Raw genomic sequence first — 108,285 nt, 5'->3', positions numbered from 1 at the left:
GCTCTAAAATGTAAATCTGAGGAAAACAAGAAATTGATATGCAAGCATCTATTTTATTCATCTTCACAAACAGAAGATCATTGAAAAGGAGGACAGTATGATTGGGTTGATTCTACTCTGTACTATCCTTGAGCTATACTTCTGTCTTTTGGTAATTGGAATCCAAGCGCCTTGACCCACACACCATTGACGTGTTGCTTTCCCATGGTAACAGAGATATCATAAATGGGAGCTGAATTGTAATATTGGGTGAGTGACAGAGTTGAGCAGTTTGAAAATGGAGCTCAGGAGACTAGGGTTGGTAATTAATTGGAATGTAGAAGGAATTGCTTGCGATGTAACCTCTGCCCAGCAGCAGTGTCCAAAACCTCCTCAAGAGGTATGCTTGGATCTTTTCCAAAGGTAGACCACTCCTAAAGATTGGAGAGAGAGGTCGAGTTGTTAAAATCAGTATCTCCAACCTCACAATTGGAAATGGGGCGTGTCCGGTAGACTCTAGTTGTTTAAAATCAGCTGACACCCCTGTTTTCCCTCCCGAGCTGCAGAGAATATTTGTAAGAAGTAGAATTGGATGTAAAGAGAACCTTTGAGTAGAAGAGGAGAAAGAAATTGCCAATATGCCCAAGTGAAGAAGTGATTCCTCCATCCAGAACACTCAATAACACAACTGAATAAACTTACCCCAGCTGCAGAGTATATTTGGAAGAAGTAGAGATTCTTTGAGTAGGAGAGTAGAATATCAATTGCCAATATCCCAAAGCAAAGAAGTGATTCTTCCGTCCATAACATTCAAAAACGCAACAGAATACCTCTAAACCTACCATCAATTCAAATTAAGAGCCAAAATAGGTTTCTGTGAAAGACAAAAAGAGAAAAATGGCAGAGGCTATTGTTTCCTTTGCTGTGGAAAGGCTAGGTGACCTGTTAATCCAACAGGCAAGTTTCTTACATGGGGTGAGCGACAAAGTTACTGAAATTCAAGCTGAGCTAAGGACGATGAAATGCTTTCTGAGAGATGCAGATGCAAGACAATATGAAAGTGAGGTTATTCGCAATTGGGTTGCAGAAATCAGAGAGGCAGCTTATGATACCGAGGACATCATAGAGACTTATGCCTCCAAGGCTGCGCTGAGGAGCAGGAGAAGCGGCCTCCAAAACAATCTCAATAATCTCAAGAGGTATGTGTTGAAAAAAATAGGCTTTCCCACAAGTGTAAATCAATGGAAGCAATATAAATAGAATAACAGAAAATAAATGAGCACACAAGATTTACGTGGTTCCCTCAAATAACTTGAGGTACGTCCACGACGACCGGTAGGTCAGTTTCTTCCACTATCACCAAAAGAGTTTACAAAGTGGCCAAAAGGCATAAGCCTTACAAACACACCAAGGTGTAAATTACAAGAGGAAAATACCTCACAAAAGTAAACCAAATCTCCAAGAACAAACCGCAAGAAACCCCAAATATCAAGTGAAGGAACGTTACCCACTTGAAGAACAAACTTGCTGATTGTGTAGCACCAAAATATGGAGAAAAAGAAGAAGGCTGATTTTTTTGTTTGAACCAAAAAGGTATCCCAAAAGTCTTCTTGCCGACCAAGCTAATGAACCAAAGGAAAAGACAAAAGACTTGTAGTTGTTTTTTTTTTTTTTTTTTTTCATTTTGAAGACTTCAAACCAATCTTGAATATGCCAAGAGTCATGTGCTAACCAAGGTGTTGGCCAAAAATAGCAAAACCATATTTAGTAAATTTAAGAGTCCCACAAAGGAGGGAAACCCAACAGTATGCTTGCTTCTTATCAGATTTTAAAGCACTCCATGAGGTTGGGACAGAGATTGACGCCATAAAAAGCAGAATCTCCCGTCTGACTGCAAGTTTACAAAGCTATAACATAAGGAGCATAGCAGAAGGAGAAGGCTCTGGTTTCAGAACTGAGAGCCAACGATTGCCTAGGAGGGCTTACTCCCATGTTGTCGATGAAGATGCAGTTGGGGTGGAGGATGGCGTGGAGATTTTGGTGGAACAGTTGATGAAACCAGACAAGATATGCTCGGTTGTTTCCATATACGGCATGGGGGGTCTGGGAAAGACCACTCTTGCCAAGAAGGTTTATCATCATGCTCATGTTAGGCGCCATTTTGACCATGTTGCTTGGAGTTCCATATCTCAATACTTCAATGTCAGAGATGTTGTACAAGGAATATTGATCCAGCTCACCTCTGCTAATGAAGAGCACAAAAAGAAAATCCGCAACATGAGGGATGAGGAGCTATTCGAGAGCGTGTATAAAATTCAAGAGGAAAAGAAATGTCTTTTGATTCTGGATGATATGTGGAAAATAGGAGACTGGGAGAATCTAAAACCTGCCTTTCCACTGCATAAGGCGGGTAGTAAAATACTGCTCACCACTCGGATCCAAGCAGTGGCTTCATATGCGGATCCACAAGGCTTTTTGTACCAACCAGAGCTTTTATCTGAGGAGAAGAGTTGGGAGCTTCTTCGAACCAAAGCATTCCCCAGAGATGATAAGAGAGGTATTTTTCAACACATCCAAAAGCATTTTCTATTATTTTCCTTTCCAATTAGATTTCATAGCTACAACATTGGACTGTCACGATGAGAAGTAAATGTTAGGTTTATGCTAAACCAACCTAGGTGAATACTCAAGAGGGAGATGAATTGGGTACTGGTTTCTTTCTCCTGTTTTTACAAATATGATTTTAGATGAATGCAAATGGCTATTTAAGAAATACATAGAAAACATGATGAATTAATAATTGTATATAAAATAAAGAGAGAACTGGTAGAGAAATTTTAAACTAGATTTTATAATAGTGGTTCAACGTAACCCTACTTACATCCATTTTCATCAAACTCCAAATGAAATTTGGGTTCCACTATTCCCAGGCTTTTCAATCAAAACAAAACCTTCAAACTTTTACAATTAAATTATAGTTCCAATGAACCTTTTCAAGAGATGTCTAACACTAAAGTCCTCAAATATTATCCCATGCTTGGCAAATCCCCTCATGCAATCCCCACACTCAAGCAATCTTATAAGGTTACAATTTGAATAAACTTGCTAGTAAAAGTTTAAGATCAAATGCATACAAGACAAAACATGATTTGGAAAAATATAAAGGAAATGAGAAAATTGGCAATATATGCAATTTCATTTACAAAAATAATGCAACAATAAGCATGCATAGGGTAGATTATTGAAACATGCAAGCACATAAGCATTTTATATTTCCTAAGGTTTCATAAATTATATCTTCTTTTTTTATCTCAGCCTTATGCTAGCAATTATTATCCATTTGATGAGATTATTAAAGATTGTTCTATGCATGATCATAATTCAAAATATTATCTATTTTGCCTCATGAAAATTTTAAATCAAAAGGATAAAATAGCAAAAAAGAAAAAGAAATCAAGTATTTCTAAGATAAGAACATAGACTTTTACCCCTCTTGAATTAATTTCGTTCTTTGATGATAAGTGGTGTTATCTTTAATCCTTTTAAGATTCTTTATTTGCTTTTTCTCTTTAATGTAGAGTTTTCTTTTATTTTTCATTTGGCCTTCCATTCTTTTCCATTTTTCCTTGTTGTGAAGTCAAGTTTTATCAATATTCTTCTTCAATCCTTAACTCATCATCACTTTTACAATCTCTCAGCAAAAAAGGTTTTATAAATCAAAAACAAAAATTGCTTCATCATCAAAGTAAATCAAGTTTTTCCAAAGACTTTTCTTTTGATTTGAAAAATATTAAGCACTTGCATTCAAATGATAAATCAAAAGATGATTTTTTTTTAAAAAAAAAAAAAATCAATGATTTATACTTTGCAAATTGATATTCAAATTAAGGCATTTTAAATTTAGGAGAGATATCATTACCAATAAATTCTCAATGTCAATAATCCCTCTTTTTACATTGTTTCAAGGTAAGCGTATCTTCTTTTCTTATTGGTTGGATCCCTACAAATCATATTTAAGTAACTTTAATACTCATATTTTTTTTTGTTCCTAAAAGGTTATCATTTTTCTCCTTTGGAATTCAACATTTGTATCCATTGCAGATTCCAATTTAAATGGTATTCCCATAGCAGAGTTATGGAATTTCAGTTTATGGGGGGTAGTATGGGATTTGTAATAGGTGAGAAAATTACCCATTTGATCAAATATGCCACTAATGAATTTCTACCTCTTATTCTAGTGTGTTCTTCTGGAGAAGCACGTATGGAAGAAGGAAGTTTGAGCTTGATGCAAATGTCTAAAATATCTTCCACTTTATAATATGATTATCAATCAAATATAAAACAAAAATCTTTAGTAAATTTCATTATAAACTAAACATTCTTAACATTGTTAAACACGTTTTTTTCTTGATCTACTTTACCTAGCAAAGTACAAAAAAATAAGTAGTCTTATCTTTTCGTATCCAATCAATACAAGCTCCTTTATCTGGATTCTAATAACTAATAAAAAGAATATACCAACACCAATGTTATCTAAATCCTAAAATGTAAACTCCTAGACATTTTCCTACATCAAACTACTTACGTTATTCTAAATCATTAAGAAAAAAGAGACAAAAAGAAGACAACCCTCTTGTTTGATGATTTCATAACTAAATATGACATTAAAGGACAATTACAACTAAAATAACTTCCTCCCCATAAAAATTACAAATGGTGCTTAGATTACTTTTTAAAGTCTCTTTCACAAAATAATTTTTATAATACTTTTCACTTTTATGAGGCTTGTAACCTTATCCCTTCTCATCAAAAATACATTTTTCGATTTACTAAATCATATTGAAAATCTCTTCTCCATTGGAAATTTTTCAAGAGAGGATATGAGTCATTCTTTTTTTTTTTTTTCTTTTTTTTTCAAAACTTCATTTTCTTTGGCAAAAATCATTTTATCCTTCTTTGGATAAAGTCTCCCTCCCTTGATCTTCTTAGGTTTGATATACTTCATAAACTTCTTAGAAATGAGATCAAAGTTTTCATCTTCACTTTCCCCCTCTTTATCGTCAATTGGTAAAGCTTTGAATGCAATATCATATTTCTTCTTTTCTTTAACTCTTTGATGCTTGTTCATGCGTATCTCATGAGTCATAAGTGACCTAATTAGTTCTTTAAGAGGTAGTGTGGTGGGATCTTTAACTTCTTGGATGGCGATCACCTTAGCTTCACACTATTTTGATAAAAACCTCAAAATCTTTGACTTTCTCCACTTCAATGAAGGTCTTTCCCAAACCATGAAGTTCATTTATAATCTTCACAAACTTAGTAAACATCTCACCAATGGATTCAAAATTTTTCATTGAAAACAAATCATAATTATTCACAAAGATACTTATCTTAAATTATTTTACTTGGTTGGTGCCTTCATAAGTAATTTCTAGGAGTGGCAATATATCTTTAACCTATTTATATTGGGAGATGCTATTATATCTATTTCTATATCTTTAACCTATTATATTTATTTTGAAAAAAAAAAAAAACATAAGTGAGTTCCATAATTTGTGAAACTTTTGCATCTTTAACATAAAATTCTTGAGGAAACCAAACAAGATAAACTCCTTAACATTTTGAAAACTTTTTAAGCCATGAATAACACTAATCAGTTGTAGTTTTTATTTAGAAAAATTCTTCATCCAATTTTGAAAAGATTCAAGGCCCGTTTGAAATCAATTGGATGAGTTTTGACATGTTAGGTGCTTTAATAATAATATGCATTCCTAACTTAGTACAAACCACAATCTTACATAAAAGTAACCTAAAAATGATCTATGTAAACCTTCTTGATATTCTCTTTTCTCCATATATCTTCTACAAGATAGTTCTATGGAAATCTTCTTGTCTAATTCACTAAATTAGAAAACGTTAAATCTAATCCTTATTTTGTTATCATCAAAACATAAGTTAAAAAACCTTGGTCTAATAATAAATTGAAATTAGGGTTACGTATTAAAACATGAGACCAATTTGAGCTCATAGGTTATGTTGCCCATGTTCATGGCAGGACTTTGAATTTTTTTCCAACTTTTTGTGAGTTATGGATGAGTAATTGTATAATTTATCTATTAAAATGGTGTAATTTTACAAAAACTATTTAGAAGATTGGTGAACTAGTATATGTTGTATAAGAAAGAGAAACACAAAGAAAGTCTTGTAAATTGGTTACTTTTTATGCTACATGAGATTTTTATGCTAAATTGCATTACCCTCATTAGAATGCTTACCATAATGTTCTTAATCAATTTCTTATGATTTTCTAGATCCGACCACTATTAACCAGATGGAGTTGTTGGGAAAGGAAATGGCTAAATGTTGTGGAGGTTTGCCACTGGCGATTGTTGTGCTTGGAGGACTTCTGGCTACAAAACACCATACCTATGAATGGGAAAGGGTTCATAAACATACTAAATCATACTTGAGAAAAGGAAAAGACAAATACGAGCAGCAAGGTAGTGGAGTGTCGGATGTGTTAGCTCTCAGCTACCAAGATGTTCCATACCAATTAAAATCATGTTTCCTCTATTTGGGCCATTTCCCTGCGGACCACGAAATACACACAAAAACTTTGGTACAAATGTGGGTGGCCGAAGGGATTGTGTCACGAGTGGGAGAAGAAACATCGGAGGATGTTGCAGAAGGGTATCTCGATGAGCTAATTGGAAGGTGTATGGTTCAAGTAGGAAGAAGGAGTTCAAATGGAAGAGTCAATACTTGCCGACTACATGACCTTATGCGAGATTTATGCTTGTCAAAGGCACAGGAAGAAAATTTTCTTGAGATTGTCAATCTTCAGCAGATGGAGACATTTTCATTTTCCATGCCAACAACACGCACCTCAAATAAAGTCCGAAGACGTGCCATATATCTGGATCAATGCGGTCCTTTAGAGAGTGTTGAAGAGGCTAGACTACCGTCTAAAAATGAAGATGAAGATGCCAATAGCTATGTCAATTTGAACCCACAAAATGGTACACACCTTCGGTCTCTGCTAATATTCAGTATGCGAGATTCATCGGTAATCCCCTGGGTGCTGAGAAAGACTGACTGGAAGAACTTCAAATTATTAAGAGTGTTAAGTCTTGAGGAACTTATTTTGGAAGAAAATATACCTAAGGCATTAGGCAACCTAATACACTGGAAGTACTTAAGTTTAAAATTTGCTTCTTTGCCAAGTTTCCCATCATCTATAAGAAATTTAGGTTGTATCCAAACATTGGATTTACGATTTTACTGTGTCGATGGTCAACCGATAAATTGTTTTGGAATAAATAAAGTGATAGGAAGGATGAAATGGCTAAGGCATCTCTACCTTCCTCTAGAGCTTAAGGTGGATAATAGTAAGGTGCAATGGGACAACCTAAGCAACTTGGAGACACTAAAAAACTTTGATGGAGAACAATGGGATGTACAAGATTTGGCCCAGTTGACCAAGCTTAGGAAATTGCTGATAAAAAATATCAAAAGCTTTAAAGAGTTTGTGATGATCCTCAATCCCTCCTGTCCCATTTCAAACAACCTTGAGTCCTTGGTTTTGGATGAAGTAAGGGCCACCATGGAAGAAACAGATCTGAGGCAATTATCGATATGTCAACATCTTTATAAGCTATACCTAGGAGGAGCAATAAGCAATCTACCTGAGCACCACCACTTGCCTCCGAACCTCACCAAGTTAACCTTGTGGGAGTCTCGCCTAAGACAGGATCCGATGCCAATTCTGGAGAAGCTTCTTAACTTGACAACCCGGCCTGTACTTATGCTCTAATTTTTACTCTGGGGAGGAAATGGTTTTCTCTGCAAATGGGTTCCCTCAACTCAAATATTTGCAACTTTTCGCTGTCTATGCCTTAAAAAGGTTGTGGGTGGACAAAAGTGCAATGCCTAGTCTAAAGCATTTATCGATTGACGCATGCTTATCATTGGAAATGGTTCCTGAAGGGTTGATATATATCACTACGCTTCAGATATTGGAAATTGGGTCTGTGCCCAATGAATTCATGCAGAGGCTTCAAGTGATAAATGGAATAGAAGGGGAGGATTTCTACAAAGTCCGACACGTGCCCTCCATCTCATTCATGAATTATTGGTAAGTCATTTATTTCTACTCTTTCTTTTCTCCTTCCACGTATACAAACACGTTAGAAAACAATTGGCAATCACTCAATTTTTATCCACCAACTGCATGACTACAGATTTTCATTCTCCCCAAAAATTCCTTCACATCATATTATTATTCAACTATTTGTTTGTTTATTCAAAATTACTGCTCTCTTCAAACTTTCCATTAATTTCAACAGCCCTTCTATTTCAATATCTTTTATTAACAGATAATTTTAGAAGTCCTTCTAACTATGATTCCATGTTTAAGGGATGGGTGAGTATCTAAAGAGAGGCAGAAACCCATGAAGAAAAACTTGGGTTGCAGATTCAGTCCAATGGGCATGGATTATGGAGAAGTAATGGTAAATGGCAATTGTTACTTGTTAGCAAGCAGCCTAGTTGGAATAATGACGGAGTCCTCCACCTTTCACTGAATCATGCATGTTATACATCCTGGATGCGGCTCCGTTACTGTCTTATCAAGTATATTAAGCGTGCTACTACATGATATTAGACTCTTATTTGATCTGAACACAATATTCCAACGATTTTTTTTTTCTTTCTTTCTTTTCAATTGGTGTGTTGACTTGTTTATGACTGAATCTGGTATTGTTTCTGATGGTTGTGACTCTGCATTTGTGGTCATGTTGTGTGCCAAAAAAAAAGGATATTTCAATAAAATTCCCCCTTGTTTCTTTGGTTTTTTTTTTTTAAGCAGCTTGTGCTTCCATATGCTGATCCAGAAAAAGAAAAAGGGAAACCGCCATTTTTCTAACATCATCTTCATAGCATAGAACAAGAGTGGGGAGCTACCAACCACTAGACAGTAAATCAAACAATTGAACTGCACCTATATACTGGGATGAATTATGTAATGCAGCCTTGTACATAACAATTACTTTAATTACACATATTTGGTCACTTCCAATGAGCAATAGCACTATAAAATATGTAGATATTCATCTGTCAATCTCAAGTTCTGTCCTATTTCCTTTTTTTTTTCTCTCTCTCTGTGTGTGCATGTCCTGGGCAATGAAGATGCATATTGGTTGTGTGTTACTTTTGGGGGAGTATTCCCATCTAGGAAACATAGGCAAAGGATGGGTTGGTAACTTAGCCCCATTGAATCGCCCTGTGGAAAGTCCATTCCGAGGGATTCAAGGTGGTCATTCCATCAAAAGCCACAAGATCATATGGGAAATCATCTCCAAATTCAACGGGCAAGGACTTCCAGCGTAGACTTGCCCCCCATTCAGCTTCCTTCAACAGCTTCAGTATCTCCTCCACAACTGTCTTGCTTCCCTCAGCAGATAAGTGAACCCCATCTCTGGAAAAGTTTAAGGTAATAATTGAAGACTTCACTACTACTAAAAACAATGCAACTCGTTATGAATGATGTATTTCCATCTTCCAATATTTAGTTTTCCTAAAGACGACTACTTTACCCAACAAAGTGGAACAAAAACTCCTGTCCTGAAAGTGGGGAGTGGAAGATTTCTCTGCAGTACATTCAAGAACAGAAACTCTAGAAGGATTTAACTGTCACAATTTAACCAACATCCATTGAGAAATGATCTTGCACCCAAAATATCACATATCCGTAGCCAGTAGGAATCCGGACATGAAACACTACCATAGTATATATAGATGGCCAGGTAAAACTGAAAACTGAATATTCAAAGTTGTTCTAGACATGTATACCTGAGATAAACAAGAAACTAATAGGCAAACATCTCATGTAAGCTGAATACACGTGTGAGTTCACACGTTCTCACTTCATGATATGGTCCAACACTTTGACCACGTCTTCCACCATCTCACTTCCGCTACGATTAAGGAGCACGTTCCACCAACTGCTCAACATGGTGGCAAGAGGCAACGTGGTTTGATGGAAGCCACTGTTATAAATTTTTTCAGAAAATGGTCCCGAACTCACTCTGCTATTATCTTCAGAAAAAACACCATCTAAAAAAGGAGAGATCAGAGTTTGGAAATCTGGGTTTTTGAAACCAACTACAATGGCTGGAGGTAAGTAGACTATTCTTAGTCTTTTCGGTTTTGATTCATGTTGCAAGCATATTGGAATCGAATATAGCATGTAAATTTCTAACATTTGGTATCAGAGCCATAAATCTTGCCTCTGCTTTGTATGATTTCCGAGTGAAAAATTCTTGTTTTATGATCTATTGATAATTATTTAAACGATTGTTACTGGAGATCCATATATATAGTTGGCATCATTCATTTATAAAAAAGGCCATTACAGGCGTTCAAAAGATGCCATTTTCTGGCGCTCCAGCAGCGCTATTAAGGCGTCATTTTCAGGCGCACCAGTGACTCCGTTTCAGGTGCCATTTTAGATGCGCTTCAGGCCCCATACCTGGCGCTGTTCAGCTGCCATTTTTGGGGCTGCAACCAGCCCCATTGCAGCGCCATACCAGCGCCAATTTTCAGGCGCGTTGAAATGCAATTTTCTGGACTGCAACATGCGCCATTGTAGCACCAATTTTCAGGCGCCATTCAAGCGCGTTGAAGTGCCATTTTTTGGGGCTACAACCAGCGCCGTTCAAGCGCTGTTACTAGGCATCGTTCAGGCTCCATTTAAGGCGCACCTTAGCCACCATCTCAGCGCCGTTCAGGCGCCATTGGAAACGCCATTTTTTTGGGCTGCAAGTCGTCGTTCACACGCCGTGTTGAAGCACTGCAGACGGCTTCATGGCTTGGACTGCATCCAGCAAGGGTGCAGTCCACGTGGGTGGCGGCGAGAACGTCGCTGCCGGTGTTGAAGCAGTCCACTAAGTGGCAGAAAAATAGGATCTTGGGTTTTTGGGTTGCAGGTGATATTAAAATAGTGAGAAATCATAAAATAAGATGGGGCTCCACTAAGGTTATGGGTTTTTAAATAACTGGCTATTGGGCCCATTGGATTCAAAGCATGGACAGTGGCCCATTTTGCAAAGATAAAAGACATTAAATGTTAGGCCATGTATAAATGTAAAAATTGGGCCAGTTTATGCTCTTTTTGGCCCGATTTGAATTTTTTATTTTAACTATATTGGGCATGGAATTGATTGTGTTTTATTTGTATTTAGGCACTCATTCATACCTTTAAAATTATCATGTAAATTTTATACATGCAAAATAAATAATTATATACTGCTTTATATGTTTGTAGCCTAAATTAAAGTTGTAGTTTTTAATACATGCAATTGTTGCCTAAAATTTAGTTAGATATATTAAAATTATATCATATAGTTTTAATGTCTAGTGAAACTATATGATTTTTTAAATAATTAAGGAATAGCCACAGCATCCTTAATTATATAAAAAAATTATATATTAATAAGGATCGCATTATGGACATTAATTGTAATTAACTATATAAATATGATGTTTTACCCCACAGGGTTTTCATTATATTTATATAATTAATTAGGATAAAATATTAAAATTAATTTTTTCTAATTTACCCACAGGAGTTAGGAAGAATTAATTTAATAAGTTTATCATAAAGATTATAGACAGAAAATATCAAACTATATTTAGAATAAATTTCATGATTTAATAAAATAGTTTGATAAAGTCTATCATAAAGATAATGAATCTTATTAAATTAAAGATTTAGCCCACAGGCAATTTTTAATAAAATTAGATTCAATTTTAAGCATGTTCTACATTGGTAAAGCATGAATTTATATTAAAGCCTCAAATTTTTAATAAGCTTGTAATCCTTTTGTGCAGTTTTACCTAGCATATCTGATATTCGTTGTGAGGTTCCCGAACTTAGAGGAGATAACTTTAAGATATGGAAGGAGAGAATTCTTCTTCAATTAGGGTGCATGGACATAGATTATGCTATAAGGAAAGATGAACCGCATAAGATCACTGATACCAGCACACCTGAACAAATTTTATTGTACGAACGCTGGGAGAAATCTAATCGCCTTAGCGTGATGTACATTAAGACAAAAATCAGTGCTGGTATACGTGGTTCAATCGAGCAACATGAGAATGTCCGTGAATTGTTAAAGGCTATTGACGAGCAATTCGTCACTTCAGATAAAGCCTTGGCAAGCACCCTAATTATGAAGTTCACATCCCTGAAGCTCACCGGTATAAGAGGTGTGCGTGAACATATCATGGAGATGAGGGACATTGTGGCTCAATTGAAGAAACTCGAGGTAGAAATGTCTGAATCTTTCTTGGTGCACTTTATCCTTAACACTCTTCCACTTCAGTATGGACCTTTCAAAATCTCTTACAACACACATAAGGATAAGTGGTCTATCAATGAATTGATGACCATGTGTGTTCAAGAGGAAGGAAGGTTATTGATGGAACAGGGAGAAAGTGCCATGCTGGTGACGCAAAGGAAAGGAAAGAAAGGAAAATCTCAAGCTAGTCAGAAAGGAAAACAACAAATTCCTCCCAAATCTGACATTAAGAAAGACGAAAAGTGTTTTTTCTGTAAAAAGAAAGGACACGTTAAGAAGAAATGTCTGAAATTTCAGAATTGGCTTGAGAAGAAAGGTAACCCTACCTCATTTGTTTGCTATGAATCTAATATGGTTAATGTAAACACCAACACATGGTGGATTGATTCTGGATCTACAATCCACATTTCAAATTCCTTGCAGGGTATGCAAAACCTAAGGAAGCCAGTGACAAGTGAGCAATTCATCTTATCCGGAAACAAGATGGGCTCGCATGTGGAAGCAATAGGGACATGTTATTTAACTTTATATGGTGGTTTTGTTTTGGAATTGCAAAGGACCTTTTATGTACCAAGTTTCTCACGAAACTTGATTTCAGTTTCTAGACTTGTACCGTTTGGATATTCCTTTCATTTTTCAGAAACATCTTTCAGTTTGATTTATAAATCTGAATGTGTTAGGAATGGTATCTTGTCTGATGGTCTTTATTGTATATTCTTACAAAATGATATCGCTCATAATTCATTACATGTCCAAACTGGCATTAAAAGATGTGTTGTAAAAGAGGATTCCTCTACATTGTGGCATCGGAGATTAGGTCATATCTCCATAGATAGAATCAAAAGATTGGTGAATGATGGGGTACTTAGTACTCTAGATTTTACTGACTTTGAGACTTGTGTGGACTGCATTAAGGGTAAGCAGACCAATAAGTCAAAAAGAGGTGCTACTAGGAGTTCCACCATACTAGAGATCATACATACTGATATATGTAGTCTTGACATGGACTCTCATGGTCAGAAATACTTCATCTCTTTCATAGATGATTTCTCACGATACATGTATCTCTACATACTTCATAATAAAAATGAAGCTTTAGATGCCTTTAAAGTCTTTAAGGCAGAAGTAGAGAAACAATATGGTAAACAAATTAAGATTGTGAGATCAGATAGAGGTGGAGAATATTATGGTAGATACTTGGAAGATGGACAATCACCAGGACCATTTGCGAAGTTTCTTCAAGAGCATGGGATTGTTGCCCAATACACCATGCCTGGTTCTCCAGACCAAAATGGTGTAGCAGAAAGAAGAAACCGAACTTTATTGGACATGGTGAGGAGTATGCTTAGCAGCTCAAAACTTCCTAAATTCTTATGGATTGAAGCACTTAAGACAGCTGTGTATATATTAAACCGAGTTCCAACCAAGGTTGTCCCAAAGACGCCATTTGAGTTATTGAAAGGTTGGAAACCGAGTTTGCGACATATGCGCGTTTGGGGATGCTCGTCTGAAGTGAGAATTTATAATCCACAAGAGAAGAAACTGGACCCAAGGACTATTAGTGGGTATTTCATTGGATATGCTGAAAAGTCTAAGGGGTACAGATTTTATTGTCCATCTCACAGCACTAGGATTGTGGAATCGAGAAATGCTAAATTTCTTGAATATGACTTGGTCAGTGGGAGCGATCAATTTAGAAACATAGTTTCTGATATTGATCATACAGAGTCTCAACCTTCCACTTCAAGTGATAGATTGTTTATTATTCATAACACCCCTCAAGTACAATCGGGTGTAGAACGAACAATCACTGAAGTTCAACCAGTCGTTGAAGTTCCACAAGCTGTTGACAACATTCCAGTAGATCAAGTTGATCAGGAGTTTCCTGATACTTCTGGACAACAAGTTGAACCTCATACTTCCTTAGAAGATATTGGTGCAACCTTAAGAAGGTCTACTCGAACTAAGAGGTCAGCAATTCCTAATGATTATGTAGTGTATCTACAGGAATGTGACTACAATATAGGAGCCGAAAATGATTCCGAATCTTTTTCACAAGCCATGAGTTGCAAAGAATCAGAATTGTGGTACAATGCCATGAAGGATGAGATGAGTTCCATGAAGTGCAATGATGTTTGGGACCTTGTTGAGTTGCCTAATGGTGTAAAAACCATTGGTTGTAAATGGGTTTTTAAGACAAAGAAAGACTCATTAGGCAACATTGAAAGATACAAGGCTAGACTTGTTGCAAAGGGGTTCACTCAGAAAGAAGGAATCGATTACACGGAAACCTTTTCTCCTGTATCTAAGAAAGATTCCTTGCGCATTATATTGGCATTAGTAGCCCACTTTGATTTAGAATTGCAACAAATGGATGTGAAAACAGCATTTCTTAATGGAGAGCTAGAGGAGGAGGTTTACATGAAACAACCTGAAGGATTCCCCTCTAGTGATGGTGAGCAATTGGTTTGTAAGCTTAAGAAATCCATATACGGTTTGAAGCAAGCATCCCGCCAATGGTATTTAAAATTCCATAACATAATTTCTTCATTCGGTTTTGTTGAAAATGTTATGGATCAATGCATATACCTTAAGGTCAGTGGGAGTAAAGTTTGTTTTCTTGTTTTATACGTGGATGACATCTTACTTGCAACCAATGATAAGGGTTTACTTCATGAGGTAAAACAATTCCTCTCTAAAAATTTCGACATGAAAGATATGGGCGAGGCATCTTATGTCATTGGCATTAAGATCCATAGAGACAGATTTAAAGGTATCTTAGGTTTGTCTCAAGAAACCTATATCAATAAAGTTTTAGAGAGATTTCGGATGAAGAATTGTTCACCTAGTGTTTCTCCTATAGTGAAAGGTGATAGGTTCAATCTGGACCAATGCCCGAAAAACGATCTTGAGAGGGAACAAATGAAGAACATTCCATATGCTTCTGCAGTCGGAAGTTTGATGTATGCTCAGGTCTGCACAAGGCCTAACATTGCATTTGCTGTTGGAATGTTAGGACGATATCAGAGTAACCCAGGTATAGACCACTGGAAAGCTGCAAAGAAAGTGATGAGATATCTTCAAGGAACCAAAGATTACAAGCTTATGTACAGACGAACAAGCAATTTAGAGGTAGTTGGCTACTCAGATTCAGACTTTGCTGGCTGTGTTGATTCACGTAAATCAACATCTGGATACATTTTTATATTGGCCGGTGGAGCTATATCTTGGAGGAGCGTTAAGCAGACCATGACTGCTACTTCTACTATGGAAGCTGAGTTCATATCTTGTTTTGAGGCTACTTCACATGGTGTATGGCTTAAGAGTTTCATTTCCGGGCTTAGAGTTATGGATTCAATATCTAGGCCATTGAGTATATATTGCGACAATTCAGCTGCAGTCTTTATGGCGAAGAACAATAAAAGTGGAAGTCGAAGCAAACATATCGACATTAAGTATCTAGCCATAAGAGAACGTGTTAAAGAAAAGAAAGTGGTTATTGAGCACATTAGCACTGAATTGATGATCGCTGATCCTTTGACTAAGGGCATGCCACCATTGAAATTCAAGGATCATGTAGTGAACATGGGACTTAGTTCCCTTATGTAGTTTCTATTGTACAAACTCTTATTATGATGTTTTCTCATATTGATGCGCACTTTTTATTTAATTTTGAGAAAATTCAACTTCATTGGACCAAGAATGAACATAGGGTTTATTCATTAAGTAATATTGCCACATAAAGTATAATGTTAAGAAATGAGTACATTGTAATACATGGAAGGTAACACTCGTTAAATAGAGGACTTATCGCCATGATTCATGTATTTGTTACTTAATGAGACAATTGATGGACTAAATTAGGACATTAGGTTAAAGGTGTGGACCAAGTGGGAGAATGTAAGCTGAATACACGTGTGAGTTCACACGTTCTCACTTCATGATATGGTCCAACACTTTGACCACGTCTTCCACCATCTCACTTCCGCTACGATTAAGGAGCACGTTCCACCAACTGCTCAACATGGTGGCAAGAGGCAACGTGGTTTGATGGAAGCCACTGTTATAAATTTTTTCAGAAAATGGTCCCGAACTCACTCTGCTATTATCTTCAGAAAAAACACCATCTAAAAAAGGAGAGATCAGAGTTTGGAAATCTGGGTTTTTGAAACCAACTACAATGGCTGGAGGTAAGTAGACTATTCTTAGTCTTTTCGGTTTTGATTCATGTTGCAAGCATATTGGAATCGAATATAGCATGTAAATTTCTAACATCTCATTCATTCATCTTCACAAACAGAAGATCATTGTGTCCAGTAGATGAAGATAGAAGATACCACTGCTGCATGAAAGTCATTGGCAGAGATATTGGACATTGAGTATATGCCAAAAGGATTCATTCATAGACAAAATTTTCCAAGAGGATTCAAGTGATAAATGGAGAAGGAGAGGATTTCGATGACGTCCAACTTGGAATTCCATCTCATTACTTGGTCATCCCATATGTAAGTCATATGTACTTTCACTTTTTCTCCTTCTGCACATACAAACACACCAAAAATGTTGCAAGCACCCCATTTTTCTCCATGAACTGCTTTACTACAAATTTTCATTCTGCATAAAAATTCTTTCCAAAAAAAGAAATCTTTCATTTCATATCATTATTCAACGGCTTGTTTGTTATTCAAAATTGCTTGTCTTCTCAACCTTCCATTTATTTCATTCAAACTAATGCAGAACCAAAAAAAAAATCATTCGAGGAAAATTTGATTAAATATAGGTGTTTTTAAATAATTAGATTGTTTAATAATAGCAAATACTACGTACGGTGGACCAAGTTCCTTTTCTTTGCCCCAAAAAAGTACACATTGTTGTCAGGGATTCAACTACTTATGGATTGCTCATAGGTCTACTGCATGATATGAAAAATAAGTATTTGCCTCCACAACCAATATTCCTATTAATGCCTTTTGATGAATTTGAGCATTAAAAAACATATTAAGGATGACATTTTGTTGTTGTTTTCCTGCACCCATGCATTGAACTCATGAACCATAGTTTTGCATATTTTCACAGCCTTAAATTGTTGAAATGATGCTTCTAACCATGATTTCAATTACGAGGTACCTAAAGATGAAGACAAAGGAGCAACCACTGAAGAAAAACTTACTGATGGATTTCATCCAATAGGCCCTGGTGGCGAAGTAATGCTAAATGGCAGTAGAGACTTGTGAGCAACTAGCCTAATTGGGAAATTGGTGCAGTCCTCCACCTTGCACTGCTTCATGCCCATTACTGTTTTATTAAGTAGAATGAGTGCACTAGTAGATGTAACCCTACTTTCTGTGATATGAACACAACGTTAACATTCTTCTCTTTTAATTTTTTCTTAATAGTTGTCTGTTTGGCATAAAACCTTTGCTAGCTTTCTTGACGTTGAGATTGTTTTTGGGAGGTTCAGACTCTGCTTTTTGATGCTTCGTTGTCCTGTTGTGTACAATAGACTTGGATGTTTCAATGCAATTTCCCTTTGTTTCTTTGGTTCTTTTTAACAGTTTTTGCTTCCATATACCCATATAGAAAAAGAAAAAGAGAAAACCACAATTTTTATAACACCATCTTCATAGTATAGCAGAAGTGTGGTCAGCAGTAGGCAGTAAATCAGCTGAATGAACTGCATCTATATACTGCTATAAAATAATCATTTTTTATAAGAATAAACAATTTATTTAACACAATAAAAACAAAAAACTTAACACTTAATAATGAAACACTAAGGAGGTGTTTGATAAAACTTAATACTTATTACTTAATGATTTAAGTTAACTTTAAGTTAAATTATGCTTAAAATTGTCAACTTAAAACTTATTACTTTTAAATTAAGATTGTTTGATAAAATTAATTTAAAATTTGTTCTAAATCATCAAATTAACATATTTATCCTCATAAATTATAATTAAGGTAAAAAAGGTCGAATAACAATGAAGATTGTAGAGTAGGATAATTAGGGTAAATGAGAGTAAAAAAGGTAAAATAAAGATGTGAACTTAATAATAAGTTAATTGTTTTTACTAATTACTTAAATTTATTTTTTACTTTAAGTTATATCATAATTAAATTATTTTATTAAACATATTTAATTTACTTAATGACTTAAATTAAATTATTAAGTCACATTAAGTTATTAAGTTGGTTTACAAAACACCCGACCACTAAGTAAAAAATAAATAATTTGAAATAAATAATTTAATACTTAATGAAATTAAAAGGGTGTTTAGTAAATCAACTTAATGACTTAAATGATTTAATAACTTAATTTAAATTATTAAGTAAATTAAGTATATTTGGTAAAACTTAATATAACAACTTAAAGTTAAAAATGACTTTAAGTATTAAGTCAAAATAATTAACTTATTTTTTTATCCCAAATATCTTTTGTCTTATTTGCCCATATTTAACAATCATAACTTCACATCTATCACTTATTTTTTATAGTAATTTTCTAAGGTTATCTTATGTATTTACAATACTTTAAGTATGGATGTTTAATAAATAAATTTACTACTTAAGATTAATAAAAATATATGTTAGTTATAATTAATGATGATAGACATTAATTACAACTCATGAAGTTAAATATGTCAATTTGATAACTTCAAATAAATTTTAAATTAATTTTATCAAATAACTTTAATACTTAAAGTAAAAAAATAAGTATTAAGTTTTAAGTTAAGGGAATGTTTGATACAACTTAATACTTATTACTTAATGACTTAAGTTAACTTTAAGTTAAAATATACTTTAATTTTTTTACTTGAAATTTATTACTTAATTCTTACTTTAAGCATTATGGTTGTTTGATAAAATTAACTTAAAATTTATTTTAAATCATCAAATTAACATATTTATTCTCATAAATTATAATTAGAACAAATCAGGTCAAGTAACAATAGAAGTCCTAGAGTAGTAAAAGAAATCATGAAGGTAATTAGGGCAAATGGAGGTGAAAGGTAAAATGAAGATATAGATTTAAGAATAAGTTAATTATTTTTACATTACTTGTTGTCTTTTACTTTAAGTCGTAACATTAAGTTATTTTACCAGATATATTTAATTTATTTACTGACTTAAATTAAGTTATTAAATTGGCTTACCAAACACTAAGAATAATTTAGCTTAAAGTCAACTTAAGTTATTAAATAATAAGTATTAAGTTTTACCAAATATCCACTAAATTTTATTTATATTTAAGTTGCTTCAATTCATCATCAAAGTAAATCAAGTTTTTTTTGAAAAATAAGAGCAAATTGAATTAGAATTATTAAAATCAGTCCATTTTATATTTAGATTAATTACAACAACACACACCAAAAAGACAAGAGCAAGTTTAATTTGAATAATTCAAAAAGAGCAAGTTGGATCTGATTAATTAAAAACAAGTAGGATGAACATGAACAATTAATAAGGGATCTAATATGTGTTTGGACACATTGTAAACAATGTCAAAAAAAGATGGGCAAGTTGAATTAGAATAATTAAAATCAATCCATGTCATATTTGGACTAATTACAACAAGTGCCAAAAAGATAAGAGCAACTTTAATTTGGATAATTAAAAGAAAGCAAGTTGAATTTAATTAATTAAAAACAAGCCAGACAAACATGAATAATTAATAAGAATCTAATATGAGTTTGTCCTCATTGTAAAAAATGTCAAGAAAAAAAATAGCAAGTTGAAGTAGAATAATTAAAATCAATCGATGTCATATTTGGACTAATTAATTACAACAAGTGGCAAAAAGATAAGAGCAAATTTAATTTGAATAATTAAAAGAGAGCAAGTTGAATTTAATTAATTAAAAGCAAGCCAACAAACATGAATAATTAATAAGAATCTAATATGAGTTTGTCTTCATTGTAAAAAATGTCAAAAAAAAAAAAAAATAGCAAGTTGAAGTAGAATAATTAAAATCAATGATGTCATATTTGGACTAATTAATTACAATAAGTGGCAAAAAGATAAGAGCAAGTTTAATTTGAATAATTAAAAGAGAGCAAGTTGAATTTAATTAATTAAAAGCAAGCCAACAAACATGAATAATTAATAAGAATCTAATATGAGTTTGTCCTCATTGTAAAAAATGTCAAAAAAAAAAAAGCATGTTCGATGTCATATTTGGACTAATTAATTACAACAAGTGGCAAAAAGATAAGAGCAAGTTTAATTTGAATAATTAAAAGAGAGCAAGTTGAATTTAATTAATTAAAAGCAAGCCAACAAACATGAATAATTAATAAGAATCTAATATGAGTTTGTCCTCATTGTAAAAAATGTCAAAAAAAAAAAAAAAGCATGTTGAATTAGAATAATTAAAATCAATTGACTAATTATAATGGTTGGAAAGTGTCTCAAATTCTTTATTAGTATAGATTTCCTTTTTGTAAAGAACATTATATGAAATATTTCATAAATTGGTGTTATTGTAATATTAGTTTTCCTTATAAAATAAGAAAAGATATTAGGTAAGTATTCTAGGTGATGAGAGGCAAAGGATATGAGAAAGAGATGAACTTGAAAAGATTATATGAGGTGGATAAAAATATGAGAAAAAAATGGAAGACATCAATGGAGGTAGAGGCTCATAATTCAAGATGTAGATATAAAGAATGGGGAAATACAGGACATTTTAGAACTCAATAGTTTTATCTAATATTTTATATGGTATAGTGGAATTGTTCTCTCTAATCCGTTGATGTGGGCATAGATGACTAAACTACGTCAAAACACATTGTATACCTTTGTAAGGATTATTTTTGTATTTTTCAATTAATATTGTTTCCATTAAAACTTTCGTTGACATAACAAACTGATATCATAACTCGGAATAAAGATTTTTAAAAGAACCAAAGAGAAATAAAGCACACAAGAATGTAGATTGTTCTCTCATTGAGGTGTGATATAGAAAGTGTGTATCATGGATAGATGGAAGATTGATTTAAGGTGAAGATTGTTGGAAAGTACTATAAATTTCTAATTAGTATAGATTTATTTTTTTGTAAAATAATATTAGATTTTCTTATAAAAATAAATATTCAAAGTTAGGAGGGAAAAAAATTATGAGATGGAAATGAGTTTGTAAAGACTATATAGATACAGATGTGAAAAAATACAAGATACCCGATGGAGTGATAGGCTCGTGGTGTAGATGCAAGGCGTGGGGCAACAAAAGATGTTTCAAGAACTCAATATAGTTGTATCTATTTTTATTCTTTAAGATATTCTTTATGTTATAGTGGAATTATTCTTTCTCATAAATAGATATATGTATAGTGTGCCAAACCAAGTAAAATATCGTGTATCTTTGCGTGAATTATTTTGTCTATGTATTCTTCAACTAACATTGTTCACATCAAAATTAAGATAGTAAAAAAGTTTTAAAAAAAGTTTTAAAAATTATTATCTTTTAAGATAAGTCTCTAAGAATTTTTACCCTTAAACTTTTTATTGAAATTTCAAGTGTCTAATGAGAGATAAGAATTAAAAAAATGTTAAAGAGTATTTTTGTTTAAAAAAAAAAGGTTATATCTAATGACCCTTTAGTTTTAATTCATTAATTTTGGAGTCGTGAATGCTCAAGTTGCCCATTTTATATGAAATTGGTGTTAGCACGCGGGGTTAAAAATATAAAGCATGGGACGGACAAGTGCTTATTTTATGTGGCCGGCCACTTTCATTGTGACCTGTATTTGCATTGATGCTGGTGTAAGAACGGTGACTATACATTTTTTTTTTTTTTGTTTTTTTGTCCTTTTAGGTGTAGTAGAGATTAGGGAGGCAATCTGATTTGAAACTTTTCTGCAATCGTCCCTTTGATTTGGAGGAAGTAAGAAAATGGCGGAGGCTACTGTTTCCTTCGCTGCGGGAAGGCTAGGTGAACTGTTGGTTCAAGAAGCGGGTTTCTTATACACTGAAACTTACTGGGTTTATTCAAAAAATATTTTAATAAGTACATTACTATTTGTTTTATTATTTTATGAAGTGTTTTTTTAACATTTTTATAAGTTTTGATTAATTTTCATTCCATCCGCATTTTTTTTCTTGATTTTCATCTAATACTTTTATAACACCCAACCACAGATATTTTCCCATTTTATGATATTTTGATGCTTACATATATTATAAATAGAAAGGTAATCAAGGGTTGGTATGAGCTAATCCAAGTGTAGGTTTCATAATCAGCCCACTGAGCATGAAGGTGGGATATGAGTTGAAATAAAGACAAACGATGGCCAGTACTGCTGTGCTGACCTTGTTGAGGGTGGTGCCGATTGGAGACCCCACTTGCCGGCCTTATATATCTATCTTTTTGTTTGATTCGAGTGATTTGGGAAGGGGTTGTATTATTGGAGAGCACCTCCAATTATATATTTAAGTCGGTTTGACTTACCCTATTGCTCTCCCTCGATGGAGAATTAGGAGGAAGTTTGAATTATTTAAATGCTCTATATATCATGGTCTCGTCTCATACTTCTTAAATTCTTAATTAAACTGTCAGTCCCTAGTCATGTGATTGAATTGTGGTCCTTCTCTCATCTAAACCCAAAAAGATAACTCATAAAAATACTAAAATAGAACCCATCATAAGACTATTATTAAGAAAACATATGCAAACCTAACAATGCACTTAATATTTTGGAGTGCTCAATGTATATTGAAATTATTAAATCCATCTCTGAAGCCGTGATGATAGGGAAGTAATGCTAAATTGAAGTTGTTAGAAATCAGCCCACTCATAATATTGTGAAATTATCTCACACATCAAATGAGGGATAAAGTTTTCCAATACTATCTATGTATGGGTTCCTCTTAATTATGGAAACGCATTTTTAAAATTATGAGGAACTTTACACTAAGAATTAATGATCTTTACATGATTGAGAGTGCAACTTTCCAAAAATAATATGGGTATAGCAATCCACATTTGATTGTCCGATGTTATACATTCCACTTGCTACCTCATTGTTGTTTATCATGTATAATAAGAGTGGTGCATTTTTTCTTATTTACCATCGAATCAAGGATTGTTGATTGTTTTTCTACTGGTTATGATATGCATTTTTGTTGTTTATATTTTTTGTTTTCATAACTTTAGACTCTATTTGCTAACTATTTTCAAAACAGATTGTTGTTTTCTAGAACTAAGGAAACAAAAGAACATGTTTGACAACTAGAAAATAGAAAATAATTCTCTTCCTAAATTCATAAAATTTGATGTTTTCAAAAAATATATTTTCAAAAGTAATTATATAAAAAATGATAATGATTAAAAATAAAATATTACACATAAAAGTTATTTTTAAAACATATTTAACAACATAAAAACAAGTTAAGAACATTTTTAACCTAAGACCCTGTTTGGAAAGTGTTTTCAAAAACAATTGTAGAAAAGTGTTTCCAAAATGATTTTTAAAAATTGTTTTCTAATGTTTTGTAAAATAAAAATCTATTTAAGAATATGAAATGTTCTTAAAAATTGTAAAAAAATTTATGTCTTTAAATATTTTTTTGAAAATAACTATTATATGTAATATTTTATTTTTAATCATTCTTCATATTTATATAATTAGTTTTTAAAACATCTTAAAAAACTAAATGTAAATAATTGAAAATAACTAAAATATATTAAAACATCATTTTTTTTGTTTTGTTTAATACACTTTATCCCTCAACTTATCATGTGTTTTACACATTACCCCCTTAAGTTTAAATTTGAGCACATTGCACTCCAAACTTCTTAAATTGCAGCATTCTGCATTTTTCATTGGACAATGTTCTTTTTAGTAGACGAAAATGTCATGTGTTATGCACGAGACTCACTAATTAAGGGTAGATTTATAAATTCTCAAACCTAAAAAACCCTAAATAACTTTTCCTCCTTCAGTCTTCGTCTTCGTTCTTCCTCCGAAGCCCTGACCCTCGAAGCCCTAAAAGTCTCAAATACCTAGTGCAAACATCAAAAGGTTGAGAGTTCGATTGAATTGGATTTTAATGGTAAATTACTTTTTCTTGCAATGTTTTGCTTTAGTTTTTCATTTTATGACTAAGAAAATATTGGTAAAAAGAATAAATTTTGAGTGTTTAGTATTTAGGGTTAGGGTTTCGTTTTGATAAAGGATAAAATTTGAGAAAAATAAATTTGAGGTGTTTAGGTATTTAGGGTTATAGTTCCCTTTTCATAGCTAAGAATTTTTCCTATCATTCTACATTTTACAGTTTAGCATTTTACTGCTTGTATTTATATGATTGAATGATTACTTAAAACATTGATACAAACATGTGAGCTTGAGCACACTACACGGCTCTCTAAAAGGAAAACTAATTATGTATTAATTCATTACTAATCTTACTCCTCCGATAATTGGCATAAAATACTCAAAACCTAACTCACTACAAATTCATTATTGAAAGGTATTGGGTTCTCTAAAACCTAACTCCATCACATTCCTTGCAAATTCATTACAAACAAAGAATGAAGATGAAGTTTGAGGGAGGGAGAGTTGTTTGGGGTTTTTTAGGTTTGGGAATTTACAGATTTACCCTTTATTAGTCAATTATGTTTACAACACGTGACATTTTCGTTCACTGAAACTAACACCAACCAATGAAAAAGGCAAACCCCTACAATTTAAGAAACTTAAAATGCAATATACTCGATTTTAAACTTGATGAGGCAATGTGCAAAACATGGATAGGTTGAGGCGGTAAAATGTATTAAACTTTTTTTTTTAATTATGGTTGTCAAATATATTTTTTTTATTTAAAAAAAAAACCTTTTTGAGAAACATTTACCAAACAAGTCATTAGTTTTTCATACCATGATCATGATCCATAAGAGAATTAGTGCAATTTCCCATAAAGGCAACCAATTAGTCTCTTGTTATCGGATTTTTCTCTTATTTCCTGTAATATTATGTAACATGCACATTTCACAAAATATAGATGAAAAGAGAATGTAAAAAAAATCATTTTCATAGGGAGTGCATTTTGAAGAAAATAATTTCATTTCATGCATTGGAATAATGTCTACCTTACCCAAAAATACCCTTACATGTATTTTGGTCTTAAAATAATACTGTTTTGGTCTTAAAGTACCTTTGTTGGTTGAACAATGTACTATCCTCATGCAAGTTGGACTGGTATGGGTGGCAACCCATATATACATATTAATAAGGGCATTTTCGAGTAACGTGAAGGAGGTATTGTTTCAGTACATGAAATGAGAATTATTTTTCCCAAATGCACTTCCCATAAAAATAATATTTTGCATTCTTTTTTTATTCATATCTTATAAATAGTCCATATTTACATAATTCCTGAAATTTCTAAAATCATCTTCAAAACTGTAAAAATTCTTCTTTTGAGGAGCAGCTGCCGGCAAAAATGGGGCAACAAATAAAAACAATTATGATAATATTTTAAAATCCAAGTTTCAGTTTTGATATTTTGGATCATTTAGACTCAAAATATTAAATTCCAATCAACTTTATACCCCACGTAATTCAAATTTCTTAGATACATATATTTGTAAAAGAATAATTCTGTACAGTAACTTTACTTCGTAGGAAAGGATGTTTTTCCTTCAGATTTTTGTTTTTATTGAATATTAGAATTAATTAGTTTGGCTGATGAAATTGACAAGAACCAAATATGAAGGTGAGGGATGTGTTGAAAATTGAAATGAAGAGCACACATTGGAGACAGCCTTCTATTCTACTTTTACTTTCTATTGCCTCTCATCATTGAGTGTGCTACTATGCATGTAACTAGAATTATGGGCAATGGAGGAACGAGGGATCCGATGCTTCTCAGCAGTCACCACAGTCACGCCGCTGACACCAAGGCGCTGCAGTCCATCCGTTGTGTTCTCAAAGACAATCACAGGTTGGACTGAAAAGCTTTTTAAGGACTGAAAAACTTTTTAAGGACATCATTGGGTCGTTTTCTCCATCTGAAAAACTTTTCCTTCTGAAGAGAATCACTGATTTTCAGAAATTTCTTAATTTTTAGTTAGGACACATTGAGTTTAATTGGATTTGATTTACTTGATAAAAAGTTTAACTACGATTAATTAGGAATTAAATTTTTTATATTAATATTATATAGTGATTTTAATATGTAATAATATGATGTTCTCAAGTATTATCCTACTTAATAAAAATTTAATTAGAAAATGATTTTTGTTTCGCATCTGATTTGTTTTTATTTTATTATAAGGCTAATTGGAATTAATTAAACAAGATTAGGTGAGTACAGCTGACCAGCTCACATGGAAAGTGGAGCATTGTTGGTATTTTCTAAAAATGCCGGTGCCGTCATAAAATAGACGAGGCCTTAATTGCGCGGAGTGGAGTCCAATTTCGAAAACTACGAAGGTGTTACTGTATTTTGTCACAAACCTGAGGGCATGAGGGTGTAAATGAAATTTTGCGTAAATTATGTGAAAGTCAAGTAAGAGGTGTAGAAGTGATCTCTAACCAAAAAATTGACATCCAGATTTCCATCTTCCATCATGCCCAACTAATAAAACCCCAAACCGTGAGAAAATGGACGACCCTTCAGGTGATGTCCGGTTGCCAAATATTTGAGCGAAAATAAAATAGAGAGGAAAAAAATAATAAAAATTAGAGTTAAAATTAATAAATTATTTTTATATGATAATTTAAATTTATTTAATTTATTTTAATCCTTTAATATAAATATGAAATAATTTAAAATTACATAAATTTTTAATTAATTTTAATTATATTTGATTTTTTTTATATTTTTCACAATACAATAATAAATATTAGATCTAATATGTGTTTGGACTTAATGGGAGCGAGTTGAATTAGAATAATTAAAATCAATCCATGTCATATTTGGAGTAATGACAACAACAGGTGCCAAAAAGATAAGAGCAATTGCAAGTTGAATTTCATTAATTAAAAACAAGCTGTATGAACATGAATAATTAATAAGAATCTAATATGTGTATGGAGTGATTGTAAACAAAAGTGATTCTTCCGTCCATAACATTCAAAAACCCGAAAGAATGCCTCTAAACTTACCATCAATTCAAACCAAGACCCAAAACAGGTTTCTGTGAAAGGCAAAAGAGGAAAAATGGCCGAGGCTACTGTTTCCTTTGCCGTGGAAAGGCTAGGTGGCCTGTTAATCGAAGAGGCACGTTTCTTACATGGGGTGGGCGACAAAGTTACTGAAATTCAAGCTGAGCTAGGGATGATGCGATGCTTTCTGAGAGATGCTGATGCAAGACAATATGAAGATGAGGTCATTCGCAATTGGGTTGCAGAAATCAGAGAGGCTGCTTATGATGCCGAAGACACTGTAGACTTTTGCCTTGAAGCTTGCCAGGAGGAGGAGAGGCGGTCTTCAAAACATCCTCAAGAGGTATGCTTGCTTCTTATCAGAATTTAAAGCACTGCATGAGGTTGGGACAGCGATTGATGCCATAAAAAGTAGAATCTCCCATCTGACTGCAAGTTTACAAAGCTATAACATAAGGAGCATAGCAGAAGGAGAAGGCTCTGGTTTCAGAAATGAGACCCAACGATTGCCTAGACAGACTTACTCCCACGATGTCGATGAAGATACGGTTGGGTTGGAGGACAGCATGGAGATTTTGCTGGAACAGTTGATGAAACCAGACAAGAGATGCTCGGTTGTTTCCATATGCGGCATGGGGGGTCTGGGAAAGACCACTCTTGCCAAGAAGGTTTATCATCATGTTCATGTTAGGCGTCATTTTGACCATGCTGCTTGGAGTTCCATATCTCAATACTTCAATGTCAGAGAAGCTGTACAAGGAATATTGATCCAACTCACTTCTGCTGATGAAGGGCACAAAGCGAAAATCCGCAACATGAGAGATGAGGAGCTATTCGAGAGCGTGTATAAAATTCAAGAGGAGAAGAAATGTCTTGTGATTCTGGATGATATGTGGAAAATAGGAGACTGGGAGAGTCTAAAACCCGCCTTTCCACTGCATAAGGCGGGTAGCAAAATACTGCTCACCACTCGGATGCAAGCAGTGGCTTCACATGCGGATCCACAAGGTTTTTTGTACCAACCAGAGCTTTTATCTGAGGAGAAGAGTTGGGAGCTTCTTCGAACCAAAGCATTCCCCAAAGATGATGGGAGAGGTACTTTTCAACACATCCAAAAGCATTTTCTATTACTTTCCTTTCCCATTAGATTTCATAGCTACAACACAAGACTGTCACGAAAAGAAGTAAATGTTAGGTTTATGCTAAACCAACCTCACTCAAGAGGAAGATGAATTGGGTATTAGTATCTTTTTCCGGTTTTTACAAATACAATTTTAAATGAATGCAAATGGCTATTCAAGCAAGACATAGAAAACATTATAAATGAATAATTGCATATAAAAATAAAAAGATAACTAGTCGAGAAATTTTAAACTAGATTTTATAATGGTTCAACATAACCCTCCTTACATCCATTTTCATCAACCTCCAAATGAAACAAACGATCCATTATTCTTAAGCTTTTCAAGCCAAAGCCTTCTAATGCTTGCAATTAAATTACAATTCCAATGAATCTTTTCAAGAGATGTTTAACACTGAACTCCACAAATATTATCCATACTTGGCAAATCCCCTCATGTAATCCCTACACTTGAGCAACCTTATAAGGTTACAATTTGAATAAACTTGCTAGTACAAGTTTAAAATCAAATTGATACAAGATAAAACATGAATTGGAAAAACATAAAGGAAATGAGAAAATTGGCAACATATGCAATTTCGTTCAAAAAAATAAAATGCAGCACATAAGCATGCATAAGATAGATTATTGAAACATGCAAGTACATGAGCATTTTGTATTTCCTAAGGTTTCATTAATTATATCTTTTTTTTATCCCAACCTTATGCAAGATTATAAGTCATTTTATGAAATTATTAAACATTTTTATATATATGCAAGATCATAATTCAAAACATTATCTATTTTGCCTCATGAAAATTTCAAATCAATAGGATGGAATAGCAAAAATAAATAAAAAAATCAAGTATTTCTAAGATAAGAACAAAAATTTTTACCCCTCTTGTATTAATTTCGTCCTTTGATAATAAGTGTTGTTATCTTCAATCCTTTAAAAATTCTTTATTTGCTTTATCTCTTTAATGTGAAGTTGTTTTTATTTTTCATTTGACTTTGCATCCTCCTCTACACTACCTTGTTGAGAAGCTAAGCTTCATGAATATTCTTCTTCATTCCCTAACTCATCATCATTTTTACAATCTCTCGGCAAAAAGGGTGGTTTGATGCATCAAAAACAAAGAATTGCTACATCATCAAAGTAAATCAAGTTTCTCCAAGAACTTTTCTTTTGATTTGAAAAATGTTAGGCACTTGCATTCAAATGAAAAAGTAAGAGATGATTTAAAAAAAAAAAATTTTAAAGATGATTTATGCTTTGCAAAATGATATTTCAAATTAAAGGATTTTAAATTTAAGAAAGATACCATTACCAACAAATTATCAATGTCAATGATCCCTCTTTTTACATTGTTTTCAAGGTAAACATATCTTCCTTTCTTCTTGATTGGATCCCTACAAATCAAATTCAAGTAACCTTTAATACTCATTTTCTTTGTTATGGTTCCTAAACGGTTATCATTTTTCTCCCTTGGAATTCAACATGATTTAAAACTAGATATGACATTAAAGGACAATTATCACTAATATAACTACCTCTCCCATAAAAACTACAAATGGTACTTAGATTATATCTTGAAGCCTTTTTCACAAAATAATTTTTATAATACTTTTCATTTTTATGAGGTTGTAACCTTATCCCTTCTCATCCAAAATACATCTTCAGTTTACTAAATCAAGATGAAAATCTCTTATTCATTGGAAAAAATTTTCAAGAAAATATATGAGTCATAATTTTTTTTTTTTTCAAAACTTCATTTTCTTTTGAAACAATCATTTTGTCCTTCTTTCGATAAAATCTTCCTCCTTTGATCTTCTCCAATTTGATATATTTCATAAACTTCTTTGAAATAATATCAAAGTTTTCATCTTCATTTTCCTCCTCTTTATCATCAATTTTTAAAGCTTTAAATGCAATATCATATTTCTTCTTTTCTTCAACTCTTTAATACTTATTCATGGGTATCTCATGAGTCATAAGTAACCCAATAAGTTCTTCAAATAGGTAGTGTGGTGAGATCTTTTAACTTCTTAGTCGACCGTCATCTTATTTTCGCAAAGAAGGTGAGATATTTAACTTCTTGGATCACGTTCATCTTATTTTCACACTTCTTTGGTAAGGATCTCAAAATCTTTGACTTTCTCCACTTTAGTGTAGGTCTTCTCAAAAACATGAAGTTTATTTATAATCTCCAAAACTTTGTAAACATCTCACCAATGAATTCAAAATTTTTAATTGAAAACAAATCATAATTATTCACAAACATGCTTATTTTAAATAATTTTACTTGGTTGGTGTCTTCATAGGTAATTTCCAGGAGTAGTAATATATCTTTAGCCAATTCACATTGGGAGATGCTATTGTATTTCTAGGACATTATAAAGAGTTCCTTATAATCATCATGTCAAAGATATATGGAGCAAAAGAGAATATAAAGAAAGTTTATCTTCGACGTGATGATTCTAAGGAAATCTTCTTGTGTAATTCACTAAATTAATTAGAAAATATTAAAACAAATTCTTATTTTATTATCATTAAAACATGAGTTTAACTAAACCTTGATCTAATAATAAATTAAAACTAGGGTTATAAATTGAAACTATGGTTGCAAATTAAAATATGGGACCAATTTGAGCTCATAGGTTTTGTTGCCCATGTCCATGGTAGGACTTTGAATTTTTTTCAGCTTTTTGTGAGATATGGATGAGCGATTTTATAATTTATCTATTAAAACAGTGCAATTTTTTTATAAAAAAAAAAAAACTATTTAGAAGATTGTTGAACTAGTAAATTTTGTATAAGAAAGAACAACATAAACAAAGTCTCGTAGATTGGTTACTTTTTATGCTACATGGGATTTTTATGCTAAATTACGTTACCCTCATTAGAATTAATGCTTGTCATAATATTCTTAATCAATTTCTTATGATTTTCTAGATCCTACCACTATTAACAACTGGGAGTTATTGGGAAAGGAAATGGCTAAAGATTGTGGAGGTTTGCCACTGGCTGTTGTTGTGCTTGGAGGACTTCTGGCTACAAAACATCATACCTATGAATGGGAGAGGGTTCATAAACATACTAAATCGTACTTGAGAAAAGGTAAAGGCAAATACGAGCAACAAGGTAGTGGAGTGGCAGATGTGTTGGCTCTAAGCTACCAAGATTTGCCATACCAGTTAAAATCATGTTTCCTCTATTTAGGCCATTTCCCTGAGGACCAAGAAATACATACAAAAGCTTTAATACGAATGTGGGTGGCTGAAGGGATTGTGTCACGAGTGGAAGAAGAAACGCCGGAGGATGTTGCAGAAGGGTATCTAGATGAGCTAATTGGAAGGTGTATGATTCAAGTAGGAAGAAGGGGTTCAAACGGAAGAGTCCAAACTTGCCGATTGCATGACCTTATGCGAGATTTATGCTTGTCAAAAGCAGAGGAAGAAAATTTTCTTGAGATTGTCAATCTTCAACAGATGGAAACATTTTCATCTTCCATGCCAACAACACGCACTTCAAATAAAGTCCGAAGACGTGCCATATTTCTGGATCGATGCAGTCCTTTAGAAAGTGTTGAAGAGGCTAGACTACTCTCTGTAAATGGAGATGAAGGTGCTAATAGCTATGTCAATTTGATCCCACAAAACGGTACATACCTTCGGTCTCTTCTAACATTCCATGCACAATATTCATCGATAATCCCCAAGGTGCTGAGAAATACTGACTGGAAGAACTTCAAATTATTAAGAGTGTTAAGTCTTGAGAGACTTCCATTCAAGGAAAATAATAATATACCAGAGGCATTAGGCAACCTCGTACACTTGAAGTACTTAAGTTCAAAACGTGCTTCTTTGCCAAGCTTCCCATCCTCTATAAGAAATTTAGGTTGTATCCAAACATTGGATTTGAGGTTTTATAGTGCCGCCGACGCTGGTCAACCGATAAATCGTTTTGGAATAAATAAAGTGATAGGTAGGATGAAATGGCTAAGGCATCTCTACCTTCCTATGTATCTTGAGGTTGATGATAGCAAGGTGCAATGGGACAACCTAAGCAACTTGGAGACACTAAAAAACTTTTATGGAGAACATTGGGAGGTACAAGATTTGGCCCAGTTGACCAAGCTTCGAAAATTGAAGATAAGAAATGCCAAAAGCTTTAAAGAGTTGGTGATAATCCTCAAACCCTCCTGTCCCATTTCAAACAACCTTGAGTCCTTGTATTTAAATAAAGTAAGGGCCACCATGGAAGAAACAGATCTGAGGCAATTATCGATATGTCAACATCTTTATAAGCTTTTCCTAGGAGGAGAAATAAGCAAACTCCCTGGGCACCATCACTTGCCTCCGAACCTCACCAAGTTAACCTTGTGGGAGTCTCACCTAAGACAGGATCCGATACCAATTCTGGAGAGGCTTCTTAACTTGACAACCCTGTCCTTATGGTCTAATTTTTACTTAGGGGAGGAAATGGTTTTCTCTACAAATGGGTTCCCTCGACTCAAATATCTGTCGCTCTCCCATACCTTCTCTCTAAGAAGGTTATTAGTGGAGAAAAGTGCAATGCGTAGTCTAAAGTTTTTAGGGATTAGGATGTGCTCATCATTGGAAATGGTTCCTGAAGGGCTAAGATACATCACTACGCTTCAGATATTGGATATTTCGTATATGCCCAAAGAATTCATACAGAGGCTTCAAGTGATAAATGGACTAGAAGGGGACGATTTCTACAAAGTCCGGCACGTGCCCTCCGTCTCATTAATTGTTGGTAAGTCATTCATTTCTACTCTTTCTTTTCTCCTTCCACATATACATACACATAAAAATAAAAAATAAATAAAAAATAAAAAAATAAAATATTGACAATCACTCCATTTTTATCCACCAACTGTATGACTACAGATTTTCATTCTGTCCAAAAATTCCTTCATGTCATATTGTTATTCAACCATTTGTTTGTTTATTCAAAATTACTTCTCTCTTCAAACCTGCTATTTATTTCAACAAGGTCTTCTATTTCAATATTCTTTTATGAACAGATAATTTTAGAAGTGCTTCTAACTATGATTCCTTGTTTTAGAAAATAAATCTCCCTAAGGAGAAGCAGAAACCCCTGAAGAAAAACCTGGGTTACAGATTCCGGCCAACGCGTATGGATTATGGAGAAGTGATGGTAAATGGCAATTGTTACTTGTTAGCAAGCAGCCTAGTTGGAATAATGGCGGACTCTTCCACATTTCACTGAATCATGCATGTCATACATCCTGGATGTGGCTCCGTAACTGTCTTATCAAGTATATTAAGTGTGCTACTACATGATATTAGACTTATTATGCTCTGAACACAATATTTTTGTTTGTTTCTTTTTAATTGGTGCGTTGGCTTCTTTATGACAGAATCCATCTGGGATTGTTTTTCTGATGGTTGTGATCGTGCATTCGTGGTCATATTGTGTGGAAAAAAAAAGGATATTTCAATAAATTCCCCCTCGTTTCTTTGGTTTTTTCTTTTTGACAGTTTGCGCTTCCATATACTGATCCAGAAAAAGGAAAAGGGGAAACCGCCATTTTTCTAACATCATCTTCATAGTGTAGCACAAGAGTGGGGAGCTGCCTCCACTATATCCTGGAATGAATTATGAAATGCAAACTTGTAACCACTAGTTTAATTGCACATATGTTTAGGCACTTCCAATAAGCAATACCACCATAAAATATATAAATATACTTCTTCATCTAGTAATGTCAAGTTTTGTCCTATTTTCCTTCTTTTTTTTTTTTTACTCGTCTGCATGTCCCGGGCAATGAAGACATATATTGGTTTTGTTTTAGTTTTGGGGGAGTATTCCCATGTAGGAAACATAGGCAAAAGATGACTTGGTCACTTAGTCCCATTGAATCGCCCTGTAGACTTGGCTCCCATTCAGCTCCCTTCAGCACCTTCAGTATCTCCTCCACAACTATCTTGCTTCCCTCAGCAGATAAGTGAACCCCAACTCTGGAAAAGCAAAAAAAAAAAAACACTCAACTTTTTTCAAGTTATCCAGATAAGCCACCATTAACCACGAAAATCACTAGCCAACTAAAACTCGAGGAATTCCATATGGTGAGAAATTACAACCAAAAGTGAAAGACAGAGCCTTGGTAAAGAATGATGCCAACATAACACCCATATTTATGCACATAATTATTTTTCTAAAAAAAACACAGCCTTGTTCTAGTATAAACAAGAACTTTGGCAGAACAACACATAGATAAACATTTATTGAGAGAGCAACATATACGTGACATGGTAGCTGTGATTATGGTTGAACTTGTTAACTATACCACACACACCAGTAGAAATAAAGAAAGAAGACAAGATTTTGATATGATACAATGAACAATATAATCCCTACATCCATGGAGTGCACTAATATTGAAGAATCCACTAATTTAATAGAGATAGAAGGGTTACAATGACAAAAAGGTTCCCTTCTTCTCTCAATTATGACGCATACAATTTTCACTCTTTCACAAAACATATTAGTAGTAGTGCTATCTCTTTTTTTTTCCCCCAATAGAGATTTTATTAATAAGTTTCAATCATCTCGATTCCCTTGTATACATGGAGGAGGCATACTAATGGAAACAAAAGCGTTGGATTCATTAAGAAGTTTAGCAATGTTTAAAAATAACTTCAAACTCAAATGGTAACCCAATTAGTACAAAAAATTCATAGATAAAAATTGATATAGAATGATTCTATTATTTTTCTTCTATATAAAATCATATTTTTCTCATTTTTTTCACAAGACAAATAAATTCCAAATTAAGTAAAACTTAATACATTTAGTTTATCAACGAGTCTAATAATTTTTTAAAATAATTTGAAACTCAAATAGTGACTCAATTAATATCATAAATTTATGAGTAAAAATCGGTATACAATGACTCTATTAGTTTTTTTTTTTGCACATAATTTATTTTTATGAATTTTCTCATTATAGAAATGAACTTCAAATCAAATGATAAATTTATTAATAAGTTTAATAATTTTTAAAATAATTTAGCACTCAAAAAATTGATTCAATTAATTGCACATTAAATCAAAATATTCTAGAATATTCTAATTAAATACTAAATGTTTGCATGTAATAAAAATTTTGACTCATTTATATGTTAAAAAAGTTAAACTTTATTTTTTTTTACATTCATTTAAAATAAAAAATTGTTAAGAATTATTTTTAAATATTATTATTCATTTTTAATAATAACAAAAAAAAAGTATCATTTTATAAAGATGTTAATATTCATATTTTTATAACATATACTAAAATAGTATTTTTAAATAAAAAAACTATTTATGATTTTATCATAATATTCCTATTCATATTTTACTAAAAAAATATTTATTTTTTAATTTATTTGTAATTCCAAAATTATTTTCATTTTTAATAAAACTTGAATAAAGTTAATTAACATTAAATACAACGTTTTTACAAAATCAAAGAAAAAATTATTTTTCAAAAAAACTTATCCAAACAAAAAAAAAAATCTTGAAAAATATTTTCAAAAAACAACTTGCTAAATATCCTCATTCTTAGAAATTACTAAAAATACTATTTTTTTTGTTTTTTAAATTAAAAAATATTTTTTAGAAAACAAGTGTAAGGAAGCATCACCAAACATGCCAGTAGCATTTCCTATATAAAATCTAGGAACCTTAAACAAAAATTAGAGACCTACTTTATGTTATTAAAAAATTTTATCAAATTTTTTAAATGTGACCTAATAAAAAAGTTTTTAAATACTTCAATTTTTTAAACCATTTTAAAAATCATTATTTTTTAAAAATCAATCTCTATAATTTGTTTAAGAGTTCCTACTACTTGTTTTTAAAAATATAAATAAATAAAAAATATACACAAATACAATGTTAATTACTTATACTAAGAGCATGTTTGATAATGATTTTAAAAAGTATTTCTAACTCCTCTAACACTCAAGATAAAAAAATTTAAGTGCTAAAAATATTAGAAGTGCTTCTTAAAATCACTAGTAAATAAACTCTAAATCAAATTCTAAATTTTGAATTTAGAGACTTCCTAAACTTTATATACTCTCTAATAAATAGCTTGCAATGAATGCCCACCCAAAGAAATTACCAAAATGGGCTGTGTTCCATGATATTCTATTAGCCCCTGAGATGTTACACCTTTCTTTTCCCTTTCCTATCGGAGGGAGCATTTGAAAAATGTCCTAATTCTAAAGAGATGCCTCGAGTAGAAGAGTAGAAACCAATTGAGAATTAGGATAATATTTTAAAGTCCAAATTCTAATCTTGATATTTTGGATCATTCAGATTTCATGATCAGCCCACTTGCAAAAGCAAATATGAAACGAAGAGCACTAGGTGGCTCCTGTGCTGACATTATTGAGGGTTGGTGCAAATTGCAGACCCCACTTGGTGGCCTTTTCTTGCTTCTTTATGTGTTTGATTGGAGTGTGGTAGACTCCCATGTTCAAAGAGAGTGTATTATTGGAGACAGCCTTCTATTCTACTTTTACTTTCTATTGCTTGTCATCATTGAGTGTGCTACTACGCATGTAATTAGAATTATGGGCAATGGAGGAAGGAGGGATCCGATGCTTCTCAGCAGTCACCACAGTCACGCCGCTGACACCAAGGTGCTGCAGTCCATCCGTTGTGTTCTCAAAGACAATCACAGGTTGGACTGAAAAATTTTCAAGGACATCATCGGGTCGTTTTCTCCTTCTGAAAAACTTTTCCTTTTGAAGAGAATCACTGATTTTCAGAAATTTCTCAATTTTGATTGCTATTTGGTGTTCTTTTCTTGTGATTTGGAAGAGAAAAAATTGATTTATGAGTTCAACTAAGAAATTCTGGTAACTCGGACGATTCACCCGAGTCAACCTGACCTTGCAAGTACCTTGACTTTATGGAGAAGGGTGGTGTTGAAGGCTCAACAAAGTGTGCATTTTAATTTCAGAAACTACAAAGGATACAAATGCAATTTTTTTTCTAAATTATGTAAAAATACAATTAAATAGGGTGATTTACATTTTTACAGTCATGGAGGTGTAGAAGAGATTGCGGAGGCGATCATCTTTTGAACATTTCTCCTTTGGAGGAACAAGTAACAGCAAACAAATGGCGGAGGCTGTTGTGTCCTTTGCTGTGGAAAGGCTAGGTGACCTGTTGGTTCAAGAGGCGAGTTACTTACATGGGGTGAGCGACAAAGTTACTGAAATTCAAGCTGAGCTAAGGATGATGCGATGCTTTCTGAGAGATGCAGATGCAAGACAATATGAAAATGAGGTTATTCGCAATTGGGTTGCAGAAATCAGAGAGGCTGCTTATGACACCGAGGACATCATAGAGACTTTTGCCTCCAAGGCTGCGCTGAGGAGCAAGAGAAGCGGCCTCCAACACAATCTCAAGAGGTATGCTTGCTTCTTATCAGAATTTAAAGCATTCCATGAGGTTGGGACAGAGATTGACGCCATAAAAAGCAGAATCTCCCTTCTGACTGAAAATTCACAATATAACTTGAGGAGCATAGCAGAAGGAGAAGGCTCTGGTTTCAGAACCAAGAGCCAACAATTGCCTAGGCAGACTTACTCCCACGATGTCGATGAAGATACGGTTGGGGTGGAGGATAGCATGGAGATTTTGCTGGAACAGTTGATGAAACCAGACAAGGGAGGGTCGGTTGTTTCCATATACGGTATGGGCGGTCTGGGAAAGACCACTCTTGCCAAGAAGGTTTATCATCATGCTCAAGTTAGGCGTCATTTTGACCATGTTGCTTGGAGTTCCATATCTCAATACTTCAACGTCAGAGATGTTGTACAAGGAATATTGATCCAACTCACTTCTGCTAATGAAGAGCACAAAACGAAAATCCGCAACATGAGGGATGAGGAGCTATTCGAGAGCGCGTATAAAATCCAAGAGGAGAAGAAATGTCTTGTGATTCTGGATGATATGTGGAAAATAGGAGACTGGGAGAGTCTAAAACCTGCCTTTCCACTGCATAAAGCTGGTAGCAAAATACTGCTCACCACTCGGATCCAAGCAGTGGCTTCACATGCGGATCCACTACAAGGCTTTTTGTACCAACCAGGGCTTTTATCTGAGGAAAAGAGTTGGGAGCTTCTTCGAACCAAAGCATTCCCCAGAGATGATAGGAGAGGTATTTTTCAACACACCCAAAAGCATTTTCTATTATTTTCCTTTCCAATTAGATTTCATAGCTACGACATAGGATTGTCATTATGATAAAACAACCTAGGTATTTACTCAAGAGGGAGATAAATGGGGTATTTGTCTCTTTTTCCCATTTTTACAAATATGATTTCATAATAGCTATTTAAGCTATAGGTAGAAAACATGATGAATGAACAATTGCATATAAAATGAATAAAGAAATGGTAGAGAAATTTTAAACTCAAGATTTTAAAGTGGTTTAGCGTAACCCTACTTACATCCATTTTCATAAAACTTCAACTGAAATAAGGGTTCCATCATTCTTAGGCTTTTCAAGCCAAAGCCTTCTACTCTTACAATTCCAATGAACCTTTTCAAGAGATGTCTAGCACTGAAGTCCTCAAATATTATCTCCTACTAGGCAAATCCCCACGCTTGAGCAATCTCAAAAGGTTACAATTTGAATAAACTTGCTAGCATAGGTTTAAGATCAAATGCATGCAAGATAAAACATGATTTGGAAAAATATAAAGAAATGAGAAAATTGACAATATTTGCAATTTTATTTACAAAAATAATGCAACACATAAGCATGCATAAGATAGATTATTGAAACATGTGAGCAAATAAGCATTTTATATTTCCTAAGGTTTCATAAATTATATCTTTCTTTTTTATTTGAACCTTAATTTTGCTAGCAATTATTATCCATTTCATGCAATTATTAAACATTTTTCTATGCATGATCATAATTCAAAACATTATCTATTTTGCCTCCTAAAAATTTCAAATCAATAGGATAGAATAGCTAAAAAAAATTCAAGTATTTCTAAGATAAAAACAAAAACTTTTACCTCTCTTATATTAACTTTGTTAATGGTGTTATCTTCAATCCTTTGAAGATTCTTTATTCACTTTCTCCCTTTAATGTAGAGTTTTTTTTTTTTTTTTTTTTTCATTTGACTTTGCATCCTTTTCCATTTTTCCTTGTTGTGAAGCTCAGCTTCATCAATATTCTTCTTCAATACCTAACTCACCATCACATTTACAATCTCTTAGCAAAATGGGTTTGATAGATCAAAAGTAAAGAATTGCTTCATCATCAAAGTAAATCAATTTTTTCCAAAAACTTTTCTTTTGATTTGAAAAATATTAAGCACTTGCATTCAAATGATAAATCAAAAGATGATTTTAAAAATATTTTTTTCAAAGATGATTTATGCTTTGCAAAATGATATTTTAAATTTAGGAGAGATATCATTACCAACAGATTGTCAATGTCAATGATTCCTGTTTTTGCTATGTTTCTAAGGTAAGCACAACTTCCTTTCTTCTTGGTTGGATCCTTGCAAGTAATATTCAAGTAACTTTTAATTTTCATATTTTTTTGGTTCCTAGAAGGTCAATATTTTTCTCCTTTGGAATTCAACATCACTTAGAACTAGATGTGACATTAAAGGACAATTACCATTAATATAACTTCCTCTCCCATAAAAATTACAAATGGTACTCAAATTACTTCTTGAAGTCTCTTTCACAAAATTATTTTTACAATACTTTTCATTTTTATGAGGTTAGTAACCTTATCCCTTCTCATCAAAAATACATTTTCGGTTTACTCAATCATATTGAAAATCTCTTATTCATTGGAAAAAATTTCAAGAAAGGATATGAGGCATGCAGTTTTATTTTTTTCAAAACTACATTTTCTTTTGCAAAAATCATTTTATCCTTCTTTGGATAAAGTCTTCCTCCCTTAATCTTCTCAGTTTTGATAAACTTCATAAACTTATTCTTTGAAATGAAATCAAAGTTTTCATCTTCACTTCACTCCTCGTCATCATCAATTGTCAATTTTTTTAAAGAAATATCATATTTATTCTTTTAACTCTTTGATGCTTGTTCATGTGTATCTCATGAGTCATAAGTAACCCAATGAGTTCTTCAAGATCAAGTAGTGTGGTGATATCTTTAACTTCTTAGATGACGGTCACCTTAGCTTCGCACTTCTTTGGTAAATACCTAAAAAAAAATATTTTCTCTACTTCCATGTAGGTCTTGATGGGAAAAACATAGACCTCTTCATTTTTCAAGCTTAGATCAGGTTAGGGACATACTTAACTATCCCAGGCTTGTCTAAATCTTATGCATAAGGAAAAAATTGCATTTTTAAACTTAAAACAGATTCAAAAAGTGCTAACAAAAGACATACCTTAGATTTGAATGTTCCCAAATCGATTCCACACCATAAAAATAAAGAACGAAGTTGTAGGAAATCTTGTAAACCCAGAGTCTTCCACCTGATGACTCGAACCATAATCTTGACACACTTCTAATGGCAATGGAAAATAAAGTGGAGGCTATGACTCTTTCTCTTTCTTTCTGAAGGTGGAAAATGACTCTTTAGAAAAAGTTATAGAAACCCTAACCCCTAATGGGTTATTTATAAAGTTTCCCACTAAGCTTAAGTGACTTAATCCCATTAAAAGTTTGAGTCACTTAATCTACCTCAGAATGGATCATAATTGCTTAATCAACCCAATATGACTTACTAATTAATCAATTAATCCAATCCAGAGACATTGTTCACTTACCTTTGTGCAATCTTATGTAATTAACAAAACACTTTTATACATAAAAGTGAACTTAGAATCAATCCAACATTCATAACCTATCACAACAAGGCATATAAGCTCAAAGCGAAGACCATTGGGACCCATAGGAGTATCGGCTCTCTCATAATCCAATTTTGAATTTGATTCAATATCCCACTATAGAAAATCAACTGAACTCCAATATCTTATGTAAATAATAACAATACACTATGTGCTCATGTCTATGACCTCTTTATCCATTGCATTTAGTCTCCCCATGAACTAATATTTATAATCTAATAAAATGAAAGCTATCAATCTTTCAAGACTATCTTTACGTTCTTGAGTTATAGATCATCCTATTGTGCGTTCAATTGACATGTCTTAACTCTCCACAAGCTAATGTCAAGTTCCACTTAAAGAACTACTATGGTCATAGTTTTCATGAACATACCTCTTTAGGATCACCCATGGACACACTCTGTCTCAATCCCCTAAGATATCTTGGTGCTTCTATTAAGAATACCTATTACTATCAATTTCCATCAACACTGACCCAATCCATAGGAAATATATGATTAGTTTACGATCTCACTCGTATTCAAAGTCATTGCTAACTTTAGCTTAAGCTTAATATTCCCTCAAGGTTGAGAAACAACCTAATTAAGCAACTTGGTAAAGTCATGTACTTAATAGTCTTAAGTCATGACTCACATTAGGTTCTATCTAATGTATAATCATATACACCAATGCAGGCACAGTAGAAATTCATCCCGATAGCCAAAATTAGTTACCCTTCCAAATAAAAGGTGGTGCATGATAGTCAATGATAAAAATATCAGTAATTACAAATATATCAGTACTTCGATTTTATAAATATATCGAAGATATATCAGTGGATAGTTTGACACAAAATATTGGTGGATAATTTAACAAAAAATATCGGTGGACTAAAAATTGATCAAAACTTGTAAAAATGTAAGAAAATACTCTTAAAAATGAAATTAGAAGTATAATAAGTATTTTAAAGTTGTTTTGTTCAAGAAATTGATATATGTATGATATAATTTATCATATTTCATAATAATCTTGTATGCATCGATAAAAAATATAAATTTCATAAGTGTATATTTATTATTAAATTGTATCAAATATTATTATATAATAATATTGTGATATTTGATTATAATATGTCTAATTTAAGAATGCATTTAATATTAAAAGTATAATCCATTTAATTCAATTATATTAAATGATACAAAATAAATTATGATATATGTATAATTTTTAATATTTAATTAATATATTAATGATATTAAAAACATTATAAAGAAAATTATCATGATAATTTTTACATTTTTGGTAATCAATTAACTGAAATTTTTTCATTTAATTATAAAATAATTATAATTAATTTTTTCATTAAAATATTATTTTTAATATTATCTTTATATAATGAGTTTTATTCTATATATATTTGGTGCAGTAAATATAACAAGGATGAAGCTTGCCCTAGTGGTTCGCCCATCTGAAACTTTATTAAATAAATAATAAAAATCTACATGTTTATTACATCATGTCAACTTTTTAAATACTATATCCTAACAAGTCTTTCTCAAAGCATAAAGTTCATTTATAATCTTCATAAACTTAGTACACATCTCATCAATGGATCAAAAATTTTCATTGAAAAAAAATCATAATTATTCACAAAGATGTTTATATGAAATTCTTTTACTTGGTTGGTGCCTTCATAGGTAATTTCTTGGAGTGGCAATGTATCTTTGATCTATTCACATTAGGAGATGCTATTATATCTATGTCTATAATTTTTAGCCTATTATATTTATTTCAAAAAAAAATTGAAAAAAAAAAAAAGCAAGTTCCATAATTTTTGAAACTTTTTGCATCCGCAGTGTAAATTTTTTTAGGAAACTTAACAAAATTAACCTGTTAACATTTTGAAAACTTTTTAAACCATAAATAACACTAATAAAAGGTAATTTTCATTTAAAAAAATTCATCATCCAATTTTGAAAAGATAATTTAGGTTTAAGTTTAGGTCTAAGGTTTAAGGCTTAGGGTAAAGACCCATTTGGGTTCAATTGGATGAGTTTTGAAGTGTTAGGTGCTTTAATAATAATAATAATAATAATAATATGCATTTTTAATTCAATGCAGGCACAATCTTACATAAAAGTAACCTAAAAATAAGCTTGGTAAACCTTCTAGATATTCTCTTTTGCTCCATATATCTTCTACATGATGGTTCTAAGGAAATCTTCTTATCTGATTCATTAAATCAGAAAACATTAAATTCAATCCTTATTTTGTTATCATCAAAATATGAGTTTAACCAAACTTTGGCCTAATAATAAATTGAAACTAGGGTTGCAAATTAAAACATGGGACCAATTTGAGCTCATAGGTTTTGTTGCCCACGTCCATGGCAGGACTTTAAATTTTTTTCCAGCTTTAATTTTGTGAGTAATTGATGAGTAATTTTATAATTTATCTATTAAAACAGTGTAATTTGACAAAAAAAAACTATTTAAAAGATTGTTGAACAAGTATATGTTGTTAAGAAAGAGCAACACAAAGAAAGTCTTTTAAATTGGTTACTTCTTTATGCTACATGGGATTGTTATGATGAATTGCATTACCCTTGTTTGAATGCTTTTCATAATGTTCTTAATCAATTTCATATGATTTTCTAGATCCTACCACTATTAACAACAGGGAGTTATTGGGAAAGGAAATGGCTAAATATTGTGGTGGTTTGCCGCTTGCTGTTGTTGTGCTTGGAGGACTTCTGGCTACAAAACACCACACCTATGAATGGGAAAGGATTCATAAACATACTAAATCATACTTGAGAAGCGGTAAAGACAAATGCGAGCAACAAGGTAGTGGTGTGTCGAATGTGTTGGCTCTAAGCTACCAAGATTTGCCATACCAATTAAAGTCATGTTTCCTCTATTTGGGCCATTTCCCTGAGGACCACGAAATACATAAAAAAGCTTTGGTACGAATGTGGGTGGCTGAAGGGATTGTATCACGAGTGGGAGAAGAAACATCGGAGGATGTTGCAGAAGGGTATCTAGATGAGCTAATTGGAAGGTGTATGGTTCAAGTAGGAAGAAGGGATTCAAACGGAAGAGTCCAAACTTGCCGATTGCATGACCTTATGCGAGATTTATGCTTGTCAAAAGCAGAGGAAGAAAATTTTCTTGAGATTGTCAATCTTCAACAGATGGAGACATTTTCATCTTCCATGCCAACAACACGCACTTCAAATAAAGTCCGAAGACGTGCCATATTTCTCGATCGACGCCGTCCTTCAGAGAGTATTGAAGAGGCTAGACTACTCTCTGAAAATGGAGATGAAGGTGCTAATATCTATGTCAATTTGATCCCACAAAACGGTACATACCTTCGGTCTCTTCTAACATTCGATACACAATATTCATCGATAATCCCCAAGGTGCTGAGAAATACCGACTGGAAGAACTTCAAATTATTAAGAGTGTTAAGTCTTGAGGAACTTCTATTGGAAGAAAATATACCAGAGGCATTAGGCAACCTCATACACTTGAAGTACTTAAGTTTAAAAAGTGCTTCTCTGCCAAGCTTCCCATCCTTTATAAGAAATTTAGGTTGTATCCAAACATTGGATTTGCGGTTTTATAGTGCCGCCGACGCTGATCAACCGATAAATTGTTTTGGATTAAATAAAGTGATAGGTAGGATGAAATGTCTAAGGCATCTCTACCTTCCTATGTATCTTAAGGTTGATGATAGCAAGGTGCAATTGGGCAAGCTAAGCAACTTGGAGACACTAAAAAACTTTGATGGAGAACATTGGGAGGTACAAGATTTGGCCCAGTTGACCAAGCTTCGAAAATTGCAGATAAGAAATGCCAAAAGCTTTAAAGAGTTGGTGATAATCTCCTCAAACCCTCCTGTCCCATTTCAAACAACCTTGAGTCCTTGTATTTGGATAAAGTAAGGGCCACCATGGAAGAAACAGATCTGAGGCAATTATCAATATGTCAACATCTTTATAAGCTTTTCCTAGGAGGAGAAATAAGCAAACTCCCTGGGCACCATCACTTGCCTCCGAACCTCACCAAGTTAACCTTGTGCGGGTCTTACCTAAGACAGGATCCGATACCAATTCTGGAGAGGCTTCTTAACTTGACAGCCCTGTGCTTATGGTCTAATTTTTACTTAGGGGAGGAAATTGTTTTCTCTGCAAATGGGTTCCCTCGACTCACATTTCTGGGGCTCTCCTTTGACTATGCCATAAAATTGTTGTGGGTGGATAAAAGTGCAATGCCTAGTCTAAAGCACTTATCAATTCAGAGGTGCACGTCATTGGCAATGGTTCCTGAAGGGCTGAGATATATCACTACGCTTCAAATATTGGAAATTTTTAATATGCCCAAAGAATTCATACAGAGGCTTCAAGTGATAAATGGAATAGAAGGGGATGATTTCTATAAAGTCCGACACGTGCCCTCCATCTTATTAATTGTTGGTAAGTCATTCATTTCTACTCTTTCTTTTCTCCTTCCACATATACAAACACAAAAAAAAAAAAAAAAATTTGACAATCACTCCATTTTTATCCACCAACTGAATGACTACAGATTTTCATTCTGTCCAAAAATTCCTTCATGTCATATTATTATTCATTCATTTGTTTGTTTATTCAAAATTGCTTCTCTTCAACCTGCTATTTATTTCAACAGCCCTTCTATTTCAATATTCTTTTATTAACAGATAATTTTAGAAGTGCTTCTAACCATGATTCCATGTTTTAGAAGATGAATCTTCCTAAGGAGAAGCAGAAACCCCTGAAGAAAAACTTGGGTCACAGATTCCGGCCAACGCGTATGGATTATGGAGAAGTGATGGTAAATGGCAATTGTTACTGTTACCGTCTTATCAAGTAGATTAAGTGCGCTACTACATGATATTAGACTTATTATGATCTGAAAACAATATTTTTGTTTGTTTCTTTTTAATTGGTGCGTTGGCTTGTTTATTACTGAATCCATCTGGGATTGTTTTTCTAACATCATCTTCATAGTATAGCGCAAGAGTGGGGAGCTGCCAACCACTAAACAGTAAATTAAACAATTGAACTGCACCTATATCCTGGAACGAATTATGAAATGCAAACTCGTAACCACTACTTTAATGACACATGTTTAGGCACTTCCAAGAAGCAATAGCACTATAAAATATATAAATATACTTCTTCATCATCTGTCAATCTCCAGTTCTGTTCTATTTTCCCTTTTTTTTTTTACTCTTTTGCATGTCCCGGGCAATGAAGATATATAGTGGTTTTGTTTTTTAGTTTTGGGGGAGTATTCCCATGTAGGAAACATAGGCAAAAGATGGCCTGGTAGCTTAGTCCCATTGAATCTCCCTGTGGAAAGTCCAATCCGAGGGATTCAAGGTCGTCTTTCCATCAAAAGCCACAAGATCATATGGGGAGTCATCCCCAAATTCAGTGAGCATGGACTTCCAGTGTAGACTTGGCTCCCATTCAGCTCCCTTCAACACCTTCAGTATCTCCTCCACAACTATCTTGCTTCCCTCAGCAGATAAGTGAACCCCATCTCTGGAAAAGTCAAAAAAAAAAAAAAAAAACTCAATTTCCTCAATTATGAACTTGTCGATGCAATAATTGCTAAAATTTTAATGTAATAATTGAAGACTTCACTACTACCAAAAACAATGCAACTCATTATGAATGTTGTATTTCCATCTTCAATATTTAGCTCTCCTAAGGACGCCAATTTTACCCAACAAAGTGGAACAAAAACCTCTCGTCCAGAAACTGGGGAGTGGAAGATATCTCTGCAGTACATTCAAGAACAGAATCTCTAGAACGATTTAACTGTCACAATTTAACTAACATCCATTGAGAAATGAGCTTGCACCCAAAATATCACATATCAGTAGCCAGTAGTAACCCAGACATGATAACACTACCATAGTATATATAGATGGCCAGGTCAAACTGAAAACTGAATATTCAAAGTTGTTCTAGACATGCATATCTTAGATAAACAAGAAAATAATAGGCAAACATCTCATTCATTCATCTTCACAGACAAATCATTGTGTCCAGTAGAATATAGAAGATACCACTGCTGCATGAAAGTCATTGGCAAAGAAGAAGGCACAAAGTTGTGAGGGGACCTATGATATGGATGTATGCGTCTATAAAATGTGCTATCGACGGAATCTGTCAGAAAATTTTAATATATGGAGAGAATGTAAGAAAACTTACGTGAAGCAAGCATTTAACCAATCATCTCTTTTCTGAAATGCAGTCCAAAGATCAACAACCTTCACACCCACCTCCTGGCACAGTTCTATACAAGCTTCTGAATACTGTCTGCATAACTCATTTGTTCGTACTAGCTCACTAAATATTCCACTGGTTTAAGATAAAACACCAGGTTTAGAATTGAAATCTTGTAATAGAAACCAAGAAAACAAGACATCCAGGATATGCATCAGAGAACCTCACGCCTGCTCGAACTTTTGCCTCATTGACAGGAGGACAACTGAGAAAAATGACACGTGTGGTATCTGAAAGGCTCTGAATTTCAAACGTTGTGTTAGAATGAGTATCAAATACTGTTATCGGAGAAGAGGAAATGCCAAGGGTCCACTAGCTATATGCATATAGTATGGCAGAGTTGAATGATTTCAACCATTTAACAGCATTAGACATTCAGAAACCACAAAATTATCATTTTTCTTAGACAGTTGAAACCATAAATAATAATAATAATAATAATAATAGGGAAAAAAAGAACATTTCTGGAGTTCAGGAATTGATCTCAACATAAACCTTATTTTGGCAATATTGGTCTACAAATGAAACTCCATTTATATGAAAAATAGAAACCGAATCAATTCATCTTATGCAATTTCCAGCATCCCCAATAGGGCAATGATACACTCAATGGGGGTGGAGAAAAAAGGGGACGCAGAATGTGTGATAAATGGTCTGTGTATCTAATAGGTTATTATTGTAGAGAAAACAACTCCCCCCAGCCCCCAAGCTCACCCTACACATAAGGGCCCTTCCAAGAGAAAAACCATCTAAAATACAGCAGCCTTTTGCATTTAGCAAGGTAACAATGCAAGTGAAAAAGGCACCTGGAGATGAGCTGCAATGCTTCTCATGTGCTCAATATATTCTGGAAGTGGTACATGAGGGCCTAGGCCAGATGAATGAGGCCCCATTGAATCATTACCACCAAAATAGACTATCACTAAAGAAGGTTGTGTGGCAGCATCCTGAAATTAGAAATAAAAACAACAATATTGGCATCAAAAGATAACTTCGTAAAGAAAATATGTTAAAGCAAAAATAAAGAAAGCTATATTCAACCACTTGGCAATCAACTCTAAAACAAACTTATTTCTCAATACCAAGTATTGAAAAATGTAACTACCATTTTTCAAGTTATCCAGATAAGCCACCATTAACCACAAAAATCACTTACCAACTAAAACTAAGTTCCACTGCTCAGGGAATTCCATATGGCCGGAAATCACAACCAAAAATGCAAAACACAGCCTTGGTAAAGAATGATGCCAACATAAACACCCATATTTATGCACATAATTATTTTTCTAAAAAAATTCTCATCATCCATATTATGATAAGGGAATCGCATAAAAGGTCCAACAGTGACTAAGGATAAACAAGTGCACAGAAAATAAGATGCTGTACTCATTGGAGTATTAGAAAATTTTCCTACTATTTTCTGTAGCCTTTTGCATCTGTTCGGGTCTGTTTTATTGGTCCCACATCCAAACATCAAATCATTAATGACCAACACCAACTAAGTGCATACCAGGTAACATTCTGAGTTTTGAAAACATGGCTACGCAATTACTTCAAGACAGAACATATTTACAGCAAATAGATAATACCTTTGGAAAAACTTGATGAAGGACCTCGACAGCTCGCCGGGAGTTCCAACCATAATATCCTCTCAACACTATGTCTGCCTAGAATGAAGCACAATAGAACATAAAATTGCACGAGTTTCACAGAAGAATGCACAACACTTGTATAAACAAGAAATTTGGGAGAACAACATATTGATAAACAGAGATGGAGAGAGCATCATATACGTGGCATGGAAGCCTCCATTATGGTTGAACTAACTCATATTAGATTGAAGGAGTAATTAGAAACAACTTAACCGGATCTGTAGAAGATAACTAGAGTTTAATATTAGTAGTGCCATCGTTTTTCTTCCTAAAGCAAATAGAGATATTATTGATAAGTGCCAATCATCCCTAGCACACAAGAAGCATACAGATGAAACCAAAAACCCAAAAAGGAAAGAGAGTCAAAGCCACACTCACAAGACCCCCCATATTCGATGAAATCATGAAATGCCCCAGCAACTTTCATTCAAATAAAACATAGACCAAAGCAAAATAGATTGAATGAGATAAGCTTTCAAGCATAGAACGTAACGCTCCAAACAACCAAGCATCCTATAGATCCACTCAAGAATTTTCAGGCCACTTCAATGTTTTAAGAGCCACTTCACATTTTAGCAATGATTTACAAGTTTTTCATGTTTTCAGTCCTTAGAATTAGCAAGGCTAAGAACTAAACTACTAACGTAAGGTGGTGAAAATTAAGACCTTGTTTGATAATTGTTTTCAAAAACAATTCTAAAAAATAATTTTTAAGAATAGTTTTTTAAAATTGTTTTTAAATGTTTTATAAAAGTCTATTTAAGAAGTTGAAATGTTTTTAAGCTATTTTAATTTTTTTTTAAATAATTTTTATATCTAATGCTCTCAGAAAACAATTAAAAACAACTAAAGCATATTCTTTAAAAACACACCGTGTTTTATGTTCTTAGAAAGAAAAAACAGAAAAACAGCTTTCTGATAGTCAAACATGTTTTCCTATTTTTTTGTGTTGGAGAGCAGAAAACTATTATCAATTGAAGACAGTTGCCAAACACGGCTTAAAGTGGTACTTCCATGTGATTTAAATTTCTTTTTTCCCTCTTCTTTCTCAAAGTTCCCACTCACAGTCCTGAAAAAAATTATTTCAAGATATTTTCTTGAACCATCCTGTGTTTTGTAAAAGTACGAAGCACAAGTTTCATACTAAAAAAAAAAATAAGAAGCATAAGTTTTTATTTGGCGTTACTCAGAAATTTCAAGCATCTAAGAATAATTTAGGAATGTTAAAATACAATGATGAATGATTCAAGAACTTCATCACGCGGATTCAAATAGGAATTTGATTAGTAATGCCTGCAAATCCCTAATGTATGGAACGATTCAAGAACTTTGAAGTTCAATTAAGAAAAACAGGTTCACGTTGAATTATGATTCATACACACGTTGATATCATAACTATCATATGCTAGTAATACTCATCAAATTTATTGAATCACAATGGAGAACTGCAAGATTTCGTTGAAGTAATGAACCCTAAACAAATGTCCCATCACTCGATTCTCGAAGTAGGAGAAAAAGCAAAAAAATCAACAAGAAAATCGAAAACTAGCGATGAACTCAAAACGATGCATTTAGAATGTGAAAGAAGAGAGCGAGAGGGAGTACTTTACGAGCGTAGACATCAGAGAGTATGGCACCCCAACCGCCATTGGCGTAGCTGAGTTGCACAATGGACGATCCAAAGAGAACGAACTGAGGCCTCTGTGGTCCAACCATCTCGGCGCCGGCGCCGTCACCTTCACCGCCGGCAGTTTTTCCACCGGAAGAGACGAACTTGTGAGATGCGTGAGAACTGACCGAGTGGGAATGAAGCAGAGAGTGGTTGATGGTGCATTTATCTGCTTTCTTCACTGTAGTTGCATGCGGGTACAGAAAAGATACGTACTCGCTGTAAAAACTTGACAACTGGCTAAATTTTTTGAAAATTTGCATGCTTACAAGGAAATTATGGCGCCTTTGCCCTTCCAGCCGGGGGTCTGAATTTTCTATGGTAGGTGTCTTCTTAATTATACAAATTAAATGGCTTTTTTTTTTCATTTCTCTATTTCAAAAATAAGAAATTATGGTATGTTTAAGAACACTTTTCATAAATTCAAAATTTAAAATAATTTTTTGAGAATTTATTTTTTAAAAGTTAAAATGAAATTTTAGAAAAAACTTGATATGTTCTTTGACTACTAGAAGTTTTTGCATAAATATATTTCCTTTTTTTTCAAATTAAAACATATGAAGGATTACCTTTACAATATGGAATTATCTCCTCTTTTAATTATTTATCTCTTTATTTATTGTTCTAATGAGATTAAAATTGTATTTTTAAAACACAATTTATTTAATTTGAACTAAAGCCAAATTTGAAACTATGATTCTTATAATTTACTTTGAAATCACATTTTAAAAATATAATTTTATAATCTACATTAAAATTTTATCTTGGATATGCAATTTAACATTTGATACTAAAATTATACGAATTTAAACCGAAGTCACACCTTGAAAATACGATTTTTAACATAAATTATGAAATTACATTTTTAAAATATCATGATTACATTTGAAATTAAGAATATTAAAAACTTATTTAATAATTATTTTTTAAAACAATAATAAAAAATAATTTTAAAAATAGTATTTAAAAACTATTATACAATGTTTGAAATGGAAATGAAATGTTATTAACTTATTTTTTATGTTTTTAAATATCTTATTTTATTTTTAATTATTTTTTATACTTATATAATTATTTATTTTTAAAATAGTTTACAAAAAAATTGAAATCAATGAAAATATACCCCTCAAAATACCTTTTTTTGTTTAATAAATATATTTTTGAAAAATGTTATCAAATAGACTTAAATACTCCATTTTCGAATGAAGAGGGGCCATCATGGTTCAAGATTGAAGGAATGAGGAAGAATTGAATGGACGGCTGGGCAGCGACGTAAGGGGTAGTAGGTAGTGGGTAGTAAATAGACTACCAAATGTAGGACACAAATAAATGCAGGCTGATAGACCAAGTCCTTCAACATTGAACCAACCACAGCCTCTCTCAATCATATCTCAGATGATTCAAACCCCACCAACTCTCCATTGCTAAATGCTTCTTCCTCGAGATCTTCGCATCCCTCTTTATTTCTCTTTCTGTCCTTATGCTTCTCCTCTTCTCTTCTGCTCATCAGTCATCACCCACCACATAAATATCTCTCTATATATTTATTTTCTAAATCTAATACTCTCTACTAAATAGTGTATGAATGTCTTTTGTTATATTTATGTGTTACATCTTATTTCAGAATTTATTTAATATATGGTTGAAATTCCATTAAGAAGTGATATTTCACATTTGTATTTAACTTTAGGCTAAAAAAAATGCAAACTCATTGATTACTACCGAAAAATGCTATTTTGTAGACCTAATTATAAGGATTTTAAGCACTTTTGTGTAGTAATCATATTCATTTAACCCAATTAATTCATTAAGCTCCTTAGTAATTAGTTCTAATCATTTTTAGTGACAAGTTTACATGTTTTTCATCAGCTTATGAACTAATTCAAGCATACCAATTGATGAGGAGCTACTTGGGCGAGTTAAGCAAGGATTTTGGATGTTTACAAGCTTGAATTTCAAGTGGAAACACGAGCACAAGCAATGGGAACACAATTTCGCAAGGTGAATATCACCTTGCCGAAATTTCGCAAGAGGATTTTCCTCATGGTGCGAAATTTGGCCATTTCGCACCATGAAGAAACCACCTTGCGAAATTTGGACCTTTCATCTTCCCCCCTTTTGCGAAATGCCTTTGAAATCCCCTATTTTGAGACGCTGTTGATGATATTCCACTGTCGGTTCTCCAATATATTTTGCTTGACTTTTAGCTTTGTAAATACCTATTTTACCCTTATAATCAACCAATGAAAAGGTTGTTTTTGTAATTGCTCTTATAATTTAGCTTTTTATTGTCTTTAAATAGAGGTGAAGAGCCTCAGACACGATCATCTTGTAACCTGTAACTTTATAAGTTATAAAAGCACTTTTGTTCATACGCTTCTTTTCTCTTTTCTTTCTCATTTTCTTAGTAGCCAAACATCCTTGGAGGATGAAATCCCCAAGGATGAGAGGCTAAAACCTTTTAATTTCTTGAAGTAATGGATGCTATGTGAAGCTCCCGTGTCAGGATGGAGATTTCCAAGCCATAAATGTAAGTAGCTGAGCGTCATAAATGTTTTCATTCAAAGTAAAGCTTTTAATCCCTCTGACTTGCTTTGAATGACCAATACTTGATAACCTTTTGGTTTTAGTGGATTCTTATTATTAGATCCACTACGTTCATTAGTTATCTCCTACGAGCCATTATATTGCAAGTCAAGGAGATGACCTATACCAATAAAAGAGCATTTATGAGGTTTTTTCAGCTACCCTTTTTGTAAGTTTTTAAAGACTAAAACTCAGTTGTTAAACTCATACCGGTTTGGGAAGTAAGCATCACCTTAGTTGCTTCCCCAACTCGAGGTGAAAAGTCCCAAAATCTCCATTTTTACACAGTGAATTAAGCATGGCTATCCAAAGCTTTGAGAAACTTCTTTTTCCATCTTTTAACCTATTTTCATGTTAGTTTAGTTTACAACACCTTCATCTTTTTATGTTTTCATCTTAACCTAATTTTTATTAAGAAAAGTTCACTCCATCCTCCGAACTTCACCAGTTAAAGTAAAAACCCTTCCCAGTGTTCGATCCTAGAGTCACTATGCTATAGTATCTTTGCTACTTTAGTGTAAGGACCTTAGGTATAAATTTTGTTGATACCATTACATGCCAAGCTACCAAGAGTCGGGTTATCACTCATCTCCCTATAAAATATCCATTTAGTCTCTTCATAATTGTAATAATGGCAAGTTAATTTAAGAATCAAATTTGATTAAATCGAAATGGGTTAATTTTGTTGACCTCTTCTAAAGTTTTGATTAAATATACTTAACTCTTATTAATTTCAAATTTCATTAAATATTATCTTTTATTATTTTTATTTATTATTTTCACTCAACTTCCATCTCAATCAAAATAAAAAAGACATTCCATAAAATTTTAAACCTATTAGGATTAAATGTAAATGAAATTAACTCATTCCAAATTTATCAAAATTAATTTAATTTTTATTTGATTTGATTCATTTGGATTTTGAATTCATAGGAAAAGTTCTTGTGTCACAAGATTAAATACTAGTGCAATCTTAGAATATTAAACCAACACATTTCAAAAGTTACAAAAAAAATAAAATAAAAAAAAAATAACCCGCATACATATCAAAAATTTGAAAAAATAGACTTAACACAAATTGGATCCTTTCCGTATTATCACTTTGATATTGTCTTCTCTATCCTAACAAATTGAATGTGAAAAATATTTTACATTTAATAAAAAAAAAGTGTGAAAAATATTTTAAATTTAATAAAAAGTTCTTTTTAAAAAAAGGTCATTTTTTTATCATATTAGGAGGAGCAATGTACGGAAAACATGTGAATTTTTTTGCTTTTCTTCCTTATAATCTCACACTCATCCAACCCTAATTGTAAAATGTAATTGAATCATCTTCCCCTTGGTCTCCTTCATCTTTTAGAATGAATGGAAATACCATGTTTGGATCCAAAAGATTTGACCAAAAATGAATACTAGAAAAAATAATGAAAAAAGAAAAAGAAAAATAATATAAATAAATAATTTATTTTTATATATTACTTTAAACTATTTTAATTTATTTTAGACTTTTTTTATAAAAGTTAAACAACTTAAATATATATAAATTTATAATTAATTTTAATTACAGTAAATCTAAATATAATTTTTTTAACATTTTTCTCTTTTCTTGGCATTTTTTTGAACCCAACGTAGCAAAATAGAAAAAAATAAAAAATAAAAATAAAAATAAAAAGAAGAAGAAGAAAAGAAAGGAAGAAGAAGGAAATGAATGAAAAAAGCAAAGATAGGATTACAGATAGATTTCATATGAGAGGTAATCCAATGATTTCTTTGAAGAAAAGAAAAAGAAGATAGATATTAAAAGAAAAGACTGATATTAATACAGTGTACCAACGGTTCAAGCATGTTAAAAATTTGTTATGCCAAGGAAACATACATTCACGTTAGAGTATGGAAATTTATGATTTGTAAGAAAACTGCTGTTGAAATAATTTTTTGTTTTAAACAATAAAAATAGTCTTTTAACCCAAAAAAAAAAAATACCACAACTTTTTAATAAAAAAAATCATTTTTAACCCTTCAAACAAATTATTTTCAAAATAAATATAAAATAAAATATGTTTGAGTGTTTCTTTAAAATGTTGTATACAACAATTAAACATATGAAACATAATTTAAAATTTTCTGTACTACATATAAATATATAATATATTCATGAACAAATTTTATAGCAAGTATTCTCAAAATTATTTTTGAAATAATTGTTTTGGAAAACATTGAGTCAACGGGGGACAAGATGTGACCAAACAGGTGGGGTAGCGGTCTCTGTTTTGAGGGAGTGGGGAACCATGAATGAAGGCACCCAATTGGCACCGCAAAGGCCAGTATGATTGAAGGCTTGAAGCAACCCATCAATGAGTGCGCACATGAGTTCCATTAATAGATGACCACCCCCACGACGCCTAGCTTCTCTCCACTGCTACTAAATAATCTCCGAGTTTTGCTTGTTACTTACTTATCATTAGAATTGAGAAATGAACTACAACCCACTTACTACACGGTTCTTTCACCTCATTCTTGTCCTCGTCATGTTTCTCATCATTATTATTATTATTATTATTATTATTACAATCCAAAATTTAATTATAACTTTAGGGACTTATGTAGGTAAAATATAATTTTGAAAACATATATGACAATAAAAAAACAAAGGCCGATATTTTAGTTATTTTTATTATTTATTCTTATTTTTAAAATTATTATATATATATATATAAATTTAAAAAACATATATTTGAAAACATAAAAAAATAAAATAAAACAAAATGAAATAATTCAAAAACATTCTTCTCATACATAGAAAATATTAGAGAATTCTATTGAAAATTGTTTTTTAAAAAGTATTTTTTGAGAAATTTTTTATAAAAAATGTTCCCAAATACACCTTAGGACTTTGTTTGAAAATGTTTTCAAAAACAATTTTCAAAAAAACATATTTCAAAAACAGTTCTAATTCTTGATTTTTCTAAATAACAAAATTTTATTTGAAAACTCAACTAAGAAAATATTTCTCCCAATTATATAAAAGTTGCTAAAGTATTTTTATGGAGAGGAGATGATATATTAACATTTCTTATTCTGCCTCGGACACCTAAAAACAGTTCAAGCCTATTCTAAAAAATTATTAATTTTCAAAATAAACTGTCAAAAAAAATTGTTAAACAATTTTTTAGTTTCCAAACATGTCTATAATTTTTAACCCAATCAATATTTCCAAGTAAAAACACCAATCTACCTCCATGTCAAATCAATGCTAAACAAAAGGTGGGTAAATTAAAGACCAACACATCTCAAACCATCACTTCCAAGTTTTAATAGTTCTCTTAATGACTTACGTAAATTATATGGCCTAATTTTTGTTAACAGACTGAAAATATAAGCAATTGTAAATGCAAAAGACCGAAAATATAGGGAGGAAATATGGAGACTTACAGAGGGAAGCTGCGGCTGAATTCATTTGTTGCTCTGATTGACCCTGGTCTCATAAAAAATCAATGAAACCATTCATCCATCAGTGGTCTATTGCCCTTTAGCCAAATCCTGTTGCATAGACAAGTTAATTTCAATTGGAAATTCTGTATTTCCATTTGTAGGATTAAGAGAAGTTTTGAACTTGTATATTAATAGATATAATACCATCAATAAATGATTTGTTGCTCATAATACATGTCATTTGCCCCCCATTGATGGGGTTTTACAACATGAATGAAGCGCCAGTAGATATGAGAAAAAAATCCTTTCAGCATCCAGCAGCCATTTATTTGCTTCTTTTTTTTTTCTGTAAGAAAAAATTAACCCCTCAATCCGAGCTCATAATTCCTGTATTTGGGAAGATTGAGCCACGGAGAAAAAGAATATGCTAGCTAAGAAAAACAAACTAGGTAGATATGACTGAGTTCCTGTGTTTTCAGCTTTCACCAAGTTAAGGCTTTCCTGACTTGTAAAAGCCATAGGGCTATCTGCATTCCAAAAAGTCGAGCTTCCAACAAGATTCCCTCCAACCAGACATTTATCCAGCATAAGAAAGATCTCCTCTGTGACATCTTTGCCTCAGCAACAGCCTCAGAAGCAACTTTTCCAATGATCATGAACGTCTCAAGAGAAGATCCCTGCAGCTGTTCAATAAGCACTTTCAGAAGACAAGAACTGCTTCAAAATTTTACTTCCATGCAGACCAGAAAACAAATAACAATAACAACAACAACAACAACAATAATAACACCAAAGGTTGTAATGATGTAAACAAGACTAATGCCCCCATATCAAGGAGAAGGCTGCTGGTGCTACAAAGTCTGCCAAAACTGATGAATTTGACACAATTATGCACATCTATAAAATGTCTGAGTTTCATTGACATTTATTTTCTCCCTCCATAAAGTTTTTTTAAGTGAACAACAAGACATCTTGAGGTCATCAAGCGTTCAAGTAGCTTAATTCATATTGTAAGCATGTATTCATTGCTTTTAGGAGATAAACTAATTTATCTTAGTTATCACACAAATCATATCTGGTGTCCCACCATGTCTTTAAGTAGGCTACCATGTCCATGGACCCTTACATTTTGAATTTTCCAATCCAACAGTTCACATCAACAGCAAAGTTTAATATTTTTAGCATACAAAAAAAGAATGAGGGAGAAGGAGACGGAGAGGGAGAGAAATTCATCTTGTAAGTGGCTAATGCTCCTAGTCACTTTCATCCACTCTCCAGTCCTTTCATGCCAAATCACAAGCACAAACGGTATTGTTGACCTGAGAGACGGTGATTTACCCTGTGGCGGATGTCAGAAATTCAAGTCCACTTATCTCCAACATGTGAAGTGAGCCGATACAAAATTATATGACAGCACCCAGGCAGAGGAGTGTGTTGGTTTAGTTCAGGAATCCATCTTATATTCATTTTTCCTTTGTTAGAAATTGTGCAAACAATAAACCTATAAATTTTTATCGAGAACTCTGATTAGCTAATTGGTAATCAAATAGCCAGGGAAGACCTGCCAAATTGCCAATTGCTAAATTGCATTACTCATGCCTTTTACTGGTAATGTCAAAGATCAGCACAAAGCTTAAAAGCACTCGATAGAAACAGTAATAGTAAGAATGATAGAGATAACAGAATGCAATACCAGAGAATTATTAACTGCTCGTAAGCAGTCATTTGTCTTCAGCATTAACAAAATAACACGTGGCAATCTCCGCAGGAGCTCTGTGATTTGAGGAAAATATTGAGAAGCATACATCTGTCAAGAAAAATTAGATACCATCAAGCAAGTTTTAAACCACAGTTCAGCCTGCCATCCACCCTCCATACAACAGGAAAATAAATGGAAGAATTCCCATCAGAAGTGACAGCATGGAACTATATCAAGCATTGATCCTTAACAAAGCATACAATTACAAGAGCACTATTGTTTCCACAAAAGATTACCTGGAGTTCTGATCGGTCACCCTCATCACCTTTTACAACCAAATGATCAACTGAAGTATCAATTACCCTATTCCATGGCCTCATGGTAAGAATCCCAGCAAACAATGCATAGAGATCCTCTCCAGCACCCAATTTCACACTATTTTCCTTTATTGCATTTGCATCAGAAAATATCAATCCCTGAAACAGAATAAAAAATAGATAAATAACAGAACAGTGAATTTGCAAGGATTAGAAAGAATAATGCAGTGATTACAAAAATTAATTGAGGGAAGAAATATACTTTCCAAAGTGCAGCATAGTTGGCTCTTGTGTGAAAGTCTAGTTCCTTATACAGACCATGATCCAGGAGTACCAACTGGGGTTTTCTTTTTCCTGCCCACCAGACAGAAAAATAAGAATGTTATATGATCGTTTTGTGGAAGCTAACAAAAAAAATTACAAGTTATTGAGCAGAAGACACCCAGAGAGAAAGGACAAATTCAGCATTAAAGAGATTTCATGTGGAAGGAGGGGAAGAGGAGAGGAAAGCACATCTGGTTAAATGGTTGATTTCGTTCTCTGCAAAGGAAGTGGGAGGTCTAGAGATTAGAAGTTTGTTAGTTCTTAATTGTTAGTGAAGTAACATTGGAGGCGATGATGATAGAGATAGATCACGGAGAAAGATCATGGTGGACAAGATTGGCAAGGTGGGTGGTGCTTTTTGTTGCTTTCTCACTAAGCATTCCTTGTTTACTTCATCTATACCAGATTTGTCCCCCTCTTCTTTTTAATTTTCCTTTTTTCTTTTTGGTGATTCTAATAATTTTTCAATTTTACTATATACATGCACACACACACACACACACACACTATATCCATCAACCATTTCACCAGCATCGCTGTATTTAAAAAGTTCCAGTATGACACTATGGATTATGAAAGGATTAACAAGTCCCAACCCAAATCTGACCTATTTAGGTAAACCCAACAGGAACCCAATTCTGATTTCAGAATCCCATCAAAGCCTAACCCAATAATATGTATTAACCTAAGTCAGGTGGAATGCATTAATCCGATTGCATTCATGGGCATCATCTATGTCAGCAGAAACTAAAAGCACATATACGAATGGAATCTGAATATCGAAAAGAATCTAAAGCAGAACTCAACTTAGTCTAAGTCATGCTAAGACATTCCAAACTCAATCTGGCCTGATCATTATGTGAATCCTAAACTTGTTCCAGTAAGGTCAGGGGTGGGGGATCATCAACTGCCATCCTTAATTTCTAATTCATCTTTTTCCTCATTTAAGAAACAGAACAAATCAGTATATAAATATTTATGCTATATTTAATAACTCAGTTTGGACTTTGGGAACTTCTAATCTCAATAAATCTCAATACCATGTTTTGGACAAATTACATGTTGAGATTTGAAGGAATTTTTTTCCTTTTTCAAAGGGTTTTTTGGTTTGTAGTCAAACCCAAAAAGGTTATCAAAAAGAAAAAAAAAAAGTGTTCTTAGCTCATGGAGAAAAATATGAAACCTTCAGGATTTTTTAACAAATCAATCCTGTTATAGGGATTTGTAAAACTAAACTTGGGAGGATTAACATGAAGTTAAGCTATATTTCCTTTAAAAAAAAGCACTGAAAGATAGTTGTTAACAGACAAATTATAACATTAAGTTACAATAAGAAAATCTTCTATCAATATCACATAGATGAATCTTCTGGAAGCCCCACCAGAAGCACTTAACAGAGTCTCATCACTAACAATAAGGGTTTCATGAAGAAAATCTATTGAAAGAATAGCAAATGATAGTGGTATCTACAAATTCCTGCCCACTAGTTAGGCCTATCATAATCCGTTATCCACTAAAAAAATCTCACTTCTTGCAATACATTCAGGTCATTGCAAAATATTGGCCTGAGAATACTAATCGAAGATGACAAAATAGAACCAGCACTCAGAAACAACCAAAGTATTCTTTCTCTTATTTTATCTTTTTGTTTTCATTTATTTACTTTGGTAACCTGAAACCTCAACCATCCCCACCCTAACCCCTTCCTGCTTGATCTAGGTCTCAAGGGTCAAGGAAAAACAAGTTATACCAAGTCAAATTGAAATCGGAAAAATCATAAGAACAATGTTTGAACAAAAATGAGAAGTTAAAGCCCAAAGTTTTCAATTTGCTAACCGAAAGAAAAGAAGTATTTCTAGTAACAATGCTGTCAGTATGGTTTTCCTGATACTGATGTCTGCAATATAACACTCTGATGGCAGCATGCCATCACCTATTTGTATGAGTGGGACGATTGTATTTAGATGCTCAGCTTCAATTGATCAGTATATAAAAACACCAAATTGGAAAACACAACTTTTTATCCCTTTTAGGTGATGATATTGAAGGATATATGTAGAAATACTAAAGCAATAAATTGCTCATGAAACTTACTAAAGAGATGTGTTATTTGATTATCACAACTTCAAAGATAATTTTTTTTTTTTCAAATGTCCTTACCCAAAAAGCTCCTTTCACCAGACGGCATTGGACGAACCAACAAGTTGGCAGCATGTGGGTCACAATGCACAAACCCATGTTTGAACATCATGTCAGCAAAAGCTTCACTAACCTGCAAAAAATAAAATCACATCCATAATCCTCTTCTTTCTAGCCTTTCCAAGTTAAAAGACAGAACCAAATTAAATCCAGTCTATGTCTAACTATTTGGTGTCATACCCATGAAATATGAAGGCCGATATAGGGTCAAAAGCAGTGTAGTCTATGCCTATCTTTATAAACAAACCCCCCAATTGAATCTAAGCCAAGTTTGCTCCCAATGGTATGGTCCTAACAACCAGCTTCCAATTTCTTTCATATGGACAAAAATATATGCGTCAAAGTAGTAAGAATTCTATTGGTAAGTCAACCTCAACCAGTTAGATCTCTAGAAGGCAAGAAACATCAAGCATATCCAAAATGAAAGTTCTAAAATGATATATGAATCCCATTTGGATATCCAAAATGGAAGTTCTAAATCTATGAATGAATTCAATGAACTTACCAATCTTGCAACTTCATTTGGTCGAATCCCAAGTCTTTGAATGGTCTTCACATCATTTACTTGTGCACCATCAATAAATTCCATGGTTAACAACTTTGAGGTGGTTAAATTCCAATACACCATTGGAGCATATACATAGTGTGCAATATGAGGAGATAACTTCCGAAAGTTATCCACGCATTTCTCACTGTTCTTGGCCTCAACCAAGAAATCTAATTCCTGACAGCCATAATAAGAACCTATCAAAATCACTAACACATAGGAAACTGCATAAACCAACAAAAACGTTAGCATGATTTTAACCATAAGGACAGTAACCCATCTCAAAAGCATCTCCTAACTTAGAGAAATTCAAATTCCACATTCTTCATCCCAAAATAAGGAAATTGAGCAAAAAAAATTGTTCCCAACAAATGGTATGATGCAATATTGGCAGAGTAAGAATTACAAAGCCAAACCCAAAAAGTTAGGATAAATTTTGTTGAATTGAGTACCAATTCATACCGTAATAGAAACAGGAAGGTGGTGAAGGCACAAGAAAATACATAAGCATTATATAACAACACAGCTAACTACAGTGATATCATTCAAAGATTAGCTCTGAAAATTCAGGATGTCAGTAAAAAGATACAAAAAAATTATTGCAAAAACAATTAAGCTGAAAGGAGACTAAAGGAATTTGCCTTAGGTAAACTTTCTTGCATTTCTTCAATCAACCACCTGCAATTGAAATTCAAGGAAACTTCTTTTAACAGCAGGTAATCAAGGACTCAAGATCATATAGTACTTGCACATATCACAGATGCGTGGAATGATAGCACATTTTCATATATCAGAAGTATACATGCTCAACTATGATTTTTGTATGTTTTTTATACCTAGCCATGTATCTTATATTTTTGAATGCTTAAGAACCAATTAAAATCTTCTCAAAATCTAGAATCTTGGAAACAATCAGCAGGCAAGCAACCATCAGTAATAGTACCTGTAATCAAAAGAAGGAAAAATCCAGTGCAGGGTGTTCACAATCAATTGCACAGTGGCATGATCTGCAGCCGCAGTATCAGTCATGTGAGTGTGCTGAACCTGAATATTAAGAAAATAATGGAACAAGGAAGAAAATACACATAAGAAACATTTATATCCTTAAATTTTATAAATCCACATGAAAAGCTGGTCCCATCTTGCAAAAAGAATCCCTAATTGAAGGTTTAGTTATGATTGGAAATCAACTTTTCTACAAAGTTTAAGTCATGAAAATCCTGACCTTCACTGCAACTTTCTGGCCATCCCTTGTACGAGCAGTGTGCACCTGTGCAAGGGAAGCACTTGCGATTGGGATAGGCTCGAATTCATCAAAAACCTGTACATGAGAAGGCTTTGACTTAATAGTCATGTATTTACTCCATAGATAACTAGAAATTTATCATGTCCTTTACATACATAAACACCAAAGATCAACTAGACCTTTATGTCAAGTGGAACTACTTCAACTCAATATTCAGAAAGAGCCAAGTGATTCACCTATGCAATTATGGAAGATTTTTTGAGAGCAAAGGAAATGAAAAATACATACTTCATCTGGTGTCCTTCCGAGCTCCTTCTTGAAAACTTCGCATACTTGCTCATATGAAGAAACAGGACATCTGTTCAACATAGACTCCCTCATAATCTGGACATACTCTTGAGGTACTAGGTATTCCTGTAAAATGTAGAAAGGGCATTCAGACCTGGAAGTATCACTCTGAAGAGCAATACCTTCATCCAAACCACTCATATGAAAGATTAATATGAGACATAAAAGTCGGTGTTCTATTTTCCTACAAAGGTATCTAATCAAGCAGAATGAAAGCATACCAACTGACCAATATGTTGGCCAAGCTTGATGTATAGTCCTCCATTTCTGAAACATAGTTCTTGAAGCCTACGTGCACACCTGACATGGACTTCATGTTTGGCCCTTGACCTCTCAGGACTTCCTTCCAGCAGCCCAAACAGTGAATATTCATAATCTAATGGCATTACAAACATGGAACTACATATCAAACACATGATTTCCACTCTCACTTAGCAACTTTATTGCTTCTAATATCACCACAGTGAATCTAAATAGTAAAAAAATGAAAAATAAAAAAAATAAAAACAATGCAAAACAACACATAATGCCTAACAGATTTGTAAGAGCCTATCAGAGGAATGATCATAAGCCTTATTAATTTTCATAAACCACAGCAATTTTTTATTGAAATTTGACATAAAATTAAAATTTAAAGCCATGAATAACAATACTTAATATGTGGTAATAGTGTTATTACACGTCCATAAAAACAAACATTGAATTGGGCTCTAGAATAATCTTAGTTTAATCCATATTTGATGCCTAAAATCTCTTTTGAATTACTAAATGCATCCAACAAAAACAAACCATTCAAGTATGGGTGGCAAAGTTTAACACGATTCGCGAACATGATGAAATTCTTGCATCTTCAAAATAAAATACACTAGTTCTTGTATCTAGAAAATCCAAACCTTCAAAGTCTAGGTAAAATATGTTTAAAAGTAGAATCTTCATATAGAAGTGCTGCTCACAAGTGTAAGGAAGAGTCTGATAAACCTTGCATGAGTTAGGTGGTGATTCTACTTTGAATACCTCATATCCTGTTTTGACTACCTCGTATCCTGCTTTGAGTACCTTATCCTCCTTTATACTCAATTGATGCTTGGAGGGCTTGGGACCTTGTTTTTTAAGAAAACTTCAATATGGGAGTTAGAAATAGTGGAAGCATTCCTTAAGTAGATTCAAGACACGAAGGTAAGAAGAGAATGTTAGGGCAAGTTAGTTTCAAGATTTAACAAGGATGAGAAGTTCTCTATAAAATCCATTCATGGATCGTCAGGGTTAGTTTCTCGAGTTCCTTTTTGAATCAAAGAAGTTTGAAAGTGGATTATTATTTTGGGTTGTATGAGATGTGGTTCAGGAAAAATTATGACTTTAGGCCAGCTAAGATGAGGAGGTTCAGGTTCTAGCTAATTGGTGTTACTTGTGCAAGAGCAATAAGGAACCGGCCAATCATATCCTTCTTCAACATGCTGTAGCTCATCGTATACAACACTCATTATTCTAGCTCTTTGATGTGTTCTCTTCCTGGCTTGTTCGGTGAATGGGGTAGGAAAACTGAAGAAAAGCTTAGAGGTTAGCCCCCTTGTATTTGTTTTATGCAATTTAGTGGGAGAGAAGCCTAGACAATTCTTTTATCCCAATGCCCTATCTTTTGTCTAAATTTTGTTTAGGAGCAAAATGATCCTCCATGCTAGATTCTGTTGATTAGTTGGGGGTCTCACTCCAGCGTTTACTTTTCCTTCTTATTTCCCTCAGTGCCTTTGCATATATCATTTGTACTTGGGGTCAAGACCCTTTTTGATTGGCATTTTTTAATAAAATGTCAATTTTCTTATCAATAAAAAAAAATGACTGACAGATCTTGCTTCCTTCCTACCCCTGATCTGATTCGCAGTTACTCTGACACCAGCAATTTCAAACCTTCTCTAAATTCAACTTGCAATGCTTTCTCTGGTTTATAATATTAAATTAGCAATTATCAGGTCAGTGAGACAAACCATAAGCAAATACCAACCTGTTTTATTCAAATATTTGAATAAGAACTCACATCATCCTATAAAACTAATAACCAGTATAGACATCTTTCAATGTTGTTTTCAATACCCATGGTGTTCCAATGAAGCCCTCAATTAGACATTTGGGACTTCGCTCATTTTCTTTTCAATTATTGTCTTGATTTTCAAAGAATAGGGAACTTGTCCTCTTGTGTAGGGATTTTCTGCAATCAATGCAAGTGAACCCTAATGCATTGGCATCAAGTAAAGAGGAGCAGAATAAGAAGAGGGAGGGATACGTGCACACAAAGAAAAAGAGAGAACAACTTTGGTGTCATCACAAGGATTGAGTTTGGCTGCATGATTGGCCATTAGAATTCTCTAAATGGTCATGCAAGAGAAGATATGGTCCAGAAGGTTCTACTTGCAAACTGATGTTGAATGGAGTTTGACAACTGGGTTTATCATATTGAAGAATTCATTATTTGAGTTTTTCAGGTAGAAGAATATTTTAGGAGGGTTTCTGCTGAAAAATCTTATGCAGGTTTTTTGTTTTTTTTCCACCTAAAAATAAAATAGCCATTCTAATTACTTGTAAGTTACTAAATGTTAGATTTGGTACAAGGCAAGACATAGGCAGATGTCCACCGGTATATTAAATCAACATCATACCCAAAACATGCTACTGTTGTAAATTCTGAACTACTAAAATTTAGAAATGGGATCCCTGATCCACCATTCCAGTTTGTCAGAAACCTTGTATGCAAAAGCATGAAACATCAAATAAATCCTCAGTAACCAGAGGATGTGTTCTTTTCCTACATAGCCCTACATTGTAACATCCACATTATATTGCTTGAGTTTCCATTTTTCAGGGCGGAAAGAATGTGACAATACCAGTAAAATTAATATTCAAAATGACTATACAACCTCAGGTTATATCAATCTTCACATTAATACAACATATGTATCAGTCCCATGATCTAATTTTCTCAAAATCGAAGCAAAATACTTCGGGGAAGTCGCCTGAGAAATACCCCATTTCTGAACTTGATCATGCCACTATTTACAAATCCATATAGCAGATCACACACTCATCTTTCCATACAAATGCTTCTACAATTGAAAATTCCATGACCTAGCATTTCAACATCTTCATCTAATCTCACTCCAATTCCAAATCCTTTCACCACACCAAAACTCACAATCATGCCTAAGAATTCAATACCAAAGACTGAAGAACCCTAATTTCAATTCTACTACGCAGAAATGAAACTTAGAGAAAAACGAACCGAAGGCAATGGTGGCAGCAGTGATGGAGTCACGGATGAGGCGAGTAGGAACGGTGGTGCAGACCTTCAGAGCCCTCTGTGGATCGTCGGAGCTCGCAATCGCCGCCGCCGCGGCTCCGCCACCGAAGGCAGTCGCAACCACCGCTAGCTTCGCTCTCGCGCGCCACAACAATCGCGTGGCCATTTTGAGAACGTTCCAAGGTACGAAGCAACACAGCGGCAAAAAGACCCGCTTCAGTCGGGAGGTAAAAAAAACACCCAGCCTGTTTCAATAATGAAATTAAAAATAAAGATTTTATTAATTATTATTTATTATTCAAATTATTTCCAACATTGCGGAATTTCAAGATTATTATTATTTTTTTTTTCATTTTCACAAATATATGGAGTGTTTTTTCCTCAATTAATTTTTCATTTTAAGTAATGATTAAATTTTGACATTAATTCATTGACCAAATTGGATGAATAAGGTTTGATTAGTTGATTATGTTAGGTGAATTTGTGGGGTTTGACCATGGGATTGAATTCTTGATAGCATATAAATACACACAATAATCCAAAGTCATAGGCATAATCAAACTTGTACAAAGAGGATGCAGCAACCGTTGGATCATCTAGAAGGCGGGCCGTGACTCTAGGAGTTCCAACTTGTGGCGGCCTTGTTCATTTTTCAAAGCCCAATCTTGGACTTCACATGTGGAATTTTGTATCCATGGAGAGAAAAAGAAAAGCACTGTTTTAGAATGGGCGCATATTGAAAAGCAAATTAATGAACTTATTACTCATATTCTAAGGCTCAAACTTCAGTTCTTATTGCTTTGCACAAAAGGTCGGTTTTACTACTTTATACCAAAGTTTGATCTCATTGTTTTATATCTTGGTTTTATTTATTTAGTATAATATATTTGTATTTAGGTTTTTAATTAACTCAGATTCCACATTTAATGATATCGGTTTGAAAAAAAAAAAAATCAAATTAGAAGAAAAAATCGAAAATTAAGTATGATATCGTGGTGAAAAAACACTAAACAATTATTTGAGAAGTTTGAAGAAAACAAAACGATAGTATGAATTCCGACCATCTATAGCCACTAAGTAAAATAAGACACGTGTAAAATGCTTTAAGGCCACTGTTAGAACTCTATTCCTAAAATGAGGTTGTGAACAAAAAACACTTGAAAGGAAAAAAGTAGAAGACAACAAAACTTGGGTATTTGAACCTTTTGACATGTGAGAAAAGGGAAAGAATATTTGAAGGAAGAATGGCATAAGTTCATTGATAGCTAAGAAATGGAATAAGCCAGATGAATCCAAGAAGGATGGTTATAGTTCCTATACGGTTGGACCTTGGAACTTTCCACTGGCATTAGGCACCATATGCCGCACACATGCTACCTCAAAATATTATGAGGCTTCCAATTTGTGGATGTAGTGCTTTTTCTGTTGGGCAGCAAAAAGAGAAGTCTTTGGAGAGGATTCTCCTTGGTTTAATCATCTTGACTTTTGTGGATTTTCCCACTTATTTATCAGCCCATGTGAAGGCTGTGATAAACCTTTTTATTTTGACTTTAGTTATAAGTTGATAATTATTATTAAAGAAGGATTACTTATTTGAATTAATAAAAATATTATCAACCAGAATCATTTGCTATATGTTTGGACATACTTTTTGTTTTATATTTTTTAAATCGGAAAGCACTTATAGTAATTTTTATACCAAATATAATGAAATTTTAAAATCTTTGAATGTGCTTAATAATGTTTTTATTTGAAATATTTTCATTGAAAATGTTTTTCTTATAAGTATTTTCGAAAAAATAATTCATCAATTTTTTTAATAAAAATTATAGGTGATTTTTTAATTTTAAAAAATTATTTTGTGATAGTGCTTTTGGTAATATATTATATAAAAATAATAATAAAACTTAAAATAATAGGAAATCAAGTGATTATTCATAAGTCAAAATCATTTTAAGTGACCATTCATATTCTAGTAAATAATTTTAAAAACTTTAAAAAATATCCCATTTTTAGAAAGAAAAACAAAAACTTCCCCATATCATGAAACGATTTTGTTTCCTCTTAAATTCACTTCCATTTAGCTTGTAAAAAACCTATAGGATTTGTTTTGGGAATGTTTTAAAAAAAAAATGTTTTTCAAGAAAAAACATAGTTTCATAAAATTTAAAAAACATATTTAAAAATTACTTGTCAACATGGAGAAATGCCGACAAAGGATTCTCTCAAAAACATTTTTAAAGCAAATGCTTGTATGGAAAGTGTCATTATCCAAAACACATTTAAAACTAGGCAATACCACCGAAAGAATCCTACTTTGTGACAAGGCTTGTTGCCAAGTCACAACCTAGGCCAGTGGGCAATGGAGCCAGATATTTTTCAGGGGCTGCTGTCTCGGATATGCCTATGGTTGCCTTCCAGCTGGTTCTTGTTTTCAAGAGTTGTTCCAACAAAACTGGTTAAAACACTAATAAATAACACGATTCATGCCAGATCACACCCCTCAAATCACTCAGAGATTTAAGATTTTATCCTTAATCCTTTTGTGGGGTTGGGGTTAGGTCGGCAAAGGTTGGCTTCATCATGCCTCTGTCCTTTCAATATTTCTTTTGTGTTGTTTCAAGATATGTTCTAAGGGAATTCTATTTTTTTAATTGCTAGCGGATTTTTTATATGAAAAATCTTTCTAGTTAAATAAAATTTTGTAAATTCCCACGTCACATTGTTTGGAGAACAAATCTCGGAGAATGTGATTCATGTGGCTTGATAAGAAATTAAGCATGATATATTTAACTAAAACATGAGAAGAGACGGTTGAAATTAATCCTTATTTTCATTTCATTTCTATCTTCTATCCCAAACAATACATTCATATGGAAGTATTAATTGTTGCTGTCTAGTGGTGGTTGAGAAATCATCTAAAACATGTTGTAGCTTGTAGGGAATCCCTAAAAGATGTTCGTAGTTTGTAGAGAATCCCTGTCAATGAAGCAATGTTGACAGACTCCTCAATCTCACCTACCTTTCAAAGTTTCAAGTTTCAACCATGTGGCAGCCCTCCCTCCCTCCACACCTGACCATTAGGAGGGTTGAACCAAGCTTACAAGTTACAACTCTCAAGGGGCCAGGGTGAAGGCTTGCCACCAAAAAGACGAACCCAATGACCAATGTCTGACCTATTCAACAGATAAATTGAATTGATTAAGAAAACCACCTATTGAATATGTGAGATCCCACTTGGTATCCCTTTCTAGAAAGGTGAAAGCCTTATCTTTTAATAATAAAGCCATTTTATGACTCACTCTACGTGTGTAATCCGTGTATGCCCTTGCCCTCCCTTCCCCCACAAGTAAGGGACCCGCATCATTTTCTGGAAAACCCACATCATTTTCTTAAGAAAACACCCATATTTGTTCTTTTCTCACTCCTTTATGTATATGAACAACTGGGTCTTTTTATTGGGTGCTTATACGGCTATATACCCAAAGAGAAAAGCACAAGGGAATCGCCAAAGATGCTTAGTAGTGGGTCTTGGTGGAGAGAATATTGACATTTTCAAGAATCATTTTTTGGCTGTCAAATGGGCCATTTTTAACTTTATAAAAGAAAAAAGCATTATTGGAAAGTACAATTGTATGATGATTAAATTAGTTTTTATTTTTTGTGTGAAATTAATGGCATGAGAGCTGAGAAAGGTATATATTTCATATTTATAATAATGATTTCTTTGACTAAAGAGAGAATGTGGACATCAGTCAAATAAATTTATTTTTTTTCGTATTTATAATAACTTGGTAAGTAGATGACATTAAGGTGGCGTTTGTTTTTTTACTTAATTCTAAATAGAACCTTAATACTTAATAGTATTAAATATTAGGTTGTTTGTTTTTATAGTATTTTATTTCTATTAAGTGTTAAAAAGTAAAAAAAATCATTGTATTATTTTTTCTATTTAGAAAAAGACACATATTCTGACTTTTTCTATTTAGTAAAAAGTTTATAATAAGTCATGAAAAAGTAAAAAAACAAACAACCTAAATTCTAAAACTAAATGATTTTTAGCAAAAAGCCAAAAAAACAAACACCACCTAAGACCTATTCAAGATTCAGTTAGTTTATGAAAAGTCAAAAAAATTTACTTTAAGTTGAATGAGAACTTCTAGATATATTTGTATAAATTAATTAAAAAACTTTTAATTTATACTCATTTAAAATGTATATATATTTTATTTTTATCAAAATTGAAATAAATACATGAACTTAAAAATAAATTAATTTTTTTATTTATTATTTAAAATTAATTTTTTAATTTAACGTATATTATTAAGTTACTTTAAATTATTAATTTAATTTATCAAATACTTAATTAATCCATTATTTTTTAGAATAAATTTATTGTGTTTTGAGGTTTTTGTAGACTATTTTTAAAAATAATTAAAAATAGAAATAATATTTTTAAAAACTTTTGTACTACAAAAGTAAATGTATAAAATTTTTACAAAATATAAGTAAAATTCATGAGCTATTTTAAAAGCTTTTCGATTTGAAATATTTTCATACTCGTGACAAATGGTCTTTGTTTTTTGCTTTTAAAATGCCCAAATTCTCTTTCATTGGGTCTAAGCCGGACCAAAGGCGGCTTCGAAATCAATACGCAGAAATGTCTGCTTCGTGTAGAAGCAAATATCTGGCTACGAAATCCACAAATGTGAATCCACCATCTCCGAAAATTAAAATAAGGCTGCTTGGCAGCTTCACCAACAAAAAAGAAAACCAGACTTTTATTTTATTTCTTCATTTTCTTTTGGGTTACGTAAGAAAATTTTGGAGCTATCGTTTTGCCAAGGCGTGCCACAAGCAATGACATCGATATTTTTGGCAATTAGACTAAGCCATTTTTCTAAGTCAAAGAAACTATAATTGATGATGGCTTTGTGCAGGTGTCATGGCTCATGTGATTTGAGGTGAACATTCGCATTAAAATTGTTTTCGATTTAATTGTTTTTGGCTTCTTACGTGGGTTCGGTGTGGTTTTCAAACTTCAAAATATAAATACAAAAAATATGGAGAAATGCCGTCTTTCTATACATCTGGTTCTTAATATTTGAATAATAATAGAATAAAAAATTTAAAACTAAAAACAATTTATTAAAAATATTTTTTAAAATCACTATCAAACGAATTAAAAAAAAATATAAAGATTAAAGTTAGGCTAAGAATGCACATATGAAACTTCTAATGATACGATATTGAAAAGAAATACCTTTTTAATATAATAGATACATTAAAAAGTAAATTTTATATTTAGATTAATATTAAATATATTTTATTCACTCAAAACAAGCCAAATAATTTTTTTAGCTCAATAAAAAATAATTTATTCATCCAAAAGCAAGCTAAATAATTATTAGCCTATGATTTTAAAAAAATTAAAATATAAAAAACTATGAAAAATGTATTTTATTTGTAAATTTTAAAAATAATATTTTTCAAAAACTTTTTATTTGACTTGTATAAAAAATTATTTTATAATAACATTATTCTAAAATTACGACTTCAAACCACAATTTCAACTTTTAATTAGGGTCAATAGCTCATGGCCTCTAGAGTTCTAGAATCATTTCTTTGTATTATTTAAAAATGATAATAATTAATCAAATTTAAAGTTATTAAGCCACTCATAATTAAATGATGTACAGGCCTTTTTTCAGCTGTTTAATGATTATTATAATTATTACATAAAAAAATAAAAAATAAATTGTAAAATTCATAAATTTTAATTATGGGAATCCAAATAAAATTCTATTGTAATAACATGGATAGTTATTGTAGAAGATTTTGCCTACACCCATCCAGGTCAGAATTTCACAGGCTCATAATTGAGTGATGTGTAAGTCCCTAACTGTCTTCCAGATTAAACTCCCACAGAACTAATCCCTAATTATCAATATTTTTTTCTTAAATAAGAAAATAAAAAATAAAAAAATAAACAAATAAGATTCGCAGCCACCACAAGCTGCATGTGATCACATGATCGTATTTCGGACAGTTTCACCGAACTAGCACGAATCCAGAGAAATAGTCTAGAAAATAAAGCTACCAAAGTGGCCCCCACGTCCAAACACGAAGCCCCCACCATTGGATCGCAATCAGAAAAGAGAAGCACACGGTTTGCAAAGGTGTACGCGTAACACAGGAGGAACCCCTCTTTTATTAATTGCCGTTTAGGTATTGCCGTTAATCTAGAGAGAGAGAAGGCTGTGTTTGACCGGTAACCACCCGCGTGTAAAGTTCGAAGTCTTCGTCAGGCAGGATTGTGCCATTGTGGTCAAATCTTCGAACCTTGGCCTGCAACTTCCTTTATTTTCCCTATTTCTGTCTACTTCTCCTTTTAAGGCTTTCCCTTGATCTTCTCAGTTTTCCCATACTTTCTCGCAGCCCAGAAAGTTGAGGGAAATCATGGGGTTCTCTAAAGAAGACAAGTCCAGAAGGGTTCTCAGAGGATTCAAGACTCTGTTTTTTCTGATCACCATGGTGGTTTCATTTCTTCTCTTCTCCGCCCCTGTTCTAGTGGTGATCGCCGATACTCTCCTCCCTTGTGCTCTCATCTCCGCCTCTCTCTCCCCTTCGTCCCTTTCCCTCGAGACCCTCTACTCCAATCTCAGCAACTACGATTTCCGGTATTCGATCATAGATGTGCCCCTCACCTCCATTGTCCGCTCAGCTGTGATTCTATGTAAGTGTTTCCGATCGAACAGTTGGTGGGTCTTCTGGGTGCACCCAAAACGCGGCGTCTTGGACTGATTTTCCCCCCTTTTTTTGCCATGTTGCAGGTGTGTACAGTTTCTGCGATGGGCCTCGCCTGTCGAGAGGGCCGTACCTGGGGATTACAACAATGTGCAGTGTCTCATCTCTGGTGTTCGTTTCGCTGAAAGCCTCGTATGTTTTCAGTGGGTCGAGCACTGATCAAGGTGCCATTGAAGCGGCTCTGTTCATATGCTCGGTGGTGTTGGCCGTGGCCCATATATTTGTGGCTTATAGGATCAGTTGTAGAGAAAGAAGAAAGCTTCTCGTTTACAAGATTGATATCGAAGCTGTAAGATCCTTTTCCCACTCTCTTTGTTTCTTTCATTTCTCCGTGTTAGAATTCGAAAATTAGAAAGTTGGGGAGGGGTATATTAGTCATTTAATTAGGTGGGACCTGGGAGATGATGCAATTAAAATATCACGATAATCTGAATAATCAGGTACGGGTGGGACCACTGGATGATGGTGCACAACGATTCATATAGGAAATCAAACCGTTAATTGTGGGTCCCATTGCCCCATTGCCGTATCAACTAAGGCTTAGGAAACAACCGCGATAGTCCATTAGTCTATTCTTTCAACCGTATAGAAGAACTAAAAAAGCTGCCATAATAAAATTCAAACAGGGAAAAATTGGTGTTTGGGTGCATAAGTTTGAAATTTTAATAATTTAAAAATTATATATAGGAAAGAAATAGTTGTTGGTAACTCAAATATAAAAAATAATTTTTTTATTAATAAAAATACTCAGTACGCTCTGTTTCTAATCTTCCTCTAGTGAAGTGCCACAATCACATGAGATTTGATCTTTCATTTCTTTATTTGACCATAGTAATCACATTTTAATTCTCACAGCACCCACTAAAATACAAAAGAAAAAAAAAAAAAAAGAGTCTATATTCAGGGAATCTACAAAGGAGAGCCTCACATAGTGATGGGCGGCTTGATATTATATTGTTGTCTATATTAATTTTCAACTATACCCACATTTTCATTTTTGTCACCATCCCATTTAGAAATCTCATCAAAACGAATCTGAATTTGGATTCTGATTGATTAGATTTTAGTACCATGAATTTGTGAGTGGACTGAGGCCTACCATGTCCAAGTACTCACGTTCGGTCGTGTACTCCAGTCGGATCAATAATCTACTTTGGGTGTAGTTGGGTATTTGAGCACATATTTGAAATCTGTTTTTAAAAATAATTTTTTATTTTTAAAAATAAAAATAATTTTCTAACTGGAAAATCAAGTTTTTTAAAATTTTTATAGTCCTAAATTTAAAAATGTTGATGAAGAGGCTCGTGGATTTTTTTTGTGGGATCCACCAAGTTTTGAACATCACCCACTTGCGCTGAACCAAGGTGGAGACATGATCACACATTTTCCCCCGAAACATTCAATTTTTGGCATGACCCGCCAGAAGCCTACCGACAGGCAACACGTAATGTTTAGCCTTATACGCGTAAGATTGAATCACATACGTATGGCTGCCCATGCTTCCATGTCTAAAGCTCTGAACCTATGTTTATTGGATCATAAAAAACATTGGGGGTTTGGTCTGAATTTAATAATCATGTGGTTTGGCATGTTGGCGCAGGTATCAGCTTACAAAAATGGGTTCCCTCGCTACCAAAAGATTCTACAAGAAGAGAGAGTGAAGTGATAATCAGAATGAACAAAACCATTAATTTATATTCTTTTAGCCTGACCCTCTTCGTCACCCATCTGGCTCCGGTTTCAGGTAACTTTCATGACACTGTGCTTTTGTTTCCTTGTGTTCCTGTTTGCATCATCACCCATGTGCTTGCCATGGATCTTGATGTCCTTTTATTCATTTTCTTGGGTTCTGCTTTTTAACCATTTATAAGAGGAAAATAGTTATATATATATAGATTTTAAAACTGTGAGAGCACATTAAACCCAAAATGAATGATATCTCTATGATAAAAGAGCATGTCCTTACAAGTTTCTTTTGTGTAAATGTCATCTTTTCTCCTAACCTGATCTGAGATTTTATTTGTTGGGCCATAATCTTATTCATTATAATAAACAAGTTGTGCCCGTTTTGGATAATTGAGATAACCCACATTGGTAAGGAAAACGAAGTTTTTAACATTATATATGTAGTGAACTTCTCCTTATTGTATACGTGCATTTTATGGTCGTAAAAACGTACCGATTGATACATGTTATGCATTGTTTTGTTTTTTATTACTCAAATCGAGAAACTAACTCATATGGCTGTTTTTTTTTTTTTTTCACCTCAATGTAGATGGTTCATTCCAAGGGAAATCAGAAGCCTGGTGACGAGAGGAATAGCTGCTAAGAAGCCAATACAAATTGTAAACTAGTGGTTGTGTCTCATCATAGAGGCTATGATTTTGGTTATATCTATAGAATGTACATGATTTTACGTATATATGGAAAAAGGTAAATGAGTCAAAAGAACAGCCAAAGAATGGCCAAAGGCATTCTTATGAGCTTTTCCAGCTATTACAGCTCCAATGAAAATCCTTGTCAAAACCAAATCATTCTGCCGTGAAAAAAGCTGCAGAGAAATGACATATATATGCTTTTTAGGGGTTTGAAAATTTTCTTTCTACTTCAAGATAAACAGCCTTTTTTCTTCTGGTTCAATTATTTCTCTAGGTGTGCTGGCTGATGCAGTATTGCACTTCATGCCATAGTCCTTGTGCACATGATGACGCTGTTTGCTTGACTTCTGCCCACATCTTTCAAGTAGATGATTGTCACTAGTATTGTTATTTATCTAACCCATAGTGGAAGCATATTGTTTTTAATTCTTCTAATATAGAAGTCTTTCCCAAAAAGCCAAGAGAATGTGCATATCAACAGAGGTGGATGCTTCAATGGTTGCAAGCATGCAAGGATTCCACATGACCCAACAGCCAATCTACATCTATTTTTGCTCATAAGCATTATGGAAATCAATTTGGATACATAAAACAATTAGTGCTTTATTAAAGCAATACTAGTTTAATCTTGAATAATTTTTTCTTCGCTTTCAGGATAATACCATTAACCTCACTAGTCAAGAGCTATTGATTTGCTATTACACACATTTTCCCTTTTTCAAGAGTTTCTAAAAATTCTTTATTTCAAAAATCATTTTGACAGTGATTTTAAAACGTGTTTGTAATATTTCTAATATTTTAAAAATTTTATCCAAAGAATTGTTTTCAAGTGTTAATAAAACTAAAAATGTTTTATAAAATTATTATCGAATAAACTCTAAATCATTTTTAAATTGTTCAATGAATTAAGGCTTTAATCACCAATCAAGTAGAACCTTATTGATAAATATGATAGTGTGAGGTAGTATTTGTTTTTTCTACTTAATTCTAAATAAAACTTAAAACTAAATAATGTTTAATATTGTTAAATATTAAATAGTTTTTTATAATATTTTATTTTTATTAAATAACAAAATTATTTTTAACATTAAAAAAACTAAATATTTGAACTTTTTCTATTTAAACAAAAAAATTTAAAAATAAGTAATAGGCTAACAAAAAATAAAAAAACAAACAATTTAAAATTTGAAAATGAGTTGCTTTCAACAAAAAAAAATATAAAAAATAAATACCACTTGAGTTTTTGATAAAACATGCTAACTTTTTTTTTTTTTTTTTTTTTTGAGGAACAATGAAGATAGGTAAAAATGTACTTTTCAAATTGATGGAAATTAAAGGGTACTAAACTATAAAAAAAATAAATTTAATAATACTTACAGGCATAATTATACATGGTCAAAAGATATATATATATATATATATATATATATTAACAAGGGCAAGCCCTACGACTACCAAATGTAGGGACAATTGATGGTAGGAAGAAAGTGGCTTTAAAATAATTTCTGAAGCTGAATATCATTGACCGAGAAGATTCTTAGGGCTAACTATATACCACGTTCATCACACACCTTCATTGACCCAAAACCAATGCCCAAGTGTAAGCTAGCAATGACTACTTCAGCAGCTCCTGGACTAATACCCATTTACACAACAAACCACCCATCAAAGTCACTGCTTGAAGTAATGCACAAGGGTAGGTCAGAGTTGGAACTCTTCAAAGCGTCACAAATATGAATTAGTCTTCTTCAGTATTCTTGTAACCAATCAAACTGTCACAATAGTCTGATCTTCTAAGTCACCATCATTTGGGTCAGCTCTTATGACTGAAATACATGACCCTTAACTGTGACCAATTCTTAAATCCGGTAATTTTGACCAATTCTTAAATTTGGTTCGGACCCATGGAAGAGATAATATCGTCTTTTCTTGGAATTTTCCCACATAACACAGGCAGCAGAAGTGGTGGGACTGAACGCAAGTTTGAAGGAAGACAGCCTCTTGCCAAAATGAAGACGGGTATCTATACCTACCTACTTTGAGGAAGAAATCTGCAGTTGTAGGCCTGAAAGGGAAATATTCTTTTAAAAACTGGAGACTAATGCCCAATCAGGTCTGCTCTCACTTTTCATAGGAATGGACATCTGAAAATATACTATAAAAATCATTCTACTTGCTACCACACGTTCTTTATTGATGGTGACTCCCATGTATGTCAACTCTCTGTATCAAAATAATGTATCCTCCACCAAGTTCCAATCCAATCGAGGTGATCTTCATCAAAGGATCGTGATACATGTATCATCGTCACTCTTATTGTATTGTTTTATACATAGTGAGTCATGATTAAATAAAATAAAAAGTGATTCCGATTTGTTCAATGCAAAATTTATTGAAATTCATTGGGTGTCGTAAAAAATGATAAAAGTTGTAGTAGAAAAATGCTTGTTCATCTACCAGCCGAATTCGGGCCCAACCCGTTGGCCAACTCAAGCCAGGCCTACTAACTGAATTTTTGGACATGGGTTGTTCAAATGTTAATATCTGTAATTTTCATCTTAAAGATAGGTTAACCCAAAGGTGGAGTTGGGGGACAAACTTAGTCCTGATCTAGGGTGGAGCCTAGTGCCACACCTAGCTTAAATGATAGTCACATTGCGGTTATAATTGATGGAACTTTCTAGAATTGCTCTAAAAAAACCACTTAATTTCGTGGGCTTGGACCTAGCTAAGGCTAGCCCGTGAAAGGGTCGAGCCCAATAAGCCCAAGAGGGTCTAAACCGAAGTTTGAGAATAGATCCCCAACCACTGGAATCACTAAATCAAATGGGCCCAAGGGCCAATTGGGAGTCTCAATCAGTTACAAACGCCGTCGTTTCGTAGTTGGCAAGAGAAAAGTAAAGATGAACTAAAACGACGTCGTTCCATTGCTTGTCATTTGGTTTTGTACCGCCCTCCAGAGCGGGGAGAAACGGCACTAGGGAAGCTCAACATGAGATACAATTTCGATGTGCCGGAAAAGGAGGAGCAACAGCCGCGAGCTCCGTCTCCGGCGACGCCCAAGGAAGAAGTCCAATGGATTCCTCTTCAGAACCACCCCATCTTCACCACCGCTACCGCCACCGCCACTGCCGCAAGCACCGGTCATCCATCCGCTCACCGGACGGCCAGAAATCTCATGGCCTGGGACGGAGCCTCACGCCTCTACTTCTGGGATTCCGTAAAGAAATGCATTCATCGGATCTCCATTCGCCTGGGAGAACCCGACCCAACCTCGGTTCTCGCAGATTCGCCTTCTAAGGTTTCTTCTATCTTTGTTTCTGTCTTTTCTTTGATTGGAACTTTCCTTCTTTTTCCAAATGCGTTTGTTTGGTTAGAAATTCTAGGAAAAGGAAAGAAAATGAAATCGTGAGCTTAGTTAAACCGAGGATGTTGAGATGGATGAGTAGCAAGAACCGGAAGAAAATGAATGCTTTCTTGAGCTAGGATTGTGGAATTATGTGTTGTAAAAAACAGTGGCTGTGTTAATAAGGAGTAGGATAGTTTAGTCAAGGGGCAGTAAGGACGAGGCTGTGGGCAAAAAGCAGCGAGGAATGCTGAATGACCTAGGAGTTCGCAGAAGAATCTAAAGGTGTCCTTGTACCTTTGAGCCTTTTTCCCAGTGATTTTACGTATGCAATTTCAAGTATGCACCGTGTAAAAATCTTCAAAACATGTTTAAATTTAGTTACTAAAGTTAATAAGAGAATCGCATTAAAATGAGCTCGCATGTTGGTACCTGAATTTGTTCCACAAATTTTACTCAAGAAATCTTTGCAGGGTTCTTTATCAGGTGGCCGGCCTCATTTTTGGATTCTGTAATATTTGTTAAGAAATAATGCTAAAGCTTATGTGCTAAATCTCTGAATTGGTTTTGCTAACAGACATGAGGCCTAGTTGCTCATGAAGAACCAAATAGGAGGGTGTGTTCAGAATATCAATCAGGTTTTTCCTTTCGGAAGCATATGGGTGTTAATCATAATAACAAAGAGGATGTCTTCTTGATACCTATTTTCTTTAAGTAATTTTGGCTTGAGATAATATATATTATAAAATAGGATTCATGTACCCTTCTTCAAATACTTGTAAAGGCAGGGTTCGTCTTTGTTGAGATGACCTGAGTACTATTAAACTTCTTTTTCGGAGTGCTATTAAGCTTTGTCATTCTTCTCTTTATTTTATTTTAATTTATTTTTAAACTGGATCTTGAGTGGATGGTAAGATTTTCATAATAATGTTTTAAGCCAACAATTAGAACTATATCAATTTTTGGTAATCAGTTTTGCAAAAGAGTAAAGATTCAAGAATATGCAAATCAACTTTGCTTGCTTATGTGTGGACCCATGTTTATGTATTTTTCACCAAGGTATAAGTGGGATTCAAGGGGAAAAATATGATGGTGTGTTTTGTGTCTTAAATAGTATACTAAAAAATGATAGTAGAAGTAAGGAAATCTTAGCGGGAGGCATTAGGTTGCCTCATCATAGATAGAATCTTTTCAAGAGGAAGAAAAGATTATATTATTAAAGAATATTTTATAGATTGGTGTTGATATCTTTTGAATTTATTTAATTTTTGTGTAGTTATATTGATGGTTTATCGTATTTGGCTTTAAGTGTATATTCGCTAATGCTGATAATTTAATAGGTACTACAAGCAGATGTGCAGCTCAACTTTGTGGTTGATAGAATCTCCATCAATAGGAATGGATCAGCATTACTCCTTGCTGGATCAGATGGTCTTTGTATAATGTACCTCTATGGGCGTACTTCTACAACAGATAATACCATCATTTGCAGGTATGGGCAGAATTATATATATTTTTTCATTTTTTTTTAATAAAAATTGAGTATATTATAAAAAATGCCAAAAGAAATAGCACACAGGTCCTGTACAGTGGGTACCATCAAGCACATCCAAAAAAGAGGGAACACAAAAAACTTTGTCCTTCCTTAGTGAGAACCCAACCAATCTATAAAATCAATTAAAAAAGTTGAATCTTCATCTATGTATAACTTAACCCACGAAAGAAGATTGCTAAGAAAAGTGCTTTACAGAATTCGGTCAGAGGGCTCATCATTTTCAAACGACCTTTGATTCTTTTCCCTTCACATTGCCCAAAAAATGCATAACAAAGCAACTTTCCATGCATTTCTCATTTTTTTTTCCACAAATAAGTCATGTCATCCTAAGAGAGTCTATTTGCCTGTAGAAGATATCACTCAAGCTACACCAAATAAAGAAAACAATAATTGCCATGAAACCCTTTGCCTTGGCACAATCAAGGAGGATGTGATTAATGGATTCTTCCTTGACTTTACAAAGAAAGCATTTGTTTACCAACAACCATCCTTTCATTTGAAGTTGTTTTAAAGTTAAAACTTTTCTCTAACTTGTCTCCCAAGAAAAAAACTTGCTTTGAATGGGACCTGTGAATTCCAAATTGCTCCTACCAGAAAAGGAATTGATCTCTTTGGATTCAAGACAGAATATAGAACTTTGATGCAAAAAGTTCCATTCCTTGAATCCATCCAAACCATTGTATCCTCTCTTTCCCTAATCCCAACCTTTCCTTATAGTCTAGAAAAGAAAAGTTCTATGTTATCCAACTCCTAATTATTCAAGTGTCTAGAGACACAAGGATTCTAGTCCCTTTCACTTGTTTGGTCCCATAAATCCACCACATATGCCTCGTTTGATATAGCTAATGCATATAAAGAGGGAAAGGATTCAAACAGAGGTTCATCTTCACGCCATTTATCCTTTTTAAAACTTCACCCTTCTCTCATCACCCACAGAAAAAGAGGCTCTACTTTTAAAGATATCTTAATCCTTCTTGATAGCTTTGCATAGCCTAACCCCTTACAAATCTTTGGCTTCCTCCTTGCAACCAATTTTAGGGGCCAATTCCTCCACATTGTCCACCCTTCCTATTGGAATCAATTCACTCTTCTCTAAGCTTATTTCCAATCTCGTGGTGATTTCAAACCACATGAGTAACCAACTTAAATGAAATCATCTGATCTTCCAAAGCCTCACAAAAAACAATAGTATCATCACACACACACAAAAAATAATAATAATAAAAAATGATAAAATTCATGTCTATAGATGGATATTTATAGTTAAGGTGGAGCATTTCTCAATAAGCTGTGCATTTTACTTGTGTCTAACATGTGTTGGATTGGGGGTAACTCCAAAGAACATTGACTTGGTAATGGTAGCAAGTTAGAGTGGTAATGGCTTATTTGGGACATGGTGTCCTCTGTAATTATCCTTTTTGCACTTCCAGCACTTCCCAATTATAGGAAGACAATTGTTTTGGGGGCTTTTTTAGTCTTTTCTTGTTGATTATGGAATAGAAAAGAGTATGCTTTGGTAATTACCATAGGGCCTCCTTTGTTCTAATAAATAATCAAGCTAAAAAAATTTGGTCTTGGAAAGTATACTGAGAAAAACTCCTTTTGAAATTTTCTTTTGTTAGTAACTTTTGGTCTTGGGCTAAGCCGTGTATAGTTGAAGGGCCTAATTCTTTAATCAATTTTTTTGATTGGTTGGGCTCTAGATGAGGGCGGGTTTGTTTTTTGATTTCCCTCTCTTTTGTCTGTTGTTTTTTGGCACCTATTATATACTTAATGTATGCTTTGGGTTGGCCGTTAGGTGCCCCCTTCTTTTTAATTATACTTTTTCTGTGCTTTTGCCCATCAAAAAAAGAAAAAAGAAAAAAGAAAAAGAGGTGCACACTTATCAAAACCTGCAGGTATATCTGCCTTTCAAGAAATCACTTCAACAATCATGTCTGAGCTATATGAAGGTAGATTGATTTTCACAATTGTGAAAGAAATTTTTGCTAAACTGTAGTGAATGTGAGCAGTCTTTCTTTGTTAGCAGAAAAAAATAGATAACTCTTGTCAGTGTTTTAAAAGGCTAAAGGCAGTTTGAAGCATTCTACTCAAATGAGGTAAAGTGTAAGCCTCAAGGCAGAACAAGGTATGAGCTGTAAATTAAAAAAATAAATAAAATCTTAAAATATACGAACAACACTGAGAAAATTATGTAAAATAAGTAATAAGAAAACCATAAAATTCATTAAAAAAAAAAATCATTGTTTGTTATACTAATTTAGTTCCTCTTTCTCTCTTCCGAAATCCAACTCTCTCTCAAGAGGCTCCATAATTGCCTGTTATGGCGATTGATATGCATTTTTATCATGATCTATACTAGGCTATACCATGACGAACATATAATTATAGGAACCCTCATTGATCTGGATGATCCTACGATTGGTTGGCAATTCCACTGACACTAAAATCCAATCTCTGGACTTCTGGCAAACTGGATATCTTAAACATTTTAGCAACTGTGTTTTCTTGAATTCAATTATTAAATAATCTGATTGATGTGATTATGCACTAATAAGGTAGTGCATGATTTTAACAGCTAGTTTTTGTATTGTCACAGTTTTTTTGTCACAACCCTTACATGTTCTTCCTGGGGATTACCATATCATGGCCTTGCATAGAGCTTGCACTGCAGTTCAAAAAATCATATTGTCTAAGGGCTTTACTTTTTGGTGAATATATGGTTTCTGTCTTTAAACTGATAAAATGGCTTGTTTTGGTTCAGAATGGAAAAATAGTAAATGTTTCCAGCTGTTTGAACTATAACTATAATCTTCTTATGGAAATGTCTGTATGATCCTTAGAGGTCTTGATTATTAATTGCAAAATAGGTCATTGCCCTATCCAGGTGCTGTCTGATTTTCTTGTTAAATTTGATTGCCTTCAGTTCATGTAAGCTGTTCTGTTATTTTGCTCTGATTAGGTATTGTGGTTGCACTTGTTCTATTATTTTGCTAAGCTTGAATATGGGTACTTGCATTTTTTCCCACGTTCCTGATATTTTCCATGTTATGGTACTTTTGTTTGATATATCAAAGACCCACACAATAGAATCTTCTTTTAATGTTTTATGCTATGGTCCTTGGATTCTTCATTTTTATGAGTTTGAAATTTTTACCATAGTTGGTTCTTTCTCTTTTATGTTAAATACCTACATAATAGAATCATCTTGTAATGTTTTCTATTATAATGCACAAATTGATACTATGCATTATTTGAGTACATGGACACCTTCATAGTATTATCTTAATTATTGGCTTTACCCTGTTGGGAAATTCTTACAGTGCAACTTTGTTGATAATTTATTTACAGGAGTGTTTCAATTGGTTCACAAATTTATTTCAACAGCAACAATGTCATCCGCGCATTACAAGTTTCATGGCACCCTTCCAGTGACACTCATCTGGGAATCCTTTCTTCTGATTCAGTTTTCAGGTATTATAATCTTTGATCAGAATTATTTGGGCAGTGCCACAATAACATGATGTAAGGGCATGCATGTTGACCAATGAAATAAGAATATGTATTGTGTGGATATCTTAATCCACATTATCAAGAATAAAATATTTGAAAGAATGGTGGTTACATGCTGAAGTTCATGGATACCCAAAGGAGAACTATTTGTAAGTGAAGAAAAAGGCACTATTGTTTTTTAGAACCAAATATAAATGTAAAAATTTGATCAATAAAGCCAAAAAAAATGCCATAATTGCTATCCACTTGAATTATTCTAAGTGAATGATGTAGAAAATTTTAAAATATATCAAAACCTGTGCATTAGGTCCAAAATCCCTTCTGTTAAAACTTCATAATGGGTTTTGACCAGATTCTGGCCAGAAGAGCTGTTCCTGAAACTTTTCTAATTTGAAAAGTCAGATATCATGCTTGAATTGTTTTACTTCTAAGCCACTCATAGTGACATAGTGTTAAAGGAACTGTCATCACTCACTGTCCAATCAAGATTTAGTCACATCTTGAATGGTATGGCTAATTTATATTATTGGCAGGTGGCTATACTTGTACAATTATGAATTTGTCATCCTAACATGTTGGGGTTCAGTCACTTTTTAAATTTATAGTATTGCTCTCTCTCTCTCTCTCTAGGGTTGCTTGCTCATACATACCAAATTCATAATTATTTTGTTTTATTATTTTCTTATATTTGTAGAAGGTACCATTTTGCGTGTCTGGAACTAATATTAAGTTACCTTCTCTATGTAGAATCTTTGATTTGTCTTCAGATGTTGGGCTGCCAGAGCAGGAATATTATTTACAACCTGTGGACCCTGGTAAATCTCGAAATGCTGCATCAATCTGCCCTGTTGATTTTTCTTTTGGGGCTGACCATTTGTGGGACAGATTTAGTGTAAGTTGAATTGAATTTGTTATGTCTCTTACTTTTTCTTTTTCTTTTCCTTTTCCTTTCCATTCTCTTTTAAGTTACTCTTTAATGTGTGGGTTCTTTTTAGATCATCTATTATAAAGACTACTGGTTCACTTGGTGCTCCTTTTATCACGATTATGGTTACCCATGTTCATATTTGTTTGGTTTTGGTTTCTGGAAAAATATCTCTACTCATTTCAACAATTCTCTTGGTTATAATTGTTCTTGTGGTTGTTGTTATAATTATTAATTGATAGATATCATCATCATCATCATCATCATTAGTCTAAATTTTTTTTATTATGCCTTTTTATTTATGCTGATGCTTGTTCAGTTCAGCCTTTATTATGTTGCTCAATTCATTGGGATTAGGTACTAAGATTAGCATGTGTTTTTAAATTTCTTGCAGTTTGTCTTTTATTAAGTCAACATTTCTATGTCATTTTCAGGTTTTTATTTTATTCAGTGATGGTTCAATCTACATCCTTTGTCCAGTTGTTCCTTTTGGAAGGTACTTTTCCCATGGCACTTTCATTTCTGTTCTTCCATTTTAGATTGATGCTTGCAGCTTTTTGCAGAGGCAGTATGTGTAGGCATCATAGTATTGAGGAGTTTAGCTTATGAGAAACTCAAGATCCATAAAAATAGGACCATAAGGAATGGTTAGGTAGTTGTGAGACACATGAAATAGATGCATAATTTGATGGACATCCCACTATTTTGTGTCTTAGAAATTTTTGACAAATCATTTGGGATTCTGGATATTTAATGATTATCGGATATTGACTGAAAAGCGAATGCTCTATTTTGCAACAGTGTCTACAAGTGGGAATCAATATTAGAAATATATAATGATGCGCACACATTTGGGCTTAAATCAGCCAATTCAACTGCTGTTAGTAATTCTAATCTGGCAATATCTTGGTTGGAAGCAACATTTCCTGAACTAGCTCATCAAGCAACGGAAGGGGGAAATTTATCTATGCTAAAAGCTCACCCTTATGCTTTATTTGATGCATCACTTTCATTGCAGGTATTTATCTTCTTTTACCCCTATATGTTGCAGTTGCGCCTTTTTATCAACTCTATGTTAAATTGAATGAGAAGTTATTATGTACAGATGAATTAAATCACATAATGATGCAAAATTGCTTCATTAAATTGGTGATATTCCTATTCATAATAATTTGAACTTCGCTGATTGACGGTTGTGATTCTATTTGACTTCCTTTTCCCCCAGTCATATAAACTTGTGGGTTGTCACTCTTGTACTATTTTGATTTTTTATTTCATACTCATTTTTTGTTTCAGTTGGATTCATTGTGATCCACTACTCCTTGTGACTTCCATAGGCTGAAAATTTTTTCCTTCCCTGCAAATCCACTCATACTGACTGATGCTTCCTCCAGAATTATGATTCCATAAATCATACATTGAAGCTTGTAAGGCTAGTGGATCTCTCATAGGATTATGAACTACATTGAGACAATTTCAAGTTCTTGAGAAACTTGATCTTGTTCTCCTTGTCTTTTTTCTTTTTAATGTTATGAGATTTCCATTAACTGGTTTATTTCTGCTAGTCAAGCATACACTTGAAAATTCAGTGTTAATTGTAACTTCTCCAAGAAATCAAGACATCTTTTTTGTGATTTTCTAGGGCCCTCTACGTAAAGTATGCAATGGTGGGGAGGAAGAATTTTTGGCAGTTAGGGTTGCAGAATGTGAGGGTCGAGCAGTAAGCTTTCTGTACAATTTGGTCAGCAAAGACTCAATTCTGGTGACAGCCTGGAGTGGTGGGCAATTGCAAATAGATGCTCTAGCTGACGAGATTCAGCCAGTCTGGATTGCAGGTAGCCCACCCCGTGTTCGTGTTGATTCCCTTGACCGTATCCTTGGTCTTGCTATGATTTGTGAATCAATCCCATGTGAGCTTTCTGTTGTGAAGCTTGACCAGCCACCTGATCAGACTTTTTGGTTGGGCCATCCGCCACCATTGCTGAGACTGGCTATTATTGATTTGGCTTTGCCAAGAAACATGGAAAGCGGTTCTCTTATTTCATTATTTGTGGATCCCCTTATTCCAGAGAGAATTTATTCCCTTCATGATGGAGGGATTGATTCAATAGTACTGCATTTTCTCCCATTTACAAGTGAGGCTACTGGCAAGAATGAGACCATGAGAACTCCCTCTGTTCATCCTGTTCTAAGTACATGCCAAGCCGAATCTTCCTCATCGTCTCCTATTTGTGGTTTTGTGGCGTTATCAGATTCATTTGGATATTCATGGATTGTGGCTGTCACCTCCAGTCAAGAATGTATCGTGCTAGAAATGAAATCTTTGAATTTATTGATTCCTGTTCATGTTGATATAGAGAAAGACATTAGCTTGGAAGAACCAAAACAGATAGATACACCAAATGTTATAAGCAAAGAACTCCTTAGTGGTCCTAAGGTGGTTTTTATTCCTCAGACATCACCAAATCTGCGTTCTGTTGCTGCTGATTCTATTGAAGGTCGATCAACTCTTCATCAGTATTTCAAGCTTTTCCACGAAAATTATGTGGAATACGCACATAAGGTAGATCCTACTCTTCAATTCATACACAATAAGCCTTTTACTCATTTGAACCTAAATTTTTTTTGCTATAGCTCTGAAATTGAAACTTGTCTCTTGTGTTTTTTTTTCAATTTTTTTATTTCTTTGATATAGTACAGTATTTTGCAAAATGTTTCAGAACTGCTGCTAGCCATGGAAGGTCTTATAAATTTGAAACTGCTGCTAATCGTCAATTCAAGCAGCTTGCTTTTTATTTTAGCAAAATGATTGTTCTGTGGTTGTCCATTATTGGCAATGCACAACTGATAATTTTGATGCATGAGCAAACCTTATGAATGGTTATTGAAACACCATGATTCTTTTTTCTTTTCATTCTTTCTTTCCTCCTTTTTTTTTTTTTTTTGGATAGGCATGATCTTTACACAATCACATTCCTGGGGTTAGTCTGTTTTCTTTTCCATTTTCTTAGTAATACAAGACCGTTTATTTCTTTTGCCAACCAGGCTAGATTTTGCAATGGGTTTTAGGGGTTTACATTGATATCTTTGAAAAGCTAACTCGTCAACATTAATGTTGACTGATCAATATTCCAATGCTGATGTTACTTTGAGAGTGGTAACAAAACAGCCTGTGATTTTTTTCCCTGTGCTTTTCTAGGTGTACTTTGAGCTCAAGCATCATGGTCCTCACCTGAAGAGAATCATTGATGACCAGCTTGCTCGATTAGGTGAAGCACAACAGAAACTTTTGAAAGTCGAGGAGAAACAACCAACATTAGAGGAAAGGATCCATCATGCAAATCAGATGCACAGTTTTCTAGAAGAGCGCTTGCAAAGCCTAAGAAACTTGCCTGGGGCTCACAAGAAACCATTGTCTAGAGCAGAGCGCGAGTTTAAGTCCGAACTTGGTACTTTCTCTTTCTTGCACATTATTATTATTATTATTATTATAGTTCTGCGAATTTTAAGAATACCTGCAAACTCCTCGCCTCTCTCATTGGGTTTATGAAACTCATTTATATCACATACAATTCAGTCATTTGTAGCCATGGATATTTTGAATAAATTATTTACCTATTTTAGATTACTTGAAATGAAGAGATGACTTCTGCTGCCCTTTCCCTAATTTTCAATTATTCATGAAAATCTTACGGAGTTTGTGACTATGATGGCAATTTGTTCCTTTAGCTTGGCGATATTCACCTGCTCAGAGGAGTTGATATCTGATAACCTATTATTGGTGACTTTGCAGACAGATTTAGAGGAGTTGAGTTGGACGCTTTGCGGTCTTCCATCGAAACTTTAAATGCAAGGTCGAGAAGGTATGTGCAATCTTCAAAAGGCTGTACCTCAAACCAACAAAGGCATATATCAGGAAGGAAGAATTTTGTTGAAGATGCTCAAATCTCCCAGCTGAAATCTGCCATTGCAAAACTTTCACTCGTCAACAGTGAAAATGCAAAAAGGGTTAAGGTTGTCGAATCAGCATTAAAAAGCCAGGAAAGAACAGGTGATTAAACGTATTAACTGTTTCAGTTTGGAAGTTGATTTATGAACCTGCAACAAGATACCTGTTCTATAGGTTTTTTTGGTTGGTTTACTGTCCCCAATAGCGCACATGAATATTTTCGATGTAGTTCCTACAAATTGACGGAGCTGGAAATATCAATAGCTTGGGGACGTATACCAGTATGTTTCCTAAGTGGATAATACTCTAGAAATTAGAAGTGTAGTTCCTCTGATCACATTTGTATTTTAGTACCGGGCATGAATGGTTGTTAGCCGATGGTTAGCTGGTGATAGGAGAAACATACATTTAAATTCTTAATCCTTAATGTATCTTTACTGTTCAGGATGAGTTCTAACTCAAATTTGAAGGAGAATGGCTTCTCTTTTGGTTTTATTGTTATAGAAGTTACAATTTCATTTGGAAATTATTCTTAAAAATAGTTTTTTAACTTAAAAAACACATATGATAAACTTCTGACAGGAAATGGTTTTTCAAAAATTTGTTCTAAATTAAGAGTTTTTAGTTATTTTTGTGTAACAGTAAGTAACAATTGAAAATACGAAGAATACTTAGAGAGCTTTTGCATTATGCTTTAAGCGTATAGTATTTTCATGACAAATAAGTCAAAATGTATTTTCCATATGAGTTTTTAAATAAAACTTTGTTCATGAAAACTTTTAAGAATTGCTAATATTACCCTGAAAATGAGGAATGTTATCCTGTTCATGTGCCTTTATTATTTGCAAGTGCTGCAAACATGATTCCCAGAATTGCTTGTTGAACACATTAGATTACGCTGTCGTGCAACTCACTGGGCTTCTGGGGCAAACCCCACAAGGATTTTAGCTGAATTCTGAACCCTTCAAAATATGCTCCTCTGGCTTTAAGCTTGTGGGGTTTGACAGTAATAAAATATACACTTACCTGCAAACAAGCCTCCACCAACACTCCAACACATCCACTCGACGATCTCATTTGCTCCATTAACTACACTACAACCTGCGGATCTTAATTAAAGTGCGGATTTTAGGGGCTCGAGGAAAAAACCCAAGTCGAAAAGATCATTTCGATCGAGGCAGATTGTAAAGGGAAGACATGCTTATCATGTGCTTTACTAGAAAGAATCATAACGTGGATGAAGTTTACAAGGTTCACGTGTAATGAGTATACGACCAAATGCATTATCATTCGGAGCTCAAATTTGAAGTAACAAGCCATGCCTGGTGATGTCTACAAACTCATCAAAGAAATACATTGAATGAAGGGCAAATTCATGATTATTGGTAAGCCTAACAAGATGAAAATTCATTAAGAAGGAATGAATGATTGTGTCACTGCAGACCCTTTGTGAGCAAGATGGGCGCGCTACTTTTCTCATGATTCGTACCACAAATCAATGCCCATTTGAATAAATAAACCAATATATTATTATTCCATGTGCTCTCAACTTATTTATTTATAATGAGTTTATTCCATCCACATTGAAGCTACATCTTTCCTACCTTCTCTGCTTCCCTCTTTTTTATCCCTCTCATCCCTCACCTTTTTCTGCGGCGGATGACACTTTTCGCCTCTCCACATTGATGGGGTATCGCTTCTGAGTCCTAGTGGTTGGAAAGAACACCAACTTATCCTCCTCTGCAGGAGCCCAGCTGCAATTCAAACCACCAAAATTAGCTTTAAACATTTGAGTTGCAGAGAAATTTCAAGTCAAATTTTAAAACATTGTGTTGTGCTGATAGGGTTACCTGTATCGAGTGACCATGCGGTGAAGGAAAACCGAGAGCACCACCCTTGCAAGCTCATAGCCAGGGCACAGGCGCGGCCCTCCTCCAAATGGTGTGAACACATTCACACCACTCCCTGGAACCGTGGGTCCAGAATTATTCTGTAACTTTAGAATTTTTTGTTATCAATAATTCTGTAATATTAAGAATATTCGGTTAATACTTAATACTAGGCAAAGGGAACAACAGAATAACCTGCCATCTCCAGGGATTAAAAGTACGAGCATCCTTGAAGTATTCATGGTCCAGGTGTACAGCTCGAAATGATGCAAACACCTTCCATCCCTTAGGAATTGTGTAACCTGCTTGGATCGACCCAAATATAAATATGGTTTAATTTCCGTAAGTACCCCTCTGTATTTTTTAATTAATGTATTTTTTGGAGGTTACCTTTGACATGGATGTCAGTGGTTACTCGCCTGAAAATCCCACCTATTATGTTTGCCACCCTCAAAGTCTCATTCACAACCTGAGAAGAATAATAATAATAATAAAAAATAAAAAAGGCAGACTAGTTTAGAATCAGGAACAGGGCTTTTTTTTATTAGAAAAAAAAAAAACAAAATTAACATCAAATGATGCTGAATTATAAAAATGAACAAACTCAATGTACTCACACATTGAGTGAAAGGCATGGATTTATAATCACTCCATTCCAGAACATTAGGGTCACTTATCCTTGCCCTAATCTCGTCATGCTCCTCCTGCCAAAATCAAAATCAATATTAGTAATTTCAATAAATCCCATGAGGTTTTTGTTTAATATTCCTATTTTTTGCTCTAATAATTTGTAAATTATATTTAATAAATGGGAGCAGTAAAACCCCATGCACCGTCGGATGGCCCTACTCGGACAGAAGTCAAAAGCAGATCCAACGGCGGAAGCATTAAACCATGTGGTACAACCCCCAGGCAACGCGCAGGGAGAAAGAGCGGCTAGGGTGCAGGCTAGAGAGCATAGTCCCTAGGCTTTACACCGTTCGATAGAGACCTTGGAATCAGCATCACACGAGTTCCAATGACCCGCATCTGGGGACCACCGCCACAGGCTTAAGCGCAGCCCCACCATCAGTTTGGCATCAAGGAATGGCAGCATGGTAAATTTATTAAAAGAAAAGGCCTGATTGGAGTCAAAAGAGGAGAAATAAAAAGACTGACAAATGGAAGAGAGGAAGGGCGTGCAGTTCGGAAGCATCATTTTGTCCGACTACACGAATGTCGCCTCTACTTTGACTTTACGTCAGTACTTTCCCCACCAAAAAAAATACTAAGTACACCTCATTTCCCTTTATCAAAGTATCATTATCTACTATACCTCCATAATAATAATAATTATAACCCTTAATTTAATTATAAGATGAGGAAGCCAGGAATGGAGTAAGGGTGGAATATGGATGGTGGAGAATGTAGATAAGGAAGAAGGTTCCAAGGGAGGCAACATGATAGGGGTGGTCACCGGTGGCCCACCCAGCTTCCTGCAAAAGAAAAAGAGGTCAAAGAGGCGAAGAGAAGTAAGGAAGCTAAGAAGCTAACCCTGAGCTGAGCCAAGGCGAGAGGGGTCTCTGTGAGGAACTTGATCGCGAGGGTCATGATGGTGGAGGTGGTCTCGTAGCCAGCCACCAGCAGGGCCAGGATGAAATCCACGATCTGCTCGTCGGAGAAGTTATCGCCGCTGTCGAGGAGGGCGGCCAGCATGTCGTTCTTCTTCTCCTCTTCTCCTTCTTCCTTGGCTTTCCTCCTTTCCCTCACTACCAAGTTCAGTGCCTCTGCTACCTTCGTCCTTGCCTTCATGGAAAGAGGAAAGAGAAAAATAAAATAAAATCAATTTCCTTTATCTAGCATGATGAAATAAAATAACATGGAGGCAAATATAGAAGTGAAAATAGGAAAAGTAAAGGATGAATAGCAAGTGAAGCGAAAAGGAAAGAGAAAATGGGAAATGAAATAAAAGAAAAAACAAAAAACAAAAACAATTTATTGTAATTTGAAAACAGACTTTTATAATGACTAAAATGTGATCAAAACTCTCTATCTTTTTAAGTTTCCTTTTCACATCGTTTACTGAGTATGTCGGAAATAGGCAAACAAGTATGAAAAATAATGATAATTTGGAGAAGAGAAAGAGAAAGAGAAAGTTTTACTTGGATGGCTCTGCGGTAGGTGGCGGAGAAGAGAGGGAAAGGGACGGTAAAGAAGCCTTCAATCACAAGCACATATTCTTTTCTCAGAGACTCAGTCCACTCCCCTGGATCAAAGCTCATCAGCTGCTTCACTGTCAAATCGAATGTTATCTGCATACACATATTTTACACAAAACACCCACCAACCACCTCTGTATTATCAATCAAACCGATCATTACTATTAAAAATAAAAAAAACAGCAAAGCGTATATACGCAGAGATCAGAGATGTGAATATGAATGTTGTTGCATTGACGTTGACCACTGAGAGCCATGGGGGACTTAGAAAATATAGAAATAGGTATATACCTTCTTGGCCTCTTCCATAAGTAAGATCCGGCTGGTCCATGAGTCCATGTTGAAGCGGATCAAGCGGTCGATGTCGAGCAGCAAGTGGTCCTTGATGATGGAAGAATTACCGAAACTCATGGTGAGGGAATGCATTTTTTTGTGGAGATTACCCTTCATTAACAACAGGGAATGCCTTCCAAGCAAGTTGGAGATGGAGCCAGGGTAGCTGCACTCGAACAGCTTCCCCTCGTTCTGCAATATGTACCGATTCGTCTCCGGGTCCGCCGAGAACACCGTGGGCTCGCCGAACACATGGGTGGTGAACAAGGGCCCGTACCGAGTCACCCTCTCGTCGATGAAGGGTTCAGGGTTGGCCGACTTGTAGGCGGAGATGAGCTGCAGAGTCTCGCCCACCAGGGGGAGCCCCAGGTTGCCCGGAGGCAGGCGGTGGCCCCTGGGGCGAGTGAGGCGCAGGAACAAGAAGAAGATGGCGAGGAGAGCCGCACCGATGGTAACGGCCAGAGACCAGTCCATCGCGGAGAGAAGATTAAAGATTGAGATATAGAGGAAGGGGTAAAAGGTTTGGAGGTTTGGAGGTGTGGAGGGGTGTTTTTAAGAAGAGGGCATTAATGGAGGATTGGAGGGGTGTTTTTAAGAAGAGGGCATTAATGGAGGACTGAAGAGGAGCACACGAGGGGTATCTGCTACGAATCTAAAAGAACAGGTCAAGAAAATTAATGCCCGGATATTTCAGTATCTGAATTTCTGACACACACTCACTCTCTCTCTCTCTAGATTTTCCTGGGAAAAAATAAAAGGAAAAAAAAAAGATAAGGTGTGATTAAATCAAATTTTATTCCTATTTTCAAGTTTCCACCATATGGAGAATATGCTCAGGTGTTTCCATCCCACACCCAGATGACATTACCAGAGCCATTGGATGGAAAGCCCATAATGGCCCCACCAGGGTGAAAAATAAGGCCATGACATTATCATGGTGTACCAGAGGGGTGGCCCCGCTTGAGCTGAGCCCAAGTGTGAAAGGACATTCGGGTTATTTTGAGATGGGAGTCGTGGAAATCCCAAAAACCCTTGCTTTTTGGGAGGGGGGGTGAGGGGTGTGGGGGTTGATTATGAACGCAAATGATAATTATATTATCACAGAAAACTAAGTTTTATGGGCAATTGAAGCTTCTAATAAAAAAAATTGAATAAAATCTAAAACAGAAGGAGAAGTACAAGGCAATAATAGGGTCCGAATATTTCTTTATTTTTATTTATATATACAAGTGTATATATATATATATATATATATACAGAGGAGAAGGGGATGATCCCATGTTCATCCACATGGTCCCCATAAGGGACATTTAGCCCTCTACCCACTTGACAGCCCTTAGAATAATGGAAGCCCAGGATGGTTCAACCCCCACAACACCCACCTTTCCCATTTTTTTCCCTTTAATTTTTTAGTATTAGAATGAAGGGCCCTTTTTTTAATGAGAGAATCCCATCACTTGCTCATATCCTCACTCAACTTTAGGCCACTTAAAAGACATTCTTAAACCCAATTATTAATGTTAAATCAAACTGTCTTCTTTTAATAATAATTGTTGGGATGTTTTTTAATCGAAGAATCTTATTATCCTCCATTGGGGAAAAAGGGTTTATGATGGAGGATTATGTTAGTAGGATTATAGGTAGGTTAGTTGTTCTGAGACACATTAGAATGTGCATGATTTGTGGGATTTGGACACCACTCAACTTTGTACCAATCCTTGGGAAGTTTGATTATGATGTTTTTTTCTGCATTGATGCATGCCTGATTGTAGGAATCCAAATTATTGTATCATCCTCATGATAGAGCTTTCTACTTATGCTTATAGCTTAATAATTAAGTTAATTAGATTATGATGCAAATCCAAGATACCCTAACCAATTAATGCAAGACAATATGCCTTCCCCTTTCGTACGTAATACTACCTTTTTAACCTTGCAATACCATATATGTTAATATCTAATAACAAATAATTCTTTTTATTATCACATCCAATAATTGACGATGATAAATAAATAAAATGTCGGCATTTGACTTAGACCACTTTTAAATCTTACCGAATGTGAAAATTTTGATATCAGGTTGACCTAGACCACTTTTAAGCTAGCATAATGTGAAAATTTTGAGCAAATAGAATGCTAAAAATGAGGATAAATTTTATGCTTGTGATAGGAAAGGGAGGTGGGGGATGCAAATGGGATTGTATATGAAGAGGGCATATGATAAGAGAGAGAGAGAGAGAGAGAAGAGAGTCCCCACAGCATCTCCCCTCCACGTGTGAGGTGACAGTTTTCAGCCCAGGAACAGGTAGATGTCCACATTATGTACTATCATATTCAAGGTCCATTTCAACTTCCCCACATAATGTGCTATTTATTTGGCACCATTCCTCCACTATGGAGAGGAACAGGATTCACATCTCAACCATTTTGTAATTCCCACATATACAAATTGCTCAATCAAAAAGCTAAAATAGCCCCTTCCCTTCTGCTTCTCCCCCTGGCCCTAGCCATATCCACTTCCATGTGGGCACTCAGCTGTGCTTCCTTTTGGATCCATCCTATCAATTGGGTCTCAATGATTTTGCATTTTAACGGAATTGGACCTACCCCCATTTCATTTCATGTATTTTTCAAGTATTCCAATCATATATTCATTTGGGTGTTTGAGGGTCTCCCTCTCAACCATTTTCATTGCCATAATGAATTGGTTCTTGACCCCTCACAGACAAGGGCCTCCCCTATACGTGTAGGACCTCAAGCCTTAAGGGCCACAGGGATGATGATACACTCACCGACACAATTCATTTTCTTATAAATTGGAAAATATTAAATACCCATTTTAATAAAATCACCTTCAACTTATATAATTCTTTAAATTGTCAAAAAAATTTACAAAAACGCGTTACCATTTCAAGGAAAATGTGCTGAAAATCTTAAATCCAACTTACCCATCTCCTAATTTGAATTTTGCTAATGATTTTTACCATTTGGAAAAAGAAAATGGACCACAAAGGCCAAATGGGGAAGAGATGGTGGCATAAATATGAAGTTGTACCTGTTACAAAGCAGAAAAGGACCACAAAATCTCATCAAATCTCATACCCATTTATTCCTTTGAAACCAAAAAAAAAAGGGAAGGGGACCAAATAATTCAATACCCCAATTCTATTTTTTTTTTTCTCAAGGCCAAAAGGGGTTCCATTTTTCTTCATTGTATGGAGTCTGGGTTGGGGAAAAAAATGTGGGTTAGGGTAAAAATAATTAAAAAGATGAATGAAATGATAAAGGAATGATTAAAATGGGAAAACAAATAAGCGTGATTTAGGGGAAGATGTTGTGGAGAAGGAAGGAAAAAGGTGAAGGTGAGGGAGTCAAAGGAGGGGTGGGGCTGAGTGGTCAGCCGAGAGACACGAGGACTGAGGCGCACGTGTGCAGAGAGAAAGAAGGAAAAAGGAGATTGTACACATTCCAAAGTCTGAATTTACACACACCACGTGTGTCAGAGGTGCACGTGCCCACAAACCCAGCAACAAATAGCCAAATAATTTCTATTTAATTTGTTGGAAAATGACAAGTTATTGTACTATTAACCATCCAACAAAATATGGTAACAATAAAATAAATAAGATTAAAGAGGAAACAAATCAGCCTACCATATCAAAATTGGAACCTAAATAACTTGATTTGATAGATGATGATACATTTTCCATGTATGTTCAAAAGGTAATCTTTTACCATATAAAATTTATTTGAAAAACAAAGATTTTTAAAGATAGAGAACGTGTTTTAAAAGTTTATAGTATATCTCAATGATAATGATGTGTTTTTAAATTATTTAATTTTTATATAAATGAATTTAATTTTTGAAAGCAAACAACCACACGCTAACATTTTCCAAAAGGGACAAAGAGATGGAGAAAGAGAGGAGCAAGAGTCTCGTAGGGAGTCACATAGTCACATGCAGCTCTGTTCGTTTTTTGTTTGTAGCTCACCCGCACCATTCACCACAATCACCACCTGCTGCACCTTTCTTCTTCCACACGTTCGCATCTGGCGTGATCCAGTCACTCTGTTTCTATGTACGGGTTTTTTTTTTTTTTTTTCTATTTTCATTTCATTTATTTGATGACTACTTCACTCTCCCAAACTTCTAGTTTCATTAGGTAGAAGTTGAATTGATATTGGGAAAATTGAGAGCGGAAGAATATGGGGGTCTTCCTCCGCCCCCTTGGATATTTTTGTTAAATGATTTCTTTTAAAAGTATTTTGGGCATCTCCAAGCCCATGGGAAAATTGGATATTTCATGAAATGAATATTTTATTGGGCCTTGGGGAGGCACTGTTCAAAAGCTCTACAACCCTAAAAGCAAAGCTTGAGTAATGGGCAAAATGCAAAAGGCCAGTTCATCTCACTGACCACAGTGTACATTGCCTTTTTCCACCCCTCTTTTTGGTGTCCATAAATGGAAGCACAGCCCAATAAAGACAATACGAAAAGAAGCAAACATTACGCATACCTGGCAGCATTTCACATGGTGGAGAACATTAATGCACCCAAATTTCAAAGTCCCCCACCATTTTTCTCACATGGGTTTCAAAGTAGGTTTACTAGTTGATGACTAAAGTAAATGGGCAGTTAAACCAATCCCCACTAGTGGACTGATTCATCCCAACCCAATATTTTATAAGGGAAAGGAGCAGTTTTTGGGATTTTTATTAACTATCCAAAAATTGTTATTGAAAAGATGAATAAGTCGTTTGGTTTGACTTGACCCAAAGTTTTAAAAGAGGAGGGTGCTGTTTTTGGGATTTCTTTTAACCATTTAAAAATTGTTACTAAAGAAGAATAAGTGGATCGTTCAACTTGACCCAATGTTTTAAAAGGGGAGGAAGCAGTTATTGGGATTTTTTTAATTACCCAAAAATTGTTATTAAAAAGAATAATAATAATAATAAAAACCTTGAAGAACGTTTTTTTAAATAATAAAAAAGAGTTTTCTTCTTAAGTTTTTTAGTTTTATCGGTAAAAGTAAAGGTCCAGATTCTTATACTATGAAATTTTTTTGAGTGATTCTTCTATTCATAATTGGAACGAAAAACTAGACAATAAAACAATGAAATTGATATTCTTCGACATCAAAGGTAATCCGAATTTCGTAAAAGCTATAGAAGCTGCCCAAGTTTCATACATTCTCAGTGGGCATACTAGCTTTGGTGATGTGAATTCCAAAGGAAACTTTGAAGAGTCCTCAGGTGCTATGATTCTAGTATGGTAATGATGATTTAGAAATATAATATGGTCGACTTTAGAAATATAAAATAGTCGATTTAGAAATATAAAATATGATCTTAGACTCTGGGTAGAGTGGTGGTGAGTGATGAGTTTGATTGACACATTGCCGGCCAGATTGGCTTTGAATTTTGAAGATTTGATTACTTTGTCTGCAATCAAGAAGTTGTTCTGTAGACATAACACCACTCTGAGTTTTCTTCCCTTGTTTTGTCTTCTAATGCCTCATACTTTGCTCCATTACTGCACCATTTTGTGACTTTTCTTTGCCTCCAATCATTTTCTAATCGACTTAGTTTTATGCCCTTAATCTCAAACGTCATAAAATAATCACTCACTAATCTTAGTCTCCTTGAGAAAAGAGGGTGAGCCAGCAAAAGTAGAATCCACAGTTACATCCTCTACTGTTTATCTTTTGATTTATCATAGTACCTTCTTTTTATTGCTGCGAAAAAGGGGGACAAACCTACCTGATAGCATACATGCAGTAGGTTTTATTAGCACCACCGGCTATTTTTTCCCTTTCTTATGGTCTTTTTCATATAGGGGAGAAGCTTTTACTTTTTATCTATGTCTTATAAGAGTTGATTGCCCGTGAAGGCAGCCAAAATTCTTGTAAATGAGTGGAATATGTTCATCTACCACAGCTTCATTTCTATGCGAGTGATCCTCAAACACAAAAATGAGATATGGGATTTGTTGTACCAACAAAATCTTCCTCTAAAGCTTTCACTCTGAAATCTTATTGGTAAGTGCAATAACTCCATCCATCACTAAATTTCCCATCTCTAACAAATAAAAGGTAGTGTTGAGTGGGAGTGCTTCGATGGTCACGTTAGCACTCAAGTTTTTGGAAACAAAAAGAAGAAGAAGAAGAAGAAGAAGAAAGAAGATGGACGATATCTTGAATAATATATTTCTCTGTTGCATTAACGTAAGCCAACAACCTATATATAGTCAAGAATCAACAAACGAGTAAATCGTCGTGTGGGTTTGCCTTCGCTAAGGGAAGAAAACGATTTGCATATGTGTGTCTATAACCTCCATGCAATAACACTACCTTAAAAATGTAAATGTCTTTACAAAAGAAGGCACTAACGAAATACTTGTCCATTTTACTTAACAATGGATAAGGGATAAAAATCAAGCCACCTTTCCACCTTAAGTAGGGACAGAAGAAGGTAATAATGACCATGGATAAAAATATCGGTAATCATAGATGTATCGGTACTTCGATTTTACGGATATATCGGCAGATATTTTGGAAAAAAAATTCGATAGGCTTAAAACTGTTAAAAACTTATGGAAATGTAAGAAAAACCTCATAATAATATAATTAGAAGTATAATAAACATTTTAAAGTTGTTTTATTGAAAGATTTGATATACATATGATATAATTTGTGATATTAGATGTAATTATATCATGTCGATCTATAAGAAATATTAATTTTGTAATTGTTCTCATTATGAAGTCACATAAAATACTTCATTTTATTAAATATCAATAATTTGTACACATTACATTGCAATGTCCCTTTAGTACCAAAATGATGATCGATGTGGTTTAATGGGATTGAAAGATGAAAGAACTCCGTCTTGCTGTTTGAGACAATATTGGTACAAACTCAATGAGCCTCGATAATATTGGTTGAAAATTCTAATATGCCATACATATATCTTTTAAGTCTTGCCCGCTGGCTCTACATTGATATGATACTCAAAGTTCACCTATGTGTTAATGTCAAATCCTTCTTCCATCTAATATGGAACTTGGTATGACATTTGTGTGGAAGGAGAGCAACACGGCATACCATACTCTTTATCGGTTGAACTTGAAGGTTGATCATAACTCATCACATGAGGAGGGTAGACATTAGCCTCATTCGAGGAGTCACTAAATTGAGTCCTTATACTCATAGATTTAAAACTCCTTGAAAGTAACTCCTCGTTATATGGTTCCATTGTTCGTTCTCTTTCTCCATAGGGTTTCCCAATAGCTCCTATGCCCGAACCAGCTCTTCTAGAGCCATAGTCTTCATTATGTGTGCAATGTGTGAAATCATTTTCATAGGTAAATTGGCTGATTGGATATTGATTATGCTGACGTTCCCAAATAGCTTATCCCGCAGTATCACATTCATCATCAGTTCCACCTCTTGAACCATCGTAACCAGAAGTAGAAGTATCTGCAGCATTAGGTCTACTACTATGGCCCGCACTAGTGGATTCCACCTCTTGGTGGGAATTCAATGCCGCCTGAAATGAATCATCAGTATCTTTGCTAAAACTTTTAGAATAAACTTCTTCGAACAACACACGTTCAACATTAACTCCAAATTCTCGAACATGAGCGGTAATTCGTGGATCAGGATTTCCAACTTCGTCATCCAAGTGTATAGGCTTAACCCATTGGAACAATTGATTATCTTCTTCTTCACCCACATCGACTGAAATGTCAAGAAGATCAAGGTAATCTTTTTTAGCAACTCGATCATTTTCTGTCTCCATATTGCGTAACTTTAATCTCATATTATAGTAACAAAAAACTAATTGCTCCAATTGAGGGTAAGCCAAACGATTTCGTTGCTTTGTGTGGATGAGAGCAAACGTACTCCAATTTCTCTCATAGACAGAAGATGACGTAGTTTGTGAAAAAACTTTAATGGCTAACTTTCTTAATGTAGGTATTTGAATCCCATACATGAACCACCATTCAGCTGCAACCAATTTGATAATCATATAAATACTTATGTGGTGAATTTACAATAATGATAATAAATTTTTTCCTATAAAGACTCACCGGGCACCATGGTTGACCTTGCTACAATCGCCGCTCGATCACCGAATCCTCTTTTGGCATCTCGAAAAAACACAAGCTATGTATTCAACATTTAATTTGTTAATATCATATTTGGTAGTAAACGTTCAAATAAATTGATGAATGAAATTATTGTTTTATTGACAAAAATAACAATTTTTTACTTACCTCATTTCTAGATTGACCAAGCGATTTAATAGTTGGGTCTAATTCTACAAAAACATCATGGACCGCTTGAAGTAGTTCTGTATCACTACCAACTCCATGCCTATATTGAAATCTTGGATTCAAGAAGTATGCTACAATAAAATTAAGTAGAGTTAGTATTTTGTTAAAGAAAATTAAATACAGAGTAAAAACTTATAAAGATATATAGTACTTAAGGTTGCTGCATGAAGTGGATGTTTTAGTGTTTTCTCCCAACGATCTTTTATTATTTTGAAAATCCAATTTCCAGTTCCTTGACAAATAAGGTTCTCTTTCATCACATGCATAAGCTCGTACACAAATGGCATTGTGGGAACAATTTCAGAATCCATAAGTTGAAGCACCACGTATAATGGCTTATATAATGAAACTATATTTGCCACTTTGTCCCAATACGTATGGTCAAACAATAATTGCTCCAAATCTAGTCCAATTTATGTTCGACTGAGCTTGTGTTGTGCTCATTCATCACTCATAAACAATTTTTTTCAAATCATCAATTTTTTTAAAAAGACTATCAAGAGCAATTTAATTGGTAGCAAACCTTGTAGTTCCTGGTCGAACAATGTCTCTACCATAATACTTTCTCATTTGTGCAAGTAACTAACCATGGTTGTAAATGAAGTTAGTTATCTTGTGAGCATTGTTTATCACATCAATAACACTGGGTCTTTTACCAATGTCTTCAAAGATTAAGTCGATGCAATGCGCCGCATACGGAGTCCAATATAAGTTAAACTTCTTCATCAATAGTTTTCTTGCTTTCATGAACGCCGACCCATTATTTGTGACAATTTGGACCACATTTTCTTGAATGACTTTTTTTATAATAGTCTTCAATAGCTTGTATATATACTTGTGGTCTTTAATATGGTTCGATGCATCGATTGACTCAAGGAACACTATGGTCCCTTTTGAATAAACCATGAAATTAATAATACTCAATTCTGTGGGGCCTATCCATCCATCTGACATTATTGTGCACTCATATGTCTTCCATTTTTCACTTTGTTGGTTCACATAAGCTTTCATTTTTTTGTACTCCATTTCCAAGTACTTGTTCTTTATTTCATATAGAGATGGAGGTTCGATTCTCATTCCTGCAATTCATATATAACAAATATGTAAAACATGTCAAAAAAAACTATACTTACTAAAAGTCTGAAACAATATAACGATTCAATAATTAGTAATTACCTGTTTGTTGTGCACCAATAATCATATTCTTGAAGTGATGAGACTTTGCTTTTTGGGGTGCAACACTCTCATAAATGAAGAATTTGTTAATTAAGTGTCCCATCATTTCTTTAATTGAACCACCCTTCAATATATCTTTGATATTTTTTTGTCTTGCTACAGAAAACTTAGTAGAGCGAAGGGGCAACAGGGGGTGACTGATTCGAATGTCGCATACTTTGTGATTTTCGCATTGTCATTGTTGTACCAGTAGACCGTGAAGACTCCCCCATTTTTCGTTCGCTTCCTACAATATTTTCATATTGTTGATGTTCCATTCTAACACTTTCGAGGCACAACTACAAATCGATATGCATCCCGCTCATCTGGGTGCATATCTATCGGATACATATACACATCTTCATCATCATTATCTTCGTTTATCAAATGTATATCACGAGTCCCCACTGTGCCATGTAATTGAGCACGAATCTTTTAAATATCAACGGTTTCCTTTATTTTTGTTGTATGTTTGTCATGCACCACCAATCGTATCTCTTCTTTCACTTTGGGAGGCACTCTCAAACACTTTTTGGTGTTGTTATGTGGGTCGTTATGCGTTAAATGAGACTTGAATCGCATGATGCCTCCACTTTTCATCAACAACCCATAGAAATTACAAATTGTTTCATTTCTGTTCCCCTCAACTGGTGAACAATACTTCCAAACTAAATTTCGCCCTAGCATGGCAGAATCACATTCACTAGCCATGCTAAATCTATTGCAAAAGAAATACACTTGAATGTGATTTCAATGTAAACAAAAATTAAGTAAACATTTAAATTTAACATATTGCAATGGAATGAGAAAAGAAAATTAAATAATCATGTAAAATGAGCATATTCTAAATATACTAATTTATGCTAATAGCTAACTTAATTAAATAAATTAGCTATGTTAGTTTACTAAATCTAAATCTATGAGAAATCTACAAAATAATCATAAAGAATGAACATATTTGACATTCCAAATATGCTAGTTCATGTTAATTAAATTAATTCAATAATTTAGCTAAGTTAATTTTTTAAATCTAAATCTAATTCTATGAAAAAATTACTAAATATAAAAATTAATCATAATTGAATACGAAAATAAATCACAATAATCATTAAAAATGAGCATATTTGATATTCCAAATATACTAGTTCATGTTAATTAGATTAATTAAATAATTTAGCTAAGTTAATTTTTTGAATCTAAATGTAATTCTATGAAAAAAATTTACTAAATATAAAAATTAACTATAATTGAATGTGAAAATAAATCACAATAATCATAAAAAAAAATGAGCATATTTGATATTCCAAATATACTAGTTCATGTTAATTAAACTAATTAAATAATTAAGCTAAGTTAATTTTTTGAATCTAAATGTAATTCTATGAAAAAATTTACTAAATATAAAAATTAACTATAATTGAATGTGAAAATAAATTACAATAATCATAAAAAAAAATGAACATATTTGATATTCTAAATATACTAGTTCATGCTAACTAAACTAATTTAATAATTTAGCTAAGTTAATTTTTTGAATCTAAATCTAATTATATGAAAATTTTACTAAATATAAAAATTAATCATAATTGAATATGAAAATAAATCACAATAATCATAAAAAATGAACATATTTGATATTTCAAATATACTAGTTCATTTTAATTAAATTAATTAAACAATTTATCTAAGTTAACTAGTTGAATATAATTCTAACAAGATTGAATGTGAAAATAAAATTAAATAATCATCTAAAATAAATATATCAATTTATAATTAAATAATCAAATTAACTTAAGTTAATTTAATAAAAATATAAAAATTAATTACAATTAAATGTAAAAATAACATTAAATAATCCGTATTGCAAATATACCAATTAATTGAAAATACATGAATTAATTACAATTAAAAACAAACATACCTTAAAATGATTGAATAATTGAGCAACTTTAGAAAAATTTGGAGTAATGAGAGAGAAAATGAAGAATGAAATCAAAGGCGGATGAAATGGATGCAAAATGGGCTATTTATAGAAGAAATTTAGGCCAAAATAGTCATTAGAAGATTATTTTACCGTTGAAAAGCAATTTTGGCCACTGGATCAAAATCTGAACGAAATCTGACCGTTGGATCGTGATTTTACCGTTGGAATCTCATCCTAACTATTGGATCAAACTCAGATTCAATTTGGGGCGTTGGATAGATAACCGTTGCAAGTAGACGCAGCAGGCATGATCTGGGTCGTCGGATCAACACAGACGTGATCTGGGCCATCAAATCACGTTGGAGAGAGAAGCAAAAAGTTTGCCAAAAAATCACCGAAATATAGGCAATTTTCTCCCATCCTGGCAGATTTTTGCATAAAATCGACAATTTATAGCCTGTTGCTGATAAATCAGTGATATATTGGTGATTTTTGGCCGATTTTCAACTATTTTTCTTCACAAAATATCGTGTCGCCACCCTCCGATACACGATATATCGCCGATATATCTTGACATTTTCTTCCATGACAATGACTTTGTCTTATTTGTCTAATGAGATGGACATTAAGTTAATGGGAACATGAATCGGTCCAACCCTATGATTGATTATGTAGAGGAGAATTTGTTCTTATTATTATGCTCGGACCATGAGGGATGGATTTCAGTTCCTTTAATGCTCCTCATTTTCCATTTTATGCACTCCTTGAGAAGCAATGAAAGGGGTTAATGGTTTCCTCAACTCCAAATGATTGGGTAGAGCTTGTTTGAAATCCTCAATACCAACAATGTCATTATCTCCTTTGAACTGCATTCAGGCTTGGCTAAAACATTTGAAAAATTGGCAAATCGCTCCCTCTAGGCCGATTAGCATCTCAAATAAGGAACTAGCCTACCCTTTTGGACAAATATAATATTCGATATTGATCATAAATGCTTAACACATGGTCCAAAAAGAATGAACTAACTCCTCCCATAGCTGTGGAACCACAATAGGGCGGAACCGCGCAAGCTAGTCGGAAAAATCTTACATAATAGTAACTCATTGGAAGCTTTCGATATCATGGCTTGTCTAAAATACAATATATATATAGTAGGTACTCCCATCAAACGAATTAAATTTGGGTATAAAAAGGCCTTATGGTGATTCCTACACCATCACTTTCCTGAGAAAGGGCATCTAGATGAGTCATTTTAGAGCCAAGTAAATGATTAGCCAAGCGATCAAATGTGATGACCGCAAGTGATGTCAATGGGGTGGTGTGCCTCTACCAACTTTTTAACATGTTAGTTGTATTTTCCAAGTATGTCGAGGTTTGTTGGGGGAAGCAAGTTTGGTTCTAAACATCGGGTAGTGGAAATCAGCTCTACTAGAGGCTCAATATTGGTGTTGCGCACTAAAAGGAGTGGTCAATCTTGAGTGTGAGAATGAGTGATGATCAAACTCCATCGACTAATGATTTAATAGTGACTGAAGAAGAAAGTTGGTTTTTAGCGTACAATTAATCTATAATCTACCACAGTGATTCATATTGACAATGACGTTCCTTTTCTTGTGTCTCCATTTAAGCCATGATTGCTTTAATTTGTTCCTCTAAAAGTATAAGCTCCACCACCATCATGTGATATGTCTTCTCCAATAGGAGAATGACTCCACAATCAATCCATACCAACATATAACGTCAATTGTTGGAGCAACAATTTTCCAACAAACTCCTCCTCTAGAGTTCCCACTCTGCAATCTTACCAACAAGTGCAATCCCAATTATCCAATACTAAACTTTGTGCCTCTTGCAAACAAAAGGAAATGTCAAATGTGGGTGCTCCAGCGCATCCCCCTCCGACAATCAAGTTAGCACTCAAGTTGCAGATAAAATGAAGAAGAAAAATATTTTGAACAACAAATTTCTCTTCTACATTGGCGTCAAGCTAGCCACCTATATACAACCAAGAATAAACCGATGAGTCATCGTCATGTGGGCTTGCCCTCTTTTAGGAAAAAAATTATTAGTGGATATCTGCTATGACCCCCACGCCTTCGACAACACCTTAACAACATATGCATTTTTATGAAATCAAACATTGGCAAAATACTTGTTTGTTGTTTGTACTGACGTCGATGTCAAAGAATAAGAGTCAAACCACTTTTTTACCTTTGCATTTGCATTTTAAGTAGGGACGAAAGAAGGTAACAATGACTTTGTCTCAACCATCAAACAAGATAAGCATTAAGCCAACGAGAATATGAATAAGTTTGTCCCCATGACGAGGTACGGGAAGGCCGTTCTATTAGGGACAGATTTTGATTCCTCGAGGGCACACGAAAGATAATAGGTAGTCATGCAAGGTGCCAAATGACTATGATTTCAGATTGAGGAGCAAAAGCCGAATCCAGCATGGAAAGTAAAAGCCTTTTTCATAGACTCATAGCATGCATTTGGTGGGAAATATCTTTGAACAAAAATATACTAGTAAAGTGTAATAAAACTATAGGAGAGTACGACAAAAGAAACCTAGGAGAAACATGAGAAAGCCCAAGAACAGGGAAAAAAATCACTTGGGATTTCCTCTGATTAGAATTGTTTTGACCCAACAGGAAATTATTTAAACCCATAAAGATATCATGAAACTAATGGCAGACTTCCACTCTTTTCCATTATCCAAATCCATCTTTAAAATGATCACCTTCCCTGTTTCCTTCTGTCAAAAGTATGGTTGAACTTCATTATATACTCCACCATCAATTTATCTAATCTTTAGCTAGAATGATATTTTCTT

The 108,285-nt window shown here is 33.8% G+C and overlaps 9 protein-coding genes across 13 annotated transcripts; 6 read left to right on the top strand and 3 right to left on the bottom strand.

Annotated features, from left to right (window-relative positions):
* Positions 1-876: 876 nt before the first annotated feature.
* LOC100262055 (putative disease resistance protein At1g50180) lies at positions 877-7,074 on the top strand. Its single transcript, XM_059741459.1, has 4 exons — positions 877-1,178; positions 1,770-2,536; positions 6,291-6,706; positions 7,030-7,074. The coding sequence occupies exons 1-4, from the start codon at positions 877-879 to the stop codon at positions 7,072-7,074; spliced, it is 1,530 nt and encodes a 509-aa protein (XP_059597442.1).
* Positions 7,075-9,871: 2,797 nt separating this feature from the next.
* Positions 9,872-12,871, top strand: LOC104881106 (uncharacterized). The gene is made up of 3 exons (XM_059742126.1): positions 9,872-10,155; positions 11,869-12,657; positions 12,765-12,871. Exons 1-3 carry the CDS (start codon positions 10,146-10,148, stop codon positions 12,797-12,799), a joined length of 834 nt encoding a protein of 277 aa, XP_059598109.1. The 5' UTR covers positions 9,872-10,145; the 3' UTR covers positions 12,800-12,871.
* A 14,632-nt stretch (positions 12,872-27,503) lies between these two features.
* On the top strand, positions 27,504-37,300 carry LOC109121518 (putative disease resistance protein At1g50180). The gene is made up of 5 exons (XM_059741458.1): positions 27,504-27,791; positions 27,967-28,543; positions 31,522-32,229; positions 33,205-33,348; positions 36,924-37,300. Exons 1-5 carry the CDS (start codon positions 27,504-27,506, stop codon positions 37,298-37,300), a joined length of 2,094 nt encoding a protein of 697 aa, XP_059597441.1.
* On the top strand, positions 37,060-46,444 carry LOC100255204 (putative disease resistance protein At1g50180). Of its 3 annotated transcripts, XM_059742040.1 has the most exons (4): positions 37,060-37,290; positions 37,654-38,778; positions 44,104-45,926; positions 46,216-46,444. In XM_059742040.1, the coding sequence occupies exons 2-3, from the start codon at positions 37,734-37,736 to the stop codon at positions 45,393-45,395; spliced, it is 2,337 nt and encodes a 778-aa protein (XP_059598023.1). In that variant the 5' UTR covers positions 37,060-37,290; positions 37,654-37,733; the 3' UTR covers positions 45,396-45,926; positions 46,216-46,444. The 3 variants fall into 3 exon arrangements, with proteins under 3 accessions (XP_059598023.1, XP_059598024.1, XP_019080029.1); XM_059742041.1 differs by lacking the exon at positions 44,104-45,926 and having other exon boundaries at positions 46,213-46,444; XM_019224484.2 differs by having other exon boundaries at positions 37,060-38,778.
* A 106-nt stretch (positions 46,445-46,550) lies between these two features.
* On the bottom strand, positions 46,551-51,370 carry LOC100267342 (GDSL esterase/lipase CPRD49). The gene is made up of 6 exons (XM_002270871.4): positions 51,029-51,370; positions 49,361-49,438; positions 48,578-48,718; positions 47,935-48,011; positions 47,697-47,846; positions 46,551-47,021 (listed from the first exon to the last, which is right to left on the bottom strand). Exons 1-6 carry the CDS (start codon positions 51,353-51,355, stop codon positions 46,808-46,810), a joined length of 987 nt encoding a protein of 328 aa, XP_002270907.2. The 5' UTR covers positions 51,356-51,370; the 3' UTR covers positions 46,551-46,807.
* Positions 51,371-57,273: 5,903 nt separating this feature from the next.
* LOC100265631 (putative ABC1 protein At2g40090) lies at positions 57,274-67,338 on the bottom strand. Of its 2 annotated transcripts, XM_002270915.4 has the most exons (12): positions 67,062-67,338; positions 64,012-64,166; positions 63,731-63,856; positions 63,422-63,517; positions 63,140-63,240; positions 62,838-62,874; positions 62,155-62,373; positions 61,611-61,722; positions 59,389-59,480; positions 59,106-59,285; positions 58,804-58,917; positions 57,274-57,793 (listed from the first exon to the last, which is right to left on the bottom strand). In XM_002270915.4, exons 1-12 carry the CDS (start codon positions 67,243-67,245, stop codon positions 57,593-57,595), a joined length of 1,617 nt encoding a protein of 538 aa, XP_002270951.1. In that variant the 5' UTR covers positions 67,246-67,338; the 3' UTR covers positions 57,274-57,592. The 2 variants fall into 2 exon arrangements, with proteins under 2 accessions (XP_002270951.1, XP_019080032.1); XM_019224487.2 differs by lacking the exon at positions 67,062-67,338 and having other exon boundaries at positions 64,020-64,160.
* A 5,550-nt stretch (positions 67,339-72,888) lies between these two features.
* LOC100257064 (uncharacterized) lies at positions 72,889-76,382 on the top strand. Of its 2 annotated transcripts, XR_009467407.1 has the most exons (4): positions 72,889-73,815; positions 73,913-74,175; positions 75,487-75,630; positions 76,162-76,382. XR_009467407.1 is itself a non-coding variant. In XM_059742039.1 (3 exons), exons 1-3 carry the CDS (start codon positions 73,539-73,541, stop codon positions 75,550-75,552), a joined length of 606 nt encoding a protein of 201 aa, XP_059598022.1. In that variant the 5' UTR covers positions 72,889-73,538; the 3' UTR covers positions 75,553-76,382. The 2 variants fall into 2 exon arrangements, 1 of the variants encoding a protein (XP_059598022.1); XM_059742039.1 differs by having other exon boundaries at positions 75,487-76,382.
* A 2,778-nt stretch (positions 76,383-79,160) lies between these two features.
* On the top strand, positions 79,161-90,047 carry LOC100265724 (nuclear pore complex protein NUP88). The gene is made up of 9 exons (XM_002271481.5): positions 79,161-79,565; positions 80,951-81,102; positions 84,517-84,639; positions 85,426-85,570; positions 86,038-86,099; positions 86,405-86,621; positions 87,246-88,166; positions 88,803-89,052; positions 89,397-90,047. Exons 1-9 carry the CDS (start codon positions 79,257-79,259, stop codon positions 89,660-89,662), a joined length of 2,445 nt encoding a protein of 814 aa, XP_002271517.1. The 5' UTR covers positions 79,161-79,256; the 3' UTR covers positions 89,663-90,047.
* Positions 90,048-91,057: 1,010 nt separating this feature from the next.
* LOC100258692 (3beta,22alpha-dihydroxysteroid 3-dehydrogenase) lies at positions 91,058-94,566 on the bottom strand. Its single transcript, XM_002270517.5, has 8 exons — positions 93,931-94,566; positions 93,583-93,732; positions 92,975-93,226; positions 92,059-92,145; positions 91,832-91,910; positions 91,637-91,743; positions 91,403-91,542; positions 91,058-91,306 (listed from the first exon to the last, which is right to left on the bottom strand). The coding sequence occupies exons 1-8, from the start codon at positions 94,444-94,446 to the stop codon at positions 91,186-91,188; spliced, it is 1,452 nt and encodes a 483-aa protein (XP_002270553.2). The 5' UTR covers positions 94,447-94,566; the 3' UTR covers positions 91,058-91,185.
* Positions 94,567-108,285: the final 13,719 nt, after the last annotated feature.

This window comes from Vitis vinifera, chromosome 13, assembly GCF_030704535.1.
Source record: "Vitis vinifera cultivar Pinot Noir 40024 chromosome 13, ASM3070453v1".
In the NCBI taxonomy this organism is placed as follows: Eukaryota; Viridiplantae; Streptophyta; class Magnoliopsida; order Vitales; family Vitaceae; genus Vitis; species Vitis vinifera.
This window is presented reverse-complemented; position numbering and strand designations above follow the sequence as displayed.

Excerpts from the sequence above, each read along its gene's own strand:
- LOC100257064 (XM_059742039.1), top strand. The coding sequence starts at position 73,539 with ATGGGGTTCTCTAAAGAAGACAAGTCCAGAAGGGTTCTCAGAGGATTC. Across the intron at positions 73,816-73,912 it reads CCGCTCAGCTGTGATTCTAT|GTGTGTACAGTTTCTGCGAT; the intron begins GTAAGTGTTTCC and ends GCCATGTTGCAG. Across the intron at positions 74,176-75,486 it reads ACAAGATTGATATCGAAGCT|GTATCAGCTTACAAAAATGG; the intron begins GTAAGATCCTTT and ends ATGTTGGCGCAG.
- LOC104881106 (XM_059742126.1), top strand. Across the intron at positions 12,658-12,764 it reads GAATTGGCTTGAGAAGAAAG|GGTATGCAAAACCTAAGGAA; the intron begins GTAACCCTACCT and ends AATTCCTTGCAG.
- LOC100265724 (XM_002271481.5), top strand. The coding sequence starts at position 79,257 with ATGAGATACAATTTCGATGTGCCGGAAAAGGAGGAGCAACAGCCGCGA. Across the intron at positions 81,103-84,516 it reads GATAATACCATCATTTGCAG|GAGTGTTTCAATTGGTTCAC; the intron begins GTATGGGCAGAA and ends ATTTATTTACAG. Across the intron at positions 88,167-88,802 it reads ATGTGGAATACGCACATAAG|GTGTACTTTGAGCTCAAGCA; the intron begins GTAGATCCTACT and ends GTGCTTTTCTAG.
- LOC100258692 (XM_002270517.5), bottom strand. The coding sequence starts at position 94,446 with ATGGACTGGTCTCTGGCCGTTACCATCGGTGCGGCTCTCCTCGCCATC. Across the intron at positions 93,733-93,930 it reads TTATGGAAGAGGCCAAGAAG|ATAACATTCGATTTGACAGT; the intron begins GTATATACCTAT and ends ATGTGTATGCAG. Across the intron at positions 91,911-92,058 it reads CCATGCCTTTCACTCAATGT|GTTGTGAATGAGACTTTGAG; the intron begins GTGAGTACATTG and ends TATTCTTCTCAG.
- LOC100255204 (XM_059742040.1), top strand. The coding sequence starts at position 37,734 with ATGGCGGAGGCTGTTGTGTCCTTTGCTGTGGAAAGGCTAGGTGACCTG. Across the intron at positions 38,779-44,103 it reads CCCCAGAGATGATAGGAGAG|ATCCTACCACTATTAACAAC; the intron begins GTATTTTTCAAC and ends ATGATTTTCTAG.
- LOC109121518 (XM_059741458.1), top strand. The coding sequence starts at position 27,504 with ATGGCCGAGGCTACTGTTTCCTTTGCCGTGGAAAGGCTAGGTGGCCTG. Across the intron at positions 27,792-27,966 it reads CTTCAAAACATCCTCAAGAG|ACTTACTCCCACGATGTCGA; the intron begins GTATGCTTGCTT and ends TTGCCTAGACAG. Across the intron at positions 32,230-33,204 it reads CAATTTGATCCCACAAAACG|GGCTAAGATACATCACTACG; the intron begins GTACATACCTTC and ends TGGTTCCTGAAG.
- LOC100267342 (XM_002270871.4), bottom strand. The coding sequence starts at position 51,355 with ATGCAAATTTTCAAAAAATTTAGCCAGTTGTCAAGTTTTTACAGCGAG. Across the intron at positions 49,439-51,028 it reads CTGATGTCTACGCTCGTAAA|GCAGACATAGTGTTGAGAGG; the intron begins GTACTCCCTCTC and ends GCTTCATTCTAG. Across the intron at positions 47,022-47,696 it reads TGGTTAAATGCTTGCTTCAC|AGATGGGGTTCACTTATCTG; the intron begins GTAAGTTTTCTT and ends TGACTTTTCCAG.
- LOC100262055 (XM_059741459.1), top strand. The coding sequence starts at position 877 with ATGGCAGAGGCTATTGTTTCCTTTGCTGTGGAAAGGCTAGGTGACCTG. Across the intron at positions 1,179-1,769 it reads AATCTCAATAATCTCAAGAG|GAGGGAAACCCAACAGTATG; the intron begins GTATGTGTTGAA and ends AGTCCCACAAAG. Across the intron at positions 2,537-6,290 it reads CCCCAGAGATGATAAGAGAG|ATCCGACCACTATTAACCAG; the intron begins GTATTTTTCAAC and ends ATGATTTTCTAG.
- LOC100265631 (XM_002270915.4), bottom strand. The coding sequence starts at position 67,245 with ATGGCCACGCGATTGTTGTGGCGCGCGAGAGCGAAGCTAGCGGTGGTT. Across the intron at positions 63,241-63,421 it reads GCCAGAAAGTTGCAGTGAAG|GTTCAGCACACTCACATGAC; the intron begins GTCAGGATTTTC and ends CTTAATATTCAG. Across the intron at positions 58,918-59,105 it reads GTGACCGATCAGAACTCCAG|ATGTATGCTTCTCAATATTT; the intron begins GTAATCTTTTGT and ends TTTTCTTGACAG.